This window comes from Cervus canadensis, chromosome 29 (genome assembly GCF_019320065.1).
Source record: "Cervus canadensis isolate Bull #8, Minnesota chromosome 29, ASM1932006v1, whole genome shotgun sequence".
In the NCBI taxonomy this organism is placed as follows: Eukaryota; Metazoa; Chordata; class Mammalia; order Artiodactyla; family Cervidae; genus Cervus; species Cervus canadensis.
The window spans coordinates 26,166,723-26,309,947 of NC_057414.1; the positions used below are offsets into that span (position 1 = coordinate 26,166,723).

The window sequence follows — 143,225 nt, forward strand, 5'->3', positions numbered from 1 at the left end:
TCCCCACCCTTGAATATCAAAAATACTGCAGGGCTCATGTCTTAGGCCAAAAGTTGCAGCTCCCTTCCCAGAATAAAATGGAGAGAAAATGGAATCTTATCTTTTAATTAGTGCTGTTGCCATCTACCAGCAGACTAAGGTAATGTTCTGCCTGATTTAAGAGACAAAGATTTTTTTCCCTAGTGAATATATAACAGGGCAAAATAAGATGCCAGTTAACTTTTTCAATAATTCTATTATACATGGGAAGTGATTAAAACTATGTCTTCCATGTAGTCAGTGTACACGCAGACACACACGAATACACAGACACATCTAGGGATGGTAATATTTTTGGTGAAGGAGGAAAAGAAAGAAATGGTGGCGGTGTTAGGACAAGGCATATGAATTAACACTTTATTAGCATGTGTTTGATTTTCTTCTGATCTCTCTGGCTGCTCTTTTTCAATCTTCTTTGCTGCTAATTCTTCAATACCTCAACCACCAAATACAAAATGCCCCCAGCCTTAGTCCTTGGACCTCTTTTCAAGTGATCACACTTACTTGTAGATCCCGTCCTGTCTTGGCTTTTTTTTTTTTTTTTAGTATATTATTCACTTATTTATGGCTGCATCAAGTCTTAGTTGTGGCACAAGAGTCCTCCTTTACAATCTATCAGCAAAATCTGTAGACTCTATGGCTAAAATTACCCGGCACCTAACCACTTCTATTGTTGCCACCCTGGTCTAGTTCCCATCATCTCTCTCATGAAGCATCGCAGTTCCCTCTATCTTGGTCATTGACACACTAATGCTGTACAAGCCACTCCAAATTCAATGATTTCAAACCTTTTTTTCTCATGCTCAGTCGTGTCTAACTCTTCGTGACCCCATGGACTATAGCCCGCCAGGCTCCTCTGTCCATGGGGTTCTCCAAGTAAGAATACACTGGCGTGGGTTGCCATGCCCTCCTCCAGGGGATCTTCCCGACCCAGGGATGGAACCCATGTCTCTTACATCTCCTGCACTGGCAGGCAGATTCTTTACCTCTAGAGCCACCCAGGAAGCAAGCTGGGCTGGACTTTAGGCTCAAGAGCAGGTTCAGGTCTGCTCTAAGCTAAGGCTTTGTGGGTTGGCTGTGGAAGGTCTGCTTCAGGCTGTGAGCCCAAGAGTCATCTCCAGTCCTTTGTTCCACATCTCCTATTCAGAGCCTAGGCTGAAAACACTACCTGGGGCATGTTCTTCTCATGGTGTCACAGAAGCACAAGCAGGAAAATCCAACAGAGGAGAATATTCCAGGCTTTTGCTCACAACACTTCCCTGGAGTAAGGGGTCACCTGGCTGAAAGTCAAGGCAGTTTGAAGTCCCTTACAGGAAATAGTGTAATATTGTCAGAGGAAAAGAATAGTGGGTGCTGGACAGCAAACAACAAATACCCTTCACAATATTTGACTCCACAGGGCTTCTCACTACACTGCACTGCCTATCAAATCTTCTGTCACAACCAAAGGCTGGGGAAGTATCGAGAAAAAAAGGAAATAGTTAAAACAGTGAATGAGAGCTTAACAAACACAGACCTGCAGGGATTTAAATCGCCTGCCACAGAAATTGCAATCTGAATGGTTGTTCCTTGGAGCTGTGCGATGCAGACAGGGGAACCTCCCAAAAGAAAGAGCTTTGGATTCTAGGAGAAGATGAAGATCATGTGAGAGAGAAAAAACTGAAATTGTTTTTTTAAAACACACACAAATGTTGCTCTGTTGGAGGCTGCGTGTGAGAGTCTGTGAAACATGCATTTTTCATAAAACGTTTCATATGAACACTGTATCTAGAGAAAAAGAGTCTTCTGTCACGATCATCAGTCCGTCCTTTTCAGTAAATGTAAGTCCAATATCATCTGGAGGGACATGTTCTCTGTTGCGCTGTGTACAGAGCTCGATCCTGTTTCTGTGAGTGAGAAATGAGGCCCAGTTTAAGAATGATGTGTTGCTATGATTCTGCGTCTAAACAGGTATCATTCATTTTTTTTAAAGTCAGATTAGATTTTCTATAACAAAATATGTTTGCCTTTTCATACAGTTATTCTAGTCCAAGATACTTTAATTTTCTTAATTTTTAAATTAAAAAAAAAAAAATTTGGCCCTGCCATGGCATGCAAGATCTTAGTTCCCAAACCAGGGATTGAGTTCGTGCCCCCTGCAGTGGAAGTCTGTAGTCTTAACCATTAGACCTCCAGGGAATTTCCTAGAACACTTTAGTTTAAAATAACCTTCATTTTAAAGTGCTGCATTTAAAAAAATATTTTAGAACATGCATCAATGCCAAAATTTGCTAGTTAAACCATCTCTTTCAATGTTTAATAATTTTCCACACTCAATAATATCATTCACTTTTGTCATTTTTCTAAAGCAAAATAAACACTTACTTCCCTAATTTCTCAATAAAATTCACCCAGTCATTCCTCTCTGTACCTCAAAACAACTTGAGTTTGAGTTTCTTAACATTGGAAAACATTTCAGCAGGGACCATATTTTCTTCAAACTGTGGGTTTTCTCCTGTGAAATTTTCCCAAGACCTTATTTTATGGGAAGGAGGAGAGGCGATACAGGAGCCAGCTACTAATTTCCCACATGCATCTCTCTTGACATGAGGATATTTCTAAAGAGCTATTTACAAACATAGGACAAGCACTTTCACTCTTCATTTTTAATCCTGTTTTCCCATCTGTGTCTAAGGAGTGTGTAATGATGACCCAATTTGTATCAGTTTATGATGTTGATAAACATTTCAAATCTGAAGTACTTTAGACAAATATAGCTACTGGGATTGACAGTTATTTATGCCCGTGAGGCTCTCAGAAGAGACTTAACATGCAAAATACAATATTTCACAATGTGAAATGATTTTCATGAATGAACTGCACTTGGGAGTAACCAGTCTCTGTTGTTTGGAGCAGAAAAAGCAAATGCCTGCCAGATGGTGATGTCATAGTAATTAAAATCTGGACAGTCACCATACTCATTACCACACACCTTGGCAAACGATGGTCAACACTCCAAAACCAAGAGATAACCAGAGGAAGTATATCAACACTACCCGAAGGGGATCATATATAAGGAGAAGGTGTCAACATTGGCCATCATTCTCTCCTTGAAGGCTCCTGTCTCAGAGGATTCTGACCAAGAACTAAGGCATTTTACTCCATTGAAATGAAATTACTAAGAAGTAGGGCTCAGGGCTTCCCTGGTGGTTCAGTGGTAAAAGATCTGCCTGCAAATGCAGGAGACACAGGTTCGATTCCTGGTCCAGGAAAATCTCACACGCAGTGAAGCAACAAAGCCAAAGAGCCACAACTATTGAATCCAAGCTCTAGAGACTGGGAGCTGCAACTACTGAAGCCCGTGTGCCCTAGAGCCTGTGCGCTGCAATAAAAAAAAGCCACCGCAATGAGAAGCCCCCACAAGAAAGCCACTCACTGCAACTAGAAAAAAGCCGGCGGAGCAGCGAAAACCCAGCACAGCCAAATATATATAAGTAAAAATTATTTTTTAAAAAAGTAGTGCTCAGTTTGATAAATCAGGCATTAAACCAATTTTGGAAGCTATCAGAAAACTTGCTTTTGAGACAATAGCATGCTTGCCTGGAGACCTAACATGCAATTGTTGAAGAAACACAGTAACTACGGTACAATCTTGATGGTGAGTTTAGATTCCTTGGCTAACTTAAGCCTTCAGCAGTAAGGAGCTACTTCAGTCTAGGTTACACCCTCCCTCAAGGCAGCTTGCGTCTACTGACTAGTCACTGCAGTGGTACAAGGGCTTGGCCTTTTGCCTCAAAACGAGGCAACCCTGCAGGACCATTCCAGCTCTCAGTCACAGCATTGACTGAGCTTGTGTTGCAATTTTATCACAGTCCTATCCAGTCCTGAGTCCCTACCATCCTAATAGATATCAGTCTTGTATGTACTCTCCTGTAAATCCCCTCCACGCCAACTCTCCAAACAGCTGGTCTCAAAAACCATTCCCAGGGCACCTAACCCGTAAGGTGAAAATCTCTGATATATCTGCACATTTCAAAAATCTTTTCTTCCTCTAATGTCATCTGTATCAAAATTCAGGGATGGGGGTGGGATGAAATGGGAGTTTGGGATTGACATATGTAAACTGTTGATGCTATGTATGAAATAGATAACTAGGGAGAACCTACTCTAGAGTACAAGGAACTCTGCTCAGCGCTCTGCGCTGACCTAATGGGAAAGAAATCCAAGAAAGAGTGGATATATGTGTACGTATGGCCGATTGACTTTACTGTACAGTAGAAAGTAACACAACATTGTAAGTCAACTATACGCCAATAAAGATTAATTTTAAAAATAAATAAAACTTCTTTAACTGTTAAAAAATTCTATGATGGGCACACACCTGATCAGAGGCTAGTCTGTAACAGAAGAATATACGTTTCTATCTATTCTCTAAATGAATTCTAAGTACCGAAATTCCAAACACTAACGCTATGTACTGAATTGTGTCCCCTCCAAAATTCATATGTCGAAGCCCTAACGGGCAATGTGATTTATTTGGGGCTTTTGGGAGATAATTATGTTTAGATGAGGTAATGAAGGGCTTACCTCATGATGGAATTAGTACTTTTATCAAAAGTAACTCCAGATATCTCTCTCTCCCTCCTTTCAACCCTCCCTGTCTTTCTTGAACCATAGATTTATACAGATATATAGCTATAAGCAGCTTTATTGATATCCAATCGATATATAAATACCTGTAAGTATTTAACACGTACTATTTGAGTAGTTTGGACACATGCAAACACCTGAGGCACCTTCATCACAACCACAGTAATAGACATAACCAACACCTTCCAGAGTTTTCTTACGTCTCTTTAAAAAAAAAAAAATTATTTCTTGTTTATTTGTGTAATACCACTTAATGTGAGATTTACCCTTTTAAATTTTGACATACACAGTACTGTACTGCTAACTGCAGGCATTGGTGTGGAGCAGATCCCTCAAACTTGCGCATCTAGCTTAATGGAAATTTTATAACAATTAAACAACTTCCGGTTTATCCCCTTCTCCCAGCCCCTGGCAATGACTATTGCGTTCTCTGCTCTGTAAGTTTAGTTATTATTAACACCTCATACCAGTGGAATAATGTAGTATTTTCCTTCTGTGATTGCCTTATTTCACTTCGCATAATGTCCTCCAGATTTACCCATGCTGTTGCAAATTTCCTTCTGAAAATCCTGAAGCTGAATAATATTCCATTGTATGTATACACCAGTTTGTCTATCCATCCATCTTCCCTCTGTTTCTATTCCAATGGAAGAGCTAATGGTGAAGGCACACCTTTACTTGACAACTGAATATTAAAGTGGGAAAGAGTAGCAAAGGTCGCTCAGCTGTCACTTTGGGCTTCCTGTCAGATTTTGGGGGGGAGCCATTTCTTAACTGTTCAGTATCATCCCCACCGTCCTCCTTTCTACTCTCACCTAGATCTTCTTCTCAGTGTCTACCAGTCATCAACACAGACCAAAGGCTGAGCCAGCTCTAGAAATAAATCCAGATCTGCTTAAGCCAATTAGCACCTTCATCCCTTCAGGCGACTCTCATTATTCCGAGCCCAGACGTGTGATGAGATTTAAACCTATCTAATTAGGAGACAAGCTCTCAACCAAGGGTGATTTCGCCCCAGGAGACATCGGACAATGTCTGGAGACATTGGTTGTCACAGCTCAGGGTGGGGAGGATTTCTGCTGTTTGTACCTAATGGGTAGAGCCCAGAATGCTTCTTGTTAGAGTTGGTCTCTCAGTCCTGTCTGACTCTTTGTGACCCCATGGACTGTAGCCCACCAGGCTCCTCTCTCCACACACTTCTTACCATCCTACAATGCTCAAGACAGAGCCCCACATCCCCAAATTAGACAACCCAAATGTCACTAATGTCAAGTTCAAGAAATCCTAACTTAGCCATTAAAAATGTCATGCGCTTGAGAGGGAAAACAAGTTTAGAATAAAACCAACCCGGTAGGAAGTAGAGCAAAAAGGTGGAAAGACACATATCTGTTCCTTTACTGATGGTGTTATGTCAGTGACCTGCTGAATCAAAGCTGAAGTCCAAGGACTTTCTATTTGTTTGAGCCAATTAATCCCCTTTACTTTTTTATACCATTTAAAACTTTTTATTTTATATTGAGATATAGCTGAGTAGGGCTTCCTTGGTGGCTCAGCTGGTAAAGAATCCACCTGCAATGCGGGAGACCTGGGTTTGATCCCTGGGTTGGGAAGATCCCCTGGAGAAGGGAATGACTACCCACTCCAGTATACAGTCCAGAATTCCATGGACTGTATAGTCCATGGAGTCACAAAGAGCTGGACACAACCTAGTGACTTTCATTTTATAGCTGATTAACAGTGTTCTGACAGTTTCAGGTGGACAGTGAAGGGAGTCAGCCACATATTTACAAGTATCCATTCTCCCTCAAACTCCCCTCCTATCCAGGCTTTAGCACAACAGTGAGAAGAGCTCCCTGTGCTCCAGTAGGTGTTTGTTAGTTATCCATTTTAAATATTGTGGTGTGTATATGTCCATTCCAACACCTAAACTCCCTAACTATCCTTTCCCCCCATCTTCCCCCCCCACCCCACCCCCCGCCACCATAAATTCATTCGTTGAGTCTATTTCTGTTTTGTAAATAAGTTCATTTGTATCACTTATTTTTAGAGTCTGCATAGTGAAGTGAAGTCGCTCAGTCGTGTCCAACTCCTTGCAACTCCATGGACTGTAGCCTACCAGGATCCTCAGTCCATGGGATTTTCCAGGCAAGAATACTGGAGTGGGTTGCCATTTCCTTCTCCAGGGGAACTTCCCGATATAGGGATCGAACCTGGGTCTCCCACATTGTAGGCAGACGCTTTACCATTTGAGCTACCAGGGAAGCCCAAGAGTCTGCATATAAGGGATGTTATAGGATATTTCTCCTCCTCTTTCTGACTCACTTCACTCAATATGACAGTCTCTAGGTCCACCCATGTTGCTGCAAATGGCATTATTTCATTCTTTTTAATGTCTGAGTAATATTTCATTGTATATATGTACCACATCCTCTTTATCCAGTTCTCTGTCAATAGACATTTAAGTTGCTTCCATGTCTTGGCTATTGTAAACAGTGCTGCAATGAACATTGGGGCACATGTGTCCTTTGGGACCATGTTTTTCTCCAGATACATGCCCAGGAGTGGGACTGCAGGGTCATATGGTAGCTCTATTTTAGTTTTTTAAGGAACCTACATATTGTCCTTTACAGTGGCTGTACCACTTTACATTCCCTTCAACAGTGTAGGAGGGTTCCCTTCTCTCCACACCCTCTCTAGCATTTACTGTTTATGGTAAATCCCCTTTATTTTTAGTAGTTTTCAGTTGCAACTGATGTTCCTCTAAACTTTTGAGTACTGTGTAAAAGAATGGGAAGGAGAAATGTAGATATGAAAAAAAAGGGAAAGAGAGGAAAGAACCTAAGATAGCGACTAAAGAGAACAGCAGCTACAGCCTGATCTGCAGAGAAAGACAACAAGCGACTGTCCACCAATCTGGTCTTTCCCACCTACCATTTGGGAGTCACTGGAATTATTAACATTGGAGAGGATGAAAGACATGCATAATCATGATTTTGTCTTTCCTCAAGGAACCACAGACATTCCTCAAGGAAATAAAACAAAGCATCCACCAAAAAAGAGTACAGGGAAGATAAGAGAAAGGATTTTTAAAAAATATGACACAAAAAGCACAAACCATAAAGGAAACAGCTGATAAATATGATCACATTAAAATTTAAAACTTTCAAATATCAAAAAAACACCATAAGCAAAGGGAAAAACAGCACAGAGCGAGAGGAGATATTTGCAATTCAAAATGCATAAAATTAACAAAAGATTAGTATCCAGAATATAACTCCTACTCAGTATAAAAGCTGTGCATGAGAACGGTAAACACTAAATCCATGATAGAGATGACTGTGGAAGGATCAGAGAAGAGTAAAAGCAGAGAAGGGAACCAAAGGGATCTCAAGAGTGTATAGTCATCCCCCTCGGGAACCAATGGGGAATTGGTTGCAGCACCCTCCATGGATACAGAGGGTCCACTGTGTTTCTCTGTTTTCTTTAATCTGAAGCAAATGAAGACAATGAATGAAAACCAATGCAACAATTTAATGAAGCTGGGTGAGGGAAACATGAGAGTATTTCTTAATATCTTCTATTCAAAGCTATTGTTTTTCCAGTACTCACATACAGATGTGAGAGTTGGACCATAAAGAAGGCTATGGGATAATTAATGCTTTTGAATTGTGGTGGTGGAGAAAACATGTGAGAATCCCTTGGACAGCAAGATGATCAAACCAGTCAATCCTAAAGGAAATGAACCCTGGGTATTCATTGGAAGGACGGATGCTGATGCTGAAGTGCCATCCTTTGGCCACCTGATTCTAAAAGCCAGCTCATTGGAAAAGACTAATGCTGGGAAAGACTGAGGGCAGGAAAAGAAGAGGGTGACAGAGGATGAGATGCTTGGATAGCATCACCAACACAATGGACCTGAGTTTGAGCAAACTCCAGGAGATGATGAAGGACAGAGAAGTCTGGCGAGCTGCAGAGGTCACAGAGTTAGACATGATTTAGTGACTGAACAACAGCAGATCCTCCATTCTAATTTGTATATTTCATATCAGTCAGTTCAGTCACTCAGTCGTGTCTGACTCTTTGCAATCCCATGGACTGCAGTACAACAGGCCTCCCTGTCCATCACCAACAGCTGGAGCTTACCCAAACTCATGTGCATTGAGTCAGTGATGCCATCCAACCATCTCATCCTCTGTCATTCCGTTCTCCTCCTGCCCTCAATCTTTCCCAGCATCAGGGTCTTTTCAAATGAGTCAGCTCTCTGCATCAGGTGGCCAAAGTATTGGAGTTTCAGCTTTAACATCGGCCCTTCCAATGAACACCCAGGATTGATCTCCTTTAGGATGGACTGGTTGGATCTCCTTGCAGTCCAAGGGACTCTCAAGAGTCTTCTCCAACACCACAGTTCAAAAGCATTAATTCTTTGGCGCTCAGCTTTCTTTATAGTCCAACTCTCACATCCATACATGACCACTGGAAAAGCGATAGCCTTGACTAGACGTATTTTTGTTGTCAAAGTAATATCTCTACTTTTTAATATGCTGTCTAGGTTGGTCATAACTTTCCTTCCAGGAGTAAGCATCTTTTATTTTCATGGCTGCAGCCACCATCTGCAGTGATTTTGAGCTCCCCAAAATAAAGTCTGCCACTGTTTCCACTGTTTCTCCATCTATTTGCCATGAAGTGATGGGACCGGTTGCCATGATCTTTGTTTTCTGAATGTTGAGCTTTAAGCCAACTTTTTGACTCTCCTCTTTCACTTTCATCAAGAGGCTCTTTAGTTCTTCTTCACTTTCTGCCACAAGGGTGGTGTCATCTGCATATCTGAGGTGACTGATATTTCTCCCAGAAATCTTGATTCTAACTTGTGCTTTATCCAGCCCAGCATTTCTCATGCTGTACTCTGCATATAAGTTTAATAAGCACGGTGACAATATACAGCCTTGACGGACTCCTTTTCCTATTTGGAACCAGTCTGTTGTTCCATATCCAGTTCTAACTGTTACTTCCTGACCTGCATACAGGTTTCTCAAGAGGCAGGTTAGGTGGTCTGGTATTCCCATCTCTTTCAGAATTTTCCACAGTTTATTGTGATCCGCACTGTCAAAAGCTTTGGCATAGTCAATAAAGCAGAAATAGATGTTTTCCTGGAACTCTCTTGCTTTTTCAATGATCCAGCAGATGTTGGCAATTTGATCTCTGGTTCCTCTGCCTTTTCTAAAACCAGATTGAAAAAATAAAATAAAATAAAACCAGATTGAACATTTGGAAGTTCACTGTTCATGTATTGCTGAAGCCTGGCTTGGAGAATTTTGAGCATTCCTTGGCTAGTGTGTGAGATGAGTGCAATTGTGCGGTAGTTTGAACATTCTTTGGCATTGCCTTTCTTTGGGATTGAAATGAAAACTCACCTTTTTCAGTCCTGTGGCCACTGCTGAGTTTTCCAAATTTGCTGGCATATTGAGTGCAGCACTTTCACAGCATCATCTTTTAGGATCTGAAATAGCTCAACTGGAATTCCATCACCTCCACTAGTTTTGTTTGTAGTGATGCTTCCTAAGGCCCACTTGACTTCACATTCCAGGATGTCTGGCTCTAGGTGAGTGATCATACCATCGTGATTATCTGGGTCATGAAGATCTTTTTTGTACAGTTCTTCTATATATTCTTGCCACCTCTTCTTAATATCTTCTGCTTCTGTTAGGTCCAAACCATTTCTGTCCTTTATTGAGCCCATCTTTGCATGAAAATGTTCCCTTGGTATCTCTAATTTTCTTGAAGAGATCTCTAGTCTTTCCCATTCTATTATTTTCCTCTATTTCTTTGCATTGATCGCTGAGAAAGGCTTTCTTATATCTCCTTGTTATTCTTTGGAACTCTGCATTCAGATGGGTATATCTTTCCTTTTCTCCTTTGCTTTTCGCTTCTCTTCTTTTCACAGCTATTTGTAAGGCCTCCTCAGACAGCCATTTTGTTTTTTGCATTTCTTTGTCTTGGGGATGGTCTTGCTCCCTGTCTCCTGTGCAATGTCACAAACCTCTGTCCGTTCCCTTGGCATCTCTAATTTTCTTGAAAAGATATCTAGTGTTTCCTGGTCTATCGTTTTCCTCTATTTCTTTGCACTGATCACTAGGAATGCTTTCTTATCTCTCTTTGCTGTTCTTTGGAACTCTGCATTCAAATGGGTATATCTTTCCTTTTCTCCTTTGCCTTTCACTTCTCTTGTTTTCAAAGCTATTTATAAGGCCTCCTCAAACAACCATTTTGCCTATTTGCATTTCTTTTTCTTGGGGATGGTCTTGTACACAATGTCACAATCCTCCATCCATAGTTCTTCAGGCACTCTATCAGATCTAATCCTTTGAATCTATTTGTCACTTCTACTGTATAATCATAAGGGATTTGATTTAGGTCATACCTGAATGGTCTAGTGGTTTTTCCCTACTTTCAATTTAAGTCTGAATTTGGCAATAAGGAGTTCATGATCTGAGCCACAGTCAGCTCCCAGTATTGTTTTTGCTGACTGTATAGAGCTTCTCCATCTTTCACAGCAAAGAATATAATCAATCTGATTTCAGCATTGCCCATCTGTTGATGTCCATGTGTAGAGTCTTCTTTTGTGTTGTTGGAAGAGAGTATTTGCTATGACCAGTGTGTTCTCTTGGCAAAACTCTATTAGCCTTTGCCCTGCTTCATTCCGTACTCCAAGGCCAAATTTGCCTGTTACTCCAGGTTATTATTTCTTGGCTTCCTACTTTTGCATTCCAGTCCCCTATGATGAAAAGGACATCTTTTTTGGGTGTTAGTTCTAGAAGGTCTTGTAGGTCTTCATAGAACCATTCAATTTCAGCTTCTTCAGCTTTACTCTTTGAGGCATAGACTTGAATTTCTGTGATATTGAATGGTTTGCCTTGGAAATGAACAAAGATCATTCTGTTGTTTTTGAGATTGCATTCAAGTACTGCATTTTGGACTCTTTTGTTGACTGTGATGACTACTCCATTTCTTCTAGGGGATTCTTGCCCACAGTAGTAGGTATAACGGTCATCTGAGTTAAATTCACCCATTCCAGTTCATTTTAGTTTGCTGCTTCCTAAAATGTCGATGTTTACTCTTACCATCTCCTGTTTTTGTTTTGGCTCCATCTCGTCCTTCTTTCTGGAGTTATTTCTCCTCTGATCTCCAGTAGCATATTGGGCACCTACCAACCTGGGGAGTTTGTCTTTCAGTGTCCTATCTTTTTGCCTTTTCATACTGTTCATGGGGTTCTCAAGGCAAGAATACTGAAGTGGCTTGCCATTCCCTTCTCCAGTGGACCACATTTTGTCAGAACTCTCCACCATGACCTGTCCGTCTTGGGTGGCCCCACTAGGGATGGCTCATAGTTTCATTGAGTTAGACAAGGCCGTGGTCCATGTAATCAGACTGGTTAGTTTTCAGTGATTGTGGTTTTCAGTCTGTGTGCCCTCTGATGGAGAAGGATAAGAGGCTTATGGAAGCTTCCTGATGGGAGAGACTGACTGAGGGGGGAAACTGGGTCTTGTTCTGATGGGCGGGGCCATGCTCAGAAAATAGGGCATCCAATTTTCTGTTGAAGGGCGGGGCTGTGTTCCCTCCCTGTTATTTGACCTGAGGTGGAGGTAATGAAGAAACTGTCAACCTCTTTCAAAATGTCCCATGCACACATCACTATATTCAGTGCCCCAAACCCTGCAGCAGGCCACCACTGACCCACGCCTCTGCTGGAGACTCCTGGACATGCACGGGCAAGTCTGGGTCAGTCTCTCTGGTCACTGCTCCTTTCTTCTGGGTCCTGGTGCACACAAGGTTCTGGTTGTGCCCTCCAAGAGTTTGTTTCCCAGTCCTGTGTAAGTTCTGGTGGCTCTATGGCAGGGATAACGGCGACCTCCTCTAAGAGGGCTTGTGCCATACCCAAGTCTGCAGCACCCAGAGCCCCCGCCCCTGCAACAGTCCACTGCTGACCCATCCCTCCTCAGGAGACACTCAGACACAGTTCTGTCTACTCTCTGTGGGGTGTCTGGGTCCTGGTGCCCACAAGGTATGTTTCAGCCCTCTGATCATCTCTGGCTGGCATGGGGTTTGATTCTAAATGTGATTTTGCCCCTCTTACCATCTTGCTAGGGCTTCTCCGCCCTTGGACATAGGGTATCTCCTCACAGTCAACATGGATCAGCCGTATGTATACATTTTCATATACATTTTACCAAAAAAATTTATGAATTCTTGCAATTCATTAAGAAGAAAAAACTAGACAATTGGGCAAAAAATATGAGCAGAAACCTGAGTCCAAAAAGCAAACAGCAAAAACATGTTCAGCCTCCCCATTAAGGAAAATGTAAATTAAACAATAATGGGATACAATTTCTCATTCATAAATTGGCAAAATTTAAGTCTGACAGTAATTAATGAGTGGATGCTGTGGAACAGTTGAAACTCACATTGCTCTTGGGAATGAATATAAATTGGCACAGAAGCTGGTAAATGTGTCGACAATAAGCACACCCATTAGTGTGGAAGAAGGTCAGTATATAATACCCCTCTCTTCCCATCGCAAATTCTGAACCAACTGAGAAAGAGGAGGAACACCAGGATCAAAAGATATTGTTTAGAAACAGAATATTTGGGTGGGACTGTGGCTGAATTGGGCTTCCCTGGTGGCTCAGAGGTTTTAGCATCTGCCTGGAATGTCGGAGACCCAGGTTCTACCCCTGAGTTGGGAAGATCCCCTTGAGAAGGAAATGGCAACCCACTCCAGTACTTCTGCCTGGAGAATCCCATGGAGGGAGGAGCCTGGTAGGCTACAGTTCATGGGGTCGCAAAGAGTCGGACACGAATGAGCGAGTGAATATGATCGGCAATTAAATAGCTCAGAATAGATAGTGAAACCATCTCCCACGTATCAATACAACTGCTGTTTGGACTTGGCATCTTGCCATTTGGGGAGAGAGTGAGGATGGTTTTGGGAGAAGATGGAGACACGGAGTGGATTTTGTTGTTGTTACAAAAGCTCACAACAGGCTCAGCAGGATACATAGGCATTCAAGTACCCGAAATAATAGGCTATACTAGATACTAAGAGACTGTCCCTCAGCTTCAAGCCTGCCTTCCGGTTGGCTCTGTGATACTGGGACTGGATGTGGCACGCCACACCTCACACCTGTCCTTTGCAAGCTGGTCTCTTTTGTTGTTTAGTTGCTAAGTTGTGTCTGACTCTTTTGCAACCCCATGGACTGTAGCCCACCAGACTCCTCCCTCCATGGGATTTTCAAGGCAAGAATACTGGAGTGGGTTGCATGCCCTCCTCCAGGGGATCTTCCCAACCTAGGGATCAAACCCGTGTCTCCTTCATTGGCAGGAGAATTCTATAACCACTGAGCCACCGGGGAAGCCCTGGACCTCTTTTAGGCTCCTACAGTAAGGCCATGAGGGAGACTGCAAGGCTGAAGGAGAAGGTGACACGTGCTCATTTCTGCCCACTTCCTGTTGGCCCGTCGGTTTCACTGTGCTTCTTCTCACCCCAGGGCAGCGTCCAGTCCTGAAGCAGCTGAGCCCAGCTTTCCAACAGTCACAGCCAGCCCCAGCGTGCCCCCTTCGAGCTGCCAGCCCCAGCCCAGAAGTGTTCCTCCTCAGAGGTCTGACTTTCAGCTCTGTGAGGCCCCTCCACTATGCTTCTAAGTTTGGTTGTTTGTTTTTAACTTTTATATTGTAGTACAGCCGATGAGCAATGTCGTGGTAGTTTCAGGTGCATAGTGAAGGGACTCAGCCGTACATAAACATGTATCCATTCTCGCCCAAACTCCCTTCCCATCCCGACTGCCACAGAACATTGAGCAGAGTTCCCTCTGCCCTACAGGAGATCCTTGTTGGTTATCCATTTTATTAAACATAGCAGTGTGTACATGTCCACCCCAAACTCCCTAACTACCCCTTCCCCGCCTTCTTCCCCCTGGCCACCGTAAGTTTTTTCTCTAAGTCTGTGAGTCTCGTCTATGTTTTCAAAACTCCAGTTTCTTCTCTTTATTCCTCCAGGCCTAACAGTTAGTAGCTGCTTCCTGCAATTTCTATCTCCTTAATAGCTGAGGTTCCTCTATTAACTTTTTCAGTCACCGTGTTAACAATTCTTTACACCTGATTAACAATTCTTTATGTTACATTCTATCTATTAAGATAACTATAGCGGGTTTTGTTCCATGATTACTTGGTGTCTAATTCAGATGGGAATCAAAATATCAGTTGTTGTGTTGTTGTTGTTTTTTTTCATTAAGAAGAGTGGGACGCAGACTTCTGGATGAAGTTGGAAGACTGAACACATGCATCTAATTCTGTATCCTCCAGTAACCCCACAAAAGCAACAGCAAATGGATTTTTTTTTTTTTTTTTTGACATCCAAGCATGGTTAATGCAATAGGAAATGAGGCAAAAATCAACAAATTTTAGAAGCTGGAAACTAGATTCAGCTGAACTAAGAGCTCTAAATCCCAAGCCTAATGCGAGGAAGGCTGAGCATCAACACAATTCGCACCACCACATTGGCAGGAATATACGGGACTCATTAGTTAAAGCGGGAGGCAGGAGGCGATGTAAAAGAAAATGGCTTAAAAGCTGCTTGAGCAGCAGTCAGATCCTTAGATTCCTTTCTCCATTTCATGCCACTGGGAACCTGCCCCAACACACTAGCAGAAATCTGGAGGTTTGCAATCCAGAGAAAATTAGAATAGTCCCCAGACTGGGAGATACAGGCCCCCTTGAGGGCAGAACCACCTCGCCCAAAAAAGCGTGTGGCGTGATCACAAGCACACTGACTCGTGAGTCCAGAGACATCCAACCCTTTTTCCCTTTCCTCCCCCACAGCACAGGGAGAAGAATCCTAGCCTTCCAAATGAGAGACTGGAAGGTCCTTCTCTGAAGACCCTCATGGAAATAACTGACATTAGGGGTTCTCCACAAACAGTCCATCAAATCACTTTGAAACTCAAAGTCAACAAGATGACCCATGTAATAACAGATGTAATCCAGTCAGTTTTCTGGTTCTTTATTCTTGAATAAAATCACTCTTGATTGGCCAAGGATTATGAGATATATAAACAGTTGGTCAAAGCTACTAACAGAGAAAACAGAGTTGTTTTTTGGGTTTTTTTTAGTTTTATTTTTTTTTGGCTGTGCCGGGTCTTCCTTGCTGCATACGGGCTTTCTCTAGTTGCCCTGAGCAGGTGTGAGGGCTTGTCCCTGCAGTGGCCTCCCTTGTTGCAGAGCACAGGCTCTAGGGCACTCGGGCTCAGGAGCTCGTGGACTCAGTAGTTGCAGCACACAGGTGTAGTTGCCTCGCAGCACATGGGATCTTCTCAGACCAGGGGTGGAACCCGTATCCCCGGCATTGGCAAGCAGATTCTTAACCACTGGACCACCAAGGAGCCCTAGAAAGCAGAAATTTTTTTTTTTTTATTAGTTGGAGGCTAATTACTTCACAACATTTCAGTGGGTTTTGTCATACATTGACATGAATCAGCCATGGAGTTACATGTATTCCCCATCCCGATCCCCCCTCCCACCTCCCTCTCCACCCGATTCCTCTGGGTCTTCCCAGTGCACCAGAGAAAGCAGAAATTTTTTAAAAATTAAATTAGCTTTACAAGACAGGCTATTCAGGGAGAAGAAACTTTTTTTTTTATTCCATTGATATCCTCAGAGAGGAGAGACATTACAATCAATTTTTTTCAAAGGATAAACACTCAGGAAATGAAAAGAAAACTCTCAGAAATGTCAAACTTGGTAACAGAATTTTAAAACTCAGTGAAGTTGGCAGTTCCTCAAAAAGTTAAACATAGAATTGCCATATGACCCAGCAATTCCACTTCTAGGTGTATACCCAAGAGAACTGAAAACATATGTTTATACAAAATTTGTACATGAATGTTCACAGCAGCACTATTCATAATAACCATAAAGTGGAAATAAACCAAATGTTCATCAACTGATGACTGAGTCAACGAGATGTGGTATATCTACACGTTTGACCTTTGATAAACAGAGGTTTGAATTTCTGGGGTCCACTTACACCTGGATTTTTTTTCAATAAATGCAGTCAGCCCTTTCTATTTGTGGATTTCACATCCTCGGATACGGAAGGTTGACTATATTCTATGCCATTTTATATAGAGGACTTGAGCAGCCATGGATTTGGGTATACATGGGGATTTCCAGAACCGATCACCACGGATAGTGAGGGACCACTGTACAAAGGAATATTATTCTGCCCTAAAAAGGAATGAAATGTTGTTAAATGCTAGAACATGGGTGAACCAGGTGAAAGAAGCCAGACACAAATGTTCACATACTGTATGATTCCATTTATATGAAATGTTCAGAATAGGTGAATCCATAAGAGACAGAAAATAGATCAGTGTTTTCCAGGGGATGGAAGTAGGAGGCAATCAGGATTAACTGCTAATAAGCACAGAGCTTCTTTCAGGGATGTTGGGAATGTTCTGGAATTTAATAGCAGTGATGGTTGCACAAAATAGTGAGTAGACTCAAAACCACTGAAGTGTACACTTTAATGTTGTAAATATACTATACGAGGCATATTTCAATTTTAAAATGCTATTAAAATAAAACCAATAGAATTGAAGGGAAAAGTTGAGGAAAGCCCCCAGAAAGGAGAGTCAAAAGAAAAAGATGGAAAATAGAAGAGAGAAAATTAGAAATTTGGAGAGAGCAGGAAAACAGAATAGGAGAAATTATCCATGAAATAATTCTAGAAACAACTGAAGGACATAGGTTTCCTGATTGAACGGGTGTCTAGAACAATGACTGAAAGTAAATCCACTGCAAGGCATGTGGAGAAAATTCGTGACTATTGGGGAAAAGAAGATTCTACTCATTTCAGGATACATCTAGGTCCCACATACAGGGTAAGAGATCAGAAGAATTTCAAGCTTCTCGATAGCTACACTGTATTGGAAATTTCTTCAGACTTCTAAAGGAAATCATTTCAAGCCTAGAATTCTCTACTCCACCAAGCTATCATACAAGTATGAGGGTAAACAAAGATGTTCTCAGACGTGCAAAATGTGTTAGATATTTTCCATTGTCCCTTCCAGACCTTCATCTTGCTCTGTATGCTCAGAGAATTTTTTTCATGGTCTGCACCAGTGGGCTCCCTTGCCTTCTAGTTTTGATAACAAAAGACACCAGGAGGTCAGAGGACACAACACGAGCAAAGGGATGAAACTCGTTCCCCTCACTTGGGTTCTGTGGATTGTCTACATCCCTCTGTCAAAGGCCACAGCTCTCATCAAATACCTTCTCCTACAGTTACTGTCCAAGTTCTAGTAACTTCTCCCTCCCCTTGATCCTTTAAGCCTTCCATCAGCATCTCTGAGGCTCTGCCCCATCTCTCACTGTTTTTTACTTATTCTTGTGTATTTGCTGCATATACCAGTGCTGCATGTCCACAACTCTGGAGTCCATGTCTTAAAGCAGCCATTTGTTCTGACAGATCTCCAGGTCAGCTAGAACTGGGGTGACTTAGGATGGGCTCAGCTGGACTTCTTTACTTCATGCTTTGGTAGCTGGGGCAGCTACTTTTCTCACTGGAGGTCTACGAGATGGAAGCAACTCTACTCCACAGGCCTCTCACCCTCCTTGGATCAGCAGGTATGTTTCTCTCATGACAGTGGTAGAGCCTCAAAAGAGCAAACAAAACATAGGATTCCTCTTAAGGCCTAAGCTTGGGACTGGCGTGGTCTCACTTTCACCCACATGCTATTGGCCAAAAAGTCCTCTAAGCCCAAGAAGTGAGACAAGGAATTACACTCTACAAATAACAATACTATGTAAGGATATGGATAAAAATAAGGATGAAGAATTGAAATCAGTTATTCAATCTGCTGGTCCCATCTTCGTCATTATAAATAGCCCCTTTTATTAAATCCACCTCAATTACATTATTTAAGTGTGCCATATGTTGCCTTCCAGGCTGTAGATTAAGGTAAGAATAGATATCAAACAAGGACCCAAGAAAACTGTCCCCAAAAATGGGATTCTAATATTCTATAGCTCTCATTTTTAAAAAAATATTTATTTCTTTGACTGTGCTGTCTTAGTTGAGGCAAGCAAGATCTTTGATCTTCACTGGGGCATGAGGGATTTTTTTTAAAGTTGCGGCGTGTGGGATCTAGTTCTCTGACCAGAGATCAAATCTGGGCCCCCAGAATTGGGAGTGCAGAGTCTTACCCACTCACTGGACCACCAGAGAAATCTCTATTACTCTCATATTTAAGAAGCACACACTAACTTCTTTACCAGGAGAAAATGGGATACTGGTAACCCATGGCATTCAGTAGCATCACAGTGACTCAAGTTATCATTGGTGTTGCGAGGGATGAAGTTCAGGTGGTGGGCAGTAGAAATAAAGTGACTGTGGTACTCAGTCACCATGGTGACAATAGTTATTATAAAGATTGTAGAGTCAGCTGGCTGCTTCTGATGGCTCCAAAGACAGTAGGAAGGGAAAAGGACCTGTTGAAAACTTTTAATACCCAACTCAGAACCAGGTGGAAAATCAGGAAGTCTCTGTGTTTGCTCTAAAGAAAGACTTCTCCTCCTGTAGCCTCTGGATTGATGTGGATGAGGATCAAGTCTAGAAAATGACTTTAGTGTGGCAGAGTTCCCAACCCAATCAAATACTCAAACCCTTTGGTTTAAGTCCCTTACAATAAGCAGAGGGTATTGATGGGAAAGGCCTTCCTGGTGGCTCAGTGGGTAAAGAATGTGCCTGTAATGCAGGAGACCCAGGTTCAATCTCCAAGTCAGGAAGATCCCCTGGAGAAGGAAATGGCAACCCACTCCAGTGTTCTTGCCTAGAGAATCCCATGCACAGAGGAGCCTCGCGGGCTACAGTCCATGGGGTCACAAAAGAGTTGGACATGACTCAAGTGACTGAGCATGCACACACCGATGAGAAAGAAGGAAGATCCCAAAGTATGGAATGGAGACATGTGTGCAGACATGATGAAACTGAGATCTTGAATACTCAGATCCTCCTAAGCCTCCCCAAATGAAAACCTTTCAATGACCACGCCAAGAAAATGTGATTTTCTTCAGAACCCACCTCCACTATGCCCAAGGAGGGTTAAATGGCAGCATAGTTCAGATCATAAAGTACAAGACATGTGCCTGGAGGAGACAGACTGTTTGCCAAAAGAAGTGCAGGATTTCATTAACTTACATCAACTCCTGTAAAGAGTTCTGGGGAACATGCATTTAACTAGATTCTAAGGTTGCTAGACAAACAAGAATGTAATTGAAGGCCTGATTACCTAAAATCTTTCAAAATGGGTGCTCAACTGGAAAAGAGGATGTAATATTATGGTTTGAGCACTTGGGAAGAGGTAATAATATTCAACTAGTTTGGCCGGTCTTGACAGTAAGCTATAGCCAGTAAGACTGGAATATCAGACATTCCATAGATAGAAGTCTAAATGCTAAAGAGCGTGAGAATGCTAAAAAGGATCTATTATATGCAAACTACTCAACAACCTGGCAGCCATATTTCCTCAGGAGTTCCTGGAAGGTATTCCATTCTTCAAGGAATTAAGAAATAAATTAACCTGACCTTAATCCAGGTGGTTCAGTGGTAAATGTAATCTAATCCAGGTGGCTCAGGCGCAATGCTTGGCAGAACTCTTTGGAGACACAGAAGCCACGGGTTTGATCCCTGAGTCGGAAAGATCCCCTGGAGTAGGAAATGGCAACCCACTTCAGTATTCTTGCCTGGAAAATGCACGCACAGATCCTAAAATCTGAAGCCCCCCACCTTGGTCCACTAGTCAGAGTGTGCTTATAAAGTCAGGTAAAAGATCAACCTTCCTTGGAAACTCAGTGGGACCATGGATCTATTTTCATGGTTCCAGTCTCAGAAAATATACTTGGAACAGATACACAAAATAACATAACGGTTCCATGACCTGTAAAGTGCAGTCTATCATACAGAAAGGAGGGCCAAGTAGAAGGTCCTCGAACTGCCTTACCCCAACCCATTCTCCTCTGCTGAGCTAGTAACCCAAAAACAAGCTGGAAACCATGCCAGAGGAATCACAGAGTTAGTGTCACCATTAAAGATTTGAAAGAGGCAGAGGTGTGATTCCAACCACATCTCCATTTAACTTCCTTTTCTGGCTCTTTCGAAAAACAGATGGTCTTGGAGAATGGCTATAGATTATCACACACTTAATCAGTGATGCCATTTGCAGCTGATTCTGGATGTGATATCTTTGCTGGAGCAAAGCAACAGAGCCCTTGGAAGCTGGTATGCAGCTAGCCTAACAAATTCTCCCCCACTCCCCATTCCTATGGCCAAAGTTAATCAGAAGCAATTTGACTTCAGGCGGCGGAGACAACAATATATTTCACTGTAAAGGCACCTGCTCTTTTTCATGACAGTCTGGGGAGACCTTGATTGTCTTGGTACTCTAAGAACATCATACTAGTTCGTCACATTGGTGTCATGATAGAAAGCTCAAGGACTCGCCACATCAGCAACATTCCTAAGGATCTAGAGGTCTAGATCATGTCAGGATATACTCTGACAAGCACAATGCTTGCCTCTTCGAATTTTAGAGGCAACATACACCACTGTATGATCGTGTTGCTCCTACTCACATATCAGGAAACTCATCATAAGGTTGCCAGATCAATGGTGAGTGAAACAGGTAGTGCCTTCTCCATGAGGATGACTTCATGGGAAAGAAGTCATGGAAAAGAACGGGTCAAGGAAAAGAGCACAGGAAAAGAACAGGTCAAGGAAAGTTTCTTGGGGGAAGAAGAGGCATGGGATCATATGTTGGAAAGGAAAGATGAGTCCATCTGAGTCAGGGGAAACCGCTAAAATACTCAGGTATTTTCATTCAGTTTTGTTTCCAAAACCTCAAAACAAATATTGTACATTAACGATATATGTGGAATCTAGAAAAAGGTACAGATGAACCTATTTGCAAAGCAGGAATAGAGACACAGACATAGAGTACAAACATATGGACACCAAGAAGGGAAAGGAGTAGGATGAACCGGGAGATTGGGATTGACACATACACGTTATTGATTGTTGTTGTTCAGTCGCTAAGTTGTGTCCAACTCTTTGCGACCCCATGGACTGCAACACGCCAGGCTCCTCTGTCCTCCACTGTCTCTCAGAGTTTGCTCAATTTCATGTCCATGGAGTCGATGATGCTTCTTCACAACAAATGCTATGGTCCATGAAGGAGACACACTATTGATACTATATATGAAGTAGATAACTAATGAGAACCTAGGGTACAACACAGGGTGACCTCAATGGGAAGGGAATCCCAAAAAAGAGGAGATATATGTATGAGTATAGCTGATTCACTTTGCTGAACAGCAGAAAATAACACGTTATAAAGCAACTATTTATTCCAATAAAAATTTTATGTTATTTCCAATAAAAAATTTTTTTTAAACCCTCAGGCTCAGGAAAAAGTATCAGTCTTAAATTAGAGAGGTCACTCAAAATCAGAGCTTCAGGCCCTATGGTGACATTAACAAGATTAGGGACCATAGGCTTGCTTCTGTCCAAGTTCTTCAAGTCCAAACCCCACTGTAACAGTCTTTACCACCAATGCCATATCTGGCTCAAGTGATATTGGGAGGTGACCCAGAATGGGGGAAAAGAAAGTGATGCCCCCGGGGCAAACCTGGATGGAGCAGCATTATGGGCACTCTTAGCTGCTATACCCAAGGATGATTTTTTAAAATTGTTTTCATTCTGTAGCAATCTAGGTCTCCTGAAGGACAGACTCCTTCTTAGGAGTAGACTATGGCTGGCCTCAGGTGGTTTCTCTCTGGGACTCTTTCCTCAAGGTCCCCAAATCCACACTCAGACGCCAGAGAAAGGATACCCTGCCTAGTTTTGCCTTCCCTCTGGAGTAGGCGAGGTTGGAATAAGGGGTAACCCTCACCCATCGCCCGGACAACTGGGAAAAGACAGGAGCCAGGCGACTCCAGCCATTGTGTCATGGGTCTCATTTGTGACACCCCGCAGAAAGGAACCCTGAGATGCGGACTGGACTACATCCCTCACAGACGTCTGCCCTGGTCCCCATCCCTCTGGGAGAGAAGCCGTATCAGGCCAGCGTCTGCTAGTCAGGGGCCAGCTGGGGCTGAGGAGGCAGGGCCAGGAACGTCGTGAGGATGTGGCCAGGTTAGCAGTCTTCGGATGGGGGATGGAGAGAGAGACTTGGAGGCCCAGACTACCAGAGCACAATCCTTGCTCCTCCTCCTCCCGGGGGAAGAGGAACAGGCTTTCAGATACCAGCCTGCTGAGAGTCAGCACTCCCCCTTCCCCGACGGGGCTCCCAGCATCTCCCGGCAGGGAGGAGCGAAGTGCTGGGCGCGGGGACAGCCGGGGGCGCGAGTGGCTGCCCCGTGTCAGCAATCTGGCTGCGGGGGTGGCGCTGGGGGGACGGCGCTGCGGGGGCGGCCGTCGGCGCCCTGGGTCGGGAGAGCTGTTCTGGGGTTGAGATGCTGCAGTGGAAGTTTTAGGCAGCATCGTGATTGTTTCTCCTCCATCACCCTGTTGTTAGCGGCGGTGTTGTTATTGTGGTTTAGCACCCTGCAGTGCCTCGCCTTTCTCAGGGTTCTCCCGCCAGCCCCTCCCACAGCCTTCCCCACCTCCGCCCAGGGCCCCAGGCGCCCCCCACCCCACCCCAGCAGGCCTCCAGCTCGGTCTCCCCTCCCCACCCCGAGATGGGAGCGCGTGGGGCTAGGGAGAGGACAGGCGCGATGCTAAGGTACTAACTGTATTAATGAGAATGGCAAACACATTCTCTCCATCTGGCGGCACAAAAAGAGAGGCTGTTGGGGATGCAATTACCCACTACAGGAGAGAGTAAAATATTTGTCAGGTTTCGCAATGAAATTATTAATAATAGCCCCAGTTACCAAAACCCTACTAATGAGATGAATACAAATCGCCTTTCCTGCTTGCAAGAGGAAAAACAGGTTGAAGAGAATCCAAAAAGGCCATTTGATGACAGGAATCTCTGCCACTCAGAAAGGCATTTTCTGTGTTTTGGGATTCTGGGTAGCAGAGCTGGAGAGGACGTTCCAATTGTTGGTGACGCATGCTCTGACATTACAAGCTGAGGTTGTGTGTTGGACTGTCCATCTTGAGCTGGGCTCCCCGGACTCCAGAGGGCTCTGGACAATCCCCAACCTGCACGACAAGATGGCCAAGAACCCCTGACCCCCCAGTCACTGTTCCCAGGCCGTCTTTGCAGCCTTCCAGGTCTCCTGCAGTAAGTGGTTGTAGCCCACTTCAGGCCAGATATTTCTGCAATTTCCGACATTTTTTTTTTCCTTCTTGAAATTTGTATATAGCAGAAGCTGGGTTTGCTTTAGGCAGAGCATATGCTTCATATTTATTGGAATAAGTTTTCTAGTTCCTTAGCATTCTGTTCACTGATATTCCGTATGTTAAAAATATCTCTGCTTTTTCCCCTGATACTCTAGTAGGCAGCCACAGTTTTCCTCTCTAGCTTTTCTGGGTAGAAACCAGAACCTGCTCTCCACAGCCTGGGGGAGTATTCTATACCTTTGGAGAGGATGACCTGATTTCCTACCCATGAAGACAAAGACAGTTCTTACTCTCCCCCTGTTTCATGGATAATGATATCAGGCAGCTGGATTCTAGGGAGCTAACTAAGACCCTTATATTATAAAGAAGAAAAACTAAGGCCAAAGACTTTGTCTCTTCCTTAGGTACTCTGTCCTCTTGTAGGTCTTTAATGTGTTCAGTGGAGGAAGCAAAAAGAAGAGACTCTGAACACTCCTGTAAGTCTGGGATTCACGGAGACTGCAAATCAGCTCAGCAGGTCCACAATTCCCAGGAGGAGTGGGTCATAATTCCCTGAGGACTTCACATGCTGAACCCACACTCCAACAGCCTCTGTGATTTCCCAGGGGTCCGATGGGAAGGTCTTTGTCCTTGCTGATCTCCCTGAGACACACAGGGGGCTACTATCTCAGCAACGGGAAACTCATTTTTATGACAGCCCCAGCAACAAGGGAATAATGAATAAGCTGGAACTACCCATATTTGAAAAACAGAGCCTGGAGTTAAAATAGTAAAAATCAATATCCAAATTCATATGCGTGTGCCTGTATGTGTGTGCATGTGTGGGAGAGAGAGAGAGAGAGAAGTGTTCAATAGAAAACAAAGTGAAAAAGGGGATGTGCCTGGTGGTCCAGTGGCTAAGACTCCTGCTCCCAATGCAAGAGGCCTGGGTTTGATCCCTGGTCAGAGAACTAAGATCCCACAGGCAGCAACTGAAGATTTCACATGCCACAATGAGGATCAAAGTTCTGGCCTGCCATAACTAAGACTCGGCGCAACCAAACAAATTAATTAATTTAAAAAAAAAAAACCACAGAGAGGGACTGAGACAGTGGTGTAGGGTCAGGGAGATGTTTACAAATAAGATAGAAGAGCAAACCCCTTCTTGGAGGTGACCTCAGCCTCATATGCCCCTCATCTGCTAGAAGAGTGGGGTGGAGGACAGAGTTGCCAAGGCTAAGGGTGATGACCCACTTTTCTGACCCCAACAGCCCATCAGAGAGCTCCAGAAAAGACTTACCCCCTCATCAGCCATTTATATGAATCAGTACAGCTTGTTGTCTTGTCTGAGCCAGGAAACTGCACAGAGCAGGGTTGCAGGTCACGGCTTGGTAAACCCACTAGCAGGTCAGGTCCCCACCCTGGACCATGACCTGTCTTCTCTGGACCTGGCCTTAGAGAGGTTTCCTAAGCAGATCAAACTCAGGATCCATATGCTTCAATATTCTTTTGTAAGCTGGCTATCTCGTATTTAAAATGCCTTTCCTCACGGGAACAACACATTGGTTCATTCACTCAACAAATTGTTTACTGAGTATCAGGTGCTGAGGACACAATGATGAAAAACAGACATAGGCATTATGGTCTCAGATCTACCTATTAAAAAGCCGTTTAATCAATAATAAAGGCAAGCTCCTTTGTGTGTGTGGGGCGGGGGGAGAATTCCATTTTGAGCTCCATCTCGGGCTACCTGGAAAATAGCATTCCCTGCCTTGGCAATAGCAGCCGAAGCTCCCACCTGGTCCCTTGAGCAACCGCAACCACAAGTAAGAGGCGCAAAAACCAGTATCTGCTGAGGGCCTACTGTCTGCCTGGCGGTGCTAGCACCTCACATACCTCTGCGAGATGTGACTGTGAAACAGACACAATTGCTCTTGCTTTACAGATAAAGAATCCAATTCTCAGAACCTAAGTCAGTTGCCTAAGCCCGCTGCGGAGCATGGGCTCTAGAGGGCTGGCTCAGTAACTGTGGCTCTCGGGCTTAGTTGCTTCACCATTCATGGGATCATCCCTGAGCAGGGATCAAACCCATGTCCCCTGCATTGCAGGCTGACTCTTAACCACTGGGCCACCAAGTAAAGTCCCTAAACCAGGTGTCTCTAAGAGTCTTTGCAGTCTCCTGGTTTTGGTCCCCTTACCTAAGCATCTGAGCCGTTTTCTCCTTCCTTATTTCATAACTGTAGGAATGGCAAGGCTCCAAGTGTTGACTCAAATGGACGTATAGGAACATGTTCATAAATCAAGGCCCTTCCCAATCACACACCTAGTTAGACCCCCCTCTGTCAGGTTCTAAGAGGCTACACCAGCCACTGTCATCAAGAGATGTCTTTTTTTTTTTTTTTTTATCAGAGGAAAATGGCTTTACATTTTGTGTTGTGTTGGTTAGGAGATGTCTTAAGCAAACCAAGGCTGCTGCTGTCTCCCTACCCTCACACCTTCTCCCCAGCACACGATCCTTTGCCCCCGTCCCGTTCACAGAGGGCTTCTTTGCACAACAGGTGGCTGCCCACCAGACAGTGATAGGGGTGAGACTGTCAGAGGAGACATGCTTCTCGGCCCAGCCACCCACATCTCAGCCTCAGGACAGTTTTCTCTGCTCCACACGCCCTGCGTGGGTTGGCTCCTGTTGCTAGGAGAACCTGACCATTTGCATTTCCTGCTGTTTTTATTTTAGATTAGCAGCCGCACTGCTGCAGAGACACAGGGTATTTTAAGAAAGACAGAAAAAGGAAGGGCGAGGGAAGGACCTAGCATGGGATCTCCTTCCCAGAGGCCTGCAAGACACTCGGACCAAGGTGGCCCCCACCCCAGCCCCCACCCTGGCCTCTCGCCTCCTCTCCTTGAACACCTCCATCTCACTGTCCTGACACCTTGACCAGCACCTTCAAGCTATATAAGAACAAGAGGGACTTCCCTCATGCAGTGGTTAAGGCTCTGCCTTGCAATGCAGGGGCTGCAGGTTCGATCCCTGGTTGGGGAACTAAGATGCCACATGCCAAAACTAAGACTGTAGGCAGCCAAATAAGCAAATGCAAAAGAATATTTTTAAAAATAAAATAAAAAAGAACAACACGGTCTCCTTCCAGAAAAAAAAAAAGTCAGGCCTTGTACTCAACCCAACACAGAGAGCATAGTTTTCCCGTGTGAAAACAAATAGAAACACTTCTAGATTCCCAAAGGAACTCTCCAGCCCTGCCAAAACACCTGATCTCCAAAGATTATGTTTTCTCTTCCTCCTGCCCCTTCCTTCCCAGGTGCTGCCCTAAAAATGGGGGCTTGATTTTGTCTTAAGGCCTCACACAAATCAGTATTCCTCCCTAGATCCCTCTCTCTTCTACTAACCTCTCCCGGTGCTCCCATGCTCAGCTGCTTCATTCTGTCCAACTCTTTGCAACTCTATGGACTGTAGCCCGCCAGGCTCCTCTGTCCATGGGATTCTCCAGGCAAGAAGGCTAGAGTGGGTAACCATTTCCTTCTCCAGCAGATCTTCCTGACCCAGGGATTAAACCTCGGTCTCCTGCATTGCAGGTCAATTCTTTACTGTTTGAGCCACTATGGATTTCTGCGACAGTTCATTGATAGGGAGACAGAAAACTGGAGTGGAACTTTTTGGCCTCTCCTCTTCATCCCACCTTTTTCCTTCTCCTGCCTAAAAGACAGATGTTCGGCTAAGGTTCTAGCAGCCATCTTGAGCCATGAGATGGGTACCACATACTGGGGCTGACCCTGTGGAACATAATACCAGCTGTGATGGAAATTCAGAAATCTGCTCAAAAAGCTGCTTATGTACACACACACAATTTTGCAAACAACTTCCAGTTTCATGAGCCCTGAAACCAATGCATGGACCCAGGTCAAGAACCCTGGCTTATAGATGTAGGGACACCCAGCTCTACCCCAGCTTCTTAGATCATCAGGTTAAAGTGATCATACTGAGTGAAGTAAATCAGACAGGAAAGGAGAAATATCGTATGACACCCCTCATATGCAGAATCTAAAAAGAAATGATACAAATGAACTTATTTAGAAAACAGAATGAAACTCACAGACTTAAGAGAATGAACTTATGATTGCCAGTGGGGAATGACGGGGGAAGGGATAGTTAGGGAGTTAGGCATGGACATGCACAACTTCTGTATTTAAAATGGATAACCATCAAGGACCTATGGTGGAGCACGGGGACTCTGCACAATGTCATGTGGCAGCCTGGATAGGAGGGGAGTTTGGGAGGGAATGGATACATGGATATGTATGGCTGAGTCCCTTCGCTGTCCACCCGAAGCTATCACAACATTGTTCATCGGCTATACTCCAATACAAAATTTAAAGCTTTTTAAAAAAACAAAGTGGAGAAAGTCTAGGATTGTGTTGTGACTGTTGCCAAAATCTTGGTTCTCTATGCACCAATGCCAGACAGAAATACGGAGACAGAATTATGGAGGAGAAAGAAAGAGTGGCTTTATTACTTTGCCAGGCAAAGGGGGAACACAGTAAGTAGGCTAGCGCCTCAAGAACTGTGCTCTCTTTCCTGGTGAGTAGGGAAAGGTTATATAGTCAGGCAGGAAGATGGGATAAGGATCAAGGCAGCAACAATCTTGCATTCTCCTTTCTTCTGCAGTTTCAAAAGGGCGGGGTTGCTGACAGATTAGGGTGTGTGCGGGGTCCTAGGTGGGCCAACTCCTACTCTGGATGAGCCTCTGGCTCAGGGTTTCATTGTTGCTTCCCCTTTGATTAGAAACTGTTCTCCCTTCTGGAACTCAGAGAAGGTTATGGAGGCTGGAATCTTGCCTGCAAGGGATGGGGGACCAAAGGCATCCGTGCCCAGGAGTCCCCCAGGGCCCTGCTGGCATCAGGACCACATTTTGTTACCTGACAGCCCTTCTCTTCCCCCTCCCTCGCATCATTCCTCTTAGTTCTCTAAAGCTGGGCTACCCATCTCTCCTCCCCTCTCCTCCTCCCCGCCCCTCCCCCACCAGCTTTTCTCCTTGCGCTGCCAATCCCACTCCAAAGTCACTCCATACCGGGAAGGAAATTAGCATTTGTGTTGGGACAGAAAGTGACACTGCTCAGCGCTCACTGTCATTCTGCTCTTAATTAATATTTAACCTCAGAGAGATTGTGCAGCAGACGGAAGTGGCTGATGGGAGAACAAAGCCGGAGCTGGCTCTCCTTCTCAACACTGCCTCCCCCACTTCCAGCTTCTCTCCTTGTACCTTCGGGCCCTGAAGGACCCAGAGGGCCCCCTGGGAAGTGAGGAGGGGTGGCCCCTGAGGATCCCCGGTTGTACTTTGTGGATTTGCTCCCTCAAATCTCTTGTCGAGAGAATCCTTCTGCGACAAAATGAGAGCTGCTGGAGCTCAAAACCTGATTCCCAGGGCCCCTGAGCTGGCCCTGGGCCTGGTCTGCCCAGCAGGATAAAAAGACCAGAGGGGGAAAGTAAAGCAATGCAAACGTGCCCCTCAACAGATTATATTTAATGCACTATTTTTAGTTGCCTTCAATCCCTTGGGGCTGTCAGGGCGGTTGCAGCCCCACTCCCCCGGGAGAGGAAATGACAGGCATTATTACCCAGCCCAGAACACTGGTGCAGTGCGTGGTGGGGGGGAGGGGGGAGGTGCTGCCTTGCCAGCTCCAAAACTGGGGAACTGAATTTTCCAACGGGAAATTGAGGACACCGAGGAAGATCGGGCCACGGACGGAGGGCCCCCAGGATCCCTTCCTCCTCCGTTCCCCACCAGCCTGCCAGACCATCCCCACATCCAGTCCACTGGGCCGGGACCAGGAATGTGGGAGTCTCCTCAGTCCCCAAGTGTCTGTAAAGTAGGTTATACAACATCCCTCACTGCCAAGTTCTTCCTTGTCTCTAATCTTAGCCCTGCCTTCGGTCTAAGCCCGTTTCCCCTTGCTCCACATGCAGAGGCAACGGAGGACAGCTGGTCACCAGCCCCCAGCGAGAGATCCCTTCTTTGTCTTGAAGAAAATGACTCAGTTTCCTCTTGGCCTTCTCCTCTCAACCTGAGTCATCCCAGTTCCTTTAACCTTTCCGTACATGTCATGTTTTTTAGCTCATCTTCTTGTCACCTTTCTAACTCCGCTCTGAATAGATCCCGAAGTTCCTCCTTGGAACCTGAGCTGACTCTGGGCCTTCGCCAGGGAGCACCTGAGCAACCATTTGAATGAAGGAATTAGTCCCCCACTGTCTTAGTGATTTTCTCATTGCCTTAGTTATCCTCAGGACCACTGTCTCCTCACAGAGCACATCCTCCGCCTCTACCACCTCCCTCACCCTCCTCTACATCCGCTAACTGCAAGGCTTCTAAGTACTGGTACATGCATTCTCATTATGTTCAGGTTTAAATGAGATGCACATATAAAAGTTTTCAAGAAAGTAGCTATCGTTTACTTTGTAAATTATACAAGGCGTCTAAGGAGTGGCTTTTATTCTTGTGGTGCCTGCCAGACCTCTGGAGAATATTTTCTTAACCACAACATTGCAAATCATAGCATTATCCTGTATTATATTCTGTAAATATGTTTTGAGTTCCTCTATCTCAGGCAATATGCTGGATTCTGAGAGGTCAAAATGAAAGATGGAATCCTGGTTCCACAGGTATTCACAGCCTAGTGAGGAAGATGAGATGTAAATAATTCCTAGGCAGGGCTTGTGTGCTGCGCTCAGTCATGTCCGACTCTGCGACCCCATGGACTGTAGCCTGCCAGGCTCCTCTGTCCATGGGATTCTCCAGGCAAGAATACTGGAGTAGGTTGCCATTCCCTTCTCCAGGGGATCTTCCCAACCCAGGGATGGAATACAAGTCTCTTGAGTCTCCTTCATTGGCAGGCAGATTCTTTACCACTGCACCACCTGGGAACCCCTGAGGCTTCTAGGTAGGGTGGTAACTGCTAATAAAGTGCTGGTGTAATATTGAGAAGGAGGAAACAGACCACAGCTCTCCACTCTATGATTCCGCCTTGTTAGGCATTGATATGGCTGCCAGCACCCCATCCTAGGCTTGGTCCAGTCTGCGTTTTCCTGGAGTGCTTGTCAGTATTGTGGAGAAATACCCAAGAAGGACTGCACAGAACCCTTTCAAAATTTGGTATATGGATTCATACAGAGAATGGTCTTTCCCTCTCTCTCCCTCTCTTTTTTTTAATTTTGCAGTTTGGTGCCTGTCTGCAGCCTCTTCACCAATGTGAGGGTCAGTCTAACACAGAGAGACTCTAAGAGAAGCACTGCTGAAAGATGGCAAGGGAAACAGACTTGACAGCACCATTCTAAACCTCTGGGTCCACCCATGCCAGCCCAGGAAAGTGGTCCAATAAAATTCTTGATTTTGTTGAAACTAGTAACTCCAGAAGGAAACCGAAGCCTGACAAGAGCCCTCAGAACCAAGATCCTTTCCTAGAAGGGAGCAGAAGGTGGTTGCCTAATCTGCAAACTTAGAGCAATTTGGCTACATGGCTCCATGACTGAAAGATACATGGGTAGGGGAGAAATTCATCTAGACAGGAGAGTGAGTGAAAGTCGCTCAGTTGTGTCTGACTCTTTGCGACCCCATGGACTATACAGTCCACAGAATTCTCCAGGCCAGAATGGAGAATGGAGTGGGTAGCCAGCCGTTCTCTTCTCCAGGGGATCATCCCAACCCAGGGATTGAACCCAGGTCACCCGCATTGCAATCGGATTCTTTACCAGCTGAGCTACCAGGGAAGCCCTGAAGACAGGAGAGGTGGCACCATAATGGAAGAGCTTTGCGGTGAGACAGATTTGAGTGGAATCCCAGTTCTGCTGCCTACAGCTTATGTGATTTATTCAAGTTACCTAACCTCTCTTTTTCCCCACAAGTTCCTTGCTGGTAAAACATGGATAACGGTATTTGCTTCATTGCACTATAGTCATGTACAGATGTGAGAGCTGGGCCATAAAGAAGACTGAGCACTGAAGAATTGATGGTTTCAAATTGTGGCACTGGAGAAGACTCTTGAGAGTCCCTTGGACAGAAAGGAGATTAAACCAGTCCATCCTAAAGGAAATCATCACTGAATATTCATTGAAAGGACAGTAGCTGAAGTTGAACCTCCAATACTTTGCCTACCTGATGTGAAGAGCCAACTCACTGGCAAAGACCCTGATCCTGGGAAAGACTGAGGGCAGGAGGAGAAGGGGACGACAGAGGATGAGATGGTTGGATGGCATCATCAACTCAATGGACGTCAATCTGAGCAAACTCTGGGAGGCAGTGAAGGACAGGGAAGCCTGGCATGCTGCAGGCCACGGGGTCGCCAAGGATTGGATGTGACTGGGCACACAGATGCATACAAAGGGTCTCCGACCTGTCAATTTTTAAAAACCAATAAAGATCAGCCATCTAACTAGAGAAAAAAATGCCTGAACCCATCCAGTCCTCATCTATCTTTGGGTTCTTGTCTCTGTCTTAAAGGAATTTTCCTGACTCTCCAGTAAGTCTATGTATAGCAAGCCCACACAACAGACTTGGGACAAGGGAGAGAGGTGCTGAGACAGACCAGGGGACAAAGGCTTTGAGCGTGACTAGAGGAACTATAAATGGTCACCCAGAATCCTACAATGGTTCCTCAACCGAGCAGAGCCAATCTAGGACAGCATATGAGAAAGCCCAGCTGCGCAAGATCGAATAAACTCATGTCTGAAATGTTAGCTGTTCCGACTTAGAATCTTCAGGTCTGTCATCAAAGAATCCCTGGAAATAACTCGCACTTGCTGCCCCCGTCCTGTCAGAATGCTGGGTACGTTAATGTGAGGCACTCAAACATCTCTTGTATTATTACAGCATATTAGAGATTCATTCGTGTATATCTTATAGAAAGCCTGAATTGATAGTGGCTTAACTATATAAGAAGTTGTCTCCTCATGATTTTAGCATGTTGCTTTATGGTCAAAAGACAGCTGAAGCAGCTCTGAACTTCAGGTCTGTATTCAAGGCAGGAAGAAGAGGAACTGGTGATGCCAGCTGCCTCTGCCTCCTTCTATCTGGAGAGCAAGAGCTTTCCCAGATTTCTCAGCAGAAATCTGCTCATATCTCATTGGCCATATCTGGGCTGTGTGATCAGCCTTAGCTGTCATAAAAGCTGTGAAAGTGGAAATAGGTTTAGACTGATTATGACGCATTGTCAGGTCCGGACCCATGACAGGCTCCAATAAAACTGCCGTTCTGTTAGGAAGCAAGTAGGGGGAAGTGCATGGTTGTTGGCTAGGTAACCAATAGCTTCTGCCATGATGGTTTGGTTAAGATCTACACATCCTCACATAATATCCCAAATGTGGAACTTTCCTGTTGTTATTTTTTTCTTAAGACATTTTTAATGTGAACCATTTTTAAAGTCTTTATTGAATGTGTTACAACATAGCTTCTGTTTTATGTTTCAGTTTTTGGGCCACGAGGTATGTGGGATACTAGCTCCCCAACCAGTGTTTGAACCTGCACCCTCGGCAATGGAAGGTGAAATCCCAGCCACTGGGCCACGGGGGTGGGGAGTGGGGGCAGGGTCCCTTTCCTGTTGTGATGATCTGACATATGTTTAGCAAATCATAACATAGCTCAATTCTTCTGTTCTGTTCCCAGGAGAACAGACGGTGCTCTCTTTTCTCTAAGAACCAGGCTTTAAAGTACTGGGCTTTCCTGGTGGCTCCATGAGTAAAGAATTTGCCTGCAATGCAGGAGACCCAGTTTCGATCCCTGGATCAAGAAGATCTCCTAGAGAAGGGCATGGCAACCCACTCCAGTATTCTTGCCTGGAGAACTCCAAGGACAGAGGAGCCTGGCGGGTTACAGTCCATGGGGACGCAAAGAGTCGGACATGACTGAATGACTAAGCACATTAAATTATTAGAGAAATGCAATCAAAACCACCACGAGATATCTCCTCACACAAGTCAGAATGGCCATCATTAAAAAGCCCACAAACAATAAATGCTGGAGGAGGAAACCTTTGTACACTGTTGGGAGGAAGGTAAATTGGTGCAGCCAGTATGGAATTTCCTCAAAAAGCTAAAAATAGGGAACTTCTCTGGTAGTCCAATGGTTAAGGCTTCATCTCCAATGCTGGGGTTGCCAGTTCAATCTCTGGTCAGGGTCTAGGATACCACTTGCCTTGGGGCCAAAGAAACAAACAAACAAAAAAAAAGAAACATGTAAAGCAGAAACAACATTGTAACAAATTCAATAAACACTTTAAAAAATTGTTTAAAAAAAACTAAAAATAGAGTTATCATTATGATACAGCAATCCCACTCCTAAGACTATATCTGGACAAAACTATAATTCAAAAAAATACATGCTACCCTATGTTCACAGCAACATGATTCACAATAGCCAAGATAAGTAAGCAAGCTAAATGTTCATCAACAAATGAATGAATAAAGAAGATGTGATATAAATATATACCCACATATATGCCATGAAATACTACTCAACTATAAAAAAGAATGAAATAATGCCATCTGCAGCAACACGGATGGACCCGGAGATTATCATACTGAGTGAAGTGAGACAGAAAGAGAAAGACAAGTATCCTATGATATCACATATATGTGGAATTTAAAATTGACACAAATGAACTTATCTACAAGACAGAAGCAGACTCACAAAGAATAGACTTGTGGTTGCCAAGGGAAAGGTTGGCAGGGGAGGGATGGGTTGGGAGTTTGGGATTAACAGGTGCAAAGTAGTATATATAGGTTGGATAAACAATAAGGTTCTACTGTATAGGACAGGGAACTATATTCAATATCTTGTAATAAATTATATTGGAAAAAATATGAAAAAGATTGTGTCAGACACAACTGAGCAGCTAAGCACATACATATATATATGTATGTGTGTATATATATGTAAGTATATATGTGCATACATATAACTGAATCAGTTTGCCATACACTGGAAGCTAACACAAAATTGTAAATCAACCACAATAAAATAATTTTTAAAAAAAGAAAGAACCAAGCTTTATAGTCTCACTTACAAGGAACATCTGTTACAGGATTATGTCTACTGTACAGATTGTTGACTCCGTCTCCCAGGCATGTGTGAACACTGAACACCGATGGAAAGGCTATGTAAATACCTTAAGACTTCAGGGTCAAAGGGACAGAGTGGTTTTACCTAACATGCCTTCTCTGCTAAGCAGTAGGAACATTTCCACTAACAACCCAACCTCAAAACAGCTCATGTTCCAGCACTCCCCACCCTCATTCCACTCCAACACACGAACCCACGGCAGGCAAAGCAAAAATAACAAAAGTATATGAACCCAAATAACGATCAGTTCTTGCCTCCTTAAATGCAAACATTCCACCCAAACAGCAGAATAACAAAAGCTTGTAGTTAATAATCCTTTACTTTCCAGTGCTTCAGTCTGACCAAAAAGAGGAAAAAAGAAAAAGTCAAACCAAAGAAACATCACCAAAGTCAGCGTCAGGGTTACTCTGGGTAGAACGTCTGTCATCTTTACATAGGGAAAGGCGTTTGACCAAATGATCAAATTCCTGTGTCATGATCTAACCTGAGGGGTGTGTGACATGCTTTTCATATTGGGTGGTGCACTTGAGGAAGTTTTTTCTTTTTCTTTTTAATAATTTAAAAAATGTATTTATCTTTGGCTGTGCCGGGTCTTTGTTACTGCACAGGTCTTTTTCTCTCGTTGAGGCGAGCGAGGGCTGCTCTCTGTTTGTGGTGCGCTTCTCATTGAGGGGGCTTTTCTTGTTGCAGAGCACGGCTCTAGGGTGCATGGGCTTCAGTAGTTGCAGCGGGTGGGCTAAGTATTTGCAGCTCCCTGGCTCTACAGCACAGGCTCAGTAGCTGGGGTGCACGGGCTTAGTTGCTCCATGGCCTGTGGGATCTTCTCAGACCAGGGATCGAACCAGTGTCTCCTGCATTGGCAGGTGATCTCGTTACCACTGAGCCACCAGGGAAGCCCTTGAGGAAGCTTTTTCTCGTAGAAGGCCTGCCATCTAGACCCTACAATGGCTGAATTCTAGTATCTGTTCTCCTATGTCTGGGCCAAATATGCCATCCAATAGGCTGGCAGTCTGTGAGGACAAATCTGCCCGTGTTCCCTTCCTCGAGAAGTCTAGGTAAGAAACCTTTCCCCACCAACACTAACTGTCCTCGCACAAGCTCGTATGAAAATTCAGTAGATGATTGTTGATAACACCATCTCCAGCCAGATGGCTGATCTGTATTGGTTCAACAAAAGTGACCGTGGTAAGCCCTTGAAAAGTGAAAGTGTTAGTCGCTAAGTCATGTCCGACTCTTTGCAACCCCATGGACTGTAGCCCACCAGGCTCCTCTGTCCGTGGAATTCTCCAGGCAAGAATACTGGAGTGGGTTGCCATTCCCTTCTCCAGGGGACCCTCCCAACCCAACGATCGAACCCGAGTCTCCTGTATTACAGGCAAATTCTTTACCATCTGAGCCACAGGGTAAAGCCACCAGGTAGATCCTTGCTTTCCTATAAATGGCAGTGGCAGGCTGATCTTCATCCATCTAACCAGCCTTTGGTTTTGGCCTGGTAGGCAGAAATCATTAACACAGAAAATTGTTGAGGGGAATAGGGATCAGCTGCATCAGACCACCAGATGAAAGAAACATCCCACTTTTTAAAATGAAAAGAAAACCCTCCAAGCTTATCACTGGAAAGAAAATCTCCAAATTAAAAAAGGACAGCGGACTTCCCTCACGTTCCTGTGGTTAAAACTTTGCCTTTCAATGCAGACGGTGTGTTTTCGACTCCTGGTCAATGAACTAAGATCCCACAGGTGGAGGGGAGTGGCCAAAAAGTTTTTGTTTTTTGTTTTTTTCAAAAAAAAAAGGACAGCAAGGCCACAAAGTCAGCCTCTGATCCCCTGACAGCCAATTTCCTCTTAAGCTCTCTTACTCGCGGATGCTGCCACCCAGCTGGCCTTTGGACCTCCAGCCCTGGGGTGTGTCCTGCTTCCTTCGATGTCCTTTTGCATAGCTGAGACAAAGCTGAAATGCTCCACCAAGCTAAAGGAAGGAAACCATAAAACAGCAAGAGAAACATGAAACTAGATAAACTGGCTGTAGGCAAAGTTCCTTCTCAGGCTCTCAGGCCCGGTCATGTTCTGTCTCCCACGCTCCTCCCATGAAGGGGAGGGGAAGGGGGATCTCAGCAAGGACTTCCGTGGAACACAGATCCAAAAGTCTCGGCTGCTCAGAGTGGAAACCCTGAGGCTGAATCTCGGAGAGTGGAGGAGTCGCCTCCCTATTTAAGGCCCACCTACTACATTCTTGCTGAAGACATACCTGGGCCTCCACCAGAATCATATGTGTATGTCTATGTGTGTGTGTGTGTGTGTGTATGCTGAGTCTCAGTCGTGTCCAACTCTTTGCAACTCCATGGACTATAGCCTGCCAGGCTCCTCTGTCCATGGGATTTCCCAGGCAAGAATACTAGAGTGGGTTGTCATTTCCTTCTCCAGGGGATCTTCCCAACCCAGGGATGGAACCTGTGTCTCCTGCATTGGCAGGCAGGTGGGTTACACATGAACCACCTGGGAAGCTCCCAACAGAATCTATGCCCACTGCAAATTAGATCATGGCTGACCACAGAGATACACGCACTTTCCTTTACCCCTTACTTCATGTTGATAATATTATTATTTCACCCCTTTTTCAATCATTCAAAAAAAAGAATTTATGAAGTATCCATTATGTCCCATACATCGAGATAAGGTTAGAGTGGTTAAAAAAGCTATTTTCTTTCTTTATGGAGCTTTCAGTCTAAAGAACATATTCTTTAAAAATAAGGATTAAAGGGTCCCTATTTTTCCGAGAAGCTAAAGGCAAAGGAGAAAAGGAAAGATATACCCATCTGAATGCAGAGTTTCAAAGAACAATAAGGAGAGATAAGAAAGCCTTCCTCAGTGATCAGTGCAAAGAAATAGAGGAAAACAACAGAATGGGAAAGACTAGAGATCTCGTCAAGAAAATTAGAGATACCAAGGGAACATTTCATGCAAAGATGGGCTCAAAAGGACAGAAATGGTATGGACCTAACAGAAGCAGAAGATATTAAGAAGAGGTGGCGAGAATACACAGAAGAACTGTACAAAAAAGATCTTCACGACCCAGATAATCACGATGGTGTGATCACTCACCTAGAGCCAGACATCCTGGAATGTGAAGTCAAGTGGGCCTTAGGAAGCATCACTACAAACAAAACTAGTGGAGGTGATGGAATTCCAGTTGAACTATTTCAGATCCTAAAAGATGATGCTGTGAAAGTGCTGCACTCAATATACCAGCAAATTTGGAAAACTCAGCAGTGGCCACAGGACTGGAAAAAGTCAATTTTCATTCCAGTCCCAGAGAAAGGCAATGCCAAAGAATGTTCAAGCTACCGCACGATTGCACTCATCTCACATGCTAGGAAAGTAATGCTCAAAATTCTCCAAGCCAGGCTTCAACAGTATGTGAACCATGAATTCAAGATGTTCAAGCTGGATTTAGAAAAACCAGAGGAACCAGAGATCAAACTGCCAACATCTGTTGGATCATCAAAAAAGCAAGAGAGTTCCAGAAAACCATCTATTTCTGCTTTACTGACTATGCCAAAACCTTTGACTGTGTGGATCACCACAAACTGTGGAAAATTCTTAAAGATGGGAATACCAGACCACTTTACCTGCCTCCTGAGAAATCTGTATGCAGGTCAAGAAGCAACAGTTAGAACTGAACATGGAAAAACAGACTGGTTCCAAATTGGGAAAGGAGTACGTCAAGGCTACATATTGTCACCCTGCTTGCTTAACTTACATGCAGAGTACATCATGTGAAATGCTGGGCTGGATGAAGCACAAGCTAGAATCAAGATTGCAGGGAGAAATATCAATAACCTCAGATATGCAGATGACACCACCCTTATGGCAGAAAGTGAAGAGGAACTAAAGAGCCTCTTGATGAAAGTGAAAGAAGAGAGTGAAAAAACTGGCTTAAAACTCAACATTCAAAAAAAAAAACAACTCAAAAACTAAGATCATGGCAACTGGTCCCATCACTTCACTGCAAATAGATGGGGAAACAATGGAAACAGTGACAGACTTTATTTTTTTGGACTCCAAAATCACTGCAGATGGTGACTGCAGCCATGAAATTAAAAGACGCCTGTTCCTTGGAAGAAAACCTAGACAACATATTAAAACAATCTATATAACATATTAAAAACAACCTAGACAACATATTAAAAAGCAGAGCCATTACCAACAAAGGTCAGTCTAGTCAAGGCTATGGTTTTTCCAGTAGTCATGTATGGATGCAGGAGTTACTATAAAGAAAGCTGATTGTGGAAGAATTGATGCTTTTGAACTGTGGTGTTGGAGAAGACTCTTGAGAGTCCCTTAGACTGCAAGGAGATCCAACCAGCCCATCCTAAAGGAAATCAGTCCTGAATATTCATTGGAAGGACTGATGCTGAAGCTGAAACTCCAATACTTTGGCCACCTGATGGGAAAAACTGACTCATTTGAAAAGACCCTGATGCTGGGAAAGATTGAAGGTGAGAGGAGAAGGGGACGACAGAGGATGAGATGGTTGGATGGCATCACTGTCTCGATGGACATGAGTTTGAGCGAACTCCAGGAGTTGGTGATGGACAGGGAAGCCTGGTATGCTGCAGTCCGTGGGGTCCCAAAGAGTCAGAACAACTGAGTGACTGAACTGATTGAACTGATATTTCAGGGACATATGTGCTTAGTCACGCAGTTGTGTCCAACTCTTTGTGACCCCATGGACTCTTTGTAGCCCACCAGGCTCCTCTGTCCATGGAATTCTCCAGACAAGAATACTGGAGTGGGTTGCCATGCCCTCCTCCAGGTGATCTTCCCAGCTCAGGGATCGAACCCAGGTCTCCCACATTGCAGCAGGATTCTTTACCATCTGAGTCACCAGGGGAGCCCATATACTTGAATATTTATAAATAAAATGATAATGGGGGAGTCATGAGGAATATTGGTAAATTTGGTGATGACCTGAGAATTATTGAAAGTGAGTGATGGGTACTTGGAGTTCCTTCATATATTAACTCCGTTTACTTTTGCATGTGTTTTTTCTAAAGTAACACAAAAGGTTATTTTTTTTAAAGTATAAATACAAGGCAATAGTGGCTAGATGTCAAATGGATGACATCCATGGCCTCTGGATCCAGATGAACCACCACGCCACCCAAGCTCTCAGACTAGAGAGTGTAGCGTGGAGCAACTTAAACGTGGAATGCTGGCTACACACACATTCCAAGAGATGCCCATTCTGTGTGACTTCAAGAGTCTCCATCTCCTGGATGTTTCCCCTCCTTCCCTAAGGTAGACAATGGCAGGGAGAACGGCCTGCATCTCACCTGACGCACATTACTGAAAGAACAAGGAACCTCTTTCACTTTAAAAAATTTTTTTAAGTTTTTGGCCATGCCATGAGGCATGCGGGATCTTAGTTCCCTGATCAGGGATCGAACCTATACCCCCTGCCTTGGAAGCTCAGAGTCTTAACCCTGGACTACCAGGGAAGTCCCAGGAATCGCTTTTATCCATTGTCCACCTGAACCACAAAAGGAGAAAGGGTCTTCAAACAGACTAAGGTCAAAACCATACCTCATATAAGTCTTTTTATAAAAACAAACAAACAATTAAAACAGGCATTATCTGGACCAAAATTGAAGTGGTTCTTTGGTTTGTGTGGGAGTTTAAAATATTATCAGAATGGTTGTTTGCTTGTTATAAGAATACTTTTGTTGGTCCAATGTTTGCAGGTGGGATGTGAGGCTCCGCAGGTACATGTGTCGCTAGGCCATCGCTGACTTTTATTCACCAGGAAATGCGGGGAAGCAAACTGAGGAAAGGGAAATGGAAGGCTAGAGAATAAGTAAATGTTTGGGGCAATATAGGAACAAGGAGCAAACGACATCCAGGACTCAGAACTACACCGAGACCCAGAGTAACAGGGCGTGGATGGGGAGGAGGCAGGCCCCTGGCACAGGGGCAAGGGGGCAGGCGTGTGTTAGAGCTCTGAGGAGCAGCGGGCGGCTGACCGGGCAAAAGCACACCGCTGACGTGACCTCGAGGTCTGGCAGTGCCCCAGTGTGTCGTCAGGGTACTGATTTAGACATGAACCCTGCGTGGGGGGCAGGAGATGGAATTGCTGTCCTCACAGTCTTTCTAGACGGGGAGACTGCATTAAGCTAACAGTGACACCAAATGCAATGCATACCTGAAATGTCCTTCTGCCTACTTCTAGCCCTATTCACTTTTTTTGAAAAAATCTTTACTGAAATTGTTATAACATTGTTTCTATTTTGGTTTTCTGGCCAGGAGGCATGTAGAACCTTAGCTCCCAGACCAGGGATTGAACCCACATTCCCCACACTGGAAGGTGAAGTCTTAACCACTGGACCACCAGGGAAGTCCCCTGACCTTTAGTTCTTTGAGTCCTATTCCTCCTCCAAACCATCTTCCTCCAGGAAGCCTTCCTGGATCATCCAAATTTTCAATTATTTCTCCCCCATCTCAATTCTCATAACACTTACTGTCCACATCATTCATTTGGCATCTATCATTTATTACTTTAGGAAATAAACATATATCTCATACATGTACATGTAGATACATATTTATATACATCTATATCTACATAGCATAAGCTATATATGCACACAGATATATATACACACATATAGATATGTACTTTTATCTGTAAGACTGTGAGAGCCAAGAGAAGAGAGGCAGCTCACGATTTGTTAACCACTGTAACCCATCTTTCGAGCCCAGTAAGCACTGGGAGTCGTAGAGGTGAATACTCATAGAATTCAAAGCTATAATAGAATTCCTGCCTTTTAGTCTTAGTCCTGCAGTGTACCAGACTCGTATCAACAAGACACGAGCCCCTGAATCTCTCCAGGCCTCCCTTCCTGCTCAGATGGATTAAAAATACTAATACCTCCTCACACAGTTCTCAAAAGCACCAAATTAAATCATGATTGTGGAAACACCTTGTAAATCATTATTCAGATTTAGGATAATATTATCATTCTCTTCTGGGTTTTAAATCCGGGCTCTTGCATTTCATGACGGTGGAAGCGTGGGTAAATTCTTCAACCCCTGAAAGTCTTCGCATCCTCATCTGTAAAATAGGAAAGATAAGTCCTAACTTGCAGGGTTGTTACCAGAATTAAACGAAATCACATTTACAGCGTGGCTAGCACTACACACAGCGCCCAGCACTCACTCGGAAGTCTTGCTCCCTTCCCTGTCTTACCAAGTGTATCCTGGTAAGCTTTTTCTATCCTGTCTGGAGCAGCACCCTGCACACGGCAGAAGTTCGAGAAATATTTACTCTTGATAAGGATGCTCTTGAGAATGATGTTGATGAAAACAGACAACGACTGCCCGCGAAGATGCCTTTGCGGTGGCCTAATGCCTAGCAAAACTGACTTTTAGATTTGAATCCCTTGTGCCTTCTCCTCCTTGCCTTTCTGACATGTGGGGGGAGGGTGGGAGGAGACCTTCAGTCTGGTAGAGGCCCCTTTAAAACTGTACCCGGGCTCCTCCTCTGCCAACCAAGTCGCTAAAAATACGACTACAGCAAAAGCTGAAATATTTGCTGAGAAAACTGAATTTCCTGCTACCCTCACCCCTTCCACTCAAAATCCTGACCTAAGAAGCCCCCAGCTCGGCTTCACCAAAGGCACAGCCTCCCACGTCCCACCCTCGTCTTATCGTGGAGTCCCGCTGTGGGTTAGAGCTAGGATGTTATGTTCAAAAAGTGCCCACTCCAAGGCGGGGAAGCCACGAGTCTTGGCAAATAGCTTGCCATGTGCCTTGGCGTTTGTCTCTGCTTACGAGGACCAGCTCTCTCCAAATCCCCCTCCATCTGTCCCAAGAAGGATCTGTACTGGACCCTAGAAGCTTCCCACTAATCCATCTTTTATCCTCTCTTGTGTCGAACCATCTCCTCCTCTGCCAGCTTTGCCGTCTATTCTGTGCCCTCCACCTCCCTACTCCCAGCTGAGTCCAGCACCCATGGGCCCCAGCTCACCCTCAAACCAGGCCCTTGCAGACTTCCTCTCCTTTCTAGGCCTGCAGTCCTCCTTCAATAGCAGTGGGAGTCAGTGAAGACAGGGAAGTTTTTGAAATGTGAAGAGTCGAGGACGGTAAATGCAGGGCCAAGCCCAGTGGGTTAACAGGTAACACTCCAAAGGCTGGCCCCAGGCCAGGCAGTTCTCTATGGGGAGTGTCACCTGATCTCCCCAGGTCCTCAAAGTCGCGGGACCCCTCAGTTCTCACTGCTCTAGTCTCCTTTCCTTCTCATTGATTCGAGAATCAGAGGCTCACAGATCTACCCAGCCAGACTTGCCAACAGCCTAAGTCACCTAGTCCAGAAGAGGAACCCCTCACCAGAGGATGTGCATGCCCTCGATGTGAGCTGGTGGAGGGGTCCACTTCTGTGCATGTCTTTGGATGTGCCCATGTGGCGAGGAGCCCACAGTACGTGTCTCTGCAGATGTGTGACCAGTGTGTGTGTGTGTGTGTGTGTGTGTGTGTGTGTGTGTGTGTGTGTGTGTGTGTGTGTGTGTGTGTGTGTGTGTGTGTGTGTGTGTGTGTGTGTGTGTGTGTGTGTGCGTGGAGGTGTCATTACATGGGGACATCCGTGGTGCTGCTCCCCTCTGGATACTTGAGTCTGTGGGTGTCTGCCTTCCTATTTCTGTCTCTGCCTTCCTGTCTGTCTACCTTTTCCTCACCTCGGCGCCTGCCCATCCCCCTGACAAGCACTGTGGCCAGTTCTGCGTAGGCGCCTCAAGTGGGCTGTTGCTGAAATGGTTGTTTTCCGGGTGGAACCACAGTCGCGTAGCCATTGTCCCTTGGGCCTGCGGGTGTTCAGAGACACCCTCACCTCCTCACAAAGGTGTTGTTCAGGAGGAGGAAAGGCGTGCTGCCTGTGCAGGGGTCTGAAGAGGGGTACATTAGTAAGATACCCCCTCTTCAGCTCTGACCAGCAGGAAGAAGGGCCCAGAGGCAATGCAGGCTGCAGAGTGATGTTGCCTAGCAACTTGGGAGACTTCACTGCAAACTCACTCAATCCCGAATTCCTCAGCTCTAATTTGGGAAGAGATAAGCACGGAGTCCAGGCCTGATATCCAGTGTGCCCCCCAGGTCCTCCTTCCCTCTCTCCTCTGGAACCCAGAGTTGAAAACTAATGGGAACTGACACAACCCGAGGCCCTCATGTAGGCAAGGGCCCGAGTTCCCAGGACTTTCTGTCATTTGGTGGAGGTGGAGGTGGGGGGGGATGAAGGATGTGCCAGAGACAGACTGGGGAACAGATTTTCAGTTACAAGGGTGGGTGAGTCCCAAACCTGCTGAGAGACATCCCTACACCCCAGGGCCTGGAATCCCAGCCGGCATCCAGCTCAGCTTGGGGGACAAGCTGGCTAAACCTGTCCCCAACCTGAGTGACTACCAGAATTTCCCTCCCACTCATTTTCCCTTTGGCAAGCAAAGCCCAAATGTTCAGGTAGGAAGGAAGCATGCAACAGTCATGCTAGGACAGGCGAGGGGCTGTGGGGTCACATCAGTTCTGTTTCAGCATCCCCTGTAGCAGCCAGAGCCACAGAGCATTTTCCCCTTCCTCCCCTTGGCTCCAGTCCACACACCTGAAGAGCAGGCATCCTTGCTTCCTTCCCTCCTCTGGGACATCAGCTGAGAAGGACCTCCCAGTTTTCTCGGAGGTGGCCCAACCTCTTCACTAGCATGCCACGCTGCTAGCTCTGGTACCCTGACCGGTTGGGGGAGGTTGGCAAGCTGTTCCCCCACCAGGCTGTTCTCCCACGAGGCTCCTCCTCCCATATCTCCCTTCCCAAGCCTCTCACAAAGCCCACATCCTTCCTCCACCATGGACCCAAAGAACTGATGACTTCGGATATTTCCCTACACTGGGGTTGAGAGTATTTTCTTCCCCTCCCAGGTGCAAGGGGTGAGCGTAGCCAGTATTTGTCTTATTCAGAAGCAATGGAACAAGATGTTGGGGAGGTGTGGTTTGGGGAATGAGAAGGAAGGGTGTGTATATCCATATATAATATATATATGTATACACACACACCAAATGGGTGTTGTGCATATATGATTTTGTCTTGTTAGTGCAGGACATGTACACGGAATGGATGGATGGATAGATAGATAGATACGTAATGCAGACATTTCCAGTAGAGTGATTGCCGTGTACATGTGTGCTGGTGGTTGCACATAACAGGGAGTCTGCGTGTATCTGCACAGCCTGTGTACAAGGCCTGTGTAGTTATTTTTGCAGGCTGTGTCTGCATGTCGAAGTGCACGTTTTAGTGAGCCTGGGGAGTATCATATATGGGCGTGTGGGGTTCTGGTGTGAACTTTTGTGTTTCCGTGTGCCCACTACCGGGTTGTGTACCCACACCTTCCCCATTCCACCGCAGAGTGATGACGACACCTTTAAACCGCACGTCCTAGGGGTGCATTTATTTCTTTGAGGCCTGAGGGGGGAGGGAAGGTAGAGGGAACCATATCTGGGACTCTAGTTAGTTTGTGGAAGTGTGGGTGAGGGGTGCATGATTTTCTCTCTGTGGGTGGGAGGAGTGTTGTGCCCAGATGCGAGTGTTTTTGTGCCCGGGATGTCGGGGTCCTCCTTCTGCGTGCGCCGGCATACATCTGCTTGGCAGTCTGCCGCCTCGGCAGCAGTGTTGGTGGTGAGTTTGGGAGGCTGGGGTGTGTAGGAGGAATGGATGGAAGTGTGTAGGCAGACGGGCTGGGGCAGGAGGCGGGGCGAGGAGGAGGGAGCCGCGAGGGGGCGTGGCCCTGCCTCCAATCCCCCCGCCCACTCTACCTAGGGCTTCTCCTGATTGGCTTCTCTTCCGCAGGGCTCTGGATACTTTCTCCTGCAGAGCGGAGCGCGGGAGAGAGGACCCGAGAGCTGAGCGGCTGGTTCGGCGCGGATCGGCTGCCTCGCCACCGCCCCAGGGTCCCCACCCGTCACCGCGCAGAACCCCTGCGCCAGCCTCCGTCCCAGCCAAGGGCCCCCGACATCAAACATGGACTGCTGCACCGTAAGTGAGCGGGCCTGGGGGGCGGGCACTCAGCTTGGTCTGGGGAAGGGGCTACCGAGAAGCTCCGGGAGGCGGAGTGGGGAGTGAGGGGATGGAAGTGGGTGCAGAAGACCTAGGAGCCCTAAGGGTGCCTGCTGAGACGCGAATGGTGGGTGGTGGAAGGCGCCCGCCTGACTGGGAAGCCCTAGGAAAAATGCTCCCCAACTCGCGGGGGCGTCTGAGCGCCCATCCGCCAAGCAGTCTAGGTTGGACCCGGAGCTCGACAAGGCTCTGCAACAGGAAAGCTGCAGGTTAGATGAGAAGAGGAACTTCCCCAGGGAGACGCTGGAAACCGTCGCCTAGCGAAGCAACCGCGACTCCTTTCCCCTGGCTTTCGGCCCCCGCCCCAATCCCCGTCCCACTACTGCCGCCGTCGGTGAGCGGACAGGATGACCTTGGTGACCCTGGCGTCCTGTGCAGCGCCGGGTGAGATAGTCAGTTCATAGTGGTTACCTTAGTACTGATGGTGGGCAGCGGAAAGCCTAGTCCGTGTGGTCCTGGGGAGGGATTTGGCCCGGCCTCCAACGCTTTCTAGCTCTGGAGGGGGCTGGGTGAAGTGACCGCGAGAGAGCCCTGCTGGCGAGGGAAGGAAGTGTCTGCAATTTGTCAGCGCCACAAGGAGACCTGACGCCAAAGCAGGTCGCTGTGCAGGTGCCGGCATGAAAGCGCCTCGCACAGGACCAGGCTCCTGGCACACCCGAGGAGTGGTGATCATACGTGTATACGATATGTTTGTGTTTATTTACTTGTTACTTTTATTTATTTATTTTTAGTCCTTACATATGGAGAAAGTCCGACTTCAAAGTCCTTGTATTCTCAGCCATTTGGTCAACTCAGCTAATGACACAAGAAGTTATGACTTTGCCTGCTCCCCACCCTCCACCGTATGGCTTAGAAAAGGGGAAAAATTAGGTTTGGATGGAAGGAATAGCCCAATTTAGAAGAGGTGAGGTTTCCCTGTGTCTGAGTACTAAGAGGCAGAAAGAACTTAGGGGCAAGTGGTTGTGGTTGTTGTTATGATGTTTAGCTCTTATTAATACAAATAATTGTTGTCAATTTGTGAATGCTTACCATGTACATAACAGTTTATATTTAACCATCACGACAACCCTGTGAGGTAGATATTTTTCCATTTTATAGATGTGCAAAGTGAGGTTTAGAAAGATTAAATGACTTGCCCATGGAAGTACAGCTTCTAAGTGTGGAAGTGGAACACTAGACTTGTCTGATTCCAACAGCTGTAATTTAACCTCTCCTATAAATATTTCCAATATTTCATTATAAAGGTAATATGCTCATAACAGAAAAAAAATTTAAACTGAAGAAAAGTGTAAAAAAAGAAACATGTCAATCATCTACAATCCCACCCCTGGAGAAAGCCCTGATAACATATTTTCGTCCAGCCTTTCCACTCTGTTGTTCTCCTGGAAGCAGTTTTTGGTTGTGAAAGGAGAACTGGGCTCTTAATGGAGGTTCCTGGGCTCCTCACCCCACAGTGGTGTTTTACAAAACAGAGAAAATAAATGCATGGTGGGTTCTGGGTATGTCTGTGGGGGAGAGGAAATATTGCCCAGATGGTAAGAATGGTGGGGACGATAAGTCAGGAAGCATGGTCAATGGAAAGAAATGTGAGAGCAAAGACTCCAAAAAGCCAGAGAAGGAGAGTAACTTGTCCCCACTGGCACCTGCAGGACTAATTAGAGTAGGATGTCGGGTGCCTGCCTGTGGACTCTGGTCTGCCCTGGACCATGTTCCTGAGTGCCCAGAAAGCCATACTGAGGGGCTGGTGGGCATGGCTGGAATAAGTGTCCCCTAAAAAAGAAGAAGCTGCTCACTCAAATAGTACAGCAGAGGCAAACACACAATTATCCCAGTGGCCCCGCATTCTGGGTCACCTCCTCCAGTGCATTCTGTACCCAGGCGCCTTCCCCCTTTCCCGTCATGTCCTAGGTGTGCAGGGCTAAAGGGCTGAGCAAGAGATAACTCTCTGCCAGGCTGAGCAGGGGGGCCAAGAAGAGGTGACAGGGCTGAGGGTTGGGGCAGGGCTGGGCTGAGCATCTTCCTACCCATCTCCATTCTGTGTAGGGCTGGGCTCTGCGCTGGGAGGAAGCTGGCACATGCATAGTGAACAGAGCACATCTGGGAGGCTGGGAACCCGCCCCTCTTCACCTTCCATCCTGGGCCCTCCCTGCTGACTGTCCAACCTGGTGTTTGGGCAACACCTAGTCCTCCCTTACTCCCTTCTTTCTCCTTGGTAAGGAGGCTCAAACAGAAATGAGAAGAAAACAGCCCTGCTTTTTTTTTTTTAAGAGCAAGAGCTGTTGATTCAGATGTACCAGTTGCCAATTTACATAGTCACAAATATCTGACTTTTCCTGAATCACTTAATATAAAAAGGCAAAGAAACAGTTTTGGACTTTATTTTTTTTTTTTTTTTTTCACTTAGTGTAGTTGACTTGATCCAGCTCATAGAAATAATTACCTGCCCTGAGGCAGTGGTTCACATCACAGGTTTCTGAATCCCATCACTATTTGTCGGCTCTGTGACCTTGGGTAATTTGCAAAATGTCTTGGATGTTTCTTGACCTGGAAAATAGAGATTAAATGAGGGCGTCCCTGATGGCTCAGCAGTAAGGAATCCGCCTGCAATGCGGATGACGCGTGTTCAATCCCTGGGTCGGGAAGATCCCCTGGAGTGAGAAACAGCAGCCCACTCCAGTATTCTTGCCTGGGAAATCCCATGGACAGAGGAGCCTGGTGGGCTCCATGGGGTTGCAAGAGTCGGACAGGACTGATTGACTAAACCATCACCACCACCAATGGGTGCAAAGTGCTTAGCACAGGACCCAGCATATGACAGGCAGTAGGCAGGGATAATTCTTAAAACCTTTAGGACAGGGGAGCTGAAGGAGACTGCATTAATTGGGGCCAACTTCTAGATGTGGCTGAAGATATTGAGACCCTCAGAGCTGAAGTGATGTTTGGGACCAAGAGCCATGACTTGTGTTTTGCCCACAACTGCCCGCCTCCCCCTCCCAGAAGCCCCCTAGTTCATGCAGAGCTCTCAGGCACACACCATCAGATCTTGGTTTTGGAAGGCACCAACCTGGGCACCCTTCCTAGGTCTTTTTATTGTACCTCCAGCTCTGCCCTGAGAACTCAGCTGGAGGGAGAGGGAGTGGACTCTGGGGAGGAGCAGTGAGTTGGGGGTGGCTCTGCCTGTTGTTCCATTCTGGATGCAGCTGGGGTGGGTGGTGACAGCAGGTGGGTCTGAGCATGTCTGGGGGAAGATACCCCTTCCTCCGCTCAACCTCTACAGCTGCTGGCTCAGGGGAGGGCGTTGGGCATGCGTTTTTGATCACTGTCCTCTTTGGAGAAGAAACTTTCACCGTTCCCTAAGAATATCCCCAAGAAAGGTTTGAGTTCTGAGAATCGAGGATCCAAAAAAGAGTGGTTTCTGTTTGTAAGTGGGGAATGAGATGTCAGGGAGAGAGTGGTAGGCCCAGGAAAGACAAAAAGAGTGTGTTGGGCCCCTCCACAGCCACCCCAGTCCTTGATAACATCGTTCACCCATATTTAACTCAACTGTGGACATCTTGAGCACAAACCAAAGATCTCTGAAGCCCATAAAATGCAGACAACCTTGGGGACCATGATGAGAGGAAGCCATTTGTAAACCTGGACTTAGGCATATGGGATTGAAACCTAAGCAAGTCCTGAGGTGAGATCTGGTGAGGTCCCACTCACACTCATCTTAATTCCGTGAACTGGACACGTGATGGAGGGAAGAGAAAGGAATGGAACTGAATTACTCTTAGTACGTGAGACCTTGGTCATCTCCTGCCAGAGAAACAAAAACACAGCGAAACTAGTGGAAGTCCTCAGGCCGAAAAAAAAAAAAAAGACAAATTCCTAGAAGCTAGAGGGTCAGTTCAAAGGAGAAATGCCCTTTTAACTCCATAGTTAACCTTAAGCTTCCCACCTCACCTCAAAGCTGTTGGGTTGGGTCTTATTTTTCGGTTGCTCCCTGTGAAATTGTTTTTACATGACTGCTTCAACCTACAGAAACAACTATCTTGCATCAACTTACCATTATTTAAAAGAATCATAATAGCTACCATTAATCGAGTGACTAGATTGTGCCAGAAACTTTCTGCATATCACAGTGTTTATTCTTCCCCATGACCCAGAGGAACCTGATTTCAGATGAAGGAATGGAGATAGGAAAAGATTAGAAAACTTGCCCAAGACCACTCAATTAGCAAGTGGTAGAGCATGGTTCATTTTCTTGGCTGCCTTTGCTTATCTGCAGAGTAGGAGTTAAAAGGAGCTTCCTAGGTGGCGCTAGTGGTAAAGAACCGGGAGACACATGAGACCCAGGTTCGATCCCTGGGTCGGGAAGATCCCCTGGAGGAGGGCAGGGCAATCCACTCCAGTATTCTTGCCTGGAGAGTCCCATGGACAGAAGAGCCTGGCGGGCAATGGTCCATTGGGTCACAGAGTCGGACAGGACTAAAGTGACTTAGCATATACACAGGCAGGGGTTAAAAATAGACTCTGGACTCTGACATACAAAAGGCTTGACTCTTTGGTCCTGATAACTACCTGCACAACCTCAGGTAGGTTTTCAACACTTAACTCAGTTTGATTAGGGGTCAACTGCGATAACAGTAAAAGGTACGTCATAGCGTTGTTGCCAGGGCTAAATAAAATAACAGCTGTAAAACCTTGTGTTGCCATGCCTGGAACAAGGGCAGTGCTTCGATGGTATTAGGAACCATTGTCATGATTCTTTTCTTTCTCTTGAGCACCTCATGGAAAGGGCTTCTTGCTTCTGCTTATCTTTCCTTTGTCCTTTTTTGAAGTGAAGCCTTTTCTCTGTAGCTTCTTGCAGACCATTCCCTCTCTCCTGTGTTTGGAGCAGTGCAGAATGGAGCGTGAATGGGGGAACAGTCTCTGGCCTCTAGCCCTGGGTTGGGGGGGGGCTACCCCACTGCAGGGTAAGCCCCATCTTCACCCTCATCCCAGCTTTGAGCTCTGGGGTGATTTTACTCAGCGAAGGGACAGCCTGCTGATTCTTCTAAACCCTCTCCCAGGGAATCCTGGACTCAGCAGGGACCCTTCTGAGCCAGAGGCACCCTCTGAGGATGGGGGAAAGGCAGCCATGTCCCGGAGTCCCGGCGTGGTTTACTTTGCTTTTCTCCAGTAATTGTGTGCACCCTCCAGACAGCCAGCCGGCCCCCTTCACTGGGCTGCTGGCTGGGGCCTTGGCTCACTCACCTGGCTGTCTTGTAGCACATCTACTGTGCGCTTCTTTTTCCTGAGTTGAGAACACAACTGTGTTCACCTGACCCCGAACCTTCCTTTTTGTCTGCCGCTGCCCAAGACACACACGCACACACACACCCCGTCCCCTCCCCCCGCCCCAGTGCGGGCCCTGCCTCAGCCCCTCTGCGCTTCCCACTCCCGCGTCGTCCTGGCCTCAGTCCCCCAAGTCTCTCCTCCTACCCCACCCTCTCGGGGATCTCGGCCGGGTCACCCCACAAGACACCCCCCCCCGCTACCCCGCCCCCCAGGAGAGCGCCTGCTCCAAGCCGGACGACGACATTCTAGACATCCCTCTGGACGATCCGGGTGCCAACGCGGCCGCTGCCAAAATCCAGGCGAGTTTCCGGGGCCACATGGCGAGGAAGAAGATAAAGAGCGGAGAGCGCGGCCGGAAGGGCCCGGGCCCCGGGGGACCAGGCGGAGCTGGGGGCGCCCGGGGAGGCGCGGGCGGCGGTCCCAGCGGAGACTAGGCCAGGTGAGGCGGGCCGCAGGCTCTCCTTCCCGACACCGGGCCCCTTCCTCCGAAGGTGCAAGGATGACTAAGGGCACTGGGGGATGGAGAAGGGAGTGGAGGGAGCCAAGGAAATTGGCGATGTGGGGTGGGGGCGCGTGGTGGGGAGGAGGCTGCGGGCTCGAGAGCTCACCTGTTTCTATCTCCATCCTCCATTCTGCCTCGCCCCGGACCGAAGGACTGAGCATTTTCGAAGGTAATGGATGCGACTCCGAAGCAGCGGGGTGGGACCCCTGAGTGAAAGAAAAGCCCCAGACCCACACCTTCCCTTCGACCGCCCCCACCCTCCTCCCAGCCAGGGAAAATGCCCCTGCGCCTGCGGGCTTTCTAACTCTTGGTGACACCTGACGCTGCGACGGGGCGCCCCTGGACCGACAGGCCTGCCACCCGCACTGGACTGCACCAGTCGGGCCCGGGCGTCACAAACACCCCGCGGCTCGCACACCTACCGGCCGCGGGCTCATTTCAGCCCAGTGACTCCGGGTGGGCAGTCCCGGGTGATCCGGGGTCCCCGATGCTCCCCGCCCTGGGTGCCCCGGTTCAGGACGGAGGGGAGAGAATAAAGTACTGGGAGCGGGCAGGTGCTCACCCCTTCTCTTTGCTCAGTTTCCCGAGACAGATGGATGCCGCGTCCCCTTCGCAGTGACGAGACTTCCCTGCCGTGTCTGTGATCCTCTCCTTTCCACCAACCTGCCAGCTTCAGGAGCCCTCTCTGCTTCCCCCAGAGACTCCCTCTCCCAGGAACACTTCGTCCATCAGTCGCTAAGGCCGTGCCCTTTTAGTTAGCTCTCCAGTCTAGTATGGTCCCCGTTCGCCCTTCCTCCCCACCCTGACCCCCCCCCCCATCCTCGCGCGCCCAAATCTTTCTTCTTTAGCTTCTCGCCCACCTCTCCCCGCACCCAGCATGCAGCTCTCTCTCAGCAGCCTCCGCGTGCTTCCCTTCGCGCACTGCGGAGGGCGCCCTAAGCGTGGCCCAAGAACACTCCAAAAAAGAAAAAAAGAAATCCCTTTAGTTCCGCGCGCAGCTAAAGGGAGCACCCCTGCGTCTCTGCTGCGCCGCTCACGCCCCAGCCTAGTCCAGAACTTTGGGGCGAGGAGAGAGGGGAGGACGGTTTTTATGATGTCGGATGCCCCTGGCGGTGATCAGAAGGGAAGTTGCCCTGTCACGCCCCAACCCCACGCCTGCCTGTAATCAGCCCTCCCCTCTCCCCAGCGTACCCCGAGAGCCGCCTCTCCAGTTCTCAGCTTGTTTACGCGAACGCCGAGAGCCGGGGACGGCTCGGTAGGAGGAGTCTTCCGCGGCCCCGCCCCTGCTCCTGCTGGCCCCGCCCCCACGGGCTCCTGGGGCTGTGGCCGGGAGGGTTTTTATCTCCGTGTGTGCATGTGACTGTGCTGGGTTGGAATGTGAACAATAAAGAGGAATGTCCAAGTGTTCAGAGGGTGCCAGAAGGGAGGGAGTTTGGGTGCATGAGGCCACCAATGGAAATCTGAACAAGTCTCCTTTGACCAAACCAAAAAGTGGAGGCGGAACGGTGAAGGGAGGAGGGAAACCAAGGTTAGAAGGTACCTTGGGAATCAAACTTCCCGCCTATAGCATCCCTTCTGGGAATACTCTGGGCCGCCTAGAGGAATTTGCTAAACCGGCAAAACGAAGAGGGAGACAGTATGGTAGCCAAAAACTTTTAATTTCTGATATTCCCCCTCGGGGATCAGGAGAGAAATCAGACAACCATAGGGAGCTTGGACTTGGTCGTCACCGTGCTGGCAGACGGGGGCCTCTCCAGGAGCCCATTGCTAGAATCTGCCCTTTCCGAAGGTTGCTCAGAAATCCCAGGTGCCATGGCGTCCTCCCTGATGGGATACAGGCAATTCTTAGTGAAAGCTGGGCGCATCCCTCAGAGCACACCCATCCTCTAACCCAGAGACTTCTCATTTTTAGTGTGCGTAGGAATCCTCGTGGAATTTTGGTTGAAATGACGATTCCTGGCCCCATCGCTTCCCCCAACACACACACACACACACAGACAGAGAGAGAGAGAGAGATTCTGCTTCAGGAGGAATAGGAAGTGGTTTGAATCTGAATGTTTAACAAGCTCCTAGTTCAGGTAATCTGAGGACTGGGCTTCCCAGGTGGCGATAGTGGGAAAAGAACCCACCTGCCAGTGCAGGAGACTTATATAAGAGACACAGGTTTCATTCCTGGGTTGGGAAGATCCCCTGAAGGAGGGCATGGCAACCCACTCCAGTATTCTTGCCTGGAGAATCCCATGGACAGAGGAGGGATTGGAGAGGACAGACTGGCAGGCTACAGTCCATAGGATCACAAAGAGTTGGACAGGACTAAAGCAGCTTAGCACATAGGCACTCTTCCAATGTGAGGACCACACTTGGAGAAATGATGCCCGATTCTGGACCCCACAGCTGACAGCTGAAGTTGATGACAGGCAGCTTTTGCGTTTCCTTTACTTACTACCTCTCTCTTCCCCACACAGAAGAACTAGACTCAGCTGAGAGCTCAGAACAAACAATTCCCACCCTCCATGGCCTGTGGATGTATGTAAAAGTTCCTTAAAAGTGAAAAGTAAAACATTCTTCTAAGTGTTAGGAGGGAGAGAGCAGCTCATGAACCAAGCCCTCCACCCAGCACACTTCACTCACATGCTGAAATACACAAGCCACACTTTACCCACAGCACAATCAAAGCCCAGGGCTGAGCCATGCCCCTCACCCTGAAACACCTCTTAAGGTGTCAGAGTTTGAGAGTTGCAGTCACCAACTGTTAAGCCCTTTCCTCCCACCCTGACCAGCCCTCAGCCCTCCTGCTCACCGTAGGTCACTCCCCCCGAATGTCTCCTTGGGTCTCTTCCTCCTTTCTTTCTGGAACCTTATCAGGCAGAACACAGCCACGGACAGGAACAGCACACCCAGCAATACCCCAATCACAGTCCCAGCCACTCGGCCTTTGGAAGGGTCTAAGGAGACACATAAGGAGATAAATGCCTGGTGGCTCAGATGGTAAAGAATCTGCCTGCAGTGCAGAAGACCTGGGTTCTATCGCTAGGTCAGGAAGACCCCCTGGAGGAGAGCATGGCAATCCACTCCAGTATTCTTGCCTGGAGAATCCCATGGACAGAGGAGCCTGGGGGGGCTACAGTCCATAGGGTCGCAGAGTCAGATACAACTGAAGTGACTTAGCACATACACAAGGAGACACATGATCGTCAGAGCAGCAGACCTTCCTTGATGCCCCAGATGGCTTCACACCGACCCCCAACCCAGGCAGACCAACCCAGGCTTTGCCCAGCATCCCCTACCAGTCACAGAGAGGGTCAGCTCACAGGACGCACTGCCCATCTGGTTGGTGGCCACACAGCGGTAGGTGCCCGAGGAAGCCAGGGAGAGATTGGTGAGAATGAGCTGGCCAGACACCTCATCTAAAGGGTAAAGAAGAAGTGTCCATCACTCATTCAACTCGCAGGGAGCTACACTATGACCAAAGCGTATCTCACTTCATCTTTACCACAATCCCATCAGGAAGGAACTAACCTCGTTCTATAAGTGGGCAAACTGGCTCAGAGAAGGAAAGTAATTGCCCAAGGTGATCCAGAGAGGAGGTGTCAAACCACTGCAAGTTCTGTACTCTTTCCACCCTACACAGCTGCCTTTTCAGGGAAGGGGAAACGGCACAGATGAAAGGTTCAGAAACCGCAGTGGAATTGCGGTGGGCTGCCTACTGGCTGATGTCAGCTTCTTGGTTGGTGGAAAGGGTTTGATTGCTAGAAATTGTGTCCTCTGGAGCGGGCTCTAAGCTGACCCAAATGCTCTTCTAAGCTGCTTACCTTCCCTTTACAAGGAGGAGTACACATCGGGAGGTGGCCTGGGGGCTCTCTGGATTGGTAAAGGGCTCTGCTGGGGGTTGAAAGGGTAGCCAGGGCACTGGAGCCAGCATGAGGAGTCTGAGAAGCCAAGGCCTTTAGCCAGCTATGTGATCCCCTGAAGAAGATTCAAGCCAGTCCTTGCTACTCTGCCTTGGCTTCCTCACTAGCAAGTTTGGAAATGACTCATGACCATTAAGATATCTACAAGGAACCCCAAGCCCCAAAATAGACAAGTGGGAGTCACAGAATACCCCCTGCCTTCCACTGTCTTCCAGGATATCAGAAATACGTTTAGCTTGAGAAATGCTCCCAGGACCACACAGCCACAGATGGTACAGGAAGACAGGATGGAACAGTAAAGGCAGCCAAGGAAGAAGTAGGGGAAAGATATAGCCATGTGTCTCATACCTGCAGGCATGGAACTTGTACTGTGGGTGTGTGGAGTTTAGAGGTCAGATTTGCCCAGGCTCTGAGTCCCGTCTTCCTTGCTGGCCTGCACCCTTACCTTGCACCATGCTGCCAGGAGAAGGTGTAGGAGAAGCTCCAAGGCGGATCCAGTTGTACACTGGCTTGGGGGCTCCCGTGGAAGAACTGCATCTGAGGGCAGCAGAGCCCCCCACGGAGGTCTGACCACTCTGACTGCATGAGGGTCTACTGGGGGGCACTGCAGAAATCACAAGAAGTACCTTAGCTTTCTTCTAGCCCCACCTCCATGAAGCATTAGGTTTCCTGCTTTAATACTCCTACCACCTAGCAGATCACTTCTGTTCACACACCACATCATCTCCAGGAAGTGATGTCCACTATTGGAAATTCTGATTGTTAGGAAATTCTTCCTCATATGTCAAGCCAAATCTGTGTTAATATGATATCCACCCATTGGTCCCAATTCCTGCCCTATGGGCCCACAAAGAAAAAAGAAAAAAATCTCTCCTCCGTAAGACAGCTCTTCAGATATTTGATTGCAGCTGTTACACACCACCACCTAAGTCTTCTCTTTTCCATGTCAACATCCCCAGCCCCTGTAATAGTTTCTTCTGTTTGCCCATCTCCAATCAGGCTCTAGTTTGGGGTGAGATGGATGCTCTGAACAGGAAGTCAGTGCTTAGTGATGGAGTGCCTTCTTCCTTTAATTGGCCGTACCTTTTCTCTGCTAGAGAGGAACAGAATCCAGCTGCAAATGGGGGAGGTTCCCCTAAAGAGGGAGCTGTTGGGGGTTGACTCAGATCCCTATCTGTGGGAGAGGTTTACTAGGGACTGAGGAAGGAGGCATTCTTTGTGGAGGGTGGAGCAAGGGTAAGATTAGACAGCTTTGGGAAGGGGGTATTTTCCTTCAAGGTCTCTGGTGCAGTTAGGTGCTTGGGCTAGAAAGCAGGAGAGGGGCGATTTAGCAAGGCCAGTGCAATCTTTCAGGTAATGTGGGTGGCTGGTGGGTCCCTAGCCTGCCTTACCCAGCACAGTAAGGTTGATTAGCCCCAATCCATTGGTGTAGAAATCTGGCGGGTTGTTAACATGGCAGAGGTAGGTTCCAGTGTCCGAGGGGCGGACATCGGTCAGTTTCAGGGTGGCCACTCCTCCTGTGGGGGGGTTCTGAAGCAGGCTGGCCCTCTCTGCCTTAGAACCAGTTGGATACAGCTGGCCATTGGTGAAGTACAGGATCTGTGGAGAAGCAGAATGTGCCTTTTGCCACCTGGCGTCAACTCTACAGTCCTTCAAAGCAGGTATAAGAGACCCTCCCTTAAAGCAGCCAGGGAAGCTGATACCCTGTAGCTAGAACCGTGAAGATCTGTCTGTCCCCAGATATCATCCCTTCCCAGGGGCTGAATGAACTAGACTCATTGCTTTCAGCTACGCAAGCTCTCAATGCAGGGGTGGGGGGCGGGGAGGGAGAGCAAATATTCTTGGAAGGGGCAGCATTTTATCCTGCTTTTAATCACAGCAGCTTAGCCTCCGTGAGTTTGTGAACTGACACGGCAGCTGCACTCACATAGGGAAGACACTAAGTCCTATCTGACTCTTCGTGACCCCATGAACTACAGCCCACCAGGCTCCTCTGTCCACGGGATTTCCCAGGCAAGAATACTGGAGTGGGCACCATTTCCTCCTCCAGGGGATCTTCCCAGCCCAGGGATCGCACCACGATCTCCTGCATTAGCGGGCAGATTCTTTACCACTGAGCCACCAGGGAAGTCCAGCTATGGAGGAGGAAGTTACAAACTGCAGGACTGTGTATGTGATACAGGGTCATGCAGACTGTGTTCCTAAGAAGATCTAGAAAGAATCCACTGATTTTTTTTCATCCAAGTGTTTTCATCCCCAAATGCACTCTCTCTGACCCCATGCCCTCATTCTAGGATGGTCCCCTGGTCCTGCCTCTCCTTGTCAAGTCCACCAAAGGCAGGAAGGCCCCCCACTCGTGAAGGTGCCCCCAGCTCACCGGTTGGGACATGGAGACGGGCCTCCCAGGCTGCACGAAGCTCCACTCCAGGGCAAAGTTGTCTCCCACCGAGGTGCTGTAGCTGCAGGCCAGCTCTGCGGTCTTGCCCACCGGTGCGCTCAGGGGCTCGGAGGGCACCTTCACCTCCACGGCCAACCCGGGGGCTGGGGGTGCCAGAGGCCCGCGGGGGAAGGGCTCAGATGACCCGGTCTGGGTGCCCTCCCTCCGCCAGAGCTCAGCTCCCTCCTCTCCATCGCGCCCTTTCCGAAACCTGAGGTTTCCGGGAGGGAGGAGCCCACGTCCCCACCAGGTTGGTGGGTGAAAGGACCAAGGCTGGGCCAGGTCCCAGGGTGTGTTTGTCGGGCAAAGAAAAACAGAAGTCGGGTGGTGGTTAAACCCTCCCGAGAGAGGCCCAACTTGTCCTCCAGCCTCTGTCCTCGACCCTCCCAGCAGCCTTCCACGTCCCCTCCCCGTCCGCGGTCCGCTGGCTCTCACCCCTATCCGCCAGCCCCCTCCTCACCGCTCAGGCCGACCCAGCCCAGCAGGAACCTGCAGAGGAAGCCCCCGGGGAGCCAGGTCATCATCCTGCCAACTCTTGGTCCGTCTGGGTCTGGGAGAAGGAAGGGAGTGCCCACCGCGCAGCCTGCTGGTGCTGGGCCGAGCGAGACTGGCTATCTCAGAGCAAACAAGGGGAGAGGCCGGCCGGGCCCTCAGGTAAGGAAGGGCTCCTCCCTCCTCCAGGCCCAAAACGGGACTCATTCTCACCCTAACCCCTTGTGTTGTCCCTTTCCCCCCAATTTCTGAAGCTGTCAGGCATGGGGGCGGGGAGAGGGCTGGGTTTGGGATGGGGTGGGCACTCCAGGGAAGGGGAGGGATCAGAGAGGGAGCTCTGCAGGGAAAGAGTGACCCTGGAGGAAAAGAGATGCATCCTGATAACCTGAGATGATGTCTCCACTTCGGGGTCTCACACTGTGAGCCTGAACCCCAGGCTAAGACCCCACCTTCCCCTTCCACTCCCTTCGCAGAGTCTTGTTCTTTCTGAGCCCCTCGGAGATCCCTTTCTCCCCTGAGACCCTTTCTTTGGCCCTTTTGGCATCCCTTGTTGAGAAAGGAGTCTCCATGGAAACTATAACCCTGCCCCCTTCCCAGAGCCACCCCATTACATGGGCAGAGAAACTGAAGTCTAGAGAAGCCCCCGCCCTTGGTAGGAAAGGGTGTGGCAGGATTGGTGTAGACACACCAGCCCCACATCCTGTGCCTGGCTCTGCCTCAGCACAGGGGGATCACTGCTGGATAGACATGGACAGGAAGGATTCAGTAGTCTGGGAGAGGGCAGGAGGGGTCAGTTTCTTCAGGCCCTGCCCTCGAGGAGGAAGCAGAAGATTAAGTGCACAGGCACCCAAGCTGTGAGCTCCAGCACAAAGTCACCAATGTCATCCCCTTGCTGCTCAAAGTGAGTTAGGATCTCCCCGCCCCAGGTTCTTGTTCCTCTCCACCACCACCGCCTGACAACACACGACCCTTGTAAAGACTCTAGAAGAGCCATCCTGAGCCAGTAAGCCAAGTCGGAGGCTGTGTGAAGCCCTGCTGGGTCCACAATCCTGGTACTGTCCTCTTTGCATCATCCTGAGAGTCAGCTTCTCCCTGGGAATTCCAACTTTAAAAAGGCGACTGGACTCTCACTTTCCATACAAACACAATGTATCTTTATTGAAGTTGGCAAAATAAAAACAAAATCATGCATTTCAAGTTAGTTGAAGAAAATATCTTCCTTATCCCCTGTCCTAACAAAACCCAACCAAGCCAGCAGGGTAGGTTATATTAATGCAAGGAGCTGGAGGGGGGACTGAAGGATGAGGTTAGGTGGGGTGGGGTACAGACCAAGGGGGCCTGGAGGACTGGTTGACTGGGGGTTGGGGGGGAGGCAGCGGTAGCAATTTCAGCAGCATCCCACTGCAGACTTAGAGACAACCCAGGATGGGAGTGCTTCCTAATCCCAGGTCGACTTCCTCTTCTCCTACTTCCTGGAAACTTGGGTTTCAACTGAGGCTCAGTTTTCCCATAGTAAAGAAAGGTGAGGGTGGAGGACTACAGATCTAGAAGGCGGCCACCCTCCCGATCTCAGGCCTCTGTGCCAGGGGTGTCCGAACCTTGCAGGAAGGAGAGGAACCAAATGGCTCAGCCACCGAGTGGCTGGGCCATCACACCAGAGACCCAGCCTGACTCTGGGCAGGAACCATCACGGGGACAGCACCCATGCGGCTCAGAGCAGAGGAAGAGACTCCACCAGGGCCGGGAGGTATAGGCTGAGGGTGGGCCCCATCTGTCCTGGGCAGCCTTGGCGAGGGCAGGACCTGACTGGAGAGGCTGGGTGTGGGGGTCAATGCACCAAGCCTGGAAGGGCCCTGGGGTGGCCGGAGGGCTCGCGCAGAGGTAACAGAGGAAAGGGTCCCATTCTTGGAAATTGTGTCTGAGCCCTTGGGCCAGGGCAGCGTCCGGGGAGCGATGGCGTCCTCCCTAGTCATCAAAGAAGTGATAAGGGGTCAGAAGGTGGAAGGGGGAGGAGGGGAGAGTTTCCATATGTTTTGTCTTATTCTTGCCTCTCCTCTTCTCCACTCTCCTCCCTTAAAATCTGCCCATAGAAGTGATGTCTCAGCCACTGCCCATCCCTACCTTAGATGGGAGCTGCCTGAATCCCCAAGGAGAGCCCTCATCTTGGCAGAGACCAGGGACACTTACTTGATATCATTGGCCGGCTCCTCTAGGGCCTTGCCCCGGCGTTGGTACAAGAGCACCAGCCCTGCCAGCAGCCCCAGTCCAACCATGGTGCCCACGACAGCCCCGGCAACCACCGTAGCCCTGGGTCCTGGAAAAACCTTACTGTCAGAGGCGGACTCTCAGCCATTCCCCAGTCCTTTCCAATCCCACTGCCCCTCCGCCCCACCGCCACCATACCCAGTTTCTCTCTTTGTTAAGAGGAAGGTGATTGTCAAGCAGTAACTGGTCACTGACCAAACACCTGCACAAATGCGTAACCAAGACAACCACCTTGTCTTGTTATAACGAGAGGCCTCAGCAGACAGCCCTCCTCCCCTCTCTTGCTGACCCACCCCCACCACTGATCAATCTTCTCCTTGACCACACTTACCCCTCACTGACCTGTGCTCACAGTCAGGGTCACATTGCACTGGGCACTGCCCACCTCATTGTGGGCCTTGCAGATGTACACTCCAGACATGGAAGTGGACAGGTTTTTGAGGCTTAAAGACCCATGGATGGCATCTGTGGACACAATTTGGCCATCAGTCCAAGAATCGATCCCCTTTCCCATAAAAAATCACCCTTCCTCTGGAATGTCTATTTTGACTCTCTGGGAGACTTAGCTATCTGAATCCCCAGTGAAAGATAAAGGTATGACAGTCAGTTGCCAAACTGCTAGCTCACTATCCTTTTTCATTTCCACTCAGTGTTCCCAAGTGATATCTGAAAGAAGGCTAATGAGAAAGTGATGCCAAAGAAAACCGAAACCCAATTTTTATTTTTATTTCTGAGGAGTGAGAGAGAAAAAACATTGAGTGAGGAATTAGAAAACATGGCATCCAGAACAGGCCATGGGACTTTAAGAAAGTTACTTGCTATCTCTGGGCCCCAGTTTATTCATCTATAAAATGGGGTGATATGACCTAATTGATGGTGTTGAAAGGAATGTATGAAATAATCTAATGATTTTAACAGTTAAAGTTTATTGGCTGCTTACTCTTCACCAAAGACTAAGTTCTTTACATGTACTAATTTATAAAAGTCTCACAACAAACCTACTATGTAAGCTCTATGTAAAAAAAAAATAAAAAAAAGTTTTATTATAAAAATGGTCAAGTTGGGGCGGGGCGGGGCGGGGTAGTTGGAAAAAAAAAATAAATAAAAATGGTCAAATAAAAAGTAGGAGGAACAAAATGACAACCCATATACCCACAGTTGCTAACATTTTGCTACACTTATTTCATTTCTTTCTCTTTTTCTCAAGACATTTTATAATAAACATTTCAGCATGAAATTCCAAAACAGAAGGATACTGTCCCACATAACTGCAATACCTTTGCCACAGCTGATAAATTAAGAATAATTCTTCCAAAGTATCTGGTATACAATATTAAAATTGTTCCATCAATAATCTTAATAAAATTGAAAAAAAAAAAAGTTCCAGCTGCCTCCAAGTGTTTTTTATAGTGGTATTCACGCGTGCATGCTCAGTCATGTACGACTCTTTGCAATCCCATGGACTGTAGCCCGCCAGGCTCCTCTGTCCGTGGGATTCTCCAGGCAAGAATACTGGAGTGGGTTGCCATTTCCTCCTCCAGAGGACCTTCCAGACCTAGGGATCAAACCCCCATTCTCCTGCGTCTCCTGCACTGGCCAGCAGATTCTTTACCACTGAGCCAGCTGGTGTACTAATTCAGGGCTATTGATACTCCCGTTTTACAGATGAGGAGACAGTCACAAAGTCACACATGTAGTGAATGGCAGATCCTCTAGCCCCAGCGTCTCTTGAGTGGCATAGTCTTCAGCACCTGTCTGCACCTGGCAGGCCTCTTTCTTCAGCCCCCTCCTCACATCCTCCTTCCCCGCCCCCCACCACTGTGCTTTTCAGCATCGCCTCCCCTTGCACCCCAGTCCCTCTGGCCCTCATCTTTCCTCTACCCCAGCCACACTCTCAGTTGCCTCTGGAAGTTCCCTCACCTAAAACAGGTGCAAAGAAGACCTGGGAGGAGGGGGGTGACCGCTCCCACTGGTACTGGGCAGCAGGCTTACTCCTCGGGGACTGGCAGCTCAGAGTCACGTTGGTCCCCACGTGGGCCACACCCCGGAGATGGCAGGATGGAGGAGCTGGAGGGACTAGGGGAGGGGAGACAGGTTAAACACGCACATCAGGGGACCAGGAGCTCCCCCTCCCACACAGGGACCCTCGGTCACTCTGCCCCTCCCCCAGCCTTCTCCCTCAGTCATTTGGGGGAGAGGCCTGCCTGACCTCCCACCGGTGCCTCTCGCTCACCCAGCACATTGAGCTCTAAATGTTTGCTGCTTTGACCTTTAACAGTGCCTTGATTGTCTTGCAAGGTCACAAAACAGAAGTAGGACCCGGAGTCTTTCTCCCGCAGGTTCCGCAGCCGCAGTGACACGTTCCGGGAGGGCATGGAGTAGACCAGGGATGCTCGAGGCTCATCTGTTGCTGTGACCTGATTCATGTACACCAACACCTGGGGGTGGGGGGGCAGCAACACCTCCCCATTATCACGTGCCTGCTCTGTGCCCAGGGCTCAGCTAGTGCCCCTCCCCCAAACTGGGGGTCCTCAAATACCCCTAACCTGCACTGTCCCCTCTAACCTGTAGCAGCTCCCCATCCACCTCTGTCTCCCTAGCCACTCTCTCACTGCCCCAAATCCTCTGCATCAGAACAGGTCCTCTTCCCCTGGACACTGTTTCTTCATCTCCCACTTGGGTGTTTAGAAAGTGGTAAAAATGGATGTGTGTTAGTTGCTCAGTCATGTCCTAGTCTTTGAGATCTCCTGGACTGCAGCCCATCAGGCTGCTCTGTCCATGGACTTCTCCAGACAAGAATCCTGGAGTGGGTAGATATTCCCTTCTCCAAGGGATCTTCTCAACTCAGGGATCGAACCTGGGTCTCCTGCATCGCATGCAGGTTCTTTACCATCTGAGCCACCAGGAGGGGATCATATAAACAAGGGGAGAACGTATGAAAGAAACAGGCTGCAGGGGGAGAGTCAAAAAGAAAAAATATCTTATAAAATTTCCTTTTTCTTGAAGACCCTCCCCTCCAGTGTATAAATCCCAGCCCCCCTCCTGCAATCTAAGTTGCTTGCATATTTCATATGCTTTCATCCCCTATTTATCAAATGACTCCCCTCTCAACACTCTTCCTAGCCCTTGCAGGGAGCCCATGCAAGAAAGGTGCTCTGAAAATGACATGTCACTGGTTTCTGGGTAAATCTGCCTCTGATGTTAGGAAAGGAGGACTGGTGAGAGACTGTAGGAAGAGACCCACCCTTGCCTCTCAAGGAGGTTATAAAGGGGTGGGGGGGGCAGATAGTCATCTGGGAGTGGGCTTACTGTGACCTGTGGCTACGTCCAAAGGACAGATAATGTGAAAACAGGGAGATGCTCAACTTTTAAAAGTTGTGTGACACCTGCCCTAAAACTTCCTGCTTCCCGTATCCTCAGTCCCCACTTTCTCCCTCACCCAGCAAAGTAAAAGTCTTGTCCAGTTGGCAGTGTTTGGTGTGCTGGGTTTCTAGGGAACCCTAGGAAAAGGAGAAATGAGTGGGTGGGGGGAAGCCTCCAAGATCAAAACAAAACTTGAACCGTGACTCGGAGCTTGCATTTCCCTAACATACCTGGCCACCCCTCCCACCGTTGCCAGCTCTTCCCAATCCACTCCCCCACCCCTCTCTGCTCCCTCCCCCTAACCCTCTCCCACTCTGCACCCCTCAGCCCCGCCTGGAGTAGGTAGCTAGCCTCCTGCCCAGACGTTCCCTCACCTGGCTCATATTCTTATCCTTCCCTTCTAGGAAGAACCACATCACGGTGGGCACCTCCCAAGGCTTGGGCTTGGTCGGAGACAGCTCCCCATGCAGGCTGTACCACGCTGAGAGCACCACTTCCGCTCCCTCCACCGCCTGCAGCTTCGTGAGGCTGCCGGACACGTGCACCTCCAGCTGGGCCCGTGAGGGGGACGCTGGGGAGGAGAGAAGGGGGGTGAGCGCGGAGTCCGGGGACCCTGCCGAGCGCAGCAGCAGCTGAGGACAAACCTCTCCCGGGTCTCTCCCAAGACTGCCCAGGGCCCGCTGGCCTGCGATCCCGCGATGGTCGATTCCATCAGCGCGTCTTCTCCCCAGCCTCAGCCCCGCGGGCTTGTAGCAAGGATAGGACCCGTGTCTGTGCATTTATTTGTATTCAGAGGCACAGATTTCAGAGCACCAAGTGGAGGGGGGCAGATTTCCAGCGAGAAGGGGAAGACACCCAAGAGGAAGGGCGGATTTAATACCTTTAATCTACACTCTACTTAAGCCACTTGCTCCCGCAATTTCCCCGGGGCATGAGCCAAGAAGGAAAGACAAGGGTCAGGATCAACAGCATTTCCATCTCCTGCAGATTCTCCACCAGATGGGCAGAGGGGAGCGGGAGGGTTAATCGTTTACCAATTAACCCCGCGGCTGCTTCAGAACTACTCTGAGCCAGAGTCTGGAGCGGCCAGTGCCCAGTGCGGCCCAGTGACTGCTGGGCTCCACACGTGGGCTCCCCCCAGGAAACCTCCCAAAGGCGCTTTGAGAGCCCAGGGGAGATGGGGGGTGGTGCTCTGAAGTCGCTGGGAACCTCTGCAGAGCTAGGAGGAGAAGGAAAGTCCCCAGGTACAAAATGATCAAGCACAGAGCTTCCATCTGCCTGTGGCTGTCCTTCAGGAGGTGGCCGGGGGTATAGGTGTCAGGGAGGGGACTGCCGAATCGGAGCTTGCCTCATGGCGTCCACAGGCACTCCCTTCCTGCCCCTTGCAGAGGCAGTGGAGAGGCCCAGTCAAAAGTCCTTTGGGGGAATAACCTTGGACTTGTCCGAAGCCAGGCCTGAGGATGCTGGCGGCTCTAGACCTTCACCCAGCTCTTGCTGAGGCCCTTGAGTTCTCGGCCTCAACGGTCTGCACTGGAGTCTGAGATGCCGTCTCTGCGCGGTGGTCAGGGGGCCGCCGAGCGGACAAAGGCCGCGCACAGGCCGGGCGGTCCACCCTCCTAGAGGCCGGCTGAAGGCCTCTGAGGACCCAGGAGCGGATCCGGCCAGGATGCGCGCCACCCCCCTCCGCTTCCTGGTTGCGCGTCTTTACAGAACCCTCACCCCAATTCCTTGGCCTTCTTAGCACCCCCCTCCCCATTTCCTGGCGGGGTCCCTGAGGGCTGAGCAGGAAACTTGTGCCCGGTGATAAGCCAGGAGACAATGCGGAGGGCGCCGCTGGACCGGAGGCTCTGCAGGCGAAAACAACGTCCGCCTCAAGGAGCCCGCCGCCCGCTGAGGACCGACCGGCTGGCCGGGACACCAGAGAGGCCTGCGGGGGGCGCAGGCCCTGGTCGGGCCTTCCTGCCGCTCACTCCCAGCGGCCAGACACAGTTCCCGCCGGAAACCTGCTGGGGTCCCAGGAGAAGAGTGAGCCGCCTCCGCCCTAGGCGCCCCTCGCTCAGGTCCTGCATTTATAATGTCACTTTACAAAGGGGGGTGGGCAGGGTAAGTCAGTAGTAAGTTGGACACCCTGGGGCCTGGACACGGGTCAGCTAGGAGCTGGAGAGGGCCCCAGGCTTCACTGCTCTGATCCTGAGTGTCCCCCGGACCAGCAACCCCTCAACTCTTCGGCCCTTTTTGTTCCCAGGGGCCACAGGGAGAGGAAAGGGGCCGGGTGGTCTGAGTGAAGGAACCCCGGGCAGGGAAGGGACCCTTCTGGGCCTCTCCAGACCAACTTGTGGAGCAGGCAAGAGCGAAGGAGAGCGAAAATGGGCTCTGGGCTGGCTCCCCAGGGCTACTATTTTTAGTCTCCCTCTTTCTCTGAGAAACTCCCCCCGCGGGCTTCTCACGCCCCAGGGGCAGCATCGCTGAGCCGCGAGGGAGCATAAGGGCCTCCGGGTAGAACCCGGGCGGGCAGAGACCAGTGGAGCCGGTATCTCCCAAAGTGCTGACCATCCAGAGGACCATTTAACCCTCAAGTGACCAGAGAGAGTTCAGCAATCCCCCAGCGGGGGTGGGGTGGGGTGTGGTGGGTGGGGGGTAGGGGTGGGGAGAGGTAGGGATGCTGAAGTCTGGACCTTCGGTGTGAAAACTGAAGCTCAGAGTTATCAGAGCTCGGATAGAAAGAGGATGGGTTGCAGGAGAGCCACAGATGATCAGATGATGCCCTGGACACTAACTTGAATTTTTCTGCCTTGCTTCAGAGTTCCCCAGCAAGAAGGGGGATGGGGAAATTGAGGATAGAATGCAGGAAAAGAGACAGTGGATGTTGAAGTTGGGAGGAGGGGGTGCTGAGAAGTGGAGGGATCCTGCAGCAGGCCCACCAAGCCTAGAGGGGCTGGCAGTCTGGTCTTGAGTCCTACTTTGTCTGGGGACCCTAATAGGTCCTGCCTTGACACCCTTGCAGCACAGATTGGGCTAAAGATCATCTGGGTGAGATTTAGATGGTCCCCATCTCAGTCTCCATCACTGTGGTTCTTTCCAAGCCTTACATGTCCTGGAGACTTCCAGCCTGAGAGAAATGAGGAGTTAAAGCTGAGCTGGACAAACCCACCCTTCACCCTCATTCGGGATCCTTGAAGTATAGCAAGAAAGCCTGGGAGGCAGCATGAGAAATGGTTTATAATGAGCTTCGTTCCTGTGGGTCCTTTTCTCCCAAATGTTGCACCAGGCCACCCCAGCTTCTGGGTGCTCCTGGAGGCCTTCACATAGGCCTCAAGCACTTGCCCCAAGGAGGTGGCCTTCCTCTCTGACTCTCTGAGGCCCTCCTCCTATTTCCTTTGTCCCTTTGGCTCAGGGAACCAACGGGTGGGTGATGGACCTCTGAGGGGGGGGGGGTGTCACAATTCTGCTCCTCTAGGCATTCGAACCCCTCCTCCACTTCCTGTGTCCTACATGACCTCACGGTCAAGCTTTGGGGGCACCTCCCTTGATTCCCAGGGCAGGAAGCAGGAGGAGGGGGCCAGCGGGAGGATCCAGGCTTGGGAATTGAGGTGAAGTTCGTGCATGTGTCAAGCTGGGGTACCAGGGAACTCCCCAGGGGCTCTAGTACATCAGCTTGTGTGTGGGGTGGGGGGCTGGGAGGGGGCTGGAGTTAAGTCCTTAAGCTCTTTAGCCAGTGTCTCCTGCAGCAGCCCAGCTCATCTGGCTCTGCTGGGTGGAGGTGGGGAGTGGGGGTGAGGAATGGTTCCAACAAACGGTCTCCCCTGCCACAAACACACTGCGCCCAAAGTGGTGGCTGATCCCCAACACAGGGGACAGAAATCAGCACCCGCCAGTGACACCCAGCCTAGGGGAAAGTATAAGTGCTGGGAGGGAAGGAGCCGAGGCGGGAATCCTGTCCCACCCAGCTCCTCATCAGCGCCCCAAACCACCCGCCTCGGGTGGGATTCATCCCATCTCCCATCTCATGTCCCCTCCATGTCCAGGCTTTCACTCACCGAGAGTAGTCAGCCCCAGGAACAAAACCCGCAGCAAGCTGGTAGCAGGAGATCCGGGCAATGAAATCATGGCCTTCCCTGGCCCCGACGGAGTCAGGGGCGCGGGCTTGGGGACACGCCGACAGACAGGTGTTCAGGCTGCCCGGCAGCCGGAGCGGACGCGGGAATCGGACCACTGGTACCAAGGGCGGCTCTGGCCAGAGTCTCTGCGTGTGTGTGCCGGTGGCGGGGTGGGGACCGACGGGGACTGGGGGGCGGGGCATTCGAGGGGGCGGAGAGGTCGCCGTCCTCCCGGGCGGGGCTCCAGGGTGACCCGCCGCAGGGGGGCGATCCTCGCGCTCCGACGGCCAGATCCGGCGGCCTCCACCCGGTCAGGACAAAGGGTGGGGTCGAGTGAGTCGTGGGGCCCTCGCAGCCCGCGGGGGTCCAGGGCAGAAGAGAGGGTCCTGACCTCTCAGACCACGCCATACCCTCCCCCGTCCGCTGCGTGAGCTAGGAAGGAGGGCCAGGAAGGAAGGGAGGTTTGGGGATTGTCCGACGTCCAGGGGCCACCCTAAGCGGCTGGGGTTCCCGCCCCACTAACCCACTGGGGGAGCTTGCGGGTACCGCGTCCTCAGCCTTGTTTCCCCGGGGCCACTGGGGCTCACGGTGTGGGGGTCGGGGCGGCAGGAAGGGGCCAGAGTGCCGGCCGCGCGGGCGCGGTCCTGCTGACCGAAACGATCAGTTTTCCAGTGCCAGCGGCGGGCTGGCCGCGGGAGCCGGCCGGGAGAGCGACGGCGAAGGGATGCGGTCGCGGCCGCCCCCGCCCATCCCTGCAGGTGTCGCGGGATCCGTAGGCTGCGGGGCAGGATGCGAGGACCTGCGGGCGTAGATCGGACCTCTCAGCAGGTTCCCCGAGGCTCCCTAAAAGGCAGACCCCAGGGTCATTCCGACCTTGTGCAGCAAACCCAAGCAGGGAAACGATTGGCGCAAGGAACCCCAGGTTCTGAGCGGCAAACAGAAGAAAGCCAAGTTCCCCTCTCAACTCTGAAAAGCCTTAGGCAGACCGGGGAGGAGGGGGCAGCTGCGGGAAGGTAGACTGGACGGAGTCCCTCGGTTTATTTCTGCCTCTGTCTTCGCTGCCTCCCATCCCGCCCGCAGCGCGTTCTGATCTTTTAATTCCCGGGGCTAGATCATGTTCTAGTGAAATTTAATTTAACCGTCCCTTCCCCGCCCCCATCTCCCCGCGCCGGTCGATCAAATGCTCCTCTGCACCCTCTGGCGGCCGCAGCTCTCTTAGAGAAGGGCACGCACCTGTTCTGGCTTCTCTGTCGGACAGCCAAAATAAAGATGCTTCAAACGTCCCGGCACAGCTCAACCACCGAGTCAAGGTCACCGAGGACAGAAACCATAACAACGAATCCCTGGCGTCGCCTGCTCCGGGTGATAACTGACTGGGCAGAAAAGATGCCAGGTCTCCTGGATTCCATTTACTCCACATGGTTCTCAGGGCGGTCTTTGAGCCTGCGCTCACCAAGGTTTGGTTTTGTTTTGAATACACTGACCCTCTCAGCTCTTTCTTCCTCGTATGACCTGCGTGACTACTCTTTAAATACCTGCCATGCAGTGGCGTTGAGAAATGGCTATGCAAACACTAGACTGCTCATGCAATCCCTGGAATCTAGTACTCGGCAGCTTAGTGACAGCAAAGGCAGTAGTAATAGGTAACTGCTAGCCTTATACCCTTATGCAAGGGCTACAGGCTTGAAACGGTCAACTAGATTGTGTGTTTGTGTGTGTGTGGTGGGGTGCTGTTGGTTTAGTTTTTCTAGTCTATCACAGTCATTTTTTTTTTTTTTCTTAACTTTAGTCTTCATTGCAAAGCACCTCTTGCAAACATCCCTCCTTTACTTCCAGGTCAGGGCTAGGTTATCCCAAATAACTCCTTCCAAGAAGAGCATTACAGAGCTCTTGGTTGTCTCAGGGGCACTAAAGCATCTGTTTACAGGCTGTAATCAAGTGCTACGTAAGTTAGAACCTCAACATTCACTCTCAGTAGCTAACTTTTCAGAATTTGCACCCCCGGTAATTTACATCAGAAGTAAAGACACAAATATTATTTGTCTGGCAACTACCACAGTAATCATCGTTACAGGCAAGAATATTAATATTATGGGAACAAGTGAATATATAGGGGAATACTTTGTACTCTTTATACAATGTTTTATAAATCCCAAATTATTTCAATAAAAAGTTTCTTAAGGGAAAAAAAGATGTAAAAATACAAATAAAGATTCGTAGTCAGTGATCCTCTCCAAGTGACACAGAAACGCTGCTTTCAGGACTCTCACTGTTCTCACCCAATAGAAGAATTTTCTACACTATCTCCTATTCCAACCACTTTTTTTTTTCCCTGCTGACCCTGAGGGGGTCAAGTGTAGAAGTTAGCAGAGCAGTTCTATTACTTCCTGGAAGTTTTTGCTGAGATGTAGTAATTTAAGGTGAACATTTCTCTTTACCCTTGTGTAAAATGGGAATATTAGAAGATGATCTGTGAGTGATCTGGGAGCTGCTTGCACAACAGGTTATCTGCACAAGCTAAGTTCGTATGTTAAAGAGATTTGTAGTTCACTAGTGTTTCTCCCAGTCATACATCTTTTACCTCTACAGTATATTTTTTTTTTTTTTTTTTTTTTTGGTTTTCTTACAGTATATTTTTTTAAGATTTTTTTTTATGTGGACCATTTTTAGTCTTTATTGAATTTGTTACAGTATTGCTTCTGTTTTAATTTTTTTGGCCCCAAGGCATGTGAGATCTTAGCTCCCAAACCAGGGATCAAACCCACACCCCCTGCATTGGAAGACGAAGTCTTAAATCCTGGATCGCCTGGAAAGTCTCTACAGTACTTTTTTTAATGCTGATTTTTATATTTGAATATAGTGTCTCCATTCCCCTGGAATCAGTTATAAGGCTTCATTAAGGTCTAAATAGTCCACTTTTTGTTTTTAGGAATACTCATAGTTATGTGACACCCTGCTGTCCCCTTTTCTGGATTGTTCCGGCCAAAAAGAATGGACATTCAGGATCAGCAAGGTACTTTCGAGTCTCCATTTCCCAACGCTCAGCTTTGTCCTCTTGCCCCGACTCCTCATCCATCTCAAGCCACATGGTGAAAACACAAACAAGATCGGCCTTCGCCACATTCTCCATGCTGCTCACAGTGGTCAGGCAGTGCCCTGTTCTTAGTAACAGTAGGTAAATCTCAAACATCCTCTCTAAATGTTCCCAAATGTTCTACCCCTGCTACGTAACCAACAGCAGTGAGAACTGGGATGGGGAGAAAACGTGTAATGTTAGTTTTAGGGTTGACCAGTGGCAGCTTGGGGAATGCCATGTACTACTCCTGGCAATAACGCTTTTTCCTGCAGCACTTGGCACTGATATTATGACATTATTGCCACAAAATGGTCAATGTAGCCTTGGTCTTCAGGACAATTCCGAGTTCCAAAGAAGAGCTAACTCATGAGAACTTCCTAAGGCCCATTCCTACAGCCTATGCCTGGCAAGATGTGCTGCATTCAAACATTCCCGACTATTTATACACTCCCTGAGCTAGCACCCATTTTAGCATCTCATGTCGGGAAACCGCCAACTCCATAGAGCTAGCCTCAAATGACATTAATAAGTCATCTCATTGATCATAAGCACTCTAGTCATTAGACAAATAAATAAGCACTGACCAGCCAGAATGAGGGCTTCCCAGGTGGCTCAGCTGGTATCTTTAATACCAATGTGGGATACCACATTGCAGGTATCCCACACCTGCAATGTGGGAGACCTGGGTTTGATTCCGGGGTTGCAGATACCCTGGAGAAAGGAACGGCTACCTACTCCAGTATTCTGGCCAGGAGAATTCCATGGACTGTATAGCCAATGGGGGTCACAAAGAGTCGGATACCACTGAGCAATTTTCACAAACAGAATGAGAAAAATTACTAATATAAAGCCACTCAGGCTACAAGAAACATTTTTTTTATCAATATGCAATTTTACCTTCAAGAAAAATGGGGAGAATTATAGCTCTTACTTGGACCTGTAGACCACTTAAGTAGAAAACCTGAGAGATGTTGGGGGACTCATTAAAGGTAAATAAATCTAACAAATCCCTGCCTAGAGACTAAAGTAACCCTTCACAACACTACTGGTAAGCTAGTTCTTAGCTGAGCTTACTAACCTCTATGTGGAGTGCACAGAAATCTCTGAAAAGATCTGAACATAATAGTTACCCTCCTAATGAATCAACACTTTACCATTCCCTATCCTATGGACCACTTAAAATTTTTGTATGAACGTTTCTCTTAGATCTTCTCTCCTTTTCTAGGCAGTATGATGTCAGTCCTCCACCTGTGCTCTTGAGAGAGCTGCCTCTGATTACTGAGTATAAAGATGAGGAATGAAAGTCTCTTGCAAATATTATGTACCGAGGGCCAAAAGGAATATCCTTTTGTAGATTTAATTTTTTTTTTTTTTTGTAGCTTTTTAAAAAGTAGCACAAAATGAAATGTCCCAGTGAGCTTCGGGACTCGGAAAACGGATAATGACATTGGCCAGCGGGGTACAGACAGTGAAGTTGAGTAAGGAAGTGAAGCTACTACCCTGCTCTGTTTTGTTCATCCCTTGCCGTAAAGTCAGAGAACAGTCACTGCCAGTGCGACCACACTCCGCTACAAAAAGCTCCACTACTACAATGCCAAGAGGCCAGGAATTACTTTAATATTTTTTTTAAAAAAGTTTTAAATGGCAACACAACCAAAAGTTGGTACATCACAGAAACAGAGGGCTTTGCAGGCAACACTGACTGGGAAGAGCAAAACATTTGGTTGGTGAAAAAAAAGGAAACTAAATTATATACAATAGTAGCTAAAGGGTAATATTGAAAAACAGTCTTACTCACTGTGACTCAAGATTTTACTTGCCATTATCTATTGCTTATTTATTCAAGGTTGTAAATAATACTTATATAGAGACATAGAGATGTGTAAAAATGAAACATCGTGAAAAAAATACAATTTTTCAATTTCATATGAAACTCAAAGTATAAGTTTTGTCCAATATGGAATGTACCTACATTTGTTTACATTAGGGCTCTAAAATTCATTTAAAAATTGTTTTTTTGTTGTTTTTAAAAAAGAAAACAGCTGACCCACCACACAAGTCTGCTGTGTAGCTTGTTTGCTCAAAATGAGCATTTTTCAGGTGAGGTCTGTGTTTTCTGCCCAAGGTCTACTAGGGTTTCTTAGTTGTACTGGCCCGATCGTGGAAAGAGTTTCCATGAAGAGTCGATGGCAGCATCTGGATGAGGGACAGTCTGGGTCATGGGACAGGGGTAGAGAAGAGAGAGGTAAGAGCCCAGATCCTTATGAAGGATGACATTCAGTTGTTATATTTTAAGGGGTACCCGATGGCTTTTTCCAGGCACTCAACTAACGAGCCAGCAGAAAGAAAATCCCTCTCGACTTCTACAAATTTGATGTAGATGGATTTGGGGGACACACCGGGATCCACAATACAGTTCTGAGACAAAAACCCATTTATACCAACCCAATCCTTGCTGAAGGTTTTGGTATTTGCTTGGAAATGTAAAAACAAGCATTGCTGCAGAGTCCTGACCTCAGCGATCCCGAGGTAGCAATAGATAATTCGAGTGGGTTCTATCTCCACCTGCAGTGAGGCTTGTGCTGAAAGGGTTTCCAAGTCAACCCGGCCCTCCTTTCCGGGGTCCAGGGTACGTCGCTCGACATGGGGGGAGGGAGGCCTCTCAATACACTCCTCGTAGCCAATGGCATAGAGACCCGGGCTTTTGGGAATGCCTCCTGGCAATAAATACTGAACCACATTCCCACCAGTTGGTTTTGAGTGGGCGATGGGGATCCAGTCAATTTCCATGTGCAGCTCCAGGCACCTAGCTTCGCTAATAGTGATCTCCAGAAATTTGTAGTATACATTCTTCCAGTTCATTTTCTGCACTCGGGTCATGATGATCCGGCCCTCGGGTTTCTCAGAATTGAAGTACTCCCGGAGTCGCTTGCCAAGGGGCACCTGGGAGCTGATCTCAGCGTAATGGTAACGGATATCCTCTTTCCAACGGGTGTTGTAACCGATTCCAAAAATGGCCAGTTTATTAGAAAGGTGAAGCCTTGAAAAGTCTGTCCAGCTCTGAAACAGTTCCCATTTCAACTGTACTGACTCCAAAATTTGTACAATATTCTGCATGATGTCTCTTTTCCTAGAAAGAGAGATAAAAGTCAGATTCCTCAGGTGTCTAGATGAGCACTGTCCAACAGAACTTTCTGCAATGGTGGAAATGTTCTGTGTCTGTGCTGTCCAGTATGTTAGCCATTGCACTGATATGTGGCTACTGTGAGTGAGGTATTATGTTCTTAATGAACTTAAAATTACATTTAAATAGCCACAGATGGCTAGTGGCTACCACATTGGACTGTGCAGGTCCAGATAATCATAGTATTAAAATCTGAGACATGCTTACCCCTAGGAAGTTTCTAGGAACTAGTGATGAACTTCTTTCCATTATTCTATAGTCTAGTTGTATTACACTTAGTAACTATTGATACATAAGACCCTAGGATTTCAGAAACTCAAGAGTAATGTGTGGGGTGTGTGTGTGTATAATAGTGCATATGATGGCCTTTAGACCTATCAAAATTAGGTGAAGATTGCTGTATTCAGAAAGGTGATCAGAATCACTTAAAAGAATGAACAGATTAATTTCTAACCTGGAAATTCTGAAAGTTAAATAAGTTTGGCCCATACATGCTGGCCATAGGAAAACATGAAATTGATTACGACTATTGATCTGAATTCTCCAAACCAGGCTTCAGCAGTACGTGAACTGTGAACTTCCAGATGTTCAAGCTGGATTTAGAAAACTCAGAGGAACCAGAAATCAATTTGCCAACATTGTTGGATCATCAAAAAAGCAAGAGAGTTCCAGAAAAACATCTACATTTGCTTTATTGACTATGCCAAAGCCTTTGACCGTGTGGATCACAACAAACTGAGGAAAATTCTTCAAGGGATGGGAACACCAACCACCTGACCTGCCTCTTGAGAAATCTGTATGCAGGTCAAGAAGCAACAGTTAGAACTGGGCATGGAACAACAGACTGGTTCCAAACAGGGAAAGGAGTATGTCAAGGCTGTATATTGTCACCCTGCTTATTTAACTTATATGCAGAGTACATCATGTGAAATGCCAGGCTGGATGAAGCACAAGCTGGAATCAAGATTGCAGGGAGAAATATCAATAACCTCAGATACGCAGATGACACCACCCTTATGGCAGAAAGTGAAGAAGAACTAAAGAGCCTCTTGATGAGAGTGAAAGAAGAGAGTGACAAAGTTGGCTTAAAACTCAACATTCAGAAAACTAAGATCATGGCATCTGGTCCCATCACTTCATGGCAAATAGATGAGGAAACAGTGGAAACAGTGTCAGACTTTATTTTTTTGGGCTTCAGAATCACTGCAGATGGTTGACTGCAGCCATGAAATTAAAAGACGCTTGCTCCTTCAAAGAAAAGCTATGACCAACCTAAACAGCATATTAAAAAGCAGAGACATTACATTACCAACAAAGGTCCATCTAGTCACAGCTATGATTTTTCCAGTAGTCATGTATGGATGTGAGAGTTGGACTATAAAGAAAGCTGAGCGCCGAAGAATTGATGCTTTTAAAGTGTGGTGTTGGAGAAGACTCTTGAGAGTCCCTTGGACTGCAAGGAGATCCAACCAGTCCATCCTAAAGGAGATCAGTCCTGGGTGTTCACTGGAAGGACTGATGCTGAAGCTGAAACTCTAGTAGCGGTCACCTGACTCGAAGAACCAGCTCATCGGAAAAGACCCTGATGCTGGGAAAGATTGAAGGGAGGAGAGGGGGACGACAGAGGATGAGGTGGTTGGATGGCATCACCGACACAATGGATGTGAGTTTGAGTAAGCTCTGGGAGCTGGTGATGGACAGGGAGGCCTGGCGTGCTTCAGTCCATGGGGTCGCAGAGTCGGATACGACTAAGCGACTGAACTGAATTGATCTGATTCAAAAACATGAAAAAAGGATATTTTCCTCTATTTGTCTAAAATACATTCCTACTCCCAAATTTAAAAGAACAGTTTAGCACAGAATTAAGATCTGAGAATTCAGATGGAAAAGTTTCATTACTAAGCTTCTATTTTAAGAAAGAAAAATTCCAGATAATGAATTGAGATTGTCCTAAAATATATTTTTATAAAGGGAAGCAAAAGCATAGAAATTATTTCAGTTTTGATTTGGACAGTTAACAGAATAAGACAAATGCATGGAAATTCTTGTTTCACATGCTGCTTAATTCAAGTAATTCCAACTGACACTTCATAAATGATTTATATCAATAATGAAGATATTTGTTTCTCAGGGCACAACTCTGATATCAGAAGACTGAAGTTTGTTAAATGGTAACTTGGCAGCAAACAATCACAGGTTTAAACTACAAAAGTACTCAACTACCACACTCACATATAATCAAATGCAGGCAAGATAAGAGGGTGTAATGGTGGTTTGTGAACAGCTTCTTGGTAGAAGACAGATTGTACACTTTCCTCTTAAATTCTCAAACCTTCTAGAAGAGCTTTTGCAACAAACTGGGGGATCTTCCACATAGCCATTCTCTTACTTTCCTTTACTTTCTTTTCAAGCTGACAAAGAGCGAATGTCTTGTTGTCAGTTTTCTTGGTCCAGCGACTGTCCTGGACTCACCCTCTGCACTTTAGTTTGTCTAGAAAGCTACTCAAGTACTTGAGTGGCCATGCAGATGAAATCACTGCATTTCTGGGGACTGTTCCTCTTCTCAGAGTGCACACAGGCACTCAGTCACTTTGTTAATGTTGAGGATGTGGTGTCTGTGAGGCTAAGATATAGGACCATGTTTCTGCACGGGTCGATGCTTTAAAAAAGAAATCATTGTTCAACGCTATCATTCTTCCTTGTCCTCTTTTAAAATATTTTACTGATCTCAAGGAAGACTAGGCTAAGGAGGTGGGATGGAGGGCAGAGACTTTTGTCTGTTCTGTTCACTGCCGTATCCCAATGCCTGACATACAATAGGTATTTGATAAATAAGTGGTGACTCTTCTTCCTGGGTAAAGGATGGTAACAACTGACTGGTGTAAAAGAATCCATCAGTTAGTTCAGGTGAATTCCATCTAAACTTAAGAGTGAAAACAGTGCCCAAATGAAGTTATCATATTTGGCACTGTCACAGCCCTAAGTCAGCAATAAGGAACAGTTCTTAGGAAACTGGTACACTGGGAAATGAGTCGCCTCTTAGGACCCACTCACCCTGTGAGCTGAATCTTGGAGAAGAGGCAGCCATGCTGGGCATTTCTGCAGAGTCTGCCAGTTTCCTGCCCCACTGATCTGACCTCAGCCTGAAGCTCCCTGGGCTCAAGCCTCAGACCAGCTTTTGACAGCTGTGGAACACAGCGAGAACTAGACCCAGCTATTTAAACAGTTCCTGAGAACTGTCTGCTGTATTTCTGAAGTTCCAACTGGGAAAAGTTCAGGGGGGTCTGATACTGGTGACACCAATTCTGTGAAGCTTGAGTTCATTTCTAGTTACATCAGTTGGCCTACCGTGCAGTTCCTAAGAACTTACTTTTTGATTCCCAAAATGGAATGTTATAATCTGGGGTCCCTAACTTCTGGGAGCTAATGCCTGATGATCTGAGGTGGAGCTGATGTAATAATAATAGAAATAAGGTGCACAATAAATGTAATGCGCTTGAATCATCCCAAAACCATCCTGTACATCCTGGTCCGTGGAAAAGTTATCTTCCACAAGACTGGTCCCTGGTGCCAAAAAGGTTGGGGACAGCTATAATTTAAGTGTTCCTCTGGCCCCACTATCATTTCACTTAACCCCAGACAATCTCTGGGCCCTAAACCTTATCTCTATATCATATTTAAACATCCAAATGCCATATCCACACAAATACCATAAACACACTTATTTTCATATATCTCTTTCTTCTCGTCATACACAAAATTCTCAGCATTTCTGGATTAAGCCCTGGGAAACTTGGGCAAGAAGATGAAGAAGAAGGAGACACGCTCCCTTGGCGGCACAGCACGTCCTTTACTGTCTGGGCCGCCAGGGAAGCCCCTAACTTTCACAGCACATCTAATTACAGCAAGACTTTTGACATTAAACTTAGGTAGTTACACTTTTTAGAAACGGGGGACATCTACTTACTGTGCTTCTTCAGAAGACTCTTGTTTTATTTTTAATGTTCTCTTTGTGACAGGTATTTCATCTGAAAAACAGAGGTTTTGGAAACATTATATTTTCCTAAGTGGTGACATGTATTTATGTAGATGAGTAGCTGTAAGTTTACTGTTTGTTCCATACTTTCCAATGTGAGAACTTAATTCTAGTGTCTAACACTGTCCAATGCCAGACTTATAGATGTAACTCATATATAATGAGATGTATACATTTATATGCAAGATCAGAAACCAGCTCTATGAGTATAAAATTCTTCAAGGTCACTAGTGGATTTCTAGCTAGGAGCTTAAAGCTTAATTTCATGGCAAACATGATTTTTAAAGGAACGAGAATGAAAGGTATTCTGTTCTATTTAGATTTTCTATGTAGGTTTTATAGAGCAATTATTCTCCCCCAGCCCAATTATCAGGATCAATATGCTCTATATATTTTTTTTGTCCCAAAGATTTGGGTGACTTAACTCTCTCCGGCAAAACCAGAGTTACAGGATGCCAAAGTAATTGAGACCTTAGAACTGTTTTGAAATTAAGAGGCAGTGATCACTTAGCATCTGCCCTTTTTATTCTTCCAGTAATCAATTCTCTTACATAGTGTTAGTCTTATGGTATAACCACTTTCGTCACTCCTTCTCTTTTTCAATATTTGAGTTTTGTTTTTTTTTTTAGAAACAGCATTTGCAAGAAATATTGGGTCAGTCAAAAAGTTCTCTTGGGTTTTCCATACAATTTTATGAAATAATCCAAATGCATGTTTTGGCCAACTCAATACTAGCATTTAATCCTTTTCCTTTGAATCAACATTTCTCTGTCATAGGAGATCTGTAAAACAGTGCCCGTGGGCTTTTGTCTCAAGCTGGGGAGGCATATTTATAGAGCCAATTCTACTTATCCTTCCTTGGGGGCTGCCCGAGTGCTTCACTAGAGTAAGAACATTCACTTACAAGTGAGCACTCATTACACAACTTGCTATGAATGTACAAAGGCTGCAGCAGACACTTGATTAGTACTGGCAAATTATGAAAACTAAAACCAGAACATTTATTGCGAAACAAAAAAAAACAAAACCAAGCCAACTACATATATATACTCTCTTAATTAGTCCATACAAGTTTAGATTTGATGGCCAGGAGTTAATGTGAAGATAGTGAATAAATCATTCCAACTATTGTTGGGATGTGAGCCTTTAAGAAGTTGGAAGGAGTATGATCCCTGATGAAGTTCAATTATCAGCTCCTTTCAAACCAAGGCTTTCCTTCATTTATTGTTCAGACTGAAGCCTGGGAAGGGACCTTTGCCAAATTACAAACAGGGGTGGAGGAAAATTATTGGGGATAAAGGAAGGAAACGACAGTTATATCTATACCAGCTGAGCCAGGAGTCAATACTCTTAGCAGTCATCTTAGAACACAGAGGTGCAGGGTATTTTTAATTGCATAGCCTGTCACTGAGCTTCCCTCTGCAGCCCGGCATCAGGAATTCTTCTGTGTCTTTAGGGACTTTGTGGAGCCCCAGGCACCAGGCACCAGCTGGCAGTCTAAGGCTAATCGAAGGATCCCCAAGTCGCCCCAGACAGACACTGGCTACGTGTGCTGTGCTATCAGTGGGAATGGTAAAAGAAGGCGTTACAGATATGAAACACCTGAGCACATGTGAAGACAGGTAGACACACACACACACACCGCAAGTATCACAGATACTGGCTTTCTTACCCAATTCCTGATCTGTGGGGTAGCCATGGAGATCCTGACTGTGGTTTCCCCAGTCCTCCTGTGAATACTCCTCCATAGTGCTGCCATCTGACTCCAGCTCCTGGTACAAGCCACTACTGTTAATAAGTACAGGCTGGCAGGGCTGAGCATCCCATCCTCCCTGACCAAACACCTGTTCCAACTGTTCAAATGTGTAACTGCTCTTTCTTTTCCCAACACCATGTTCTTTCACCCGACTGTAACACCTGCGAAGGGTCTAAGACACAAAGTCTTTTGTTATTCCTTTAAAGCTGTACTTCCTCTTCCAGGTACGGACCACAGATATTAATTACTATTAGACAGACACGGACAGACAAACACAGACACATTGTTACAGGAATGCTAGATTTTAAATTCATTATTATATTAGAAAAAAAATGACTAATTTAGCATTTACTCAAACATGTTATAATTCAAACAATTATTTTGCAATTAATTATCCATTAAACAACAAGAAACATTACAACATTATTGCATGTATCCCATACACATATTTTTATACCCCCCACCCCCATTTTTAAAAGAATAAGGAAAAAAAAAAAGAAAACAAGAAATACCAGCCAGCCAATAGGATGCACACCTGCCACAGAAAAGGAAGAGCTGCTGTTGTGCCCAGAATTTGGAAAAAGTGAGGGGAGGGAGGACAGAAAGAAGAATTTCCCAAAGCAAAGAATGTACCCTTCCTTACTCTTGATTAAGAAAGAATATAGGGTTAACACAATTGCCTAAACGAATTAGCTAGTAAAACAAACTACTTGCATAGTCCATACTCCTTACTAACTCACTCTGACTTTGGGGCAGTTGCCAGAATTGAATTTAAAAGAGACCAAATCAATAACGCTACAGATGCTGTCTCAATCATCAAGAAACAACAAGACACTGATACCAACATCTAAAAATCAGCCAATGATAATACTAGCCTATTCTACCAACTCAAACTGCCAACCAAACACCAACAAGAGATGCCAATCATTTCTTCTGAGGTAGGGTCACAGAAAGTGAGGTGGAAGGGTGTTATTTCACTTCTTTTTCTGCTTCGTGGTACAGAGCAAATAACATATCCTTATGCAAATCCACAGACAAAACCTGTATAATTTTATTACCTTGCACAACCCTTCAACCTGCTTCATGGTCTTCTAATATTTCTGATAATTAACCCAGTTTCCTTAGTTTAATGGTATATCTTATGCTATCTTACATGGTATTTCAAAAGATAAATCAAGGATTTAGTCCCAGGCCTTGCGCCTCAGTTCCAAATTTAGTTTAATTATATTCATTCTCTGTCCCATCTCTGCCTCCTTCCGTTCCTTTTAATCTCCTTCCTACTTTACTGGGTTTTACTCTTGAGACTTTTCACGGCAGACAAGACTCTTTTTCTCCAAATGCTTTCAAACTCAACTGTGCCAAACTAGCTTACCTTAGACTTAATTTACACACATCAGCCAGACTGTAAATTTCTCCTGAATGTGAGATGACTTTCCATAAGCCAATACCTCACCTACTCTCGCCAAAAGAAAACAACTCTGAATAATCTTTATGGAGCCTCCTCGAAAGTTCAGTACTGTTAAATCTCAGTTGACAAACTACAGGAAGACACTCTGTCAAACACTGCAGATCTCTCCCTTGAGGCCAGAAATCCAGACAGGCAAAGAGAATAATAAACACAAAACACACATGACGATCTTCCTCTGACACAGAGCAGCAATTAAGAGTCGTCCACCCTGAAACCAGCCAGCCTGTCCCCTGCATAAGCACCTGCCTCACTCTTCCTTTCTGGAGATTTCTTTTGGTGCCTGAAAGGATGCCTTAAAGAAGTGAGGTTTCTGATCACACACTCTTTAAAAGTGTTCCTTCTTCCTCTTTGTAAAGGATACTCACAAGTACATAACACATAACTTTCTGGAACAAATCGGAAATGAACCTGGGAAATGTGTCATGGGCAACTCTTCAAATGGGAGGGGACAAATGCCTCCAGCTGACCTCACGTGACGTTCTATACCCCATTACCCGGCACCCTCTGCCCTCCTTGCGGGAACTGGAATTTGAATTGCAAACATATCCTGCCAATTTATTTTTATCTCACAATGTCTACTTTCTGCCTCCAGGAACACCCCAACTGCTCTTTTCAGCTCCTCCAAGGACCGTAAATGGAGAGTCCCAGCCTTGTCCCTCTCACCCTTCCAAGGCCATAAATGGAGATGGAAACCACACCACTCAGCGCTCACTACTTGCTGGCTGCCTGAAGCACGGCTCTCCGCACACAAAGAACCCCCATGGATCTGTCACTGAGGGTCACTTTGGAAGTCAGGGAGCGAAACTAACACTCCTCTGAAGGAACGTGCCACACTTAGATGTGACCAAGGCGTGAGCAAAGCGACCAATCTTTGACACTATATTTGGTGGGAAACTACAGAGAAGATTTACTTTCTTTGAAACCATCTAATCGAGCTTAACATTTCACTTCTTCTGTATATGAATAAGGAAACCAGCAGTATTTAAGGGTTCTAGATATGGAAGAACAGTCAGATGATATATTTTATATTCCATCAAAAAAAAGTCTAACAGATCCTGTCACCTCTTACTTTGCAGTGTAATTTTGAAATATACTTTAATAGCGTAATATGATGAAATGTAAAACATCCACTAGGCGTCTGAATGAAAAGTGTTTGGTGACATCTAAATCCATAAGATGGGAATTTGATGTATCGAAACAATGTTAAAAAGATTTCCAACTCTCTGGAGACGTAAATACACAAAAGAGGTACATTCTGGGTTCAGTAAAGACCACAGATCCAAGCAGAGGCTGTTTAAATAGCATATATCAACTGAGATAGAAAACAAAGAAAGAAACATCAGCTTGACTGCTACTCTAACAAACACTGGTATTTAGATAAGCTAGAGGGACTTTAGAAATGCATAAAAAGGACATATGGAGGACTTCCAATTCTTATCATCCATAATAAACCAGAAAAGGTTACACTTTCCACACTCTAAATGATTAACCAAAGCACAAAGTCTGTATGTCTGTAACAACAGTCCTCAATAAACCAACTAAACATCTACTGTGCATCTTAGATTAGATAATGCTATGATATCTAGGAAAAACTTGCCTCCCATTTTGGAAAGCTGTACCAAGCCCAACAAGAACCTCAATTCCACTTCCTTTGAGAACCATTTCCTGTTCTACAGAGAAACCTTGTTTCCCTTCCTTTCTTCCTTTATCTCACCCATCTTACAAATTTATAGTCACTTGGCTCTAGCATTTTTCAAAAAATTAAGACGTCAGAGAGGAAAGAATTTGCTTAAAATTATTAAAGACTATTCTATTCACAGTGAAGAAGAAGAACACTTCCTTTATTGTTAGAAATGTCCATGCTAAGTCTCTATTACTGTCTCCCCCAGGAGTTATGAGATAATACTATATCCTGAATGAAGTCACATGGATAGAAGTCAAGAAAACCTGGATAGAAGAACTAAAACAACTTGACCATGTGGTCGGATCAGAGAAATCCAAAGGTATCTGATTCAGAAGAACTGCCAAGTGAATGCTTGATACATCCACCATGCCAGAGAGAAGTGAGAGATGTCCCATTACCAAAGCAGGGAGAAAAAATCAGATGGCTGACAACTGACAATTCATAGACAGAGGGAAGGTTTTGCCAAAGTTTAAGATTACAGTGAGAGGAAATGAGAGAATAAAAGATGACATTCATTGTGGATGAATGTAAGGGCAGTCTGGGGGGTGGGAAGCGGGGCAGGTGAACAAAGGCAGGAGCTTTAAGATTGGCAGGATTGGGGGTTTAACGGCAGCAATGCAGAGAGAGACCCAGGGTTACAGTACACGTAACATTAAATACAGTGCACAATGCAGCTATCTTGCCAAAGTAAGTAAATCCAGTATTGGGTTGTATAAGCAGAGGAATCACATGTAAGCTATGGAGGTGGCTCTTCCTCTCTATTCAGCACCGGTGAGGCCACAGCTGGAACACAGCATTCAGTTCTGGGCATCGAACCAGCTACAAGAGAGGGAAATTGCAGAGTTCAGAAAAGGGCAAATAAAATAATGAAAGGCTTGGAAAATAAGATCTTTAAGTAGGGCCAGTGGTTTCATCAAAGCCCTTCCTGACATTATATAAGCTACTGTGGGGGTCAAAAAGTAAGGCTTCTTTTTATTTCAGTGTCCTCCAATTCCTCCTTTGGCTTTCAGGAAGGGGGAAGAATAGAACTCTTCCCTGGTATGGCAGAGTAGGAAGCAAGCTCAATAAATTACATGGGCATACGCCACCTAATTCTGCTACTGGCTCCAGCATTTTCTCAAAATGTGCCCCATTTCATACAATCATAAAATCATCACCATGACAAAACCACTGTTCTAACAGAACTGTCTATAACTGGAACAGGGTATATAACAGGGAGGAATAGAGATAAGGCATAACTGCCATACAATGTTTTGTTTAGAAAACACTTGCATGATCAGTCTAAGATGTCAGATGAAAAATAGTCAAATTGCAGGGAGGACAGCTTAGTTGTAACAGCAGGAAACAATGTTATAAGAAAAAAACAAGCAGTGAAACAGATTTTCAAACGTGGTTGTCAAATTAGCCATACTAGAAATGGCTTATAGTTTATCTTAACCCTCTGCCAACTAAATATGATAAATTTAAGACTCTTTAACCCAAATGATTAAATAAAGGATACACTTATTTGGAAACAAAGTCTTAAAAATCACATACTATATTTCCACAAGCAATAGCTGAAATTACACTAGGAACAAATCTCTAGTGATTGTTTATAAAAAGTGAGAAAAACAATACTTCAGCCTAAGCTGATGTGTACTGTAAAGCAAAAGAAACAGATCTGTCATCTTTTAAACTAAAGCTGCTGCTTTACTGTGTTACAATTAGTTGCTCTTAGTTAATTGAGGCAACAGAACAATACTGAGTTTATTTCAATACTTCTAAGAAAGATTCAGAATGTCTTAAATTAGCTTAATTTTCTTACTGTGAGCACAAAGGTGGTGGGGGGAAGCCTGAAATGGCAAACAACTGTAAAAACATTTCTGCACACAGTAAAAGGAATATTAAGAATATAGCATAAATTTATATATATATGTGTGTGTGTATATATATATATAGACAGAATTATAACTAATGATGAAGAAATCAGTTAAAGCAAAATCCATCCACGGTCAGTGTAATTTTTACTATTTTCTTAGGTTTTCTGTACGTTAAAATTTGGCAAATTGACTTGCCAATCACCTAATCCTTCAAATCAACCTAAGTCATTTAAAACCAACCAATCTACCAAAAACCCCAACAAAAGAAAACCAAAAAACACAGCACTTGTTTCACACCCCCTGGTTCTTAGCACTACAGATCTGGCAAGTGAGAAATCTTTACTCTCAAGACGCCCTTTTCCTCTCTAGAGCAGAGGTGCTTTTTTGGGTCCTGGATCCCCTCCCAAGAAGAATACCTGTACAGAACTGTTCCATACAATGTCAAGGGGAACCTGGACTCCCTGAAGAGCTCACACAAGAACCCTGGGTTAAGAAACTGCTCTATGCCACGTGGTTTTTTTTCTTCCACAAAAGAATATGTAACATATTAGTCAGAAATCCTAAAATAAGGTAGACTTAGTCTGTGTCTTACATTTTACAAGACAGGCTGAAGACTGGGACCAATTCAAATACAATTTCCCCAGCTTCCTCAGAATCCTGCTCATTTAGATAAAGCAGCCTTACTACTTTCTTTAAGACGTAAATTAGCAAAATTCCCATTTCCTGAAAGAAACAATTTCTATAGGTAAAAGCATACAAAGGTATCAACTTACTCTTCACAAAAATATAGCACTTTTTTCCTACCTACTGGGAAAGAAATGTTTTTCTGTAGTGGCAATGAAACAGTAATAAATGATTCATAAGTTATGTTATCTGTTCCAGCAGTATCACAAAGTACTTGATCATTCACTATCTGATTAACATATCAATTGAGATTCTAGGTAAATCACCTAAGGTAACCACTTAGACCAGGGAAATTCACACACCTAGAACCAAGTATAGGAACGTTAAGTCTTGACTACCTTCCTTAGTGGACAATGGCTAAGCCTTAACATCTCCCCACTTTAACAGCCTAAAGGCTAAAGGGACTCCAAGGAATAGGCAATGTCTATGGGAACTCAATCCTCAACTCCATGGATCAAAGTTGATCTGTTATCCCACTGAAACCACCATGGTCAGCAATGCCTTTCTAATTACTAAGAACAATGGTCCTCAAACTCTGTCCTTAACTCATCTTGACTTTCTTGCGGTACTTGATACTATTCGTTACCTATACCTGTCACTACTCTTGCCAAGTGCCTCTTCTGTAAAATCGTCCCTAATATAATGATTAACAGAGAGTAGGTGGGGCTGCCCAAGGCTCTCAGAGAAAACCAGGTTCCAACTTCCAAAACATTACAGAAGTTTTGAATGGAAAAGAACTCAAGATCATCTAGTCCAACTTCCTCACTTAACAAATGAGGAGTCAAGACCCCAAGACAAGTGTTCCTTCAGAAGAGATTTGGCTTGTAAAAATTACCAAATGACACTCTAAAATGTTACTGTATCCTAAAAAAGTTATTTCGCTAGATTGTAAACTTCAAGGGGCAAAGGCTGTCTGCCTTGTTCCCTGTTTCCTGGAGCCCGGAACAGTGCCTGTCATGTAAGGATTGTTCAATATGTTTATTAAACGAATTAAGGTAATTTTAAAGTATTAAATCACTTGCAAGAAGGTGAAAATCTTCTTAGCAAAGAAAATGGGGAAACTCACTGTTTAAGCATACAATGCATTAAATGTATTAAAGTCAATAAATCCAAGGTAGGTAGGAGTCCTAAAACCTTTTGAAAAGAGCAGGAGTGGCAAAAGGTATTAACACAGATACCACCATCATTAGCAGAGCAAATTAATTTCTTTGTTGGAGGACTAACTGCAGAGGGCAAGGCTATTTTAAAATATCTACCATTCCTATCACACTTTTCTTTGGTGGGGAATGGGGGGTGGTGGGGGAGGACGGATTACCTGCCAAATAGAGCTCTGTAAACCCTGTCCAAATTTTATTATTTCTTATGCCTTACAAATTAAATAGTGAAGAATATTCTTTGACAGTAGTTCAGTTAAAGATACAAAAGGAAAAAAGACTTGATTGCTTCCTGGATGTTAACAGGGTCAAACCCAAGAATGACCACCAGAAACCAAGAGCTCTTACCTCTCTAGGGCCTCAGTCTTTGTGGGGAACTGCCCAGGATCGAGTTCTATCAGCTGCACTTCATCCCAAATCTGGCTATCAGTGACTCACTTATGTCTGTATCTGATCAGTGTGTCTTTGAGGGAGAAATTCTTGCATAGAACAAATCATTCAGGAAATTTTCTCAGCGCATATTCTAAGCTTTCTAGCTTCCCCCATGCTAGCAGCTGAGGGTCTTACCCATTCCGAGTAAGAAGAAAAAAGCCGGGCGGGAGGGGGCAACAGGATGGGGAACACGTGTGGATCGATGGCTGATTCATGTCAGTGTATGGCAAAAACCACTACAATACTGTAAAATGATTAGCCTCCAACTAATAAAAATAAATGGAATTAAAAAAAAATGAAGAAAAAAGCCCTCGAGGAGGACAATACTAATTGTCAAAATTAAACATCTTCCATTCCTCAAGAAACTAAACTCATATGGCCATAAAGCTTTTAACTCTACACTGTCTATAAATCATATGGATACTCATACAAAATCTCATCTTGGTCACAATACTAGATAAACCATACCTAGTGTGCATGGTCAGGTTCAAGGGCTTCTTTGGGATACAAGAGTCTTTCTAGATATGGAATCCTCAAGGGTTTCTCTATTTAAGACAAGTAAAAAAAACAAACAAACTAGAGTTTACTGAACTACTTAATTATTTCAGATGTAGGCAGCAGTCAAACAGTCATCAAACCCAGTCAGATAACATTATGTATCTAGAACTTCCCCCACCCCCACCCACCACTTGAAAGGGAAAAAAATCAGTTGTTTCGAAAAGCACTGACTTGGATGAGAGGTTATTTTCATCTGACCTCCTATATCAGCGCTGACGTTGCTACATTAGCATCTCTGTTGAATCTTTTCTCAGTACGTCACATCCCAGGGCACCACCTAAAAGCAGTATTTGGATGATGTTAAAATGGCAGCTTTTATTAGTATGTGATAACTAAAAAACACATTCAAGAGAATTATCTAAAATCTATCTAGGATAGCGGTGAGAGCCACTCATCTTTAAAGTCCTCTCTCATACAAACATCCTGCATTAAACACTGACAACTCCATAATCAACAGTGTCTAAAAGTTACCACACATGAACGTGTTCCAAACATCCTCGGAGCATCATCATTACAATATTGTACTGCTTCCAAACACAGAGGTACTTTCTTTGATTCATGAGACCAGGTTTAGGCAGACCAGGCTCCCCTCTGAAAAAGGCCACTTGATTTTGTTTCATAGGGTGACCATGTGATTCTCAATTTTGTAGTTATCTTCTTACTGAAAACTACCATCTATGATGCAAAGATAACTTAAAATAGTTTTTCTTCCCATTAGTAAATTTTAGGTATTTGGTTGTGAAAAAAATAATAATTTGGACATTGAGACAAAATCACCTAAATAGTAAGATTAGAAATCCTCCAGAGGTACCTGGGTACAAGCGTCAGGTTAAGATTCAGTTGACTATTAAAACCTGGTAAATATTAAGTGATTTCAAAAGGGTTTTTTCTTTCTGCATTTACAGGGTATAAGCATGAAAATAAAATATTTTTGTATCTTGACATATAAACTTTCTATGAAAAATCTGAAAATAAGCCTGCTTTAAGTTTATGCACCTGTCTTTGAGCAACCTGAGCTTTCTGAGAAAGTTGCTGGAAACTCAGAAAATCTACCGTAACACTTTTTATAGCTCAGTTGGTAGCATTTTAATATTTTATTCTTACCTTTATGAGGACTGCTAAAAGGAATTACCATATGAAAAAATGTCTGTACCTTCTACAGAAATCAGACATTTTCCATAGGTGGCTCAATGTCCCATGCAATGAAAGTAAACCATAACTAACATCTTCTCAGTCTCTACCATGTGCTGAGAGTTGGGGTCAGCAGTTTTCATTTATTATTTCTAATTTTTACAATGATGCTAAAAGAGAGGGTCCCAGGAGAGACACTGAGGAGGCTGTGCAGGACGTTTATAGCGGAGAGCTCTTCAGAACAGCATTTGTGAGCACGGGATGGGGAAGACAGAGGTAAAGTAACTCATGGCTGCCTCGGAGGTCTTGGTCAATCCTAAAGTGAAGTATGGAATCTGAAAGTAATACTTAGAGCTCCCTTGACTTAAGGCAAGGCGGCTGGACTTTTGAATTTCAGCACTGACCAGTCACTGGGTCCAGGCTGCCAGGGGAGAGGGAGCCTAGCCATGGACAGCCAGACATTCCTGGGAGGATTCCTTCAGGAGGATTCCTGAAGCCATCACCACTCAGGCAGCTGGTGGAGACGCGCCAGTCTCATTCCCCGGGGGAGGGGTCCGGGCAGGGTATTACATATACACAGAAGATACGTCATGCTGCCCTATTTAACAGAAAAGAGAATGAAGAGAAAGGCAAGAGCGTATCCAAGGTCGCTATCCGAGTGTCCTTAATGAAAGTTCATCTTAGGTTTCAAAACGAGGACCTTGTGTGTTTCTCTTCTGCAGGCAATGAAAAGTACAGAAAAATCACTGTATTTACCTTTTTGCCATAGTTGCCGGGAAGTTCATAGCTCATTTTCACATTTAGCTAAGTAACCACATTTACCTGGGTACTGCTATACTCCCTGCACTCTCTTGATTTCTCACTTCTTGATTCTATTTTGAGCTTTCTTCATCTGCATAGTCTCCTTTTCGTATATTTATATCACGCATTACGAAACAGTCCATCTCACCCTCATCACCTCTGAGGAGAAGAGTACCCAGTCATTTACACATTAGGTGAACAAGCAGAGGCATAAAGTAACGGTCACTCTGCGGTCTCCTTCAGTAAGCCACATCCTTACCCACTTTTACCGTCAAAAAGTTCTTTCTACCTTGTAAATGTTTCTCCTTCTTTAGCCTCAAACTTAATTTCTTTAAGAAGAGTTGGTAGTCCAACAAATACCATCACATATATAAAGACCTGAATGAACGACTGAATGAGCTGTCTACAATAAAAGTCTTATTTATGTTTCGACACTTTGTTTTAAATTCTTGGGACTTTCAAATCAATGTTTCTCATTATGTTTATAATCTTAGGACACCATGAATTATCTGCAAGGATTTTTAAAATTTCTGTTTCCATTTTTATGCCAAGACACATATATGAGCCCTATGAGGTCCATCTGTGTGTTGCTGTGTGATTTTGGCATTTATGAATTTATGATTTCATTGTTGCCAAAATACTGTTTCAACTGTCAAATTTTAATAAAGGTGGACTGATAATTCACAATGGGGCAATACATAATCAAGTGATTAAGAGTGCAGAGTCAGACTTAGTCTAGCTTCACCACCTGCTAGCTCTGTGACATTAGAAAAATTAATCGCTCTGTACCTCAATTTCTCTATCTGTAAGGTAGAGCTGGTAACAGTACCTCCATCATGAAGTGAAAGTGATAGTTGCTCAGTCGTGTCCGACTCTTTTCGACCCCATGGACTGTATCCCGACAGGCTTCTCTGTCCGTGGGATTTCCCAGGCAATACTGGAGTATGTGGCCATTACCTCCATCACAGATTTGTGTTAAATAAAAAAATTCAAGTAGAGAATTTAAAACAGTGTTTGCTTAGTAGCTTGTACTCAGTAAATGTTAAATATTTCTTATTATTACAACAAGAATAGTCACGCCACCTGGAAGCCAAGGTGTCTTATGTGAAGGTTAGTTCAAGGAAAGAAAAAGTAGCAGTAAAGCTTTATCATTAAGCACATGATAAGAATAACAAACTCAAAAGAACCTTACTGTAGCGATCAGTATCAGAACCTTGTTTAGAAAAGCAAGTAACTTTCAGCTAAACATCACCCAATATTAAAAGAATGCTCACTTCTTTATTAGTACTTAAAGTGTTGTATCAAGTTTTGACAACATGTGAAATCTTTAAGTATTAATAAAAGGTGCTTATACCTAGATTTAGGTTTGTTACATATTAGGTAACATTGTTAAATGAGTATGTTATTGCCCATACATTATTCAAATTTCACCAACACCTGGCTATGTCATCATAACTTCGCTCATATTCATTCTTCTATGGCTAAAAGCCAATCATTTAGCCATTTTCAAAGGTTTATACTCTGAGCAAGAATATGGTGACTAACACAGTGACATATAAACAAGGGGAAAAAGGAATCCTCGCTACCCACCCAGAGTGAGGACTTAGCCTCACTCACTGGGCAACCTGTTTGCAAGAAGTAGGAGGCAGGCATGAATCAAGAAAGAAGCATGAATGACCTATATATACTTTCTCGGAGTTCAATAAAACAAAAGGCATGTAGATTTCTCATTTCTTCTTTGGTGCATGGAAATTTTGCATGTGTGCTCAGTCATGTCCAACTCTTTGCAACCCCATGGACTGTAACCCACCAGGCTCCTCTGTCCATGGGATTTTCCAGGCAAGAATATTGGAGTGGGCTGCCATTTCCTTCTCCAGTGGAAATCTTACTGGAATTAAAATAAGCTTCACCACCACTTCTTGAAAAATAACATCTCACAGACTTGTAGATATGCTATCATCAAGAAGAGTTAAACTTTCCCTTGCTTTTTCCTTAGTTTTATAATGTGGTTTATATAACTTATGTCAAAAATTATTTTATACTGTTCTAAAGCTGGCAAAACTCTGATTTCTCAAATCCAACTATTAACCATATTTCCTAATTTATACAAGAGAGAAGGAACATTATCTATTTCTGCTGAAGGCTGTACCACCAGGACCAGCACAGATGTGCTCACTGTCTAATGACAGCATGAATACCAGGCAGCATGGCACTCTGCTGCTTGGAGGGGCAAGACTCAACCGGACATATCACAGTAAGAAGTCGTAATATAAAAATCATGTAGATCATTCTTAATAAAGCCAAAGCAAAGGAATTTCTATTTCCCATGCATAGTGGAAGGTTGAGAGCTGAAACCTTCTAAGGTCAATAAGGCTAATATAAAAGAATATCTTATTTGAGGGTTTTTCTGATTGTGTTAATAGTTTTGAATTAACATATTTAAAGTATTCATATTGTTTTCTACTGGATATAACCTCTTTGAAGGCAGGTGGGTTTGTCTTTGTTTTTTTCCCCCAGTTTTACTCTTTGATGTATTCTTAGAACCTAAATCAAATATTTGGCACACAGAAGCAGCTCAATATATTTTTGCTAAAGGGATGAGTAAATGACAGAAACTCCTAAGATTGTATGTGGCAGCTGAGAGTTACAAGGTCAAGGTACTTTCTGGCCTATCACACTCCTTTTTCTAAGTCATTAAGCAGCTCCAGCCATTTAGAGAAAAGTATTTGTAAATTTTAAATAATAATGATAAGAGCAGGTTTTGGTAGATATGAACTTTATTCTGGTTTTATTAATATCAAGTACAAACATAATTGACTTATTTGGATAAATGTAGTAATCTAAAGGTAGATATTAGAGAAACAACATTGTGGGTTTCAAAAATTCAGGCTGTTACAACAAAGTCATCTTACACAGGCTGAGAAAATGCTACTAGAAAATAAATCTAGGTAAACAACTTCCATTCTATTTCATCACTTTATAATGAATGAAGTTATTATTTGGTAGCTCAAGAAATGTAATTTATGGATACAGCCAAGAACACATATATAAAAATAAGATGATGGCTGTTATTCCTAAAATGTCTGAGAATAAACACAGGTCTGTATTCTATTAGGAAATAATATCACACCCCACCCACTAAGCGACAAAGTAGCACTCATTTGATTATCGCCAAGAAAAAAGGTATTTCCATTGGCTCTCAAAGACTCTCTCAACTACAGATAGGTTAAGAATTATACAGACTTAAATATACACCTTATTCCAGTATGCAGGCATTTTTCAATTCTTTAGAACAATAGCGGGGAAGACTCCGCATAGATTACAAACCCCAGATAACTTGTAACATATGCAGTATAGGAGGCACAGATTCATTGAGCATTCATTTTCAACACTGAAGGAAGTTTTTGCAATGGTAAATAGTAGACAGAACACACTGCATAAACCCGACAACAGAAATAAAATTAAACAGAACCTAATCATCAATGGGCAATCCTAACAATCGACTATCTAAAAAATGGTACTGGTATTCGTTTTTGAAACTCAGAAAGTTTTTCCTCCCCCCTCCCTTTTTTTAAAAAACATTTTGCAAACACAACACAGATACAACCATCCAAAGTGTAGGGGGGCGGGGGGGGGGCCGCTATTCTACCTCATCCTAGTGACATGAGCATACTTCTGAGAGAATGCATGATAATTTACATTTGAAATTTTAGATCTGATTTTAGTTCTTGCCCTCTGGTAATGTTAGGAAAAAAGAAGGCAGGACCATCACTTAAGAAGCCTGGGGAGCAGATCAGAACCCAAGGGAGTCTGGATAACACAGACAGGACTGTCCTAAAGCAGTGTTTTATTTAGCTGGATCTCACTGGGTTCTGGGCTCCCCTAGTGCCTCAGATGGTAATGAATCTGCCAGCAATGGAGGAGACCTGAGTTCAATCCCTGGGTCAGGAAGATGCCCTGAAGAAGGAAACAACAACTCAGTCCAACAGTCTTGCCTGGAGAATCCTGTGGACAGAGAAGCCTGGCAGGCTACAGCCCACTGACTCACAAAAGAGTCAGACAGGACTGAATGACTAACACTTCCATTGGGTTTGAGAACAAAACCTAGAGAATTCCCTGGTGATCCAGTCATTAGGACTCTGCCCACCCCCTGTAGGGAGAACTAAGACCCCCTGCCATGTAGCACAGCTTAAAAAAAAAAAAAAAAGAACCAACTTAAAGCTTAAAACTTAAGCAATGAAGTACTGTGATGACCTCTGAGGACTGCAATTAGCATCCTCTGTGTACAATGGTAGAGAAGTACACAGTGAGTTGTGTAGCCAGGTTAAGATTTAGCAAATCTAAATTTTCAGATTCTCCAAAACAGCTCCACTACTTTTGATTATGTCTGAAATCTGTTCTGTTCTCTCCCTTTTCACTGCCACTATTTCACCTCCTGTGTAGGTTTCTGCAAGGAGCCTCTAAAAAATCTTAGTACTTTCAGTCTTAGCCTTTCCAATTCATTTTCCACCTGACAGCTAGTTCGAGAACCTAAGGGAAACCATGTTACTCCCCAGCTGAAAACTCGCTATTAAGTTAGAACAAAGTCCAAACTCCTTGGCCCATCCTCTGACCTCTTGTTTGTCTCTAGTCTGATTTCTTACCACTTCCCACCTCCTTTCACCTTCCCCTCAAGCCATAGGTTCTAGGTCTCTAGAACTACACAGGATAAAACATTTCACGAGAACATCTGGGACATGACCTGTCCCAAATGAATGATGTTTCTGGAGTTTTGATACCTTGAGTCTAAAGTAGCACAATGACTGAAAAAACTAAATGTCACCTCATTCTCTTCTATTCCTCTTCTATCTAACTGCAGGTTCTGGCCCATTAGCAGGTTGGTAATCAATTTTAATGAGTTGGGGGCACCTGTCTCAACACCCCACATGGGAGATGAAGGGGTAACCAACCAGGGGAACAGGACCTGTTCTGGTGCAGAGGATTTGGGGCGGTGAGAGGGTGACTAGGGAGACAAGGGTGGATGCAGAGCTGCTACAGGTTAGAGGGGACGGTGCAGGTAAGGGATATGTGAGGACCCCCAGTTTGGGGGAGGGGTACTAGCTGAGCCCTAGGCACAGTGCCGGCACGTGATAATGGGGAGGTGTTGCTGCCCCCACCAGGTGTTGGCACACCTCAGTGAGGTCATGTCAACAAACCTAGATCATCCCTGGTCCACCCCATACCCTCCCAGAACACGTCACTGCGGCTGTGGAACCTGTAGGAGAAAGACTCCAGGCCCTGTCTCTATTCTGTGAGCTGTTGGTCCCCTGCAAGTGAGTATTTAGCCTGTCTCCCCTTCCCCCAGCTCCTCCATCCTGCCACCTCAGCGGTGTGGCCCGCGTAGGGACCAATGTGACCCTGAGCGGCCAGTCCCCGAGGAGTAAGCCTGCTACCCAGTGCAGTGGGAGTGGCCACCCCCATCCTCCCAGGTTTTCTTGGCACCTGTTTTAGGTGAGGGAATTTCTGGAGACAAATGAGAGTGTGGCTGGGGTAAAGGAAAGATGAGGGCCAGAGGGACTGGGGTGCAAGCGGAGGAGATGCTGAAAAGTACTGTGGTGGGGAGCGGGGGAAGGAGGGTGTGGGGAGGGGGCTGAAAAGAGAGACCTTCCAGGTACAGACACATGCTGTAGACTATGTCACTCAAGAGATGCTGGGGCTAGAAGATCTGGGTTCAAGTAGAAAAGAACCAACCAGAGTGTGTTGCACAGTTAAGTATAGCGTCACTATGTGAGTTAATTAAGTTAGTATTTGTAAAGCGCTTAGAACAGTGCAGACACACTCTAGATGCAATATCAGCATTACTGTTTTGTGAAATGTGCTTTGGTTACACATACACAAACATCTATTTATGCTCATATGTGTATGCCACGTGAGTACCAGGCCACAGGGTAAAATACATTTCTTCTGGTATGTTCAAAAAGAGGCATGGCTTTGGTTTTTCTCTCTAGTATATAAATTAAGGAATGAGATATATAATGGATATAACTGCAATTCAAACTATAGAAAAGTTACTTATGGAAACATAAATTTCTAGAACTGGTACATCTGCTGTTGTCCCAAAACCGGTGACTCCACCCTTTGACCTGGTCCTGGATGACACCCCCCCACCAGTCTCGCATGTGGGGTCTAGGGCATACCTTCATGCACTACAGCATATGGTTTTTCAAGTGAAAGGCATGACTTTTTAAACAGGTTGTAGCACCAGGAGCTTAATGTCCACACAATCCATAGACCATGCTCACAATACTGGAACTGGTGCTCTAGTATCCTGACTCCTTCTTCCCTGGGAGGGAGACTCTGACGGTAAATGATACACTGCGGTAAGTCAACAGCCTCACACAGAAAGCCCTCAAGTATCTGTTGATGAATAACGAGAAAAAACAAAAGAAAGTTCTTATTTCAGACCTTAGTATTTAAAGAAACCCTGTGATGAATCTGTCAGATGAGTGTGATGAAAGGGAATGGGTAAGATTTCCAAGTCCTCCCCAGATGCCTGGCCTTTAGCCAAGAGTTAAGTTCCAAATCTCTCCTGGCTCCTCCGGGCAGTGGAATTCCAAGGGCCTGGGAGCTCTACATCAGCCAAGAAAGAAACAGAAAAGATGCTCAAAGTTCTAAATTAGGGGTCTTTAATTGTAGTGCCCATATGCCTTCTTGAATGATTGATCAAGGCACCTTAAACCTTAGGGACTCCTGTCATTCTGTCTTGTATATATTTTTTAGGCACGAAGCTTGGCTGCTGAATTTAGAATAGTCAAAGGAATACAGGTTAATCATACTGTTTATTTTAAGTATAAGTGGAATATTGTGGGATCATCAACATTTTCAAGATATAGTTGATAAAACCTATAGATACCAGTCCATCCTAAAAGAGATCAGTCATGGGTGTTCATTGGAAGGAAGGACTGATGCTGAAGCTGAAACTCCAATACTTTGGCCACCTCATGCGAAGAGTTGACTCATTGGAAAAGACCCTGATGCTGGGAGGGATTGGAGGCAGGAGGAGAAGGGGGTGACAGAGGACGAGCTGGCTGGATGGCATCACCAACTTGACGGACATGAGTTTGAGTAAACTCCGGGAGTTGGTGATGGACAGGGAGGCCTGGCGTGCTGCGATTCATGGGGTCGCAAAGAGTCGGACAGGACTGAGTGACTGAACTGACTGAACCGATAAGAATTTGGGGTGAATCCTTCAGAGTCAGAGTACATTATTCAGTAAGTGTCACATCAATCTCATCTCACTCACACTAGATTTAATACGTCCTATATCCTGTTCCGTCCTGTTAGTTGCTCAGTCATGTCCGACTCTTTGCGACCCCATGGACTGTAGCCCACCAGGCTCCTCTGTCCACAGAATTTTCTAGGCAAGAATACTGGAGTGGGTTGCCATTCCCTTCTCCGGGGGATCTTCCCCACCCAGGAATTGAACCTGAGTCTCCCGCGTTGCAGGCAGATTCTTTACCATCGGAGCCACCAGGGAAGCTCCCATTAACGTCCCGTACATTTTAAAACACACGATGAAAAAACATTAATGTCAGCTTTCAAATGTTCAAGAGAGCGCATGGATTTCAAGACTCTTTTGGGAGTACACAGCAAAAAAACTGAACACTATAATTTCAAAGCTGTTCTGGTCAATATAATAGCCACTAAACTTACTTACTTTTTTTTAAGTTAATTTTTATTGGATTATAGTTGCTTTACAATGTTGTATTAGTTAAATATAAATGAATTAAAATTGAGATTAAAAATCCAGTGGCACAGTCACATTGGCCACTTTTCAAGTGTTCAATTACTGCCTGTGGCCAGCAGCTATTGCACAGTAGCTGCTAGACAGTGTAGATATGTTTTGCCCCAGTCAACTGAGATTATAATACTTTATTCCTTACAGGAAAAGCTCCTCCTCCTACAATGGTGAGCCGTATCTCTTGACTTGTCAAGGTTCATCCTACTCAGGGGTAAAGCAACAGGGAGGGCAAGAAGAACGAACTTCCAACAAGACCCCCGCCCCTCGGAGGTCTGAGGGTGTAGCCAAGAGAATCCTTTCATAAAATAAAGCCTTCTTTAATATTCTGAATAACGACTTTTTACCTATATTGTTCAATATGGTAGCCACTAGCCACACATTGCTATGTATAATTTAAAACGTAATTAATTAAAATGAAACACAATTAAAAATTCAGTTCCTCAAGCACACGAACCACATTCCAAAAGCTTAACAGCCTTTGGCTAGTGGTTCTTGCCCTGAACTGCAGCAGATATAGAACACTTCCATCATTACAGAAAGTTTTATTGAACAGCACTGCTTTATACTATGGGTCTCCTCATTTTTTTCTTTCCTTTTTTTACATACCTCTTAATGAAGGATCCAGAATATTTCACTCTACTTTCCAGTAGATCTCCCAAAATGCCAGGAAATAAACTCAGGTGCCTATTCACGCACAGTTTTAAGATGTGCTTACTAGAGTCCTCACTTCCAAAACCAAAAGCCTAAATATACGTTTGTATGGCTGGGAGTCTATTCTTTCAGTATATATATCAAATCTTCATCAGATTCAAAAGCAGACAAGAAAACTGGAACACACAAGTTTTCTGGTGGCAATGGCTTGGGAATGAAAGAAATGGAAGGAGATAAATCTGACTAAATCTTTCGTATGAACACTTTTGAGTGGCAGACCACATTCTGAAAAATCTTTCAACGATAATGCAGAAAGTCTGGTGTGCTAACATCAGAAAAGTCCTTAGAGACAGGCAGTCTTAAAATGTTCACACACGGACAACAGTATTTGTGGGCTCCAAGTTATCTTTGCCCTATTTGTTCTCACAGGACAGATAATGACAAGTCTTGATAGTTACAGCGAAAGATCAAATATACCACACTGTGATTTGTCTCCTAAGTACAATATTTGTTCCAAAGATTACGATGAATTACTGATGAATATAGATCAAGACAATGTCTCTAAAAAGTTCATCATCTTGCTTGCTAGGCAGAAGACTCCCCATCACTTATAAGTTTACCTGATAAACAACCAGCACTGACCCAGCAAAGACAAGTTCTTTAGGTCATATGATCACCTTGCATTTCATCTTCAGGTAGAGCCAGACTAAAGCATCTGTTTGAGAGACAAAAAGCCAACTCTCAAGAGCCAAATTTTTGGAGAACACCCATAAATATGGGACTTGAGAATGAGTTTTGCAGGGCATTGGATTAACTGACTTAAGTGTGAATCCGGCATCTGGCTCGAATTCCAAGTAGGTCTCTCAACTACGACAGTATGGGCTGTGCTGAGCCCTCTTCCTCCTTTGAAGTAAGTCATCACACTTGCGTCTGCTTCTGTCATTCCATACTAAGTACTGCACTGCATACCACCCCCTGTGTTGTCTGGTACAGCTTTTTAACTCTTAGGTGTGGGTATACAAATTTCAACTACACTGTAAGCTCTTGGACTCTGTCTTACAGTTCTTCTCTCCACCAAGCAGACAGTAAACACTCAAGCATTTAGAAAATGGAGATGACGACAAGGCAAAGAAAAGGACAGAAAACCACCCATTTGTTTATCTGACTCCAAAATTAGGCTGGAATTGTTAGCAGATTCATTTTCTCTTGGCAAACGAACAGAAAACAAAACTTCAGAACCAAACGATACCAAACATGTGTAGCAAGCCAGTCTCAAACACACCCATTTTATCCAAAAAACTGAACAATACCAGAAACAGGACATGTCAGACTTTGCAGCAATTAAAAAAAAAAAAGTTTATATCTGACTTTAAGTTAAAATCCTGTGCACTTAGAAATATATATATTCGCTTGGATAGTATTTAAAAATAGTACTTTGCCAGCAAAATCTAAGAGTCACCATATGACAAGGTTGTTACATCAACATATTGAAACTATGATTCAGGGGAAGTTTCAGGGAAAAACTGAAGTTACTATATATCATCCTTCCTTTCAAACTTAGAAGAAATTATTTACTGGGTCTTCATAGTTGAATCTTGATAGCTATTTAAATAAATCCATTGGACCAGAAATGTAACTGATGCACAAGGCGCTCCTCCCCGGGAGCCTCTGACGTGAGTTCACACTTAACTGAGCTGCATTATTCTGGACAAGATATACCTCCACGTCCATATCTCACTGAACTACTTTGTTTCTATTTTGCAAATTCCAAAGCAAAAAGGATTGTTGAATTTCTTTTTGTGGTTCTCATTAACAGAATCAAGTGAAAGAGATCTCTGAATTACTTGTTCTAAATTGGCATTTCTGAAACTGGGATTGAAAGATTTGTTTCAGGGGTTTGGGATGATTCTCTGAGAATTTTCTACGGTTGCCTTTTGATTTTCATAATCATAATCTGGAACATAATCATAAACATCCACCTCATAACTGTGTAAGCCTATGATTTCAGTGACCACGTGTGTATCCATGTTTAAGATTACATTCATCTTAAGTCTCCAAGAGGGACAGAGTTTAGTTTTTAAGGAAGTATTTCTCAAATTGGGTTTCAAAGTCTATGTTTTGAGGTTAAAATCTGAACACTGCTCTAGATTTTTATACTTTCCAACATTATCCTTCAAGGCTTTGTTTATTTGGTGAATTTAATATGTATCCAGTGCCTACTTATGTCCTAGGCACTGGACATACTGTTGGGAATAAGAGATCAGAACTTGTCTTTATGGAGCTTATAATTCCGATAGGAAAGACCAATGCTATTAAAGAAGAAGTCTGGTTCCTTAGTTGAAATCACACTTAAGGAATTGTTTACTTAAAAAAGAAAACAAAAAGCAGTGATCTGGTCGCCTCATCAACTGCTACTGTGGATTAGAGAATCCATCATCAACATCCATATAGTCTCAAAATATTCTAAGAGCTTGAGGTCAATCTGATCTTATCTGCTTGGAGACAAAGAAAACCATCCTCTTTTGAAAATTCTTCAGAGAAGCCCAGTCTCCTTTCTTTGCTTTAGGTTATGCTTCTCGTAACTGGACAAAGACGCAACCCAACTAGAGATTTCCTGGCTTTTTGAGAAACAATTTTATAATCAGTGAGATTCATAAGCAGCTTTGGATAACACCCTTTGTCCTTCTGATTGGGAAATTTCTATGGACAAAAAAAAAAAAAAATCAATGAAGCTAAAACAATTACAAACGCCTAAAGGGCACTTCTAAACCCAAAAAAGTTCACGGATAGAGGCTAAACAGCACAATGCAAAAACTCCCCTGAACTTAACCTTAACAACCTTGAATAGAACAAGGAATGAGATTCAGAGAACAGTGGCTACTATTAGCTACTATTTATCCTATCTATAAACTATTACTTTCATGACATCCTTGTCTAAAATGGAGAGGGAGGGGGGCCCAGAGATAACATGTTATCAGGTAAACCAATCTAATTTTCTAATTGAGAAACGGGTGTCAAGATTCCCTAAAAATAGTTAATAGGTTTGAAATATCTTGGTTTCTGGACCAAAGTTTCTAAGCCACAATGTCCTCAAATGAACACTTGAGACAAGATCTCCAGAATTTTGGAGCCATCTCCTTCTCCAGTGTGAGTATGACAGTTCCTACTGGGTTTTTTACCCCGCCATGGAGTTCCAAAAAAGTGTCAGCCCTGCCAGAAATGAAGCACACTGATCCCGTAACTCTGAACAAGTAGTAGTTCCGTGAACAAGGGGGAAAGTCTTCTACCAGAATCTTTTAGCAGACACTGCGAGGAGGGCACCAACCAACTTACCTAAAAAACAACTCCGTATCTGCCAATACTACAAACCTGAACTCCCAGATTAAGTCAGCAGGAACAGAAAACAGTAACCGACTGGAGGTAACATTTCCAGCCCAAATTAAGTCTCTGTACTGAAACCCGAAGTACACAAGGATGGCCAGACGCACAGTGAGAGCTTCACTTGTCACCACATCCGGCACAACAGCTAAGGCAGGGAAACAACAGGCTTTCAAGAAGGAGCTTCGTCAGAAACACTGCAGGGCCTCAAGCCAACGTAACTCTGGAGGCAACACACTCAAATTTCGGGCCAAGTATCAGCCAGGCCAACTTTAACTGTGCCCTAACTCCACAAAAGCAATACAGTATCTGGCTACAACCTAGCCTCCCCAATTCTCCAAAGCATCTCAAGACTTGATAGCAAGCTCAAGGCAGAAGCAAGACAACTGACACAAAGGCCATCGTCTGAAGGCGCCTTTCGTACGGCTCTGCCCCTGCCACTCACTTGAAAATTCCTAAACTGGGGGGTAGCGGGGGGAGCTCAGCACCTCCCCCCCTCCCCCGCGTCTATCCCTGCTCCATCCCGCCCCGGCCGGTAAGCCTCTGCCTGGGAGCCCCCCGGCCTGGAACAAAGCGAGGGGCCCGGGCGGTGGGGGCGAGCGGCTCCGGCTGCATGGGACCGCTGCCGGGAGCACAATGCGAAACTACCAACTTCAGAGCGCAAGAACATCCTCGATTGGCAAGAGAGAGGGGCGGCGGCAGGCACGCCCAACTTCAAACTCAGAAAACCTACGGGCTGGCGGCCATCTGGAAAAAAAAGCCCCCCCTTCCCAGGGAGAGAAGAAAAAAGGCGGAGGAGATGCGAATGGCCCACCGGGCCCCGGAGGGGAGCCCTGCGCTCAGACCGGCCCCCGCCCCCGAGGCCCGCTTCCCCGCCTTCTCTCTGCCTCTGGTTTGCTGCCCCAGGCCGGGCGGCCGGTTACCTTGATGCGCTCCCGGCACTGGGACGGGGTCCGCTCGTAGCCCAGCTCGGCCAGGGCCCGGGACACGCGCTCGTACATGGCCGGCCCGGGGGCCTTGCTGCCGAACACCGTGCCGGCTCCCTCCAGCTGCTGGTACCGTGCCTCCACCAGCCGCTCGTTGCCCCACACAGCGATGAGCGCGTTCGTCTCTGCCGGCGTCCACGACATGCCCCGGCATGCAGCGGCGGCGGCTGCCGCAGCCCCGCCACCACCGCCGCCACCAGGGGAGAAGGAGACCGAGGACGAGGCGGCGCTGCGGCCCCCCAGCCCCAGCCCGAGACCCCCGGACGCCGCTGCCCCCGAGCCCGCCGCACTGCCCGGCCCGAGCGGGGAGGCACCCCGAGGCGTGGAAGGGTCGGACAGCGATGGGTTTCCGTCGCTCAGGCCACCAGGAGAAGCCGGGGAGAGCACCTCCATCTTCGGGATTTTTAGCGGCGAGTTGGCGGGCAGCTCCGAGCCACAGGGCGCAGCCATCTTCCAAGCGGCCGCCGCTGCACCGCCCGGAAGTGACGCGCCCTCACATCCGGCCGCCCCGGACTCCGGGGCTGCCCTCGGGCCTGGCTTGCTGGAGGGCGGACGGCTGCGGGCCCCGGCGGCCGCGTGGAGGCCGCCTGCCGTCCCCGGCCTTTCTCCGCGCACCCGGCCGCGGCGCGCGCTCCTCTCCCGGGGCGAGGGGCGGGAATGAGGCTCGCTGGATCCCCGAGCGGAGGAGAAGGGTGGGGGCATGAGGGCGCCGGTGTGAGGAACAGATTGAAACCTTCCCACTTCCTCTCCAATCTCAGCCCCCGGGAGGAGGGGTGAGGCCCGCGAGGGGGCCCGGAGTTAAGGAGGACTTGACCATTTCGCTCTCTCGCTCTCCTCCCTCGGCTCTGCCGCTCCCCTCTTCGGAACTGGCCTCGGGGTGCCGGGGCTAACGCCCCGGGCGGAGGCTGGGGAGCCCCGCGCCGGGCTCAGCCAGGAAGGCGCCGAGGCTACTGGGAGAGCATTCCTGGGGAAGACTTAAAAAGCATCTGGGAACTAGGCTTGGTTTGTGCTCTGTAGCTTTTCGAGACTCCCAAGCGCAGTATTTGAAGAGCAACTCCTATTCCAGTTCTATTTTCCATTTAGTCTGGATGGGGGTGACGGTTTGTACAACAGTTAGACGTCTTTATTGCGCTTGCACGATCTGTCTACAGCTTAAATGAGTATGAACTCACAGCCTCAGCAGAAAAGTTACTTTCCCATACCGTTCTCCATCTCCCTAATTGGGAAGTTACATCGTTTTTCCGACAGTTTTTCATACTCTCCAGTGTAAAGCGACGAAAAAAAGACTGTCAGTTATGATGGCTCTTGTGAACTCCAGTAATTAGTGGTAATCGTTCCATAAAGTGCTGCAGTTTAATGAACGTTAAACACCCCGAGCCCAATACATCGCTGTTAGCTATTTCAGTACTCTTCAAAGCCAAACATCTAATCTTAGATGCTAAACTTGAATGCCCCAGCTGGTGGTGGTGGTGGTGGTTGTTGTTTTTCAAATATAAATAAGCTATGCAATGGTTTTTTTTTTTTTCTTTTAATGGCAAATATATGTTAGGTTTAAAAAAAAAAAAGCTGAGGTCAACTGCATTTTAAACTTAAAATCAGGGCTTCCCTTTGTGGCTCAGTGGTAAAGAATCCACCTGCCAATGCAGGAGCCGTGGGTTCAACCCCTGATGGGGGAAGATCCCACATGCTGTGGAGCAGCTAGGCCAGCCTGCCACTGTTACTGAAGCCAGGGCCTCTAGATCCTGTGTGCCGCAAGAGACGCCACCGAAATGAGAAGCCCACACACGGCCACCTAGACCTCCTGGGCTCCTGGCAACTAGAGAAAAGTAGTACAGCAAGGAAGACCTGAGCATAGCCAAAAATAAGCTCAGAATCACCCCGGAGAATGACAGGGTTGTCATTGGAAAGCCAAAGGAATAAGCAACAGGGACAAAGTAGAGGAGATAATTGTCTCTGTATGCCATTTTAAAATGTCACCGTACTTTATAAGCTAGGAATATGAAGAAACACAAATTCCAACATTTATGCTATCTCTTCCTTTTTTTCTAAGAAAAAGTTATAGTCTAGTAGATGTATAACTGATTCCTTTTGCTCTACACCTGCAACTAACACAACACTGTAAATCAGCTCTCCTCCAATAAAAATTCAAAACTGGGGTGGATGGGAGGGAGGCTCAAGAGGGAGGGGAAGTATGTATACTCCTGGCTGACTCCTGTTGTTATAGGACGGAAACCAACACAACGTTGTAAAGCAATTATCCTCCAATTAAAAAATTCAAAGCAATAAATTTTTCACATCTTTCAACAACAACAAAAAATATATATATATATATAGTCTAGCACCACAGTTAAGAGTATGAATTCTAGACTCAGAAAGCCTGGCTTCAAATTCCAGTTCTGTAACCTCAGCCAACTTATTTACCCAACCTTTTGGTGTCATGGTATCTCCAGCTGTAAAGTGAGGATGACCTCACAGCATTGTCATGAGAGTAAATGCATTAATACAGATAAAACTCTGCCAACGGTTCCTGGTTCTCACAAGCATGTGTGAGCACTGGCTGTCACATCACTTTGCTTGTACTCCAGTTAATCTAATCTTCCCCCTTCACTTCCTACTTCTGGTTTTCAGTGTTCTCATTTCCAACTCCCTCATGGGCTCTAGTGGAATCTTAGACACCTATGAAAGTAAAACTCACTCTCATTTAGCCCAACAGTAATTTTTTTTAATGTCAAGGTGTATAGTGTGTATGAAAGAGAAAGAGTGAGTGAAAGTCACTCAGTCATGCCTGACTCTTTGTGACCCCATGGACTATACAGTCCATGGAATTCTCCAGGCCAGGATTCTGCAGTGGGTAAATGTTCCCTTCTCCAGGGGATCTTCCCAACCTAGGGATCAAACCCAGGTCTCCCTCATTGCAGGCGGATTCTATACCAGCTAAGCCACCAGGGAAGCCCTGATGAAAGAGAGTGATGTGCCTAAAATCATACATGAAATCAGAAACGCCACAGAGTTTTAAAATCATTGCTTCTCCCACTCTTATTTTTCCACAAGCCTGAAAAAGAAAAGCTCCCTCCTTCTATTGTTAATTCTGGATGATCCTCAAATCACTCTGACTCATGCAGGAAGCCTTCCTAGATAAAGTGGGTTGACTGAGAAGTCTCCCTTCCCACTAACTTCTGTTTTAGACATTATTTCTATATATCCCCCCCCCCACCCTTTATTCCAACACCCATCAGTCTATCCAATGAGAAAAGCTTGTATCAAAAATAAAACTTCCAGTAACATCTTGAAGGTAAAATGAAGCCAATAATGTAAAAGCTATTAATACATATTCCATTCTATAGTGTAGAAGCACTGCCATATGATCACTAGGATCATGTGACCGTGGTGTTGGCTTCTAGGAGTTGTGTGATATACTTGTTCAAGACTTCATGGTTCATTCAGGACTTGTGGAATGGCTGCTGCCTTTGAAGTCATTTGCTAACACCTTTTATTGTGGATCTAAATGGTAGTCATAAGTAGATAAAAACTTATTTGAGAGATAATGCATGAAATGCCTCAAAAATAAAATAATGTGCAAAAGAGTACAGGACAATACAAAACTCCTGCCTGTAAGCGATCCACTAATCTCCTTTAGCTGTATAACCCCTCATCCATTTCCTCAACTGTTTGTTTTCCCAGCTTTTAAAAAAATACTTAGTATATTTATTTTTAATCATTTGGCCATGCCGGGTGTTAGTTGCAGCATGTGAACTCTCTCGGATGTGGCATGTGGGATCTAGTTTCCTGACCAGGGATGGAACCCTGGCCGGCCACTACATTTGGAGCTCGGAGTCTTAGCCACTGGACCACCAGGGAAGTTCCTTCCCAGCTTTTCTATGAAGCTTTCCCTAATGTGTCAGACAGAAGTCCTCCATCTGATACCCATTCACACAACTTAGCACTTCACATTAACGTTTTCTGTTTCAGAAGCTTAGTTGATTCCATTTCGTACTCTCACTGTGTTTTATGACTCAGTGTGTTTGTTGCTGTATTTTTTGCCCTTCATATTCCACATCAAGTCCTGTTACCTCTAATTCTAAACTATTTCCTATATCTGACTACTTCTCGACCCTGGTCCAAGCCTCTATCGTGTCTTTACTGGACAACTGGACTTCCTGCTTACATACTTGCATGCTCACACAGTAGCCAGAGTGAACTTGGTATTTTAAAACTTTTTTCTTGTGAAATATAATGTATAGAGAAGTACATAAAGCATGCATATACAACTACTAAATGAATTTTTATAAAACTGATACTATATGACCACATCCAAGACAGTAAATAGAATATAGCCAGCACTCTAGAAGCTCTACCCTACAACCCCTTCCCAATGTTAAACTCTATCTTCCTCATAAAAATAACCACTATGCAGGCTTGCCCTTCTTTACAGTTTTATCGAATGATTGAAAAAAGTGAAAGCGTTAGTCGCTCAGTCGTGTCTGACTCTGCGTCCCATGGACTTAGCCCACCATGCTCCTCTGTCCATGGTTATGCATCGCTAAAAGTTTTCCCCAGTTTTGAAATTTTTGGAAATGAAATCACATGTATTCTGTGTCTGGCTTCTTTCATTCAATATTCTGTTTTCAATTAAGATTCATCTAGTCTGTATGAGGCTGCAGTTTATTCATTTTTGTTGCTGTAAAATACTCTGTTTTATGAATATATCACATTTTATTTATCCATCCTACTGCTGAATCTTTGGGTTGTCTCTAAATTAGGATATTATGAATAATGCCGCTACAAACATTCTTGTACATGTCTCCCAGTGCATATGCGCAAGTATTTCTGCAGACTATATACCTCCCCCTCCCTTCTTTCCTTCTTTCTTTCCATGTGGATACATAATTACTCCAACTCCATTTACTGAAAAGACCATCCTTTCCTTCTTTTACAGCGCTATCTTTGACATAAATCAAGTGTCCATATGTGCATGAGTCTATTTCTGGGTTCTTCTATTACGCTGGTCTGTTTATTTTTCTATCTGTGTTCCTCATGGCAATATCACACTGCCTTAATAGCAGATGACACAGGCTTTATGATAAGTCTTATATCAAGGACAGAAAATCCCTCTTCCACTTTTCTTCTTCCTCCTTCAAGAGTGGCTTACTATTCTTGATCCTTCACATTACCATATACATTGTTAGAATTAGCTTGTCAAGTTCTACAGAAAAAAGCTGTGGATATTTTGATTGGCATTGCACTGAAACTATGGACCAATTTAAGAAAAACTGACATCTTTATAATAATTGGTCATACAATCCCGGAAAATAGTAAATCCATCTATTCAGTCTCTAGGTTCTCTCAACAGAGGTTTGTAGTTTTCTGCATAAAAGTCTTACATGTATTTTTGTTGGATTTATTTCTAGGTAGTTGGCTTCCCTGGTGGCTCAGAGGGTAAAGCGTCTGCCTGCAATGCAGGAAACCCAGGTTTGATTCCTGGGTCAGGAAGATCCCCTGGAGAAGGAAATAGCAACCCACTCCAGTACCCTTGCCTCAAAAATTCCATGGACGGAGAAGCCTGGTAGGCTACAGTCCATGGGGTCACAAATAGTCAGACACGACTGAGCAACTTCACTTTTTTTTAGTTGGTATTTTCAAAACACTCTTGTATCATTTTAAACACTTAATTTGCTAATTGTTTTTGCTGTTATATAATAACACAATTGATGCTTGCATGTTGATTTGGCATCTTAGTAATCCTGACAAGCTGACCTTTTAAAATTGCAAATCATTTTGTATCATTCCCTTGTTAAAAACCCACCAATGGCTTCCTATTATAAAAATATGACCCAAAGTCTTTGCCATGAGTATGATGGTTTTAAAACATGCATGCATTCTAAGTTGCTTCAGTTGTATCCCAACTCTTTGCAACCCTATGAACTGTAACCCACCAGGCTCCTCTGTCCATGGGATTCTTCAGGCAAGAATACAGGAGTGGGTTACCATGTCCTCCTCTAGGAGATCTTCCCGACCCAGGAATTGAACCTGTGTCTCTTATGTCTCATGCATTGGCAGGCAGGTTCTTCACCACTAGCGCCACCTGGGAATCCCAGTTTTAAAACATATCCACATATTACTTGATGCTCTTCCAATAAGAAGTTGAATTTTTGTTCCTTCCCCTTGGACCTGGGTGAATCTTTGTGACTACCTTGACAAACCAAATGTGGTGGGAATGACATTGTGTGACTTCAAGGCTAGGTTTGGAAATACCCTGAAGCTCTTGCCAGTTTCTGCTCTGAAAACCTTTAGCCACCATGTAAAAAATTGGGCTAACGTAAGTTGAGAGAGAGAGCGCCAAGGAACTAGAAATGTTCTATCCTTTAGTTATTTGTCTAAGTAGCCCAGGTTCTAAATAGGGGGATGAGGAATCTTTGAGATGACTCCAGTCCCACCCATCACTTGATTGCAACCAAAGAGACCCGTAACAAAAGTCACTTAGCTGACCTCAAGCACCCCTAGATTCGTGAATAAAGCTCATGATTGTTGTTCTATGTTATGCAGCAGTTGGTAGTTGGAACACTGATCTACAAGACTCTTCTACTCTAAGCTCAAGACCCTGTTGCTGAGAAAGATTGAAGGCAGGAGGAGAAGGGGACGACAGAGAATGAAGATTGTTGGATGGTATCACTGACTCAATGGACAGGACTTTGAGCAAGCTCCAGGACATGGTGAAGGACAGGAAAGACTGGCGTACTGCAGTCCACGGGATCACAAAGAGTCGGACACAACGGAGCAACTGAACAACAACAATCTACCTACGGCCCCAACTTCATCTCCCATCTCAAATACACTCCAGCCACACTGGCCTTGTATTTGCCCTCTGAAATAAGCCGAGCTTATTTCTGTTTGGACTTGTCACATCTCCTTATCTTAGAACACACTCTTAGCTCTTCAAATGACAGCCTGTTTCTCATAAGTCATCTCCTCAAATGTTGCCTCCCGAGAGAAACCTTTCTGCATCTCTATCACATTACCATCTTATTTTATCGACACACATTTTCTGAAATCATTTATTTATGCAAATTTACTTTTCTTTCATATACTTACTGTCAGTGCGGTCTGGAATGTAGGCTGTTTGAAACCAAGGATTTTATCCATTTTGTTCCTTCCTACTGGATCCAGCACTTAAAAGAGTCCAGGCAGGCTTTCATAATCAACCAAGATGAGCAGCCGGAACCAGATACACCCTCCTCCCTTGAATCACTAGAAAACCAGACAAAACATATGAAACAATGGCTTTCGAGACAAAGGACATCAGAAAACAAAGGACAGTGAACCTAAGAGAAGGGAAACAAACAAGGCGACTGCAGGGATGGTTTCACAGGTGCGTGCATTCCTTGTGTGCGTGTGCCTAGCCGCTCAGTTGTGTCCGACTCTTTGTGGCCCCGTGGACTGTAGACCACCAGGCTCCTCTGTCCGTGGAATTTTCCAGGCAAGAATACTGGAGCATGCATATGTTCGTGATTATCAAATCGTACACTTAATTGTGCACAGTTCATTGTATGTTGATTATATCTCAGTAAAGTTGCTATGAAAATATAGTTCCAGAAAGACAATAGACATTTATTGAGTGACTGTTGGTTTTCTCAGACTGTGATTCCTTAGAGGTTAGGGATTTTTTAAATTAATTTTTATTGGAGTATGGTTGCTTTACAGTGTTGTATTAGCTCCCACTGTCCAGCAGAACGAATCAGTCATACTTGTATGTGTATCCCCTCTCTGTTGGCCTCCCTTACTGCTCAGGTCATCAGGGAGAATTAAGTAGAGTTCCTTGTGCGGTAGGGTATGTTCTCGTTAGTTATCTATTTTATACATAGTATCAATAACGTACAAGTGTCAGGCCCAAGCTCCCAACTCCTCCCACCCCCTTCCCCGCTTAGGATCCATGCATTTGTTCTCTATGTCTGTGTCTCTACTTCTGCTTTGCAGATAGGATCATCTTCACCATTTTTCTGGATTCCACACACATGCATTAATATACGATGTTTGTTTTTCTGACTTACTTCACTCTGTATGACACTCTAGGTCTATCCATGTCTCTACAAGTAACTCAATTTTATTCCCCTTAATGGCTGAGTGATATTCCATTGCATAGCTGCACCACATCTTCTTTACCCATTCCCCTGTCGATAGACATCTCGGTTGCTCCCGTGTCCTGGCTGTTGTAAACAGTGCTGCCATGAAGCTTGGGGTGCATGTATCTGTGCCAAAGAGTGGGGTGCTGGGTCATATGGCAGTTCTATTTTTAGCTTTTAAGGAGCCTCCGTACTGTTCTCCATAATGGCTGTGTCAGTTTACACTCCCAGGAACAGGGTATGGGGGTTCCCGTTTCTCCACACCCTCTCCGGCACTTACTGTTTGTAGATTTTTGATGATGGCCATTCTGACTGGTGTGAGGTGATAACTCACAATAGTTTTGATTTGCATTCCTCTAATAATTAGCGATGTTGAGCGTCTTTTCATGTATTTGTTGGGCATTTGCATGTCTTCTTTGGAGAAATAACTATTTAGGTCTTCTGCCCATTTTTTGATTGGGTTCTTTGCTTTTTTTGATATTGAGCTTCATGAGCTGCTTATATATTTTGGAGATTAATCCTTTGTTAGTTGCTTTCTTTGCAATTATTTTCTCCCATTCTGCAGGCTGTCTTTTCATTTTGTTTATGGTTTCCTTTACTGTTCAAAAGTTTTTAAGTTTAATTAGGTCCCATTTTCTTATTTTTTGTGTTTATTTTCATTATTCTAAGAGGTAGGTCAAAAAAGGATCTTGCTATGATTTATGTCAAAGAATGTCCTGTCTATATTTTCCTCTAAGAGTTTTATAGTGTTTGGCCTTACATTCAGGTATTTAATCCATTTTTATTTTATTTTTGTGTATGGTGTATGTATTTTTGTGTATGTTCTAATTTCATTCTTTTACATGTAACTGTCTAGTTTTCCCAGCACCACAGTGGTTAGGGATTCATTCCTCTATACATGTTTAGTAATAACCAGCAAAGTACCATGTTGAATACCAAGTATTCAAATGATGCTATATAAATATTATCATGGCACATTTATTACATACCCATTATATTAATGTCATTTAAGTGGGACTAAAGATGTTTTGCTTGACAAAATGTTTAACTTAGTTATCAAAGAAATACAAATTAAAGGCATAAAATACTAGTTTTAACTTTTTAATTTGCAAATAGTTTTAAATGATAACATAAGGATGAGTTATTTTTGTATCCAGAAGGAAAAAGAAAGCTATTTCAAATTCTGAAGCATTTTGTAATACCTCCTTAAAAGCCTGGGGAAATAGATGCTTTCTCTGTACTGCTGATAAGCATGTACACTGGGAGAAATTTTCTGTTGGGCAGTTGTAATAAATATGTACTTTCCTGGTGGTTCAGTGGTTAAAACTGCTTCCACTACAGGGGGGGCCTGAGTGCCATCCCTGATCAGGGAACTAAGATCCCACGTGCTGCATGGGGCAGCCAATAAATAAATAAATTACAAGAGCTTGAAAAAAATAAGAACTCCTTAATCCAGCTAGCTATTCCACCTCTAGATATATATATACTGAGAAAATAAGATTGTACCCAAAGATTTAGTTACAAGATGGTTTGCCACTACATGGTGTGCAATACCAACAGTTAGAATGGACCTATAAACCCAGCAGTAAGATACTGGCTAAATGAATACTGCTATGATCATTCCATGAAATACTATTCTGACAAGAAAAGTATTCTAGTAAATAAGTGAACTTAGAGAGATGTTCACAGTATGCCTTGTTAATCAAGAGTAATAGGCTTTAGAAAATGAAATGACAAGCCAAAGGCTGAGAGGAAATATTTATAAATCTAATATTTAATAAAGGATTCATCTAAAATATACAATGATCACTTAAAACTTAACAAGAAAACAACCCAATTAAAAAATGGGCAAATGACCTGAATGGACACCTCACTACAGAAGATATATGGATGGAAATGCACATTAAAATATCCTTCAGTTCAGTCACTCAGTCATGTCCAACTCTTTGCAACCCCATGAACCACAGCACGCCAGGCCTCCCTGTCCATCACCAACTCCCGGAGTTCACCCAAACCCATGTCCATCGAGTCGGTGATACCATCCAACCATCTCATCCTCTGTCGTCCCTTTCTCCTCCTGCCCTCAATCTTTCCCAGCATCAGGTTCTTTTCAAATGAGTCAGCTCTTCGCATCAGATAATATCCTTAATGTCATATATTTTGAGGAACTGCAAATTGAAACAATGACAACATACCTCCAGACACCTACTAAAATAGTTAAAATCTAAAACACTGACAATGCCAAATGCTGACAAGGTTATGGAGCAACAGGCACTCTGATTCATTTTTTGTGGGAATGCAAATTGATTCAACCACGTACAAAGCTAAACGTATTTTTGCTGCCTGGTCCAACAATGGTGCTTACATCCACACAGAAACTGCGTGCGTGCCTCTGTGCTTAGTCGCTCAGATGTGAATGTTTGTAACAGCTTTATTTATAATTGCCAAAAACAGGAAGCAACCAGAATGTCCTTCAGTAGGCTAATGGAAAAACAAACTGGTACATCCACATGATGGAATATTATTTAACAAATAAAGGAAGTGAGTTATCAAACCATGAACAGGCACAGAGGAATGCATACTGCTAAGTGAGGGAAGCCAGTCTGAAAAGCTACATACAGTGTGACTCCAACTATATGATGTTTTGGAAAAGTCAAAACTATGGAGACAGTAAAAAAAAGGGTCAGTGGTAGCCAGAGGTGGGGCAGGAAGGGAGGGAGGGATGAATGGGTGGAGCACGACCGATTTTTAGGGCTTTGAAACTATTCTCTGTGATACTGACATACACACAAGGATACATGGCATTATACATTTGTCAAAACCCATACAACTCTACAGCACAAAAAGTCAATGCTAATGTAAACTACAGACATCAAAGAATATTAATATTTCAGTAGTATTAGTTCCAAGTCACCATTATTTCTTGCCTAGATTGAATAGCTGCTTAAGTTCTGCTCCCATCCAGTTGCCTCTCTGACCTCATCTCATATCGCTGTTCCCTAGACAGTCACACTGGCCTTCTTGCTGTTTCTTGAATATAAAAAGCATGCGGAAAAAAAAAAAAAAAAAGCGTGTGGATGAGCTTCTTGGGTTGGCAATAATCTGCATATTACCATACACTGATGCCAGGAGAGAAACACATTCTTGAGGACACAGAACTTCACATTTGGGACCCACTCCATTCTACATTCTGCCATATGTATCGCATCCTTTGGCTGGTTCTAATTTGTATCCTTTTATTATAACAAAATTATACAATCATGAGTCCTGAGTTCACTGAGTTGTTTTAACAAAGGATGGAACCTGAAGGTGGTCATAGGAGCTTCCTAATTTGTAACCAGCTGGTCTGAATTGGAGGTGGCCCTAGGGATCTCTGAACTTGCAGCCCGTGCCTCAAGTCTCAGGCAGAGGGTCTGCGCTCTTAACCTTGCTGGTGAAATTCAAATTGGTATAATGTCTATGAAGGGTGGCTAGGCAATATTTCACAAATGCATACTAGCCTTTGACTCAGCAAGTTCACTTTTGGGAATGTATTCCAAAGATGTTGGATACATCTGTATGGATACATGTGTAATGATGTCTGCTGTATACCGAAAAACATCATCACAATATTTTATAACTCTTTCCATTACTAGATGAGTCCGTTTCCCCCACTCCTTGAAAACACCACTGAGTTTCCACAGCCTGCATTAGATCCTGGATGGTAGCCAGTACCTTTAGGTGAACATCCTAACACCATATATTTGTAAAATTTACCTTTGCAAATTGCAATTTTGAGTTTCTAGACAGGTAACATCATCCTCCTTTTACAAGCAAAGAAACTGAAGTGAAAGGGAGACGCTTGTCCAAGGGCACTAGACTCAAACACGCATGTTCTACTTCAATGTAGAACTCTTTAAGGCATTTCTATTTTCATCCACTAGTGGGCATGCATTGCTTCAGATGTGTCTGACTCTTTGCAACCCTATGGACTGTAGCCCGCCAGGCTCCTCTGTCCATGGGATTCCCCAGGCAAGAATACTGGAGTGCCAGGCCTCCTCCAAGGAATCTTCCTGATCCAGGGGTTGAACCCACATCTCTTGTGTCTCCTGCACTGGCAAGTAGGTTCTTTACCAGTAGTGCCATCTGGGAAGCCCCATGCGGAACTCTTTATAGCAGTGTGCATGAAGTACAGAAGTCAATTATAACACATAAACACGGATATCTTTATGATCACTTCTCCCTAAGCCTTCATTAGGAAATTGAAGGCAATTAGGTCCCTCCAGACTTAGGATTCTCTTCCACCTATGTGACTTTCTCTTTTGGGAACAGTGAAATTTGGGGGAAAATATCTAGAAACCCAGGTCTTCTCCAGTTAGAGAACCACATATTCCCTTAGAGCTCATCATGATCTCATATTATTAACTTTTCCCAGGGAGGAGAGAATTTGTTTCCCTTAGAAAGACCAAAACCAGGTATGTAAGAAAACAGTTCAGAGACTCGAGAGCCTGTCCCAGAATTGTATTTCACTACTAACATGTGCAAGTTCTTGAGTGTGTTGAAAGATGATAAGCCAAGCCTACAGCCCAAGAAGAAAATGCAAATGTAGCCGGTTTCAAGGAGAAAATGCAATTGGCTCTTAAGTAAATTTATAAAATATTTCTAATCACACTTATAATATGCAAATAGAAATCAAAACTATAAGAGGTCATTTAAAATTATTTGTTTATTTTTAATTTTTATTTTTGGTTGCACTGGGTCTTTCATTGCTGCATGGGGGCTCTCTCTAGTTGCAGCAAGAGGGGACTACTCTTTGTTGTGGTTCACAGGCTTCTCATTGCTGTGATGTCTCTTGCTACAGAGCACAGGTTCTAGGCTCGCGGGCTTCAATAGTTGAGGCCCACGGGCCTTTGCTCTGCGGCATGTGGAATCTTCTTGGACCAGGAACTGAACCGGTGTCCCCTGCATTGGCAGGCAGATTCCTATCCACTGTACTACTGCCAAGGAAGTCCAAAGATGTCATTTTTACCTGTTATAATGGCAGGGGAAAAAAAGTTGGATAATACCTTGTCTTGGAAAATCTGAGGAAACCTCATCTGGCATCCTCCTAGTTTGCTGGTGAAATTCAAAACTGGTATAACCTCTATGAAGGGTGGCTAGGCAACATTTCACAAATGCATACTAGCCTTTGACTCAGCAAGTTCACTTTTGGGAATGTATTCCAAAGATGTATCCACATGTTGGATACCTGTGGATGGATACATGTGTAATGATGTCTGCTGTATACCTAAAAACATGGTCACAATATTTTATAACTCTTTCCATTACTAGATGAGTCTGTTTCCCCCACTCCTTGAATCTGGAATGGCCCCAGGGGCTTGCTTGCAATAAAATGTAGCAGAAGTGTTCCAGAGCCTAACCTCAAGAGGCTTGTATCTTCCACTCTCCTGCTCTTGGAATTCTGCCCTTGGACCAGTTGGTGGTTAGAAGCTGGAAAAACACCAAAGAGGTTGTTAGCAAAGCCTGGAGGGATGGTGAGCAAACAGTTGCTGGAGGCTGAGAAGCAGCGAGAAAAGTTATTAGAGGCTGGAGAAAGGACAACACGTGTTAAGTGTGATGGAATAATTGGCGAAATGTTGCATGTGGCAACTTGGAAGATAGAAAATGTACCTAGTAAACTTTAAAATAGATGATAAGGAGTTTTCCAGACAGAATGTTGAAAGTGCCATTTGGTTTCTTCTAACGGAGTCTGATAACATGCAGTAAGAGAGGGATGAGCGAGAGAAGGCATCGTGCAATTTGTAAGCAGAATCTGAAGGAGACACAGAAGCGCCAGGACTGGCTGGTTTGGCTGATAGAACTGACTGTTATTTCCAGTTCTCCCAGCTGGTAAATATTTCTCAGCATTGAAGGAGTCCGAGGCCAAATATCAAATCAAGGGTATGGCTGGAAGGACCTCTGGGAAGACTCCTGAATGATTTAAGATAAATGCACTCTCATCGAGGGCTTCTGAGAATCCTAAGGATGTTTTCCCACAGCACCTCCAAATTATTACCCCAAAGACCTTGATTGTCTTGGTACATATGACACAAAACATCACCAAATTCCCCTATATTTTAAAAAATTGTTTATTTTTGACGGCACTGCGTCTTTGCTGCTGCCTGAGGGCTTTCTCTCGTTGCGGTGAGCAGGGGCTGTGGTGATTGGGCTTCTGATTGCGGTGGCTTCTCTTGTTGCAGAGCACACACTCTAGGGTGCACAGGCTTCAGTAGTTTTGGCTTTCAGGCTTAGCTGCCCCATGGCATGTGGGATTCTAGTTCCCAGACCAGGGATCGAACCTGTGTCCCCTGCATTGGCAGGTGGGTTCTTAACCACTGGGCCAGCAGGGAAGTCCCAAGTTCCCCTATTTTGATAGCAGCGTGTTAATCACTTGAATACCAGCAGGGAGGAAATAAGCCCTAAAATGATTGGCAGGCCTGCCACGTCAGTGAAGTTTTTAAGGTTCAGTTGTCTTGGGCATCCCCAAGAGGTCCACTCCAAGCTTGAGGACAAGTTCCTGCATCTTGCTCCTTATACCATGTGGGGGTGCAGTAATGGTAGGCTTCTTCGGATTGTAGAGACAACATGTATCACATTTGGGAATACTGCTCCAATCCATGTATTAGGTGACTTTGAAGACCACACACTCTGAGGGGGGCCAGAGCGAGAGCAGACCTTCAGCAGGTTCTGAGAGCAGTTTCAGTGGCCTTGCTGCCTGGCCCTATGACCAGTAGATTCCTTGGTGCTAGTGGTGTTATAGCTGTATGCCATGTAGAGTCTTTTGCAAGCTCCACTGGGAAAAGAGTCGTGTAGACCTCCAGGGTTCTGCTGCATGGCGCTGCTGCAAAGGTTAATGCTCCTGAAAGCAGATCTTAACTGATGATGAGAAGTCGGTAAATAAATATCCCAACTTCCTTGCTCTTCCTGGTGGAGCAGCTCCAAAGTGTGTCCTATACCATCTCCCAGGGCTCCCTGATGGGATTAAACCCCAGTTGTCCACACTCACCCATACTGCCTCCTTCCTTTCTTTCAAACACCTCCATTTCCCTGCTGGTGACTGTCTTCCCCAGATAAACTGCTTGCACTCTAATCCTTATCTCAGCATCTATCTCTGAAAGATCCAATCTAACCTACCAATAATTTCCCTACCAAAAAAGGAAAGGATCTTGCTCACCTATGACACCTATCCCACACAGAGTTTCTCCCCAAATAGAAAATTCTATGATGGGGTAGGCTGACTTACTGGCAGATCAGTGAGCTTTCTGATATGCTGCATGCACAGTGGGTTGGCCACAAAGTTTGGCCATAAGATGTCATGGAAAACCCAAACGAACTTTTGGCCAACCCAATAGTTTCTTGATCAGAGGTGAAGATCAACCAGAAGCCACCTGAAGTATCAGAAGTGAAGTAGGCTTCGACTCTCATGGAGCTTTGCAGGATGCCTAGAACTTCCACTCACTGATGCGTTCTGGTGGATACTATACTACGCATTTTACGTATTTGTCTAATTGAAGCCTCATGTAACAAGTGAGAAGTTTAGCCTTAGGTCAGAGAAGTTGTCACTTTTCCAAAAGGAGATCACTGGTAAGTGATAAATCTCAACTTTGATGCTGGGACTGTCTGACCTCAGCTTATGCTCTAAACCTATATTCTTTTCCATATGTCTGTCACTGCAGTTCTACCACTTGATGCAAAGTGTATTCTTTTCACTTTTTAAGACTCATCTCTTGGGGGCTTCCCTGGTGGATCAGTGGTAAAGAATCTACCTGCCAATGCAGGAGAGATGGGTTTGATCCCTGGTCCTAGAGGATCCCACATGCTGAGCAGCAACGACTATAGTGTGCTACAACTACTGAGCCTGTGCTCTAGAGCCCGGAAGCCCCAACCACTGAGCCCGCCTGCCACAGCTGTTGAAGCCCGCATGCCCAAGCGCCTGCGCTCCGCAATAACAGAAGCCACCACAATGAGAACTCCAAGCACCACAACTAGACAGGAGCCCTCCCTACCACAGCGAGAGGAAAGTCCACCCAGCAACCAAGACCTGGTGCAGCCACAAATAAATAAATAAAAATATTAAAAAAGAGACTCATCTCTTAATGGAAAGAGTTATATCATGACAATGTTTTCAATATATACAGCAGATATCCTTACACTCACATGTGGATACATTTTTTGAATAAATTCTAAGGCCCTCTGCCCATGTCTGCTTTCTTTCTCTTTCTTCCTTAAAGAATCTAGGGGATTCTGTAGAGAGTCTTGGGTCGGATGCTGTTTGCAGAGAAGATTTGGGACTAGAACATGGGACAGGAGTAGCCATGGAGGGACCCTACTGTGACCAGGCACCATCAACAAGACCCCGCATCTCCCTCAAGTCAAAACGCTCTACTAGATAACTCGGGCTTTGCAGGATATGGGGGTAAGCCTGTTACCGACTCCAAGCTTGCTCTGCTCGCTGCAGGACAGGCCAATGAATCCAAGAGACAGGGGTTGAGGCAAGGAAGAGACTTTAATAGGGGAGCTGGCAGACCAAGAAGATGGCAGGGTAGCACCTCAAAATAACCATCGTATGGGGTCTGGATGCCAGGTTCTTTTATAGATTAGAGAAGAGGGGAGGTGAGGAAGCAAAGTAAAAAGGCCATTAATCTTGCAGACATCTAGAATGGCAAGCCTCAGACAGGGGATGTGTTAATTTCTTCCTTCCTGCCACCCACAGGTGGACAAGGTTCTGAACAAGGGCACTTTAGTTTAACAGTCAGGCGGAGGGGCAGGATTCTCTGAGGCAAACCATTCTGTATGATTATAAAAACAAAAGCAACGAAAAGCAAGTCAAGGAGACAGTTCCAAGTGGAGTCAGAATTGGTTTCCTCCCTGCAACAAGTTCTGTTTCAGTGCCCTAAGTATGTGATGGAAATTCCTTGTTGAACTAATAATTGAAAAAAGGCAGAACCAACTGTGTACGTGTACATATGTTAATAAAGGTTGCTAAAGTTAGCAGTGGGAAAAGGCAACAAACAAACTTACGAAATCTCCTTATGTTTAGAAATTAATTTCAATGATCAAATGTTGGTTTGAATGAGTCTAGCCATTTGCATTGATCAACAGTATCTTGGTAAAAGTGGATTTTTAAAAGAAGATTTATTTATTTTTGGCGGTGCTGGGTTTTCCTTGCTGCGTGGATCTTCTCTAGTTGTAGTGAGCAGGGGCTACTCTCTAGTTTCGGGCTTCTCTTTGTGGTGGCTTCTACTGTTGGGGAGCATGGGCTCTAGGGCACGTGGGCTTCAGTAGTTGTGGTTCCCGGGCTTAGTTGCTCTGAGGCATGTGGGATCTTCCCAGACCAGGGATGGAACCCGTGCCCTCTGAATTGGCAGGTGGATTCTCAACCACTAGACAGACCACCAGGGAAGCCCCAAAGTGGGTTTTCTTTGAGTCTAGTTTTTGTGTGTGAGTCAAGACAATATGACATTCCATAAGTGTAGATGTGAACACAATCTTATTTATTGATGGTTATTAATGGCTTATAACCAGGGCATAACCTCCCAGGTAAACATTTAACTTTGGAGCATTAGTAGAAGATGATTCACTAACTTTTAACATTGTTTTCCCCTTATGTCAATATCCTATTACGTTTGTAGCTTTTAAGTCCATATACAAAGACACAGGTACAAATAAATTCACATATATAATTTGTAGTATGTGACAGTTTACATAAAGCCTTCCTAGTGCAAAAGGGGGTTGTTAGTTTTACATCTCAAATTAGTTCCTGCTACCCCAGCAACTAAATCAAATTTCTTTGTGGAGAAAAAGTTTCTAAGCATGGTCTACTAATTGTTTTAATGGATTTTCAATGAGGGTGAAGTACTCTACTATATGCCCTGTGGGCATTCCATAAACATGGGTTTGACTGATTCTGTTAACAATCCACAGAGAAAAAAACCCAAATGGGTACTATTTCAATTATCTAATTTCTTCCCTCATAGTCTCTGTCTTTAGCGCAAGATTTCTATAAACATTTAAGATGACCAAGGGAGCTTCTGCAGAATCAGGGAACTGCCCACTGAAGCTTTCTGGGCTGAGTTTTAGTTAAAGTGGTCACGATTACCTGGGATTTACACATCCCCAAGCCTTGGACTGCAAGGAGATCAAACCAGTCAATCCTAAAGGAAATCAACCCTGAATATTCACTGGAAAGACTGATGCTGAAGCTGAAGCTCCAATACTTTGGCCACCTGATGAGGAGACTTGACTCATTAGAAAAGACCCTGATGGTGGGAGGCTGAGGGCAAGTGGAGAAGGGGATGACAGAGGATGAGATGGTTAGGTGGCATCACTGACCCAACGGACATGAGCTTGGGCAAGCTCAGGGAGATAGTGGAGGACAGGGAAGCCTGGAGTGCTGCAGTTCATGGGGTCACAAAGAGTCAGACATGACTTGGCGATGGAACAACAGTGCTTCAAGCTGATGAGCTGAGGGTAATGTCCCACCTGTGTTTGAGAACATGACAATGGTATAGGCAACTTCCTGTTTTCTTTCTTTTTTAAGTTAATTTTTATTGGCGTGTGGCTGCTTTACAATGCTGTGTTAGTTTCTACTATACAACAGGATCAATCAGTCGTACATGTACATACATCCCCCTCCCCTTTGGATTTCCTTCCCCTGCAGGTCACCACAGAGAATTAAGTAGAGCTCCCTGTGCTAGAGGGTAGGTTCTCATTAGTTACCTACTTCATACATAGTATCAATAGTATATATGTGTCAATCCAATCTCACAACTTCCTGTTTCCTGTGTAGGTATGATCTGCTCTGACTCTGGCCCTGGAGTGGGTACTATTATATTCTCAGTATCTGTTGCACATACAACTGAGATAAAAACAGTGCATAAAACAGAATCTTCACCTGCTCATCTCCCGAAACATTCATTGAGTTCTCCTGTAAGACACTGTGTATATATTTTAACACACATATGAATATTCTTGGGCTTCCCTGGTGGCTGAGTGGTAAAGAATCCACCTGTCAATGTAGGAGATGTGGGGTTCGATCCTTGGGTCAGGGATCCCTTAGAGGAGATATGGCAACCCACACCAGTATTCTTGCCTGGGAAATCCCATGGACAGAGGAGCCTGGTGGGCTGCAGTCCTTGAGATCTCAAAGAGTCAGACAGGACTTAGTGACTGGACAATAATAACAATGTATATTCTTGCTATGAGCATGTAATTTGCTAAAGTTACTGTATGATTTAGGTTTTGTAACATGTTGAGTATCATCTGAGGGAGGGTCATGATCACTTGGGTGTATATTAGAGAACATGCTTGTGTCCATTAGATGGAAAACTGGAATTTAGTAAGAAAAGGTCCCAGAGTGGACTTTAGAGTTGAAATAAAGCGGTCATTTTTATTAATAATTTGAGGAAGATTCAATACCAGCAAGAGAACAAAGAACTCATGGGTGGTAGGAAATAGAGGCTGACCGCCCAAGGGTACCTGGGAGGAAGAAGCCAAGCCCTGGGCCTTAAAGTGGTTCAGGGCTGCTTCGTATGTAGAAACCTCTGGTCTGAAGTTACATTCTTTGCATTTTTCTTAGTTAAGTAACCCATTTTCTTACATCTAGAGCAGGGTGGACCTCTTTCCCAGAAGGAAAAACTAAGACATCTCAGAGAGCCCTTGAGGAAAACTCAAGGGATCACCAAGTACCTCGGCAGCTGTTACAGAGGTATTTTCCAATAACAGCTCTTCCTGCTTCAATTCCCAAGTCATTTAAGTAAAGAAACAGCCCTTTGTCCTGGTTCTGAGTGGAAAAATGTCGAGTATAGGCCAGGCTCCAAGTGCAGGGTTAATTCTCATTGATTGGGCAAGGTCTGCCACCTGGTGGGAAGAAATAAAATGTCACCTGCTTTTCTCATCTAATTTCTTGCTATACTGATTTTTTTAAAAATCATATATATTTAAAATCATATACAATGCTGAAGCTGAAACTCCAATACTTTGGCCACCTCATGCGAAGAGTTGACTCATTGGAAAAGACCCTGATGCTGGGAGGGATTGGGGGAAGAAGGAGAAGGGGACGACAGAGGATGAGATGGCTGGATGGCATCACCAACTTGATGGACATGAGTTTGAGTAAACTCCGGGAGTTGGTGATGGACAGGGAGGCCTGGCATGCTTCGATTCATGGGGTCGCAAAGAGTCGGACAAGACTGAACGACTGAACTGAACTGAACAATCATATATTTTACAAGGGCTTCCCTTGTGGCTCAGCTGATGATGAATCCGCCTGCAATGCAGGAGACCTGGGTTGGGAAGATCTCCTAAAGAAGGGAAAGGCTACCCACTCCAGTATTCTGGCCTGGAGAATTCTGTGGACTGTTTAGTCCACGGGGTCGCAAAGAGTCAGACATGACTGAGGCGACTTAACACATATTTTTACAGAACCCATCCTCAGCCTCTAACTTGGGCTTGCTTAGCCACCAGCCAAATTCTCCTACCTTGATAATGATGCTGACATATTGAGGAGAATTTTTCAGCAAATATCTGGATCTTAAATCACTTTCAGAGTATTTTAGAACAGCCGGGAGAAGAAGCAAAGGTAAGAAGGAGGGGACTGGTAGGTGATAGGCTTCTCCTAAAGAGGAAAGCATTCATTCATGCATACACCATCATCCATGGAGTTGAGCACCATTGAGCACCAAAAACCATGCTCATCAAAATAAAATGCCTTTCCACGAAAAGAAAAACATGCAAATCAGTTTGGAAACAAAAATGTGTAAGATCACATCCCTGCACCTTTAGTGCCAAAGAGATGAATAGATGACCAAGTTAGGTTGGGAAAATAAATTAGGTAATTTTGGTTTTCACTGGAGGGTGCAGAGTTGTTTGAGTCCATTAGGGGGAGTGCTAAATCTCCAGACAAAACACACATGCCCTAGGCTAATTCTGGAATATGCCCAGGATTGCTTGAGGATTTCAGTCTATCTGTCCCTCACAGAAAGTAAAGATACCCCAGGATTCTGGGGACCTTGAACTTTCAATAATATCCTCCAGCACTGCACATGTATCACTTCTTTCCTCTTTCACCAGCCCATACTTTTCCTTCCACCCAGGCCAGTGCTCTCAAATTGCAGCCCCAGGCATCCCCACTGCCCTCACCTGGGAAACTTATAGAAATGCAAATTCCCAGGTCCCGTGACTTCCCAGACTAAATACATCAGAATCTCTGGCAATTAAAAAAAAAAAAAACTATTTATTTATTATTTTCAGCTGCTGTGTATCATTGCTCTATGGGGGCTTTCTCTGGTTGTGGCAAGCCGGGGCTACTGTCTAGATGTGGTGCACAGGCTTCTTCTTGCAGTGGCTTCTCTTGCTGCTGAGCAGAGGTTCTAAAGTACACAGGCTCAGTAGTTGCAGCTCTGGGGCTCTAGGGCAGGGGCTCAGTAGTTGAGGCTCATGGGCTTAGTTGCTCTGAGGCATGTGGGATCTTTCCAGACCATAGAAATCAAACCTATGTCCCCTGCATTGGCCGGCAGACTCTCAACCACTGGACCACCAGGGAAGTCCCTCTGGGAGTGTTTTGTTTTGTTTTTTTTTCCTGGGAGTGTTTTTAACAAGCTCTCCAGGTGATTTTTTTTTTCCATTTATTTTTATTAGTTGGAGGCTAATTACTTTTCTCCAAGTGATTTTGATGCATGCCAAAGTTTGAGAGCCTTGAGTCTACAAAACCATGTGGGTATGGACCAGGGAGACTGGTGGGGTGGAAGAGAAGAAGTGATGGTTCCTGCAAGAGGAGAGGAAGCAGAGAACATCCGTAAAGGGAGATGACACTGCACCGCAGTGCCTTTTGCCAGCTCCGCTTGGCACCATTGTTGTAAACACTAACCCCCAAATTTACCCTAGGTCCGATTGGCTTTAGACATTGGCTCAGCCTTCAAATCATGCTACTCCAGAACAGTAGCTGCACAGTGTTCAGGACTGATAAGATAAGCAAGGGCTGGGCCAACCAACACTCAATTTCAACCCTCTCCACTTCCGTCTGGATCCATGACAGGCGCACCTTACCTCCTGGGCAGTGTGGTGTACTGGCAGGCTCCCATCAGCTCCCCCTCTCACCTCCCCCGCGTGGGGCTGGGATACCTGGATTGAAAACGAACTCCATTAAACCCCAGGCAGCATCAGCAGCTTGCTCCCTCCTCTGTTGCGTGGGGAGAATACTACAGTGGGTCCTCTGGATCAGCTGGTTCTGCAGTTGCAGAGTCCATCAGTCCTGGATTGAAAATATTCAGAAAAAAAAATTTCTAAAAACCAAACCTTGGATTTGCTGCAGGAAAGCAACTATATACTTACATAGCGTTTACACTGTAGTAGGGGTTGTTGTGGGCTTCCCAAGTGGTACTAGTAGTAAAGAACCAGACCGCCAGTGCAGGAGACATAAGAGATGTAGGTTGGATCCCTGGGTCAGGAAGATCTCCTGGAGGAGGGCATGGCAACCCACTCCAGTATTCTTGCCTGGAGAATCCCCATGGACAGAGGAGCCTGGGGGGGGCAGGGTTGGCTACAGTCCATAGCGTCTCAAAGAGTCAGACACAACTGAAGTGACTTAGCATGCGTGCATACAGGAGTTGTTGTATTAGTTGTAGTCTAGAGATGATTTAAAGTATATAAGAGGATGTGCATAGGCGATATGCAAATACTAGGACATTTTATATAAGGGACTTGAGTGTCAGATTTTTGATATGGGGGTACTGGAGCCAGTCCCCAGAGGATATCCAGGGAGGACTGTACTTACCAAAGGGAAATGCTATTTAAACGTACACAACGAATCACCTAAAGTCCCTAGAGCAGGACAGGCATTGTTGCTCAGTCTTGTCCGACTCTTTTGTGACCCCATAGGCTGAAGCCTGCCAGGCCCCTCTGTCCATGGGCTTTCCCAAGAAAGAATGCTGGAGTCCACTGCCATTTCCTTCCCCAGGGGATCTTCCCCACTCAGGGATGAAATCCACATCCCCTGACAATGCCAGAGGATTCTTACCACTGAGCCACCTAGGAAGCCCTCGGGGCAGGCATTATTCCTTAGCATTTTTCTGACCTTGGTTCCTACTCTCCGGGCATCCCGGCTGCCTGTGCCTCCCTACCTTGGGTTTTTTAGCACAAAGTGAAAGTCGCTCAGTCGTGTCCAACTCTTTGCAACCCCATGGCCAGGCCAGAATACTAGAGTGGCTCCCTTCTCCAGGCGATCCTCCCAACCCAGGGGTGGAACCCAGGTTGCCCGCATTGCAGGCGGATTCTTTACCAGCTGAGCCACCAGGGAAGCCAAAACGGGCCTTCAAATGGTGTGGAATGAACAGGCGAAGCATGCTCTGCTGTCTGCCGTATTTTTCTATAGCTGCTGCCAAAACGTGCCAGGCCAGAGCCAGACTTTGTCAATCTCTTAAGCAGAAATCACTCTTTTAAAGCGGAAAGCAATGGTGATTCAGGCACCTCCCTGCTTTCCATTCCTCCTCCCCACACGCGGGCACAAAGAGCGGAAGAGGGGTGACACGGACGGGGGCGGGGGTGGGTAGTGAGGGGGAGAAGGCCTCCGTACGTCCAAATTCCCGGGTCACCTCGTCCGCAGTCTAACTCAGCAGCAGACGACAAGATGGGACCTGGGAGGGGAACAGGAGCACCGCCCCCCGCCACCTCCCCGGGCTGGGGGCTGTCAGGTCGCATCTGTTCCAAATTTATAGCCCCTCCTCGGGCCGCCGCCGGCCTCTCCACGGCCTCTTTACCAAGTGCAGCCCCAGCTGAGGCCCCTCCCGCGGGGAGGGAGAGGACACACCCCCGGCGGCCCCGGGCTGGGGGCGGGGAGCAGGTGTGAAGCGGGGGTCGCAGCCGCGCGCGCGGTCACCCTCCATCGCACGCGGAGACCCGGCTTCACCCCCATATTGTACACAATGGGGCGGGGGCCAGGCCGAGGGCGGCTCATTACCCAGATCGGCCGGGGAGCGGGTGTGGAAAGAGGGGGGGTCGGGGGAGGGCCGGCCGCCAGAGCCCCGGGCCGGAGCGCGCGAGTGTGGAGGGGCGAGGCCTGCACGGTGGACGCCCGTCCAGTTACAGCCGATCTCCGACCCCAGCCAAACCCCCGACGCCTGAGCCAATCTGGGCCCCCAGGGCCTGGCGGGAGGAGGAGCCAGGGAACCACGAGAGGCCCTCCGGGGCTGGGCAGAGACGGGCGCGCCCGAGTAGCTCGCGCCCAGCGGGTTCGCAGATTGCCCATTGTCCGCGTCGGCTCCGCGCCCCCCGCGCTCTGCCGGAGTAACAGCCTTCTCTCTGCTGGCCTCGTGGGTTCGAAATGAGCAGCTAGGGCCGTGGGGAGCGCCGGGGGAAGGGTCTTTCAAGGAGGGAGCCTGGGGAGGGGTGGGGAGGGGATGCACCTAGCCGAGGCTACACAAAAAAGTACCGGCCTGTCTCCAACGCGGTCTCTGACTCAGGCCTGCGGGTCAGGGGACCCGCTCCCCTCCCGCGCTTCAAAGGCTCCATCTCCCCAGATTACGACTCTCTTCTCTAACCCGAACTGTTCCGGGAGAGATGCCCTCTTTTTATTTTCCTGGTCGGTCGATACCTTTGTCCGGGCTTTGGAATGCTGAAGGAAAAGGTGGGCGATCTGGACAGATGTGTGTGTGTACCTTTGACGTTGAGGCTAAAGAATTGGACAGAGGAGTTGGGAACTGAACGAAGGGCGCTAGGTTGTGATGGCCCCTGACACCCAGTTCCCTAATCCTGGGATGTCTTCCGTCTCAGGGAACCCGCCCTGGTCTTTGTGGCTTTGTTTCATGGTCCTCTTTGCCAGGATGTCACCGTCGCTGGGAGATGGGCGTCTCTGGGAAAGGACCTGAAAAGGGGCCAGAGAAAGGTTGGGACAGCCAGGTTTAGTGATAAAGGGCCTTACCACTTAGGGTTCCGGGGTGAAGGCAGAGTTGAGTGGAGGCTGAAGCTCATTAGATATAGAGGCCACAATCTGGCAGATGCTGGGCCAAATCGAGAGGACAGACACTTTTTGACCCTTTAAGTATTTTTCAGCATCCTATTATGGATAAGTTGCATATTCTGTATAATAAATAGACACAAAATTAGAAAAATAGAATGAGACCCCATGAACCCATTACCCAGCTTTAGCACTTATCCATTTAAAGACAGTCTTCCTTTATCTGGCCCCATCTCTCTCCCTTCATAATTTTGAAGCAAATGTGAGAAATCATATTTCTTCTGTAAATATTTTGGTGTAGTCTTAAAAGGTAAGGTCTCATTAAATAACATAATAATAACATTGGCACGCCTGAAATATATCATCCAATATATAATCAACACTGAATCTTCCCCAACTGTTTTATGTTTATTCATTATTGTTGTTCAAATGAGGATCCAGATGAGACTATACAGTGTCATGTCTCTTTTAACTGGATGTTCCACCTCTTTATCTCTTTTTTCTTTGCAATTTATCTGTTGACAAAACTGGGTCATTTGTTCTGAAAATTTTTCCACACTCTGAATTTTGTTGAATGTATCCCCATGGTGTCATTTAACATGTTCTTATGCCCCTATATTTCCTGTAAATTGGTTGTTAGATATAGAGGCTTGATCAATTAATGCTTGATATTTTTTCACTAGAATACTTCATAGGCAATATTGTGTAATTGTGACAGCAGTCATGTCTGCTTGTCTGTTTTGTTTGTTGTTGTGATATATCACCATCCAGCAAGAATCATTGCCTGGATCCACTATTTCATTAGGGGTTGCCAAATTGTGACATTCTAATTCTGTAATTCCATCTTCATTTATTAGCTGGAATACTTCTCTAAAGAAAACCTGTCATCAACTATTTCTTTATGTTGGGGTATATCCAAATAGAAAAGGTAGGATAAATTCTCGATTCTTTTCGTTTGCCTATTATTTCTCAAAATAATGAGCCAATTCCTTAGCATCCTCTAAAGGTAAGCAAGATTTTAAAAACTCATTATAAACTCAAGACTTTAAATATATTTGATGGACTTTACAGCGAGTATGTTTTTTATTACATGAGTATTTTTAAATTAGGAGACACCATAATAAAAATACCAAGCTCTGTCTTCTCCTGAGGATGATAAGGCAATGCTGAGCCCTTTCCCACACGGCTAGTCTGTGGCTGAAGGGCATGTATCCATCTTCTGCCAAACTCCCCTCCCATCCAGACTTAGTGGACATTCGTTCTTCTCCTGATCTGCTCAGATCTCTTCTGTTACCTGCCTGGACACTGAGGGTGTGGGTTTGTAAATCAGATTCAATCTGTATTTCATCTTACAGATGAGAGAGCTGGTGAAGTAATTTACCTACCTAGGAGGAGAAGACAAGTCTCCTGGCCCTGATGCTGGGAAAGATTGAAGGCAAAAGGAGAAGGGGGCGCCAGAGGATGAGATGGTTAGATAGCACCACTGACTCAATGGACATGAGTCTGAGCAAAATCTGGGAGATAGTGAGGGACAGGGAAGCCTGGGTGCTGCAGTTCATGAGGATGCAAAGAGTAAGGCAGAACTTAGCAACTGAACAACAACAATATTGCTTCTGTTTTATGTTTTGGCCACAAGGCATGTGGCATCTTAGCACCCTGACCAGGGATTGAACCCACACCCACTGCATGGAAGGTGAAGTCTCAACCACTGGACCACCAGGGAATTCTCTGCCTTACCTTTCACTTGAGCTGAGTCAGAGACCTTGAAACACCTCAAGACAAGCTCCCTCCCAATTCCAAAACACACTTTGCAGAGGAAACTTGATACTATTCCAAATCCTTCTCTCTCTTTCTTGCCTCCCACACCCAGTCAGTCACCTAGCCTGCTAATTAGCCTTCCTGCCTCCATTCCTGTCTCCTCCATTTGTCCTCCTCATCAAAAAGAGGATGTTCCAAACCATAAATCTAATCATGTCACTCTCTGGCTTAAAGATCTGTCAGTAACTTCTCATTGCCTTCAGGTTAGATACAAGCCAGCCTCCTCTGCATGCCATACAAGGCTCCCCAGGAGTTGTGTCTTACCACATGCTGTTCCCTTGTCACGACCCCATCCTCCAGCCAGAGGGAATTACCCGCAGGACTTTGCACCCACAGTGCAGTCTGTACTTTGTCCTCTGCGTTTTCTATTTGCTTCTTTAAGCACCCATTCCTTCCCCAGCTAATTCTCTTTTATAGTTTGTCTCCCTTCAGGCGAGTTCCCTGGCAGTTCAGTGGTTAAGAGTCCATGCTTCCAATGCAGGGGGTGCAGGTTCAGTGGAAAAGATCCCACATGCCCCACAGCATGACCAAAAAATAAAAATAAATAAGTTAAGGATAATAAAATCATTTTTTAAAAAAGTCTCCCTTCAAGTTGGGATGGACATGGGCACACTGCTATATTTAAAATGGATAACCAACAAGGACCTACTGTAGAACACACGGAACTCTGCTCAATGTTATGTGGCAGCCTGGATGGGAGGGGATTTGGAGGGAGAGTGGATACATGGATATGTATGGCTGAGTCCCTTTGCTGTCTGTTCACTGGAAACTATCACACTGTTAATCAGCTATGAAAGTGTTAGTCACTCTGTGTCCCGACTCTTGGGGACCCCATGGGCCTGCCAGACTCTGTTCATGGGATTCTCCAGGCAAGAATACTGGAGGGAGTAGCCATTTCCTACTCCAGGGGATCTTCCCAACCCAGGTATCAAACCTGGGTCTCCTGTATTGCAGGCAAGATTCTTTACCATCTGAGCCACCATACGCCAATACAAAATAAAAAGTTTTTTTTTTTTTTTTAAAGTTTCCCTTCAAGCTTTGGTCTTTTTGGAAACCTGCTTTGGGCAGGCCCTGACTCCATTCACTGTCCTGCTCTGCACTTCTGTGGCCCCTGTGTGGGTTTTTTATTTTCCTATTTTCTTTTTTAAGTTAGGTTGTTTTTTCCTTCCACTTGTCTGCCACCTGGAGGATGTGGGCGCTTCCTGAGGCCTCACAGGCGGTATGTCTGTACCTCCAACACTAGAAGCGCAGCACTCAGTAGGCAGGTCAGCAAGGATTTGGTTAGAAAATGAAATTAGATCAGAGAGATGAAGCTTTGTGGAGTTGTTTGGACAGAAGGAAGTTCCCCCTTCTCCAGTAAGGAGGGGGCTGGATGCAAATGACACTATGTGATAGTAAACTGACAGATGCTAAGCAGAGGCTAGGGTGGCCTGGGGCTGATGCAGCGGGGTCCTGGACCGGAGGGGAGGGGTGTGTGTGTGTGTGTGTGTGTGTGGTCCTGGACTGGAGGGGTGTGTGTGTGTGTGTGTGTGTGGTCCTGGACTGGAGGGGTGTGTGTGTGTACCGGAGGGGCCTGGGGCTGATGCGGCGGGGTCCTGGACCGGAGGGTGTGTGTGTGTGTGTGTGTGCGTGTGTGTGTGTGTGTGTGTGTGTGTGTGTGTGTGTGTGTGTACCGGAGGGGCCTGGAGCTGATGCCACGGGGTCCTGGACTGGAGGGGTGTGTGTGTGTGTGTGTGTCTGTGTGTGTGGTGTGTGTGGTGGGTGGGTGTGGTGGGTGGTGTGTGTGTGGTGTATGTGTGTACCCACACGGTCGTCGCCCACCCGGCCTCATCCCGCTGGGAGGATAATTAAAGCGCCAAACGGCAGAGCGGGCGGGCAGTGTTCCCGGGGGCGCATTTCATCCGGGCTGATTAATGAGGCCGGGGAGTTAATGAGAAGAAAGCTAAACGGAGGGAGCCGAGCAGCGGAAGCCGTCTGAGGCCCTAGGGAGGAGGGGGCTTCCGAAGGCATCTCCCACTCCCTCTTTTCAGGGAAGGCGCAGCGCGCCCCGGGCGCCACTCGCTCCTCCGGGGGGAAAAGGAGGGGTCGCTGCCCTGGAGAACTCGTTTCTCCTTCCTCCGCGTGTACCCAGCCTCGCTCAACTGAGAGAGAAACTGCCCTTCCTGTCTAAAACCCAACAAAGGACCTCGGGACGCCGTCCTTCTCATTGTCTGGCAGGAGTCCCAGACCACCGGCAGGTCTCCTTCCGGACCCGAATTAAGAACCAGCTCTGCCCTTACTGAGTAACCAGTAGAGGCCTGGCGTGCTGTGGTTCCTGGGGTCGCAAAGAGTCGGACGTGACTGAGCGACTGAACTAAACCAGTAGACAAATTACTTAGTCCGGTGAGCCTCTGTTTCTGCATCTGTAAAATGGGATCATACTCCTTACCCCACCACAAAATGGCTAAGGTTGATTGAGATATTATTAATAGTATGTACCAGACACTCCTGTAAGCATTCGGCATGTATAATTTTTTTTTTAATTTATTTTATTCAAGTATATTTGATTTAAAATGTTGTGTTAGCTTATGCTGTACGGGAAAAGCTGATGTATGGCTCTACATATGTACATTCTTTTTCATGTTCTTTTCCATTACAGTTAATCACAGGGTACTGAATATAGTCACCTGTGCTACACAGTAGGACCTTGTTTATCCATCCTATGTGCAATAGTTTGCATTTGCTAACCCCAGACTCCCAATCTGAACCTCCCCCCATCTCCTCCCCCTTGGCAACCACAAGTCTCTTCCCTATGTCTGTGAGTCTGTTTCCTTCCAATACAGCTTTATGATAAGAGGGAAGAAAGATGCTACTTTGGGGAAGAGAAATGTGTAGAATAGGAATATGGTCGTGAAGAGGAAGCAGTAGCTGAAGGCACATTCCTGCTGCTTTAGGTGGGAAGAAACCAGTTAGCAGCTCAGGGAAGCAGGTGATGAAACGCATGGCATGTGTAATCTTTATTGCTCCCCCAGACTCTAGGAGGCAGGTCTTTTCTTCTTATTCCATAGAGAAGGACATGGGGGTGGGAATCCTGAGGTGACTTGCCCAAGGCCACCCAGCTACTAAGTGCTGCTGGGCAGTGAACCTACCATGTGATTACGGAGCCCGGGTCCTTAGCATCAAGCACCGGTGCTAGTTTGAAGGCGGTTGTGAGGGTCTAACCACATAACACGTGGAAAAGATCTGGGAACTGTAAGATGCTAAGCAAATGGGAGAAGAAGCCCCTGTTGTTGTCATCATTATTCTTTTCACACTCGGTTTTGGACCCAGGAGAGGGACAGGTCCATGAGGGATGGGGCGCCTGACCAGAGAGAGAGAACACAGGGTAAACGGCCTTGCCAACAGCCTGCAGCGTTGTGTCCTAACTGCACTGGCAGAGCCGCCATGAGTGCATGCGCGCTCAATCACTCAGTCGTGTTTGACTGCAGAGAGCCCACCAGGCTCCTCTGTCCATGGAATTCTCCAGGTGGGTGAATACTGGAGTGGGTTGCCATTTCCTTCTCCAGGGGATCTTCTTGACCCAGGGATCGAACCCCTGTCTCCTGCGTCTCCTGCACAGGCAGGCAAATTCTTTATCACTGAGCCACCAAGGAAGCCCAGAGCCCCCATACCCACCTCTCAGTGCTCACACTTCCATGGTCAGACTGCAGACACACCAAATGCTCTCTGTGTCCCCACAAATGGCACAGGAATAGTTGTCTTGATTTTAAAGGCTAGAGCATGCACAAGGGGATGGGGCTGAGTTTGGACCTGGACGAAGCAGGTTCCAGTATGAATCTGCCATTGAGCAGCCACGTGGGCCTCGGTGAGTCACTTGATGACCCCGAACTCCATCTGCCAGTTGGGATGATGACAGCCATAGCTGTTTCACAGGACTGCTTGGAAAGGGACAAGCATGAACCTTTGCATGTGAAAAGTCATTGTCACCTTACGTTGTGCTTTGTATCTAGAAATGGCTGGAAGGGGAGTCCAGGTCACTGTCCAGGGGTGTGCCAGGGGTTTCTAGCAATGGGCAAAGGGCAAGGTGCCTAAACTGCCCGATGACTACACCCCTGTTCTCCCAGTAATCTGACTTTGGGATCTACAACTCCGTATTGATCTCCAGTCTAGAGTGATTGGAGACCAGAAGCCAATCAGTCCCGACAAAGTCTTGATGAATTCAAAATGAGCCAGTTTCCTCCTGGTGAGTTTCTTCTGCCAAATCAGGAAAATGGAGGCTGCCCAGATCAACCAAAACCAAATCATTCCACCCCTGCTCATCATTCACCTTCACCTTCCCCACCAACCAGACTCGGAAGCCCCCAGCCCTCACTAGTTCTCGCTGCCACCACCCCCCGCTCACTGTGGGAGCCAGCCAGCGCTGGCAAAAGAAGGAGCATCAGTAATTTTTTCCAAAGGAGCTTGTGTCTAGAGAAACCAATATTTAACATCCCCATTTACATTGAAAGCGTGGTTCTGATTATGAGATGGTAATGAGGGGATTAGCCAGGGTAGAGAGCCCCCCTGCCTGCCGCCCCCTCCCGTCTTTCCCTCCATCACCCTGCATGGTGGGCTTATTCCCAGAGAAGGAGGTGTGGGGGAGGGTGCAGGGCGCTCCCACTGGGAGAGCATCAGAGATGCCAGAGCAGGGCAGGGGTCCTCCAAGACCCCGTCTGAGAGCCCCTTATTCATCTCTGGAATCAGTTAGCCTCAGAAAGGGTGATGGGTGAGATGGAGACCCCCGACTCTGAGAGTCCTTCTGTCCTTTCCCCTAGACTTGGCTAAGGCCCTCTGCTCTCTGATTCTGTCCGGTATTTCAGATGGGCAATTCCTTACGTCATCCTTTGTCTCTGAACTAGAGGACTGAAGTTATCAAGTCTGTTGGGAGAAGTTTTGTTTGGCTTCTGACTTCTCTGGCTTCATCTCTAACCTGGCCTGTCTCCCCTAAATCCCCTCCTTCTCGGGAGGGGCATCCTTGCTCCTCCTCATGCCAGATCCTGCCTTTTAACTAGCCGGCAGTTTATCTCCGACTCTTCCTGCAGGGTGAGGGGTGGGGGACGGGGAGAACCCAAGGGGGTCACCCATCCTGAGGCCCCGTTTGTTGGCCGACAATTGCGCTCAGACTGGATAATTCGGTGTGTGATTGTGGTCACGCCCCCCCTTTTGTGCCCCTTTCAGAGCCAATCTCCCAGACCCAGATGGGTTAATCCATAATGCAGACGAGCAAGTAATTGGCTGTCAGCCCAGCCCCCTGCACCCCCTCCCCTATTAGTGCCACTGCCCTAATGAAGCCCAGCTTGGAGAGCCCCCTTCTCAATGAGGCGCCAGCCCCAACCCGACCAGGCACACATGTGTCTCCGCTGCTCTGCCTGAAGCCTGGCTCCCTTTAGGGACCCTCAGCCCAGCCTCCCCGGGGTAGCCCAGCTGCCAGGGCTGCAGCAACCTGGGAGGGGGGCTGTGATGGATGGGAGGGAGTTAGTTAATAGAGCCCCAAACACATGAGCCCTGTCCCCACACCGACCCTCCCCCTCCCACACACACGCACTTTTGCAGCTTCCTCTGACAGCTGCCCTGGCCTTCTGAAATAGCCCTGTGGAATATTCCCTGCTTCCGTCTCCCTCTAAGCTGTGCTGAAAAGCTGTTTCTTCGGACGCTGGCACAAGTCATTACTGCCCAGCCCATCCCCAACCCCTGCCAACCTAAGTCCCCATGTGGGTCTTGGGCAAAGACAGGTCAAGACAGCGTTAAAAGATGAGCTTAACTCAGCTAATGTTGGGATCTCACCGAGCTATTTTCTTTTCCTTAAATACTTAAATCTCTGTTTTTCAGTTCTACTTCTCTTCCTACCCTGGGCTTCCCTTGTGGCTCAGCTGGTGAAGAATCTGCCTGGAGATTCTTCCAGGCAGGAATGCAGGAGACCTGGGTTCGATCCCTGGGTCGGGAAGATTCCCTGGAGAAGGGAAAGGCTACCCACTCCAGTATTCTGGCCTGGAGAATTCCATGGACTGTATAGTCCATGAGGTTGCAAAGAGTTGGACACGACTGAACGAATTTCACCTCACTTCACTTCTCTTCCTACCCACTTCCCAACCAATTCTTTAGTTAGAGGCTGCCCCAAAGATGAGGCAGGTATCTACAGACCAGAGCCCTTCTCTCTGTTGGAGCCATCTGTCTTGGCCTAGGTATCCCATCAGGTGTTTTGGTTTTTTAAAATATTTTATTTATTTATTTTGAGCTGTGCTGGGGCTTCATTGCTGCTCGCAGGCTTTCTCTAGTTGTGGTACATGGGCTTCTCACTGCAGTGGCTTCTCCTGTAGCAGAGCACAGATTCCAGTGCGTGCCGGCTTCAGGAGTTGTGGTGCATGGGCTCAGCAGTTGTGGCTCGCAGGCTTCAGAGTGCAGGCTCATTAGGTGCGGCACATAGCCGCAGTTGCTCTGCAGCATTTGAGATCTTCCCAGGCCAGGAATCGAACGGGTGTCCCCTGCATTACAAGGCAGATTCTTAACCACCGGACCACCAGGGAAACCCCTCCCATCAGGTTTTGAGCTCCCTGTTGCTGGAAGGATTCAAGCCAAGCCTGGATGAGCAGAAAAGTTTAGGGAGGATCTTTGCAAAGGGACCTACCATTCTCTGACTCCCTGCACTTGCTTTCTGTTCCCACATCTCTCTTCCCTCCAATAGAAAGAGCTGTGGGTTTGCTGAGCCTTTCTCCAAACCAGTGCAGGTAAGAAGAGATAGGCTGCTGCCTGGGTTTGGGCACTGAACCCTTTAAAATGACCATTTTATGGGACTTCTCTGGTGGTTGCAGTGGTTAAGACTCCATACTCCTAAGGCAGGGCTGCAGGTTCGATCCCCAGTCAGGGAACTAAGATCCCAAACGCTGTGTGGGTGTGACCAAAAAATAAAGATTTTAAAAAAGACAATTTCAGGGCTGCCCTGATGTCTCAGTGGTAAAGAATCTGCCTGCCAATGCAGGAGACATGAGTTCAATCCCTGATCTGGGAAGATCCCACATGCCTCGGAGCAACTAAGCCAGCAAGCCCAAACTACCAAGCCCACATGTTGCAGCTACTATAGCCCATGCTCTGCAACTAGAGAAGCTACCGCAATGAGAAGCCGGAGCACCACAACGAGAGAGAAGCTCCCACTTGCCATAACTAGAGAAAAGCCTGTGCAGCAAGGAAGACTTGATACAGCCAAAAATAAAAGTAAGTAAATAAATAAAATTATTTTAAAAATAACTTTAAAAATGACAATTTCATATTTTCCATTATTAACAAAATATTTTTAAATGAAAGAAAGATGAAAATTTGCATATGTTCCCTCATTCCCAACCAACCATTGCTTATAGTTTGGTTTAGTTTTTTTTCCATTTTTTTCATATGCATAGAAATCACTCAACACAACTAAAATATTTACTGAATGTCTTCTGTGCACCAGGCTCAGGGCTTACAGTTTTTCTACCTGGATTATAACTCCAGATCTATTTTTCCTTCTCCTCCTTAAATGCCAGGATTATTGCTCTGGAATAAGTAAACTGTCTGTGAGGGACTATTTGGAAATTCTCACATTTAGAGATGGGGGTCTCAGCGCCTGCCAAGGTTGGAATCCATAAAGGGCTGCAAAGTCACAGTGGGTCGTCCCTTTATGATGAAGACCTTGGAGAGAAAAATAAGGCCCCCATGCTGGTAGTGCAGGCTCAAGGGGGTGGAGGGAAGCAACCCTGAGGAAAGTCTAGCTCCATTTCTGATTGGATGGGTTAACAACACTGAGTAGTGAAATATCATTCAGGGACTGCTTCTAGGAAATGTTGAATATTTATAAGTCTTGCAAGCAGGACTAGGAGGTAAGGCTTTAAAAATAAACGGGCAGCAGGATGGGGGTAGGGAAGATGGAAGGAGAGAGAGATATGGAAGAAAAGCTATGGTAAAGGAGAAGGACATAGAGAAGGAAGACTAGAGTCCTCTAACTTGTCAGAATAGTGACTTCTCTGCATTTATAAATGGGGAATGAGATCACAATGACTTTTCCATGGCTTTACCATGGAAGCCGAGAGAGATCTAGTAGTCATCTTCATTCCAAGGAATTGAGCTCCAGGATATGTCGGTGAAACAGAGGCTCTTCTGGCATAGGAAACCAAAAATCAATGGAGAGCAGTGGCAGGTAGGGGTCCAAGGCAGAGGGAGCCCTGAAGACACTGGAAATCAGTCTGTTATTCACAATGAATTGGAAGAAATCTATGAACACAGGTAGCAACCCAAGGAATACAGAGACTAAAGACCCAGTGATGTAAAGTGGAAAGCCTTCTCATGTATTTAATGCAAAAGCATTTCCCTCTGAATGTAAATCATTAGAGGCCGGGGAATAGTCCTCTTTAATTGAAAAATGAGACACCCTCTCTTGGAGGCAGGGGATATGAAGATCTTAATTGGTCTCTTTCTTTGTGCATTTTATGCTCATGTAGACACACACACACAGAGGGACAGCGGGAGAGGGAGAGGCAGAGAGAGAGACGGAGAAAGGTTGAGACTGGGAAATTAAGACAGATAGTGATAAAGAACATAGTCCATTTCTGACTTCCCTGAAACTGCAAAAGTTCCAGGAATTATAGAGATGCGTGAACACAAAGAACAGCACGTTTAAGGCTGATAGATACCAGGGACTAAGGGATTTCAGAACTAAAAACAGAACGGTAGAAAAAGATCTGGAGGTCTTAGTGGATTATACTCAGCGCTGTGATTGTAGAGGCCATTCTGTTACTAGAATTATGAATTATACATAAGCACGTGGGGGTGGGGAGCAGGGGAGTCTTCCTTCGCTATCCTCAGATGCAGGTCTTTCACAGAGAGGTGGTGTACCAATCACACAGGTGTAGGAACAGCCTGAATTTAAATTCTGGATCCTCCATTTAGTAGCCACCTAAGTAACTTCGGGCAAGTTACTCAACTGAATCAGTGCCTACGTCTCCCTGTCTGTAAAATGAGGGTAACGACAGCACCTATTTATTGAGTTAATAGGAGAATTATACGAAAAAAGCACCTAGAACAGACCTGGCAATTTTAAGTTCACAATAAATGCCATGCTACACATTATGTTAGGCACCCAGGGCTCAAGGATGAGTAAGATGTAGCTCCAGCTCTCGAAGGGGACGTTCGTGAAAGGAAAAAGGCTGCTTGGTGGTGGGATGTAGATGGCCAGAGGGATAGAGTGAGGGGAGGGGTAACAGAGAAGACCAGGACACAGCAGACATTATCTGAACTATGGCAACACTTGTTGCCACTTCCTCTAGGGATTATAATTTTTAAGTAGACGACTGACATGATCAGATTTAGACATCAGAGATGAGCACATAGCTCAGTATCTGGCACTTGGCAGTTGCTTACTAAATGGGGGTTGAACAAATAGATGACAGCTCCCCAAAGCAGCAGTGTAGGTGATGGATTCCCAGTAGGAGACTGAACGCAGAGTTACTTTGCAGGAGTCAGAGTGAAAGATGGTGAGAACCTAGACTCAGGCAGTGGCCGTGGAGATGGGCCGGAGGGACAGAGCTGGTGAAGTAGCTCAGAGACTCACTGGCCGAGCATGCTCAGGATCAGGACTTACGAGGGGGGATATAAGGAGGTTAGAAAGGCAGCTTCCCAGGTGACTCAGCAGTAAAGAATATGCCTGCCAAGCAGGTTACTCGGGTTCCACCCTTGGGTGGGAAAGATTCCCTGGAGGAGGGCATGGGAACCCACTCCAGTATTCTTGCCTGGAGAATCCCAAAGACAGAGGAGCCTGGTGGGCTACAGTCCATAGGGTTGCACAGAGTCAGACACGACGGAAGCGACTTACCATGCATGCAAGAACATCTGCTAGACAGATGAATGAATAGAACCACTCAGTAAACATTAGCTATTGTTAGCTGTTAGTCACCTCTATACTTCCACTTCTAAGACTTTAGCTTACAGGTACACATATGTGCAAATATATATATATATATATATATATATATATACATATATATATATATGTTGTTTATTTGTAGCATTGTTTACACGAAAAATTGAGAAGCAACCCAAATTTCCATAAATAAGGATCTGATTACAAGCGTGTGATAAATTTATGCAATGACCAATATTAGGCAGTCATTCAAGTAAAAAAGATGGAGACTATATATATATACTGATGTGAAAGGATACCCTAAATATATTGGTAAGCTAAAAATAAAAGGCTGCAAAACAGAACAAATAATATGATCATGTTTGTGTTTTAAGAAGGATATATATATATGTGTGTATATATATATTATATATAAGCTTTTTAAAATCTGGAGACTTCCCTGATGTTCCAGTGACTAAGACTCTGCATTCTCAATGCGCAGGAGCCTAGGTTCAATCCCTGGTCAGGGAACTAGATCCCACATGCCACAACTAAGAGTTTGCATGCTGCAGCTAAAGATCCCGCTTGAGGCAAGGAAAATCGGAGATTCAGGGTTCCACATCTAAGACCCAGTACAGCCAAAGAAATAAATATTTTAAAAGTAAAATAAAATCTGGAAGGATACACAAGAAGCCATCTGTGGTTACCCCAGGCTAAAGAAGGATAAGAATGGTGTGAGCACTTTGTTCACCTTATACTATTTTATTCTGCTTGAATATTTTTGCATGAGCATGTATTGTGTGTGTGTGTATGTGTATATGTGTGTGTGTATGTGTGTGTGTGTGTGTGTGTGTGTGTGTGTGTGCACTCAGTCGCTCAGTTCTGTCTGACTCTTTGTGGCTCCATGGACTGTACCCTGCTAGGCTCCTCTGTCCATTGGATTCTCCAGACAAGAATACTGGAGTGGGTTGCCATTTTCTTCTCCAGAGGAACCTCCTGACCCAAGGGTTGAACTCACATCTCTTGCATCTCCTGCACTGGCAGGCAGACTCTTTGCCATTGCGCCACCTGGGAAGCCCCATGAGCATGTATTATGCCTACATAATAAAACAATATTTTAAACTATATTCAAATCCCTTATGATTATAGAGTGGAAGTGACAAATAGATTCAAGGGATTAGATCTGATAGAGTGCCTGAAGAACTATGGACAGAGGTTCCTGACATTGTATAGGAGGCAGTGATCAAGGCCATCCCCAAGAAAAAGAAATGCAAAGAGGCAAAATGGTTTTCTGAGGAGGTCTTACAAATAGCTGAGAAAAGAAGAGAAGCTAAAGGCAAAGGAGAAAAGGACACATATACCCATTTGAATTCAGAGTTCCAAAGAATAGCAAGGAAAGATAAGAAAGCCTTCCTCAGTGATCAGTGCAAAGAAAGAGGAAAACAGGGGAAAATAGGGGAAAGACTAGACATCTCTTCAAGAAAATTAGAGATACCAAGGGAACATTTCATGCAAAGATGGGCACAATAAAGGACAGAAATGGTATGGACCTAACAGAAGCAGAAGCTATTAAGAAGAGGTGGCAAGAATAAACACAACTAAAAAAAAGAACTAAAAAATAAAAAAAAACCAAATAGAATAAACAGAACTATACAAAAAAGATCTTCATGACCCAGATAACCATGATGGTGTGATCACTCACCTAGAGCCAGACATCCTGGAATGCGAAGTCAAGTGGGCCTTAGGAAACATCACTACGAACAAAGCTAGTGGAGGTGATGGAATTCCAGTTGAACTATTTCAAATCCTAATAGATGATGCTGTGAAAGTGCCGCACTCAATATGTCAGCAAATTTGGAAAACTCAGCAGTGGCCACAGGACTGGAAAAGGTCAGTTTTCTTTCCAATCCCAAAGAAAGGCAATGCCAAGGAATATTCAAACTACTGCACAATTGCATTCGTCATCTCACACGCTAGCAAAGTAACGCTCAAAATTCTCCAAGCCAGGCTTCAACAGTGTGTGAACCGTGAACTTCCAGATGTTCAAGCTGGATTTAGAAAAGCCAGAGGAACCAGAGATCAAACTGCCAACATCTGTTGGATCATCGAAAAAGTAAGAGAGTTCCAGAAAAATATCTACTTCTGCTTTATTGACTACGCCAAAGCCTTTGACTGTGTGGACCACAACAAACTGTGGAAAATTCTTCAAGAGATGGGAATACCAGACCGCCTTACCTGCCTCCTGAGAAATCTGTATGCAGGTCAAGAAGCAACAGTTAGAATTGGACATGGAACAACAGATTGGTTCCAAATTGAGAAAGGAGTATGTCAAGGCTGTATATTGTCACCCTGCTGATTTAACTTATGTGCAGAGTACATCATGCGAAATGCCAGGCTAGATGAAACACAAGCTGGAATCAAGATTGCCAGGAGAAATATCAATAACCTCAGATATGCAGATGACTCCACCCTTATGGAAGAAAGCAAGAACTAAAGAGTTTCTTGATGAAAGTGAAAGAGGAGAGTGAAAAAGTTGGCTTAAAACTCAACATTCAGAAAACTAAGATCATGGCATCTGGTCCCATCACTTCATGGCAAATAGATGGGAAAACAATGGAAACAGTGAGAGACTTTATTTTAGGGGGCTCAAAATCACTGCAGATGGCGACTGCAGCCATGAAATTAAAAGACGCTTTCTTGTGAAGTAATTAGCCTCCAACTAATAAAAAATAAATAAATAAATAAATAAAATTAAAAAAAAAAAGAAAAAGAAAAGACGCTTTCTGCTTGAAAGAAAAGCTATGACCAACCTAGACAGCATATTAAGAAGCAAAGACATTACTTTGCCGACAAAGGTCCGTCTAGTCAAAGCTATGGTTTTTCCAGTAGTCATGTATGGTTGTGAGAGTTGGACTATAAAGAAAGCTCAGTGTGGAAGAACTGATGCTTTTGAACTCTGGTGTTGGAGAAGACTCTTGAGAGTCCCTTGGACTGCAAGGAGATCCAACCAGTCCATCCTAAAGGAAATCAGTCCTGAATATTCATTGGAAGGACTGATGCTGAAGTTGAAACTCCAATACTTTGGCCACCTGATGTGAAGAGCTGACTCATTTGAAAAGACCCTGATGC

The 143,225-nt window shown here is 45.8% G+C and overlaps 4 protein-coding genes and 2 long non-coding RNA genes across 21 annotated transcripts; 2 read left to right on the forward strand and 4 right to left on the reverse strand.

The window, feature by feature from the left end:
* Nucleotides 1–45,015: 45,015 nt before the first annotated feature.
* On the forward strand, nt 45,016–53,536 carry NRGN (neurogranin). Its single transcript, XM_043451051.1, has 5 exons — nt 45,016–45,122; nt 46,039–46,224; nt 51,840–52,066; nt 52,281–52,298; nt 52,709–53,536. The coding sequence occupies exons 2-3, from the start codon at nt 46,210–46,212 to the stop codon at nt 52,059–52,061; spliced, it is 237 nt and encodes a 78-aa protein (XP_043306986.1). The 5' UTR covers nt 45,016–45,122; nt 46,039–46,209; the 3' UTR covers nt 52,062–52,066; nt 52,281–52,298; nt 52,709–53,536.
* A 232-nt stretch (nt 53,537–53,768) lies between these two features.
* VSIG2 (V-set and immunoglobulin domain containing 2) lies at nt 53,769–59,953 on the reverse strand. The gene is made up of 7 exons (XM_043451049.1): nt 58,938–59,953; nt 58,418–58,581; nt 57,432–57,639; nt 56,486–56,644; nt 55,417–55,536; nt 54,930–55,074; nt 53,769–53,953 (listed from the first exon to the last, which is right to left on the reverse strand). The coding sequence occupies exons 1-7, from the start codon at nt 58,999–59,001 to the stop codon at nt 53,824–53,826; spliced, it is 990 nt and encodes a 329-aa protein (XP_043306984.1). The 5' UTR covers nt 59,002–59,953; the 3' UTR covers nt 53,769–53,823.
* A 147-nt stretch (nt 59,954–60,100) lies between these two features.
* On the reverse strand, nt 60,101–68,864 carry ESAM (endothelial cell adhesion molecule). Its single transcript, XM_043451048.1, has 7 exons — nt 68,635–68,864; nt 64,972–65,168; nt 63,468–63,672; nt 63,155–63,310; nt 61,577–61,699; nt 61,157–61,283; nt 60,101–60,934 (listed from the first exon to the last, which is right to left on the reverse strand). The coding sequence occupies exons 1-7, from the start codon at nt 68,702–68,704 to the stop codon at nt 60,619–60,621; spliced, it is 1,194 nt and encodes a 397-aa protein (XP_043306983.1). The 5' UTR covers nt 68,705–68,864; the 3' UTR covers nt 60,101–60,618.
* Nucleotides 66,515–83,178, forward strand: LOC122430496. The gene is made up of 3 exons (XR_006266337.1): nt 66,515–66,657; nt 71,624–71,707; nt 82,807–83,178. It is a non-coding gene; the product is annotated as an uncharacterized LOC122430496 (long non-coding RNA).
* On the reverse strand, nt 73,365–104,864 carry MSANTD2 (Myb/SANT DNA binding domain containing 2). Of its 16 annotated transcripts, none has more exons than XM_043451039.1 (6): nt 91,347–97,460; nt 88,784–88,862; nt 84,628–84,717; nt 80,663–80,762; nt 78,922–78,982; nt 73,365–74,900 (listed from the first exon to the last, which is right to left on the reverse strand). In XM_043451039.1, exons 4-6 carry the CDS (start codon nt 80,736–80,738, stop codon nt 74,048–74,050), a joined length of 990 nt encoding a protein of 329 aa, XP_043306974.1. In that variant the 5' UTR covers nt 80,739–80,762; nt 84,628–84,717; nt 88,784–88,862; nt 91,347–97,460; the 3' UTR covers nt 73,365–74,047. The 16 variants fall into 16 exon arrangements, 11 of the variants coding, with proteins under 11 accessions (XP_043306974.1, XP_043306973.1, XP_043306976.1 ...); XM_043451038.1 differs by having other exon boundaries at nt 84,582–84,717; XM_043451041.1 differs by lacking the exons at nt 88,784–88,862; nt 91,347–97,460 and adding an exon at nt 88,496–88,682.
* Nucleotides 104,865–125,032: 20,168 nt separating this feature from the next.
* Nucleotides 125,033–128,515, reverse strand: LOC122431374. The gene is made up of 3 exons (XR_006266494.1): nt 128,363–128,515; nt 125,569–125,698; nt 125,033–125,212 (listed from the first exon to the last, which is right to left on the reverse strand). It is a non-coding gene; the product is annotated as an uncharacterized LOC122431374 (long non-coding RNA).
* Between the last annotated feature and the right edge of the window lie 14,710 nt (nt 128,516–143,225).

Excerpts from the sequence above, each read along its gene's own strand:
- VSIG2 (XM_043451049.1), bottom strand. The coding sequence starts at position 59,001 with ATGATGACCTGGCTCCCCGGGGGCTTCCTCTGCAGGTTCCTGCTGGGC. Across the intron at positions 56,645-57,431 it reads AATCAACCTTACTGTGCTGG|TGCCCCCCAGTAGACCCTCA; the intron begins GTAAGGCAGGCT and ends TGATTTCTGCAG. Across the intron at positions 55,075-55,416 it reads GCTGACCCTCTCTGTGACTG|ACCCTTCCAAAGGCCGAGTG; the intron begins GTAGGGGATGCT and ends GTGTCTCCTTAG.
- MSANTD2 (XM_043451036.1), bottom strand. The coding sequence starts at position 104,014 with ATGCCCCCACCCTTCTCCTCCGCTCGGGGATCCAGCGAGCCTCATTCC. Across the intron at positions 80,919-103,249 it reads AGTGCCGGGAGCGCATCAAG|ACCCTTCGCAGGTGTTACAG; the intron begins GTAACCGGCCGC and ends TTTGTGTCTTAG. Across the intron at positions 78,983-80,662 it reads CCCCACAGATCAGGAATTGG|ATGAAATACCTGTCACAAAG; the intron begins GTAAGAAAGCCA and ends TCTGTTTTTCAG.
- ESAM (XM_043451048.1), bottom strand. The coding sequence starts at position 68,704 with ATGATTTCATTGCCCGGATCTCCTGCTACCAGCTTGCTGCGGGTTTTG. Across the intron at positions 65,169-68,634 it reads CCTGGGGCTGACTACTCTCG|CGTCCCCCTCACGGGCCCAG; the intron begins GTGAGTGAAAGC and ends TCTCCTCCCCAG. Across the intron at positions 61,284-61,576 it reads GACCCTGACTGTGAGCACAG|GACCCAGGGCTACGGTGGTT; the intron begins GTCAGTGAGGGG and ends AGGTTTTTCCAG.